Genomic DNA, 107474 nt, shown 5'->3' with positions numbered 1-107474 from the left:
GATGCGAGAAGACACTGATGTAAGTGGGAAGTTATGTCTAAGAAACAGCGTGTGGTTCGGGTGCCGGTTGAACGCATGTAAAAGGGAGGGTATATCCGTATTTCGCTGCTAGTGATGCAGTCCTTAGCCCGGTAGCTAAGGCTTCCCCGTTTCTCGCTCATTTGTGCTCCGATGGGCTTGTGACCTCTGCGGGGGTCAAGTGCAGGATGAGGGACATGGCTGACCAGGAGAAGGTTGTTTTTGGGAGATAGAGTAAGGTTGGTTTGGTGTTGTGCCTTCGCAGTTTAACTGTATCTTTACTCCCAGCATTTTCCACCGTGACAAGACCATGAACAGGCAGTTTTCTTGTCGCACTGGTAACCTCCACCTTGACGGATATTACTCGTCTAAATTTCTTCGAAGTAGCGCGCGCCGCTTTCTTCTCGAAATGTCTGGCCTGATGGCAAGTGCTACAAAGTAGCGTGCGCCGGGCCAGACCATTAACAATGGTCAAGCCGCACGAGAAATCCCTTTATCGTCCTGACGATACAGGGGAGCCGCGCACTCGTGCGCGGCGGGTCATACAACGTATGACAAAGATTGCAGGGATACAAGTTAATTGACTATAGTAATAGTGGCCATTCAAATTAATGCTTGTATATTTGGTGCACATAATGTGTATATTCAGTGAAAATATTTTGTGCATATTTAATTTTTAACAACAAATTTATTTCTACTTTAATTCAGAAAATTATCTTTACCATAATTCAAAAAATTATTTTTGTCTGTCTAGTGTCTGTATGTACGACCGCCCACGTGCAAATCAGACGATAATAATAGGAAGTTGCGTAGTTACCATGGTAACGAGTATGGTGTCCCATATGAGTCAACTTTAAAAACAAACAACAAAAATTTTTAAAAATTAGAAAGAAATAAAAAAATTTTAAAAAAATAAAAAATCCAGGTGAAATCAAGACCGAAAATTTTTACCCTCGTAGTGCATTTTAGTGTAATGTGTAGGCTGGTTGCAGCGATCTTTAAGCAGAGTTTAGTAGTCATGTTTTAGTTAGGATATTGCAGTTAAGTGAAGAAAAACCGTTAGGATTAGTGTAGATTTAGAGTAGTTAGGCTTAGAGATTTGTGTAAAGTAGGGCACGTGATAGTCGGGCGTGTAGGTTTTGTTATAGTTTTATGGCTGGGCCGAGCCGCGCGGTACCACGTGGGTGACCACGTGGTATCACGTGGCGCGGGTCGTTAACGCAGTTCTGGACACGTTGGAGTCAGTTCTGGAAAAGCTCTTTAGGTGACGTGTTTAATCAAAGTGTTAACCGCTGATCTAGAACGCCCAACGTGGCCCGTCTTGCCACAGTTTAAGTTGTGATTGTTGATAATATCTTTATATTCATCATTCGAACGTTATTACTCGATTCAACTGTTTCCTTTGTTCAACTCTAGCGTAGGAATGAATTGTACCACATTATACCGTTCAAATTAAAGTTGCCTCACCTATTTCCGTGTGGGGTAAATTAGTAAGCTTTCGATACTCGAAGATCGTGTTTCAGTCAATTCAGAGTAAGTGCAAGTTCTAAGAGTTTAGTGTTTCTACTAGCGTTCGTAACGAGTTTATATTTCCCATTTGATTCATATTCTCGATATTAACACCTTAGTATCCCTTTCTGTTAATTCCGTGTACGGTACTAGAATATCGTATTTGTTATATTAACGTAGAGTTCAATACTTAGATATTGTGAGTTATTGCGGTTGTCAGTCGCTAAGAACGACTGAGTGAGTAGTGTATATTGTGAGTACACCTTTGTGAGCAGGCACTGTAGACCATCGGTACGCCTCGGGAGGACTGGTCTGGTGCCATCTTATTTTACACTAATTTATGTTCCAGGGTAGGTGGAACATGTTTTGGTGGTTAAATAGTTAGTACTTGACCCAAACCACGCCCATCCCAAAATTACTGAAATCCAGGTAAAATCAAGACCGAAAATCTTTACCCCCGTAGTGAATTTATGTTCCGGGGTAGGTGGAACTTGTCATACTCATACGTTGTATGACCCGCCGCGCACGAAGTGCGCGGCTCCTCCTGTATCGTCGAAGCGACCGTGGGGGTCACCACGTGATACAAATAAAAATTGTGTATATTTTGTTCATTTTTGAGTGAAAATTAATTTATTAATTTATCACAAATTATTTTATTATAATATAACCACTTATGTGAAATGGTTATTTCGACGCATTAAATATTTGAACTAAATTAAAATATGAGTTGATTGTGGGTATAAATAATAAAATAAAATTTGTTTTACTAAAAAAATTTGTTTTACTTGGAAAGTCATGTTTCTAGGAAATTTTGTGGTTATGGTTTACAATTTCATTAAAATACAAGCAGGGTGATGTGGTTTTGCTATGATCATATATATTTATTACCGAGTAAGTCAATTGTCTTACATGCTTAGTTATACATTATAACTTCGTCCTTTTTTTGACGGCGTTATTCTCACTCTCTGGCGACATCGTTAACGGTATAACTTATTCCTCGTCCTTTTTGACGGCGTTATTCTCACTCTCTGGCGGCATCGTTAACGGTATAACTTATTCCTCGTCCATCTGACGGCGTTATTCTCACTCTCTGGCGGCATCGTTAACGGTATAACTTATTCCTCGTCCATCTGACGGCGTCGCTCTTTAATAACGGTCTAACTTAGTCTTCGTCCCTCTGACGGCATGGCCCTTTAGCGGGCTGTCTAGCTTATACTTCGTCCCTTTGACGGCATCATTAACAATATAAATACTTCGCTCTTACTCTAATTCTGGCAGGCATCGTTAACGGTATCTTAACTTATTCTTCGTCCATCTGACGGCGTCGCTCTTTAATAGCGGTTTAACTTATACTTAATAATATATTAATATTATACCTTACTTACCCGGTAATAAAGTTCAAGTGAAATTGCGGCGGCAAGCCAAGTGCTCGACAGCGTTTATATTATAACATGTTTGTACGATTTAACTAACAAGGTGGAATAAGTTTGCAGATCAACAGTTATTAGTGCTTACTTATTGGTGGGGATGAGTAGGTGCCAGTACTCGCCAAACACGCATGGTGGTTTATACAATGGCATACATAAGGGGGTAACAATGCGAAAGAGACATTCTGTTGGATTATTTTTTAAAGGTTTAAAATCAATGTAGTTTACTCTTAGTAATTATTTCGATAGTTGCTTCACGACTAGTGTTTTGTGTCTATTATTGCTCAATTGTGTAGGCTTGATTAAGGTGTGATCCCGATGGTCTCATTAACAGTTATTACGCCAAGTGTTTTGTGTATTACCATCAGGGACAGGTAGGGTTTCAAGTCGGTTTCCCGTTTCACCTTATTTTGAGCAGTCAGCCGATCCCTCTTTGCGTGATCCTGTTATGGAGAGCCCAATTGTAAATATGTGTATATATATGGTTAGGTGCTCATCTTTTGATATAGCTTGGGTTGTTCATTTCTTACCTGTTTGATTGAATAGAATTTGTTACTTCTTCGACTACATAATATGGATGTTGATATGGAGTCTCTGGGGCCAATGAAGACGCTGACGTTATTGATCGATAACTATGTTGTTGATTTCTTGCTGGTGAGCGAGTAGCCTACTGTGGCTGCCAGTTATGGCGGCTGAAGTGACTTCCTGCGACGTCCTACTAGAATTTGAGGTCCCTATATCAAAGCAGACGGAGAATTTGTTATGATTTTTATAACAGAACCATACTTACTGCACGAGTTTTATGTTTCATTATTTTTAGCTTATACGGCTGTACGTGCATGAATTTAGAACCGGTTTAGTCACGTGATGCTTGATGTATTTATGTATTTATAGTATTTAGTTTTATATCACAACTTGGCATCTTATTTTGTTATGTTCATAGTACAGTTATTACTGGCTTTACCCTAGTGTTGTGCTTAAAATGTGTGTTGCGTTGTTTAGAGTGATACATTTAAAAATGAGAACAACCAAATTGGGGGTTTGGGTAGTGGCCATGGGGTTGTACGGGGCTTAAGTTAACCTGTGGGTACTAACTTAATGTTACTCATGTTGTGGGGGTGGTCTGATACAATTGCAGAAGAATAGTTCCTAAAACTTAACGGGGAAGTATAGGATTTCCTGTAACAACGAAAAAACAATTTTCCTGAAATTCATGCTAAAATAATAGGTTTTGTAATTTTAAAATATGCAATTCATGCAGGTGTACTAAGTTTTGTACAAAATGCTGGTGAGTTGTTGTGCAAGAGTGTAAACTCTCATGCAAATGGTACCGAAAAGTCATGCAATTGGTCCTTAACTAAATTGTCATTAGAAAATTGAGTATCAAGTAATAATCACAGTTAGGTGGTGATAATAATCACAGTTACGTGGTGATGCGTTAACTAGGTCGGTTATTAACTTATACTTGGTTTTAGGGTTTGATTAGCATGCCTTAGATTTGGAATGAAGTTAAGTTCTTACCTTTTTAGGAGATCGGGTCTGTCGTCGCGAACAGCGTTGAGTCCGGTATCTGGATTTCAATTTGTAAGGACGGAACTGGTGTTCTTAGTCCGTGCCATCACAAGGTGTCGAGTCTCCGTATTTGTAAGGCTCCAGCCTAGCCAGACAAACGGCTAGGCATATACAGGGCCTGGTTCCTGTAGACCGGTTACGACACGAGGGTTCACGAGGCCTTGCGTTCTGGGCCAAAGGCCTGACGACAGGCCGATCAGTCGAGGAAGAGGCAAGAGTGTAGGAGATGGGTTAACGGCCTTTAATTTCAATGATAGTTTAATTCACAACTTGATTCATAATTTCATTCATAATTTAGATGTCATGACCGGAATCGGTATCATTTTAGAATACTTTGTACTTTTGAGTCATCGTGACAAGCACGGGTTTGTTTGAGTTACTTTAGTTCACATGCTGGACTGAAAGTTTCAGTGCCAGCTACTTGGACGATTGAGAGACGGGAATTTGGGGATGTTGGAATAAACCTACCAACATGATGGTAAATATACTAAAGAATGGTTACTACAAAACAAACGTAAAAATAACACTATTAGGCATTAACATGAGGATGGGGCTGCCTATGGCAAGCCAAAAGGGAGGAGACACTCCGTACTCAAAGTGGCAAAGATGAGAACTCCGCAATAATGCCGTCCTCCGCGAGGTTTCACTCGCTCCGGCACGCCGCTAACTCCTTAATTACGGGGACTGCTCAAGAGTTCTGGGGAATTTCTATCCTTATTGGTGGACACGACTTTACAGTCTAGGTGAATTGCTGTCCTTAATTACGGAGGTGGTCCTAGTCTTAGGGGATTGGTCAGCTAGTTAATCTGTGGAATCTATCACTTAATTACACAGGGCCCTGGGTGTTGAGGGTTTTTGGGTAGGCCAGCCGTCTCCTACAGGGATGGTAGTGGAACTAGAAGAAGGGGTTACTCGGTGCCTGGTTCCTGTCACTAACTGGGTCAACGGTCTCAATTAATCGGCGGGAGTTTTAGGACTAAGGCTTCTAGATAATTGGGGTCCGTAACTTATCGTGAGGGAAGTTCCACTTCCACTTAGGTACTCGGAGGGGAAGTGGGGATCCGACTAGCGGCTTGCAGGGCACAGGCCTTCTCCACATTAACTTACTTACTTACTTACTTACTTACTTACTTACTTACTTACTTACTTACTTACTTACTTACTTACTTACTTACTTACTTACTTACTTACTTACTTACTTACTTACTTACTTACTTACTTACTTACTTACTTACTTACTTACTTACTTACTTACTTACTTACTTACTTACTTACTTACTTACTTACTTACTTACTTACTTACTTACTTACTTACTTACTTACTTACTTACTTACTTACTTACTTACTTACTTACTTACTTACTTACTTACTTACTTACTTACTTACTTACTTACTTACTTACTTACTTACTTACTTACTTACTTACTTACTTACTTACTTACTTACTTACTTACTTACTTACTTACTTACTTACTTACTTACTTACTTACTTACTTACTTACTTACTTACTTACTTACTTACTTACTTACTAACTAACTTACTTACTTACTTACTTACTTACTTACTTACTTACTTACTTACTTACTTACTTACTTACTTACTTACTTACTTACTTACTAACTAACTAGACATGGGAGCTCTAGTATCGGTATTTGTAGGATATAGGCAGTCTTCACACTCAAGTCAAATGAGTTTTTGGGATTATTGCTCCTAAAGAGTGAAATTTGTGAAAGCAAGTTTTTAAGAAAAAGTTAAATAATATATAAGATTACTAGGAGCACACAAAATTATTTTCAACAAGACTTTAAGCGCTTAAAAAATGATATACGACTATTTTATCAACCTCCCCATTCAAAATTACAGAATTGGTCCTAAAATTCTAAAAGGTAATGCTTCAACCAGTAAACATACATATGAGCACTTATTGACATCAATATACTCGCTTACATACCGACTGCAGGTATTCCAGAAACAGGAAATTTGTAGATTACATGTCCAGTGTCCACTCCAACAATTTCATCTCCATAGATATCTATCTGCATCAATTTTCCAGGTATCTGTACCCATCCAGTACCTGTCGGTCTTGGAGCACTCATTCCTTTACGGTAGTAAATGTTGTTGCCAGAGTCAACACCAACAACAATATTCCTACCAGACGATATCCACTTCAAGTTGCCACAAATTTGGATCCATTCAGATCCAGCAGTATTGCTATCTCCATATGTTCCTTTTCGATAGTAAATATTATTTGCTCTGTCGACTATCCAAACTCCAGATGGTCCCACGGTAACTTGTATAGCCTTTCCTCCAATTTGCTGCCAGTTCTTTCCAGTCCATCTATAGATATCCTGATTTTTTTAAACTCCCCAAACATGACCGTTGTCACTGACATCAAGATTGGAAAAAAGGTAACCACGTACTCCCTGCCATTTGTTGTGACCCGCATCTCTATAAAAAAGGCTACCAAATCTCCTCGTGACTCCCCATACAGACGAACCAGACGAAATGTGATCAAATCTACCAGGTATTCGAGTCCAGCTTTTTCCGTTAAGCTTGTAGACCTTACTTCCCCTTTTAACACCCCACACGCCAGATCTTCCAATGGAGATACGAGTCAGACTTCCTGGTATAGCTTGCCATTTAGCAGTAACTGCAACTCCAGAGGTCACCATTGCTACCATTGGAACTGGAGTGGAACCTGAACCTGTTGAAATTACTTTTAATTGAACCATCAAATATTAAATTTCAGAATTTGGCCGCCAAAGCAAATTTATTTGTAGGCCTAAATAAAAGGTAAAACATCAATCTAATTGTTTATGTATCACTCACTCATACAAGTAAATTGACTATAGTGGCCATTCAAATTAATGCTTGTATATTTGGTGCACATAATGCGTATATTCAGTGCGAATATTTTGTGCATATTTAATTTTCAACAACAAATTTAAGAAGTGCCACTTATAAGTTATAAAGTTTAGTTTATGGTTTAGTACCAGGAAATTCAGCTTTGTTCATGCATTCCTTCGATTCAACTGCTTCACCACCACAATCTTTTCCACCTCTGGCTGGAGGTGGGTTATTGCAGGTTTTGGACCGGGTCGTTGTCCCTTTTCCACAACCTACTGAGCAAGCACCCCATTTGCTGTAATCACTCCACCCTCCATCAACTGAAAGTGTGGTTTTTATAATTTAGTCAACAGAAAAATAATCACTCAACTCCCTACTTCATACTCCCTAAATAATGTTCAAGCAGCTACCACGTGACACAATTCAGCCAATCAGAGTACAGGAATCCGCAAAGTTAAAGTTGCAAACTTTTGATCGGCCCGAAATGGGACTTTTCTGGAGATTTTGAGATAACTCAACAACTACGTTGTCTTAAATTTTCCTCCTGGGGAGGTAACGTTACTTTTACAAAACGAACATGTTGCAAAAAAACGGAAGTCCCTATAACTCTTTTACTTTCAAAGTTAGGCCCCATCCAGTAAGGGTTTCTGGGCTTGCCAGCGCTGGCTGACGACAGACGAGTAATATCGCAACTATAATACTATATGATTTCGCGCGATATATTGCGCTGGCCAGCGCTACTGCTAGCTGAGTGCTGACGAGTAATATCGCAAACATTTTGCTTGTTGCGACAAGTAAAAATGCTCTTATTAGGGAAAGGAGATTACTCGACATAGCTAACAAAGTCCTTGGCATGGAAAGAGTGTTAGTCAGGAAGAGTACGGTCGAGCCTAATGAACAATCCCCGCTATCAGCCATACCAATCAGAGTCATCTCCAGTTATGGAAGTGACAATGACTTGGTGAATGTTGTCCAGAAATACGAAGGTCACTTGAGACGAACTCGTAGTTTTAGTGAAAGTGACAGTCAGCAAGCCACAAACTCCACCACAGCACCGAAAGGAAAAAATAAACTGTTTCAGTTTGTGAAGAAAACGGGATCTACGCTTAGATCTCGCCTCGTTACATCCAAACAGCTTGCCTTAGGTGCTAAACATGGTAAAACTGAACCCTGTCACAGAAGAAACTGCAAGTGTTGTAAAATGATCATGAGTAAGGACTCCATCACATCAAATGGTAAAAAGATCAAATCAGCCCCTGGTTGTTGCAAGACCTATAACATCATCTATCTTGTACAGTGTTCGATTTGTAAGAAAAACTATGTGGGTAGGACTAATAATAGCTTGCATAAAAGGATGGACGTACACAGGTCCAAATTTTATGAAATCGTTGATGGTAGAGCATTTGATATTACTAGTGATGAGTATAGCCTAGGAGTTCATTTGATTGACCACGGTTTAGGAGTACATACAGATTTTAATGAAACTTTTAGAACTTTTATTTTAGAGAATTGCAGTCCCAGTACACTTGAAGTAAAAGAAAATAACTACATACATTTGCTTAATTCTCTTAGACCTTTTGGCCTTAATACTGTCAATCCCTTTGGATTACCTATATTCCGTAAACCTTAATATGATCTTTCTACCTTTTTCGGATTCTTAATTTTGTAACGGCTTGAGTTTCACTAACCTTTTAACATTTTTTAGGTTCAATGTCACTGGAGATGACTACAATCGAAATATATTTGGCAAGAATCTGAATGTTTTCAGTGTTGAAAGTTTAGTTTCTTAAATCCTGGAGTAGTCATTCGTGTTCCTGATATTTGGGTTAATTCTAACTCTCCTAGTTAATAACTGCTGTTTTGCTCAACCTGAGTCACTCGATAAACTTATTCAACTATTGAGATCGAAGGTTAGCCTTCTGCTAAGGGACTTTTTTTGAATTGTACTCATCAAAATTATTTCAGCTTATGACATAGTCATAGATCGCTGATTGGCTGTCGATTATAACTTTATAATTTCTTGATTGTTTTAATGTTTATAACGGTTCAAAATGTAAAGCATCTTTTTATTTATATTGGGATGCTCAATTCTAAATATTACTTATTATTAAGAAGGGATGATAATTTATAACTTTAAACTCTTATTCACTCGACAATCATGTGACTTACTTTAACACGTTCTCTAGGTGTTTCTTGGCGACTATTCAAAACCTTATCAGCTTATCCCTCTAATCTGACTCCAACCCTAACCCTAGCCGTTAAACAAAATACTTCATCTCACTGTATGTCTGCTTTAAACGTAATTATTGTTATAGGAATATATCTGAGGACAAGACATAGCTGAGATGATAACTTCCAACAAGGGTCATAATCCTGGACCAGGCAAAAGTCCCGCTCACATTGGGACGTCCGCTCGGTTTCTCGATGTAATCCGACTTATATGGTCCTAAATAACACTAATTACTCGGGTACACTTTTTCACCAGTGGGGCATTTCTCGGAATCACGCCCTTTTTGACCGCACCCATATCGCGACCCCAACTATAAATTATCTCGGCTTCTGATTGTGATACAGACCAAGATGCATGTTTATTTTAGTGCTATGAAGATACTTAAGGCCTAAGAGACTTAGTTTTTGAAAAATCGCCAAAAATCCTATTTTACTATATTAGCAGTCTCGCAAGTAACAATTATCACACTTATTTCAAGATATCTCAGCTTCTGATTGGAGCTAAGCGCTCATTTTGGGCATTAAAATGGTCAGAATCATCATATTGAGTAGGGTAGAGCATGGTTTTAAAGTCTTGAGACTTCAGGTTGTTGAGTTATTAGGTCAGATCCCATTTTTATGCTCTCGCGAGTAGCGATTGATGCACTCATTTCAAGATATCTCAGCTTCTGATCGGAGCTAAGCGTTCATCTTGGGCATTGAAATGGTCAGAATCATCACATTGAGTGGGGTAGAGCATAGTTTTAAAGTCGTGAGACTTCAGGTTGTTGAGTTATTAGAGTAGTGATTGAGTAGCGATTGCCAAGAAATATCAATAAATTTTTACTAAAACCTCTAGCCCTAGGAACATGCATTACCCCACCTAATTTGATCATTCTGACCATTTTAATGCCCATGATAAGCGCTTAGCTTCAATCAGAAGCTAAGATATCTTGTAATAAGTGTGTCAATCGCTACTCGCGAGAGTGTAAAAATATGTTTTAACCGAATAATTCAACAACCTGAAGTCTGAAAACTTTGAAACCACGCTCTACCCCACTTAATGTGATGATTCTGACTATTTTAATGCCCAAGATGAACGCTTAGCTCCAATCAGAAGTTGAGATATCTTGAAATAAGTTTATCAATCGCTACTCGCGAGAGCGTAAAAATGGGATCTGACCTAATAACTCAACAACCTGAAGTCGCAAGACTTTAAAACTATGCTCTACCCCACTCAATTAGATGATTCTGACCATTTCAATGCCCAAGATGAACGCTTAGCTCCAATCAGAAGTTGAGATATCTTGAAATAAGTTCATCAATCGCTACTCGCGAGAGCGTAAAAATGGGATCTGACCTAATAACTCAACAACCTGAAGTCGCAAGACTTTAAAACTATGCTCTACCCCACTCAATTAGATGATTCTGACCATTTCAATGCCCAAGATGAACGCTTAGCTCCAATCTGAATCAGAAGCTGAGATATCTTGAAATAAGTTCATCAATCGCTACTCGCGAGAGCGTAAAAATAGGATCTGACCTAATAACTCAACAACCTGAAGTCTCAAGACTTTAAAACTATGCTCTACCCCACTCAATCTGATGATTCTGACCATTTCAATGCCCAAGATAAACGCTTAGCTCCAATCAGAAGCTGAGATATCTTGAAATGAGTGCATCAATCGCTACTCGAGAGAGCATAAAAATGGGATCTGACCTAATAACTCAACAACCTTAAGTCTCAGGACTTTAAAACTATGCTCTACCCCACTCAATGTGATGATTTTGACCATTTCAATGCCCAAGATGAACGCTTAGCTCCAATCAGAAGCTGAGATATCTTGAAATGAGTGCATCAATCGCTACTCGCGAGAGCATAAAAATGGGATCTGACCTAATAACTCAACAACCTTAAGTCTCAGGACTTTAAAACTATGCTCTACCCCACTCAATGTGATGATTTTGAACATTTCAATGCCCAAGATGAACGCTTAGCTCCAATCAGAAGCTGAGATATCTTGAAATGAGTGCATCAATCGCTACTCGCGAGAGCGTAAAAATGGGATCTGACCTAATAACTCAACAACCTGAAGTCGCAAGACTTTAAAACTATGCTCTACCCCACTCAATGTGATGATTCTGACCATTTCAATGCCCAAGATGAACACTTAGATCCAATCAGAAGCTGAGATATTTTGAAATAAGTGCATCAATCGCTACTCGCGAGAGCATAAAAATGGGATCTGACCTAATAACTCAACAACCTGAAGTCTCAAGACTTTAAAATCATGCTTTACCCCTATCAATATGATGATTATGACCATTTTAATGCCCAAGATGAGCGCTTAGCTCCAATCAGAAGCTGAGATATCTTGAAATAAGTGTGATAATTGTTGCTTGCGAGACTGCTAATATAGTAAAATCGAATTTTTGGCGATTTCTCAAAAACTAACTCTCTTAGGCCTTAAGTATCTTCATAGCACTAATATAAACATGCATCTTAGGCACATTTTGGTTCATGCCTGAGGTCTGTATCACAATCAGAAGCCGAGATAATTTATAGTTGGGGTCGCGATATGGGTGCGGTCAAAAAGGGCGTGATTCCGAGAAATTCCCCACTGGTGAAAAAGTGTACCCAAGTAATTAGTGTTATTCAGGACCATATAAGTCGGATTATATCGAGAAACCGAGCGGATGTCCCAATGTGAGCGTCGAGCGGGACTTTTGCCTGGTCCAGGATTATCATGACTATAAAGGAATTGTAAGAATGTCGCCAATAGTTTATTCTCAGAATTTAAGGGCCCGACCATACTATGACTTACGAGAAAATCAGCAAGGTGGTTTATTTATAAATTAAAGTTATTGTTACTTTGTTAAACCAATGCTTGTTGTTATTAGTCACCTGGTTGTGCTCTGTAGTAATCAGATGCTGAGTCGGCTTTCCTGAACTTCATCTTTGTCACAAGCCTGTTCCAGTACTTGCTCCACTTAGTTTCAGTACACGATTGAGAGAGCAGTATGTTGAGAACCTCCACCTCGTTACAGTGTACCACTACTCTAACACCTTCAGTTCTGGTTAGAGTGATACGCCATACCTTGTCAGCAGTAGAGGGGGGATTAACAGCGAACTTTTTGAAGGATGTGCAGAATTGGAGCGAGTATAGTGGAGAGGCTAAGTCGAGCCAGAGTCCTCCTGCAAACATTCCCCAAGCAGAGTAGAAGGTCACATACAGTACGTTATCGTTACTCCCCAGCTCACTAGATTTAATTTCTAAAGGTGTCGACTCAAGATCCCACTCTATTACCACGTCACGTTCGACTGGAAACCAACCTGTTAATTGTATTTTTAACTCATGACTATAAAGGAATTGTAAGAATGTCGCCCATTGTTTATTCTCAAAATTTAAGGGCCCGACCATACTATGACTGTTGTCACCATGACGGCATGACTGTTGTCATGGTGCGGTCAGATGTAATGACCATAGGTACGTAGTTTGTTTATAGGGCGTGCCAAGGATACGTGACAACTCCACAGGCACGTCGCGCCTGGCTTTTCAAAAGCCGTGCCTAGCCAAAAATCCGTGCCTGACGTGACTGCAGGCACAGTCTATTCAGTACTCGTGCCAACGAAAGAAAAAAACGTCACAATATCTATTTACTAGTTGTAAGGAAAACAATTATTGACGGTCACAAACTTGTAACACTAGCCCAATCAGACAATTGGTATCATTATGGTCTCGGTTTTCTAATCTGCCCAGTCTTTGTACCTTCTATTGTTGCATGAAGATCACTTAGTAACAGAGTGGCTTTCATTGATATAAGACTCACAGAACCCAACGGATCTCATCGTATGATCAGGATCGTTAACGTGTACGGACCAACCAAGAAGATTGTCGATGATGACATCAGTAAGGTCACAGGTAACTCCCCATTGTTACAATCATATTTCAATGATCTGAAAACTGCTATCAATATTCCAGCTCGATACGATTTGTTTGTTGCTGGAGATTTTAACGCCCGACTTGGGAGATGCAGTAGGAAAGATGGTGATGGTAAATGTAAAGGAAAGACAGTAATGGTCTGAGAAACAGGAACGGTGAGTTTCTACTGGACTTTATTGTTGATAATGGTCTGTTTGCGTGCAATACTGCGTTCCAACACAGAGCGAAGTATATTACCACCTGGAAGGCTAGATGTGTTCCCAAGGGCAGACCCAAGGGTTCAAAAGACACTGTGAACTATTTTAAACAAATTGATTATATTTTATGTCGTACTAACTTTAAAGTCTGTTTAACAGACTCCCGCTCTTTTTGCGGTGATTTTGTGAAATCTGACCATAAACCTGTGGTCGCGCGTTTTAAACTTGGTTATGAATACATTGTACATAAGCGGCCCAGGTCTGACAAAATAAGGTTTGATGTCAATCGCCTTAATGATTCTGATATTAAGTCTAAATTTTTTGATTCTTTTAAAAGTAATATTGATTGTAGAGTTTTAACTAATAATGCTATTTCTGAAAATTCTGATATTTTTGGTATATTGAGTAAATGTGCCGTCCAGGTGGTTGGTAAAGTGCCCCTGGGGAAGCCTCATCAGTACAGCGACGATTCAACTGTCGTTAAACTTTCAGCAGAGAGAAAGTCCCTTCAGCAAGAATGTAGCCTCACAGGAATAAGTGACAGGAGTGACCTCAGAAAAAGAATCAACCATCTCAAACGTACCATCAAAAAGAGGTTGAAATCTATCAACGAGGCCACTGCTAACGCCCTAGTAGATGTCATCAACAACACCGACAGCTACAGAAGCATGTTTGAAGCGAATAGAACTTTGGCCCAGTGTAGGATGAAGAAAGATGGAGTGACTGTCCACGATGCAGACGGGAACACCTTAGGTTCTGACTCATTAAAAGCAGAAGCTATTAAAGAATACTTTAATAATGAGTTCAATGACAAAGATGAACCCCACCTCTCAGCATTCATAGACCCTCCTGGAAGCCTCCTCTGTCCCATAACACCTGAAGAAGTTGGCCGTGCTGTTATGAAGCTGAAATCCGGTAGAGCGTGTGGCCCTGATGGTATACCTAATGAGCTAATGAAAGCTGCTGGATATCCCCTCCACTGTGAGTTGGCTAGGATCTACAATCTCTCCTTTGAGACCAACACATACATCCCAGCTATTGGAGAAGGTATCCTGACACCCCTTTAGAAGCCAGGAAAACCCCGAGGTCCGGTAAAGTCTATCTGGCCCCTCACATTGCTAAATGGAACTAGTAAAGTCCTATCACTCGTAGCCTTGAACAGAATCAATTACAACGTTGATATGTACACTGGACCTTGGCAGGCGGCATACAAGCAGGGTCGCAGTTGTGCTGACCTGGTTTGGTCTCAGAGAATGTTGACATCAGTGGTTACCAGGCGCGAGTTTGAGTATAGTAAAATCAACATTGACATGACCGCTGCGTTTAATACCATCCGCAGACAGACCATCATCAACCTCCTCATTGATGCAGGATGCTCTAGAGACGACATTCGCCTGGTTCAGTACCTCCTCTCAAATACAAAGCTCAAGGTGACGGTCAACAGAGCTGAGTCTGGTGAATTCGTGATTAATATTGGAGCTTACCAGGGAGACAGTCTGGCAGGTAAAGTGTTTACATTGACCCTTGCCGGTGCCCTAAATCACATCAGAGCCGTGATCAGTGTCACAATTCCTAGACCGAACCCCCTAGTCTCTGATAGAGGCCTCCCGTTAGAGTCCGCCTATGCTGACGATGCTGAGCTTCTTAGTGAAGATGGTCAGAGCCTGGTGAAGATACTAGAGATTGCCAGTGACATACTAAAGGACTGGAGTCTCTTTGTTAACGAATCAAAGACGGTGTTTACAAGAGTGTATTTGGCAGAGACAGATGCTTTAGATGCCCATGGCAATAAAATCAGAGGAAATGAAGAGTGGCGAGAGTCAGTGCTATTAGGATCAAAGCTCTGTTCAGAAAGAGATATTGTCAACAGACGCAACAAAGCCAATGTTGCCTTCTACACCTACAAGAAAGTCTGGTTGAATAGCTCTGTTCAGATCAGTGAGAGTAGAAAGCTGAAGTTGTACGAAGCTCTTGTCACTTCAGTGTTGTTGTATAACTGTAGCAGCTGGGCTGCTCCTGAAACCGTAATGGCATCTGTCGACGTTCTTCAAAGGAAGCATCTGAGACAGATAATCAACATCTATTGGCCTACGGTTATCAGTAACGAGAACTTATAAATCAAGAGGCTTGCATATAATGAACATATTGACACGGGTGCAGAGTTGAGCCTGTACGGAACCTAGTAGTTTCAGTTCCTTGTTTAACTTGCCGTACAGCAAGTAAATTCACTACTTTAGCCCGGCGAGGCACATAGCTCACTCTGCAACTCCGTGTCAAATGTTTCATATATACTAGCCAAGTTCACAAGATATTTCCTTGTGTTTGAGAAGCGCTCATTAGAACTGCTTCCTTTCCCTTCAGTATCCCACAGTCTCTCGAGCTTCGTAACTGCCAGAGAACTCTCTTAAACAATTACTAGACCCGGTGATTATAAATCAAGAGGCTTGCATATAATGATCATATTGACACGGGTGCAGAGTTGAGCCTGTACGGAACCTAGTAGTTTCAGTTCCTTGTTTAACTTGCCGTACAGCAAGGACATTCACTACTTTAGCCCGGCAAGGCACATAGCTCACTCTGCAACTCCGTGTCAAATGTTTCATATATACTAGCCAAGTTCACAAGATATATCCTTGTGTTTGAGAAGCGCTCATTAGAACTGCTTCCTTTCCCTTCAGTATCCCACAGTCTCATGGCAGATCAATCATCAAACCACGCGTAACGCGCGTCGCGTGATATGAGTCATGGCGTCATAACTTCCTTTTCGAACCAGTATTCAGTCTTAATAAAGTATAGTCTTATAGTTATACGTTGTTAATTAGGATTGCCAGGATTTCTCAATGCCAGCAGGTTGAGGTAATGAATGTTTCAAGATGTAATCAGATCGAACGCTATATAAGAGATGTAATGTCAGTCCCCTTACTGAAAGGATCAAGAAAGCACGATGGAAGATGCTTGGGCACGTTCTCAGAAGCGGTGATGACACTCCCGCTTTCTTATCTTTTAGATTTACATGTTTAGGATGTCTTGACTACAAAGGAAGGAGGGGCAGACCTCGTTCAAATTTATTTGATTTATTATTAAAAGACATTATGACGAAGAATATAATTGTGATTGTAAATAAAAGATTTAGTTTAAGTAATTTCAACGATTTAGTGTACAAAGCTCATGATAGACGTTTATGGAGAAGCTATGGGTGAGTCGAGACTACTCGGCCACTCGATTTTATGATTTATTTCCTATTATCTTGTGTTTGGTGTATATAGTTGATTAATAATAATTAATGATAAATAATAAACATGCTTAAATACGTAAGCATGACGTAAATCACAATGCTGGCAAGCATGACCGTGCCTCTTATATTCACAACACTATTTACCCCCTTTACTATTTAACCCCTTTACTATTTACCCCCTTTATTATTTACCCCCTTTACTATTTACCCCCTTTACTTTTATACCCCCTTTACTATATATTATATCCCCTTTACTATTATACCCCTTTATTGTTTTTCAGGCATTAAGACTCATCGAAAGTAGTTCAGCAGGTATGTTTAAGTTCAAAACATTCTAATTCAATGTTAAAGATGACGGGAATAAAAAATAGTTATGTGGAGGTTTTTAAGAAATTTGCGCAAAATACGCGCCAGCATGTTATACGAAATTCGGTAAAAACCCAAAATCGCCATATTCAGGTGCCTTAAAAACCATGTTAAAATTAAGTTAGAATTCTGAAACTTTGCAGGGCGTCTAGACGTTGACCAAATCGACTGGAAAAAAAAGTTTCAAGTTTCAGGAGCATCGGGAAATGGGTTTTCTAGAATCCCTGTTTTACGACAGATTGTCGTGATACATACATACATATATTCAGGGATAGACGCTTTGCCAGTCAATTATAAGCTATATTCAAGTGTCCGTAGATTGAAGTTTGTGCTTTTTTGAAGAAATATTTTATAAAAACGTCAATTTTGCGATTTAGTATTCTCTGGTGTTGGGCCATGCCTTGGGTTGTGGAGCTCAGTTCTGCTTTCTATAGGTATAAATTGTGCATTAGGCTAGTTTTAAAGTTGAAAATCGAAAAGTTGCACACGTGGGGACACGCCCAAATTGAAAGAAAATTGCTAAAATCACTGAAAATTGCTGTTTTCGTCATTTTCTGTCAACTTTAGAGTACCGTTGTGATTACAGTTTTCTTGAAATACTTTTAAACTTTGCATGCTTATCAAACTATATATAAAACAATTACATGCAAAAATTTACGGTGATTCAATATTGGATGCGCACGCAACGTCCGCTCAAAGTTTGCACGTGCGAAAGGTGACCATTTTGCTCATTCGTGATTTCCAACAAATTCTGCTTTGCCACGACAGTTTAATGTCATTATATATGAATTTAATGCCAACTTGAATGAGTATTAAGTGGCATATTCAGTCAGTCACAGCGATCGATGCTTTAGATGCCCATGGCAATAAAATCAGAGGAAATGAAGAGTGGCGAGAGTCAGTGCTATTAGGATCAAAGCTCTGTTCAGAAAGAGATATTGTCAACAGACGCAACAAAGCCAATGTTGCCTTCTACACCTACAAGAAAGTCTGGTTGAATAGCTCTGTTCAGATCAGTGAGAGTAGAAAGCTGAAGTTGTACGAAGCTCTTGTCACTTCAGTGTTGTTGTATAACTGTAGCAGCTGGGCTGCTCCTGAAACCGTAATGGCATCTGTCGACGTTCTTCAAAGGAAGCATCTGAGACAGATAATCAACATCTATTGGCCTACGGTTATCAGTAACGAGAACTTATAATGCTCGATATGCTTACCTAAACACAAGGAAACGTTTTTAAAGGAAAAATTTCGAAATCGTTGAAACTTCCTCCTTATTAATGAAGATATCAGTTTATATTTCGACTTTATAAAGTACCCTGACATTATAATCAAAAAGAGATGATATTTGAACAAAACCCATAATCATGGGTAGAGTGGACCGCTGCCAGTGGCTTTCTTTCCCAAACAAAAGGCAATGATATCAATTTGAATGACCGTTATCAAATGCAAAATGATACCGAGAATGAAATCGGTCGCTCGCTTTTTTTTCAAATTTTTTTGTCATTAACGACTATGACAAAAATGTTTGAAGAAAAATGTACCGTAGGAAGTATGATAAAGTTTTTAATTTCTCCCACAGGCTTTAAGTTTTACATAATGATTCAAATTTAATAATTGAAGTTAAACTGAATTATTTAGTTAGAAGCTCTAGTATCGGTATTTGTAGGATATAGGCAGTCTTCACACTCAAGTCAAATGAGTTTTTGGGATTATTGCTCCTAAAGAGTGAAATTTGTGAAAGCAAGTTTTTGAGAAAAAGTTGAATAATATATAAGATTAAGCGCTTAAAAAATGATATACGACTATTTTATCAACCTCCCCAATCAAAATTACAGAATTGGTCCTAAAATTCCAAAAGGTAATGTTTCAACCAATAAACATACATATGAGCACTTATTGACATCAATATACTTGCTTACATACCGACTGTTTTTTTAGCTGTGGTAGGAAATCCAGAAACAGGAAATTTGTAGATTACATGTCCAGTGTCCACTCCAACAATTTCATCTCCATAGATATCTATCTGCATCAATTTTCCAGGTATCTGTACCCATCCAGTACCTGTCGGTCTTGGAGCCCTCATTCCTTCACGGTAGTAAATGTTGTTGCCAGAGTCAACACCAACAACAATATTCCTACCAGACGATATCCACTTCAAGTTGCCACTAATTTGGATCCATCCAGATCCAGCAGTATTGCTATCTCCATATGTTCCTTTTCGATAGTAAATATTATTTGCTCTGTTGACTATCCAAACTCCAGATGGTCCCACGGTAACTTGTATGGCCTTTCCTCCAATGTGCTGCCAGTTCTTTCCAGTCCATCTATAGATATCCTGATTTTTTTTAACTCCCCAAACATGACCGTTGTCACTGACATCAAGATTGGTAAGTGAACCAGGTATTCGCTGCCATTTGTTGTGACCCGCATCTCTATAAATGTGACCATGTTTGTTGACTCCCCATACAGACGAACCACCAGACGAAATGTGTTCTAAGTTACCAGGTATTCGAGTCCAGCTTTTTCCGTTAAGCTTGTAGATATTTCCTCTCCTGTTAACACCCCACACGCCAGATCTTCCTTTGGAGATACGAGTCAGACTTCCTGGTATAGCTTGCCATTTAGCAGTAACTGCAACTCCAGAGGTCACCATTGCCACCATTGCCACTATTATAGCTATTGCTATATTCATTTTAGCTTGTTTACTTTAGGCTACTGTAGATGCAATGTTAATAAATATCAGTTTTAATAGTCGCTGACCATTTCAATTAATATGGCGTATTAGATTCATGAGATAAAGAAACTATGAGTTAAGCATCTTTTGACAAATGGCCCGCATGCGGTTATAATAGTTTCCTAATAATAGCCTAATATTAGGAAAACTTACGGATATGTATATCTTCCAAGTTGACGGAGCGATCTCGGCAACACGGATTTAATAGTGGAAGACGTGCGCGCAGTTGTAAGGTATAAAGTAATATTAACTCCCGATCACGTGCAATTGTAAGGTATAACTATAAGGTAATATTTACTCCCGATCTTAAGAACTTAAAACTGAAATTATCAAAATCAAAAATTATGCAAAAAATTGAACTTAAAACTGAAATTATCAAACTAATGATGAAAGCAAGCTTCTAAATTCGGGATCGCCTGTGGCAGGCAAGGCTCTTACTAATTCGCTCGCCCAAAAATTTCACGTGACTTTGGTTTTTATGGTTTTGCAGCCGTACAAAACGGTTTTACATAAACCCTAATCCTAACCCTAACCCTAACCATGACCCCGAAGCTATCCATAACCCTTACCACAACCCTAACCCTAAACCGAGCCCTAAACACTCGAATTCATGTTTTACTAGCCTGTCACGTGACCAAAACGGTTTTTTGCCCATAACTCTCCAGGGAAGCATTTTTAATTTTACCCTACGTCATGGGGGGTGATTCGGAATCCGATGAACAATGGGGCGCATGTACCAGTGACCACTCTTATGCATGAGTACAGCTCCGAAAAAGCCCATTCGATTCATCAGTTGCAACTGTTTAAAGACAGGTTGTGGCAATGCTTGTTCATGGCTCATGCAGAAAAGCAGGAATACATTTTGGATATTCAACCTGTCTCAAATGTCAGGACAATTGCACCAATGTGCCAGCTGGGGACTCATAAGTAAGACTCTTATCTAGTATAATAAATGGTTATATCATATATAAAGTACTGCTTCGATTTCCCGATTAATTTAATGAAAAGTATCCTTCCCGACCTCTAATTGCAACAAAAATTGGTAAGCTTACTCATAGACTTACAAGGAAAGTGTCCGAAAAATTTAAAGCATATCCAACCATCAAACATTATGTTACAGCTAAAAGCAGCGTATTTTGCCCCATTTTGATCACTATATCAACTCCGATATCCACCAAATTTTTCGGACAGTTGTAAAAGCCCTATTGGAAGGTCGTCGCCAATTTACAGAATGATCTCATTTAAGGAACTGGAAATAAATCCGAATAATACGACAAAAATGGTCAAATTTGGACGAATTTGGTCAAATTACGCGACTTTTACAACTACTTTTGCTCCAAAAGCCGCGCACCATCAAATATGGCACCTAGGTGAAACTCACTGATCTTTCCAAAAAAGGTATGACAAATTTGGTATTGTGAAAATTCTCACAGTCTCTAGAAAACAGTGGTACAAAAATTTTTAAAATCCGAGCAAGTTTATTTTTATCGTGCACCTCCTACTAAAACGGTGGATTTCGGAATAAAAACGTTCTTAACCACATTTTGAAAAAAAACGATACAAAACGAGTTTAGTTTATAAGTTATATTTTTAAAAGTCGAAACGAAACATAGTATTAATTACTACCCCGCGTTCTTATAATCCTATGCTGTAAGATTATTGCAAAAGATGTAACTAAATACTTCACAAAATACGGTGTCCATGTCTGAGTGACTATCAAAAATGTTTTCTACAAGGACAAAAGAAAATCGTGGCACGTGCGGAATCCCATTCTCCGTTATAAAACCAATAAAACGCGCAGTTTAAAGACTTTCGCTTTCATTTTTAAAAGCAACCACTTTGACTAGTTATAATAAGTTATTGACAAAGCATAACTCGCCATCAACTTTGTAGGTTTATTTGTAGGTTTACAACCTACCAGGACGCGCGCCGAGTTGGACTCGTCGACGGTCCAATATATGGAACAGATATTTTACGAGTATCACCCGTTAACATCAACTAAGTCAAATTTCAATTTTAATATACCAAAAGAAACTAAAGAATTTTGTCAACAAAAAAGGGGACTGCTGAATGGGGTAGTAAAAACGCGATCTCCACTCTCAAAATCGACTTTTAAAATTTCATACTTTTTCCCGTTAAAATAAACCCCCCCCCTCCCCCTTTCGTGTGCCCTCTTCTTTTGCAGCTTCTCGGCTCTCTCATACCCAGCAGACCTTACTGGCTGGCGATATTACTACAGGTGATCATCGCCTCTTCACAGCTTGTTGAACTCCGCGCGCGCTCGTTAGTTCATTGCATTTGCACGCTTCGATTATTCCAAGAATGCAATTGTACCACGTGATACGATTCAGCCAATCAAAGAACAAGAATCCGCAAAGTTAAAGCTGAGCAGTTTTATAAGGCCTAAAATATGAATTTTCGCGATAAGTCGAAGTCTACATTGTTTTGAATTTTCCTCCTGGGGAGGAAACGTTATTTTTACAAGGCGAACATTTTGTTGAAAACCAGACGTTTCTATCTCTTTTATTTTCGAAGTTAGGCCCCTACCAGTACCAGTAAGGTTTCCTGGGTTTTCCCGTAATATTTTCTGCACTTGCCAGACCAAGAGCGAGGATAACCAAAAGAGTCACAGGTCATTAACATTGTCGCTAGCTTTTTAATAAATCAGATTCAGCGGATTAAACCTCCGATAATAGCAGAATGGTAAACTTTTTATTTTGGAATGGAATTTTGATTTTAAAGCTTAATATTTTGTTGACGCTATCTAGGGCAGATAGTGACATAGACAATGCTTAGATTTGAAATGAAAACGTATATGACCGGATAAAAATTAAAAACTATGATAAAATTGTTCAAAATCGAAATTCAACTTCAAGTTCAAAATAAGCTTCAGAGATTAGAGAACGTACTAAAGAAAATATCATCAGCATTCAGCACGGAGGTCGCAGCTGATTTATTTGGCTGACGGACAACTAAGAGCCTGTCAATTTTACCTTGTTAACTAATTAACATGCTAGCTTGGGAAATGCAATCAGCTCCAACAACTAAGAACCAATCATTACATATCCCCGACAACTAAGAACCTCTGGAGATACTTTAAACATTCCATGTGCTGTGCAGATCCGGACGCTGTGGCTCTACTGCGTTGTACCATCCGAGCGAGGGATTCCATGTTTGGTAACGTCTGATTGGCTTCTGAGGTTGAATCTGCTAGGACTTCAGAGATGAGGTTCTGGGTCACCGACAATGTCTGTTCAGTAGCTTTCCTTCAGTGATGAGTGAGGAGAGGACTTCACGGTTCTGTGGAGCAGCGTTGTCATCAGGGTGGTTGTGGGGTTTGGAGCTAAGGCATACGGAATTATTTGACAGGTGAGGTAGGCATGACAGGAACACTCGGTAGGAGTGTTGTTCTTCCAGTATCGCCAAAGGGTCGTTCACATAGTATTAAAAGACGTGAAACTTATGAAGACTAAGAGACTACCGGTGCCAAACTTTGAAATTGTTGTTTTCTTGAAAACCGATAAAACTTTGAAGCTATGAGAGCTAAGTTTGAGCTAGAATATGAAACAATTGCATTGCCACACGTGAAATGTTTATCTGATGAGGGCGGTAGTAAACTGACCACAGCTATAACAAACCATTTATGATATGTATAATTAAACCATATCATTAACAATTGGGGGCCGACATTTTATTCTAACTAGCTAACCCAACTATAACCGTCCAAAAGCAGTCGAATAATCAAATTTAGGCAGATCCAATCTGCCTAAATCCAATCTGCAGTCGAATAAGGTATCGCAGTGGCTGATACGAGAACGGTGGCTGATACCGTCATGACGGTATTTTTATTTTGCAATTAAAAGCTGAGATATTGTAATTTTTTCACTGGAAATTGAATTTCGTTGTGAATAACAAATGATGAACGCAAGCTTCTAAATTCGGGATAGCCTGTGGCAGGCAACGCCCGATTCTAATGCTTCTACAGACCTACACAAGTGCAAGTAAGTTAAAGTAGGTAAATATTTCATGCTAGGCATGTGGCACCCATTACGGTAACCATCCATTGAGTTTTTGCTTTTTCGCTGTACTATATTGCACAGCTCCCCATTTAACCCTCACACACGATTTCTCGAGCATTCGGCTGGTATGGGTGGACCGGGAGGCTGCATAAATCCTATATGGGATCCTTAGCAGAACGTCGACGACGCTCACCCCACGACTAGGTAGACAGCGGGTATTGAACTTGCAACCTCACGATTGCTGGCGTTCTAAGAACTGCGCTCTAACCAACTGAGCTACCTGGCCGTTGTGAATAACAAGTTACGACTTTTTTATTTCGTCACTAGGGAAAAGATTTGGTTTACATAATATTTATTGATGAAATAAATAATCAATAATCAATTCTAATTATCGAACAATGAACATGCTATGATAATTTTATCTGACATCAGTAGAAACGTCTCAAACTACTAAAATTACTTTTTGAAAAATAGAGTTTATAACAAAGGGATCTTTCACATATTACGTCATCAAGTTTTTGGCTACCCCAACCGTCAGCATTTCCAATTTCCATTTTCCAAACAACCTTCCCCTCGGCTGCTTACGTAATACGTGAACACTCCCTAACAGCCCATGCAAACTAAATTACAAACAAAATTTGATTTTATAAAAGATACGCTACTACTAATATTTTTCATCGATATGGTCACCAATTTATAAGTATATTAGTAATCTATGAGTATAATTGTTGATTCTAAATTTGGAAACAGTCAACGATTCACAAACTAAATTATATATTATGAGTACAATTGAATCACGTGTTGAAAATCAAAATTATTCTACATACAACTCCAGGAAACTTGTGGCGTATCTCTAAAAGTAAAACTATAAATATATGAAAATTTATGGGATTACATTTGACGGATGTTACTCGTCTAAATTTCTTCGAAGTAGCGCACGCCGCTTTCTTCTCGAAATGGCCCGATGGCAAGTGCTACGAAGTAGTATAGCGCGCACCGGGCCTGATCATTAACAATGGTCAAGATTACATTGGAGGACTTTGCCGCTTCGACGCGCCGCGCAAACTAGCATTCTTGCTTCGCATCGTCGTCGTCGATCGTCGATCGTCGAGCAACGATCTCGATGGATTGACATCGTCAATCAAGCGATTACATAAAGGTTATATATCTTATCGGACCTTATTTGGACGGACATTAATTGAACGTTCATTTTAATGTCCGTTCAAATAAACTATAAAGTCCGTTCATTTAAGGTCCGTCGAATTGAATTTTTTTAAAACATTTTTCAACTTTGAACTTTTTGTCCAGAATATGACAACTATGAGAACTTTTTTGTGCCGTAAGTTAACGCAGGAAAGGTTCTCCTTGGTCTGCCAGAGGCACAGAAAACTGTACTAGTATATGATGTTTTCAAGGGTCACTTGGCGAAAAAGTCAACGGAATTATGACACTCAACAACATAGTTCATGAGTTAGTCCCCGCCAACATGACAAACTTGTTTCACATTTCAGCCTCTAAATGTTATTTAAGCATGGACTATTTCATGCACGAAAAGAAGATGATATGTGATATTAGACACTGATCATGTACACACATTTTAACATTTTTACTGCTTAACGACTGCTATTCTTACTTACTGTATAAAAAATAGATTTAAAAATCGTTTGCTGAAATAAAAAACGTCAAAAAAATGAAAAAAATTCGGATATTTGATGGTTTTGAATGCCTTCTAGCGTTCATATTAATGTCCGTTCATAATTATGTCCGATCATTTAATGTTCGTCCAAATAGGGTCTGATAAGGTATGTGAATACTCTATTTTAATAACCTTTCAAAAGTGGGATGCTCGGTTTACGCAGGTAATTTTCGCTAGGAGTACCGGGAAGAAACATTATTATATAGGACTCACACAGTTTAGTACACTGATATTTGCAGAAAAGAAAAACTTGTTCATGCTTAGGGGTCGTTCACATATTACGTAATCAGCCGAGGGGGGGGGGGGGTTTTCACATGCTTACGGTTAATTACGGGGGCAGGGGGGGGTTTGGTCGTTGATTACATGATAAACATTTTAATTTTTTACCGATTTTCGAAATACCAATTGGACAATTTTCGTTGATTATGTAATCAAAATTTTCGTTTTTTAAACCAATTTTCGTTTATAAGTAAGTGCTTTGCGATTATTAATCTTGATTACGTAATATAGGATCTTGGGTCTTGATTACGGGGGGGGGGGGGGGGTCAAACCTTGATTACGTAATATAGGGGGGGGTTCGGTCTTGATTACGGTTGATTACGGAGGGGGGGGGGATAAAAATTGCCAAAATATTGATTACGTACTATGTGAACGACCCCTTAATAGTAAAACTTTATTGAAAGGACAACATAATATAAAAGTAATAAAATATTTTTCCAAGATCAAAATGTCAATAAGTTCCGCGCCGTCTATTTGCTATTGTCCTTTGAACCCGCTAGTATATAGTAGCAACAAATGATAAAACTAAGTAAGTAAATTTGATAATAAATTTGTGAACTTAAAAAGGTTCTATACTGCGGTCGGCTGCTGTAATGTAATATATTGAGTGTTGAGTATTGAGATGCTTATATTATATGTTATTGTTTTAGTAACAATAAATAGTAGGTTTTCGTAACAATAAAATGTAAAAATAAAAATTGTACGTTGAACTTAAGACTGTTCTGTCTTGCGGTCGGCTGCTGCAATGTAATATATTGAGTATTGAGTATTGAGATACTTATATTATATGCTATTGTTTTAGTAACAATAAATAGTAGGTTTTCGTAACAATAAAATGTAAAAATAAAAATTGTACGTTGAACTCAAGACTGTTCTGTCTTGCGGTCGGCTGCTGCAATGTAATATATTGAGTATTGAGTATTGAGATACTTATATTATATGCTATTGTTTTAGTAACAATAAATAGTAGGTTTTCGTAACAATAAAATGTAAAAATAAAAATGGTACGTTAAACTTAAGACTGTTCTGTCTTGCGGTCGGCTGCTGCAATGTAATATATTGAGTATTGAGTATTGAGATACTTATATTATATGCTATTGTTTTAGTAACAATAAATAGTAGGTTTTCGTAACAATAAAATGTAAAAATAAAAATGGTACGTTGAACTTAAGACTGTTCTGTCTTGAGGTCGGCTGCTGCAATGTAATATATTGAGTATTGAGTATTGAGATACTTATATTATATGCTATTGTTTTAGTAACAATAAATAGTAGGTTTTCGTAACAATAAAATGTAAAAATAAAAATTGTACGTTGAACTTAAGACTGTTCTGTCTTGCGGTCGGCTGCTGCAATGTAATATATTGAGTGTTGAGTATTGAGATGCTTATATTATATGCTATTGTTTTAGTAACAATAAATAGTAGGTTTTCGTAACAAAAAATATAAAAATAAAAATTGTACGTTAAACTTAAGACTGTTCTGTCTTGCGGTCGGCTGCTGCAATGTAATATATTGAGTATTGAGTATTGCGATACTTATATTATATGCTATTGTTTTAGTAACAATAAATAGTAGGTTTTCGTAACAATAAAATGTAAAAATAAAAATTGTACGTTGAACTTAAAACTGTTCTGTATTGCGGTCAGCTGCTGCAATGTAATATATTGAGTATTGAGTATTGAGATACTTATATTATATGCTATTGTTTTAGTAACAATAAATAGTAGGTTTTCGTAACAATAAAATGTAAAAATAAAAATTGTACGTTAAACTTAAGACTGTTCTGTCTTGCGGTCGGCTGCTGCAATGTAATATATTGAGTATTGAGTATTGAGATACTTATATTATATGCTATTGTTTTAGTAACAATAAATAGTAGGTTTTCGTAACAATAAAATGTAAAAATAAAAATTGTACGTTGAACTTAAGACTGTTCTGTCTTGCGGTCAGCTGCTGCAATGTAATATATTGAGTATTGAGTATTGAGATGCTTATATTATATGCTATTGTTTTAGTAACAATAAATATTAGGTTTTCGTAACAAAAAAATGTAAAAATAAAAATTGTACGTTGAACTTAAAACTGTTCTGTATTGCGGTCGGCTGCTGCAATGTAATATATTGAGTATTGAGTATTGAGACGCTTACATTATATGCTATTGTATAAAAAATGGATTTAAAGATCATTAGCTGGTATAAAAAAAGTCAAAGAAATGAAAAGAATTCGGATTTTTGATGGTTTTGAATGCCTTCTAGCGTTCATATTAATGTCCGTTCATAATAATGTCCGTTCATTTAATGTTCGTCCAAATAAGGTCCGATAAGGTATATATTCTGTGTAAAATTGTATTTATCCCGGTTACAATATATAAATATAATAATATTATGTTATAATGCAAGGGTCCTAGAAGTGGAAAAAGCTTCCTTTACACCTTTAGTTTTCTCCAAAACAGGAGGCATGGGAGTCGAACTCGAAGCGCAACGCATGATGTGTGTGAAACAAGTTTGTCATGTTGGCGGGGACTAACTCATGAACTATGTTGTTGAGTGCCATAATTCCGTTGACTTTTTCGCCAAGTGACCCTTGAAAACATCATATACTAGTACAGTTTGCTGTGCCTCTGGCAGACCAAGGAGAACCTTTCCTTCGTTAACTTACGGCACAACAAAGTTCTCATAGTTGTCATATTCTGGACAAAAAGTTCAAAGTGGAAAAATGGTTGACAAAAATTCAACGGACTTTAACTTGGACGGACCTTAAATGAACGGACTTTATTTGAACAGACATTAAGATGAACGTAAGGGCCTCCAGCGTTCAATTAATTTCCGTCCAAATAAGGTTCGATAAGGTATATAATCTTTATGTAATCCCATAAATTTTCATATTAACTATACATATATTTATAGTTTTAGAGATACGCCACAAGTTTCCTTGAGTTATATGTAGAACTAGAATAATTTTGATTTTCAACACGTGATTCAATTGTACTCATAAGTTAGTTTGGTATTATACCTTATCGGACCTTATTTGGACGGACATTAATTGAACGTTCATCTTAATGTCCGTTCAAATAAAGTCCGTTCATTTAAGGTCCGTCCAAGTTCGTTGAATTTTTTTCAAACATTTTTCCACTTTGAACTTTTTGTCCAGAATATGACAACTATGAGAACTTTGTTGTGCCGTAAGTTAACGAAGGAAAGGTTCTCCTTGCACAGCAAACTGTACTAGTATATGATGTTTTCAAGGGTCACTTGGCGAAAAAGTCAACGGAATTATGGCACTCAACAACATAGTTCATGAGTTAGTCCCCGCCAACATGACAAACTTGTTTCACATTTCAGCCTCTAAATGTTATTTAAGCATGGACTATTTCATGCACGAAAAGAAGATGATATGTGATATTAGACACTGATCATGTACACACATTTTAACATTTTTACTGCTTAACGACTGCTATTCTTACTTACTGTATAAAAAATAGATTTAAAAATCGTTTGCTGAAATAAAAAACGTCAAAAAAATGAAAAAAATTCGGATATTTGATGGTTTTGAATGCCTTCTAGCGGTCATATTAATGTCCGTTCATAATTATGTCCGATCATTTAATGTTCGTCCAAATAGGGTCTGATAAGGTATGTGAATACTCTATTTTAATTACCTTTCAAAAGTGGGATGCTCGGTTTACGCAGGTAATTTTCACTAGGAGTACCGGGAAGAAACATTATTATATAGGACTCACACAGTTTAGTACACTGATATTTGCAGAAAAGAAAAACTTGTTCATGCTTAGGGGTCGTTCACATATTACGTAATCAGCCGAGGGGGGGGGGGGGGTTTTCACATGCTTACGGTTAATTACGGGGGCAGGGGGGGGGGTTTGGTCGTTGATTACATGATAAACATTTTAATTTTTTACCGATTTTCGAAATACCAATTGGACAATTTTCGTTGATTATGTAATCAAAATTTTCGTTTTTTAAACCAATTTTCGTTTATAAGTAAGTGCTTTGCGATTATTAATCTTGATTACGTAATATAGGATCTTGGGTCTTGATTACGGGGGGGGGGGGGGTCAAACCTTGATTACGTAATATAGGGGGGGTTCGGTCTTGATTACGGTTGATTACGGAGGGGGGGGGATAAAAATTACCAAAATATTGATTACGTACTATGTGAACGACCCCTTAATAGTAAAACTTTATTGAAAGGACAACATAATATAAAAGTAATAAAATATTTTTCCAAGATCAAAATGTCAATAAGTTCCGCGCCGTCTATTTGCTATTGTCCTTTGAACCCGCTAGTATATAGTAGCAACAAATGATAAAACTAAGTAAGTAAATTTGATAATAAATTTGTGAACTTAAAAAGGTTCTATACTGCGGTCGGCTGCTGTAATGTAATATATTGAGTGTTGAGTATTGAGATGCTTATATTATATGCTATTGTTTTAGTAACAATAAATAGTAGGTTTTCGTAACAAAAAAATGTAAAAATAAAAATGGTACGTTAAACTTAAGACTGTTCTGTCTTGCGGTCGGCTGCTGCAATGTAATATATTGAGTATTGAGTATTGAGATACTTATATTATATGCTATTGTTTTAGTAACAATAAATAGTAGGTTTTCGTAACAATAAAATGTAAAAATAAAAATTGTACGTTGAACTTAAGACTGTTCTGTCTTGCGGTCGGCTGCTGCAATGTAATATATTGAGTATTGAGTATTGAGATGCTTATATTATATGCTATTGTTTTAGTAACAATAAATATTAGGTTTTCGTAACAAAAAAATGTAAAAATAAAAATTGTGCGTTGAACTTAAAACTGTTCTGTATTGCGGTCGGCTGCTGCAATGTAATATATTGAGTTTTGAGTATTGAGACGCTTACATTATATGCTATTGTATAAAAAATGGATTTAAAGATCATTAGCTGGTATAAAAAAAGTCAAAGAAATAAAAAGAATTCGGATTTTTGATGGTTTTGAATGCCTTCTAGCGTTCGAATTAATGTCCGTTCATAATAATGTCCGTTCATTTAATGTTCGTCCAAATAAGGTCCGATAAGGTATATATTCTGTGTAAAATTATATTTATCCAGGTTACAATATATAAATATAATAATATTATGTTATAATGCAAGGGTCCTAGAAGTGGAAAAAGCTTCCTTTACACCTTTAGTTTTCTCCACAACAGGAGGCATGGGAGTCGAACTCGAAGCGCAACGCATGATGTGTGTGAAACAAGTTTGTCATGTTGGCGGGGACTAACTCATGAACTATGTTGTTGAGTGCCATAATTCCATTGACTTTTTCGCCAAGTGACCCTTGAAAACATCATATACTAGTACAGTTTTCTGTGCCTCTGGCAGACCAAGGAGAACCTTTCCTTCGTTAACTTACGGCACAACAAAGTTCTCATAGTTGTCATATTCTGGACAAAAAGTTCAAAGTGGAAAAATGTTTGAAAAAAATTCAACGAACTTGGACGGACATTAAATGAACGGACTTTATTTGAACGGATATTAAGATGAACGTTCAATTAATGTCCGTCCAAATAAGGTCCGATAAGGTATAATACCAAACTAAGGTCCGTCCAAGTTCGTTGAATTTTTTCAAACATTTTTCCACTTTGATCTTTTTGTCCAGAATATGACAACTATGAGAACTTTGTTGTGCCGTATGTTAACGAAGGAAAGGTTCTCCTTGGTCTGCCAGAGGCACAGAAAACTGTACTAGTATATGATGTTTTCAAGGGTCACTTGGCGAAAAAGTCAACGGAATTATGACACTCAACAACATAGTTCATGAGTTAGTCCCCGCCAACATGACAAACTTGTTTCACATTTCTATTCAGCCTCTAAATCTTATTTAAGCATGGACTATTTCATGCACGAAAAGAAGATGATATGTGATATTAGACACTGATCATGTACACATATTTTAACATTTTTACTGCTTAACGACTGCTATTCTTAATTACTGTATAAAAAATAGATTTAAAAATCATTTGCTGAAATAAAAAACGTCAAAAAATGAAAAAAATTCGGATATTTGATGGTTTTGAATGCCTTCTAGCGTTCATATTAATGTCCGGTCATAATTATGTCCGATCATTTAATGTTCGTCCAAATAGGGTCTGATAAGGTATGTGAATACTCTATTTTAATAACCTTTCAAAAGTGGGATGCTCGGTTCACGCAGGTAATTTTCGCTAGGAGTACCGGGAAGAAACATTATTATATAGGACTCACACAGTTTAGTACACTGATATTTGCAGAAAAGAAAAACTTGTTCATGCTTACGGGTCGTTCACATATTACGTAATCAGCCGGGGGGGTTTTCAAATGCTTACGGTTAATTACGGGGGGAGGGGGGGTTTGGTCGTTGATTACATGATAAACATTTTAATTTTTTACCGATTTTCGAAATACCAATTGGACAATTTTCGTTGATTATGAAATCAAAATTTTCGTTTTTTAAACCAATTTTCGTTTATAAGTAAGTGCTTTGCGATTATTAATCTTGATTACGTAATATAGGATCTTGGGTCTTGATTACGGGGGGGGGGGGTCAAACCTTGATTACGTAATATAGGGGGGGGGGTTCGGTCTTGATTACGGTTGATTACGGAGGGGGGGGGTAAAAATTGCCAAAGTATTGATTACGTACTATGTGAACGACCCCTTAATAGTAAAACTTTATTGAAAGGACAACATAATAGAAAAGTAATAAAATATTTTTCCAAGATCAAAATGTCAATAAGTTCCGCGCCGTCTATTTGCTATTGTCCTTTGAACCCGCTAGTATATAGTAGCAACTAGGCGGTGCACGATAAAAATAAACTTGCTCGGATTTTCAAAATTTTTGTACCATCGTTTTCTAGAGACTGTGAGAATTTTCACAGTACCAAATTTATTATACCTTTTTGGAATGATCAGTGAGTTTCGCCTAGGTGCCATATTTGATGGTGCGCGGCTTTTGGAGCAAAATTAGGTGTAAAAGTCGCGTAATTTGACGAAATTCGACGAAATTCGTTGATTTTTGTCGTATTATTCTGTCATATCTTCGGTTCCTGAACATGAATCATGCTGAAAATTTGTCAGAACCTTCCAATCATACTTAACTACCGAACCTAATTTAGTTGGGAGAGATTGGCCTTGATTAAGAGGTCTAAAAATGACAAAATAGGTATAAATTCGTTGATAACTCAAATTCTGACCATCGAAATTGCTCAAACTAAATTAGGTTCAGTAGAATATAAGTGTTTACGTACGCTGACCAAATTTCAACAAAATTGTTATATGGGAAGTATTATAACTTTTCGATTGTTTCCAAAATAATGTGCTGGCCGAAATAAGAGCTAAAAAACCATTCAATGGTCAGCGCGCGCGTCTTATTGTCGATGGCGCACTGCCTATAGCAACAAATGATAAAACTAAGTAAGTAAATTTGATAATAAACTTGTGAACTTAAAAAGGTTCTATACTGCGGTCGGCTGCTGTAATGTAATATATTGAGTGTTGAGTATTGAGATGCTTATATTATATGCTATTGTTTTAGTAACAATAAATAGTAGGTTTTCGTAACAAAAAAATGTAAAAATAAAAATTGTACGTTAAACTTAAGACTGTTCTGTCTTGCGGTCGGCTGCTGCAATGTAATATATTGAGTATTGAGTATTGAGATACTTATATTATATGCTATTGTTTTAGTAACAATAAATAGTAGGTTTTCGTAACAATAAAATGTAAAAATAAAAATTGTACGTTAAACTTAAGACTGTTCTGTCTTGCGGTCGGCTGCTGCAATGTAATATATTGAGTATTGAGTATTGAGATACTTATATTATATGCTATTGTTTTAGTAACAATAAATAGTAGGTTTTCGTAACAATAATTATAAAATGTAAAAATAAAAATTGTACGTTGAACTTAAAACTGTTCTGTATTGCGGTCGGCTGCTGCAATGTAATATATTGAGTATTGAGTATTGAGACGCTTACATTATATGCTATTTTATAAAAAATGGATTTAAAGATCATTAGCTGGTATAAAAAAAGTCAAAGAAATGAAAAAAATTCGAATTTTTGATGGTTTTGAATGCCTTCTAGCGTTCATATTAATGTCCGTTCATAATAATGTCCGTTCATTTAATGTTTGTCCAAATAAGGTCCGATAAGGTATATATTCTGTGTAAAATTATATTTATCGAGGTTACAATATATAAATATAATAATATTATGAGTATTGCTGAAAGCACAGTGTAAGGCCTACACGGACCGCCTCTAACTAGCCAATCCATGTTTACATGCCGTGTAGCAGGGGACTAGAAAGAGCTGAACTATGTTATAATGCAAGGGTCCTAGAAGTAGAAAAAGCTTCCTTGGCCTTTACACCTTTAGTTTTCTCCACAACAGGAGGCATGGGAGTCGAACTCGAAGCGCAACGCTTGATTAAATTATAGCTTGCACAAAAGATGGAATCTCCAACGGGTTATTAAAGACAACAATTATTTCGATAAGGGGGGACAAAGGGCCCAAGTTGCGACATAAACCAGACAATATTAAAAATTAAGCCTTAAATATTGAGCCCTTTGGCTAGAGAATACTTTTTTAGATATTTTGGACAGTTTTTAATATTGGTAATGTTAATGAATTTTAATTGATTGATATGTAATATTTAGGCTCGTGGCCATTTTGCACAACTTGTGGATTTTATATATTATTACAATTTTACATTTTTATAGAATTTGTATATACAATATAGGACCGTCAACGAGTCCAACTCGGCGCGCGTCCTGGTTATTATGAATTCAAAATATTTTATATTTACTTTTAATTAAGCTGAGCTCAAATAACTCTTTTTAATAATAAATTGTGAATTGTATTTTTTAAATTAAATATAAATTGTAGATAAGTTATTTTGAAACTAAACGTTTTTATATCCTTCACCACCAGCGTCCAGCTTCAAAACTTGTTTTTTTTTTCATGCAGCTGCGCATGTTTTTACTGTGGAGGACTTCGCGCTGCTTCGATGCGCCGCGCAAATTAGCATTCTTGCTTTGCAGAGCAACGATCTCGATGTTCACATAGCGGTCGCGCGCTACTGCAAGCGAGAGGGCTCTGGTTTGCTCTAACCATAGCCTTTTCGCTTGCAGTAGCACGCGACCGCCGAAGGCGGCAAATATTCTACTTGTGAAACAAGCGCGTCACGCAGTACGCGTATACACGTACTTGGCTATGTGAAGGCTCTGGTTAGAGCAAATCTCGATGGGTTGACATCGTCAATCAAGTTTTCACGTTATATTTTGCTTTAGTAAGAAATGAGCAAGATTTGTAAATTAATAACCAAATTTGATTGACGATGTCAATCCGTCGAGATCGAAGCGGCGAAGTCCTCCAATTACCAAACTGGCTACTTAAAAGAAATTTGAACGAGTATCATCCGACCATCCGTTATCATCCGTTATTACTTGGCCCGCCAATCCTTTGCACTTTGTCATACGTTGTATAATCCGCCGCGCACGAATGCGCGACTCCCCCTGTATCGTCAATCGTTGCTCTAACCAGAGCCCTCTCGCTTGCAGTAGCGCGCGACCGCCATGGAATTAAACGGAATTAAACGGAATTAAACGTAAAGTTGTCGGAGATGGCACTAACGCCATGTGTGTCGAGCCTTGCCCCATCATCCAGGATGGTACCAGGGTGAAGGCTTTCTCCAGTGCATGGCTGGAGTGTGGGCTCTACAACAACCTCATTACAGATTTTTTCAAGAATGCTTGCAACAGTGTCTCTCAGTCGGTTGTGTCTGCTGTTGACAAAGCCTCCTTTCTTGCAAATAATAATGTGGTTGTAGGTGTTATCTTTGCACTTTGCCACAAATGCATTTCTTGGCTATGTTAGCAATGGGTAGAGCATATCTCAATGCTATCGCGTCTTTAAACCCTCGCTTGTTCAAGACAAAGCCGTACTTTTCATAGGGAAGTCCGGTCAGCCAGCTTGATGCACCTTTTTCACATGCATGTGGGATCTTCTCACTGATCGAAGGTGGAAGATCGTTTAACGGGTGATACTCGTAAAATATCTGTTCCATATATTGTACGGGCGAAATAGTTGGTCGCTCGCAGTACGCCGCGCTTTTGGTGTTGACCATTGGTGGCAGGTACTTTTTGTCCTATAACGTCACGGCGCAGTACTGCACGCACACTACACACTGATAAAGCTTCTCTCAGATCACAGTTTAAGATAGAGATAAAACCTAGTTAGATCATCGATCAGTTAGTGATTAACAAAGAAAACAAAATATTAAAACAACGGATTATAATATATAATGTTCATCTTTCTAAATCCCGTGCACAGCGTAACATTATGAACTGGAATTGTCATCTTAAATTCTTTGATCGGAGCAACATCTTGAAGATTAACTCAATCTTCAAGTTCAAGCGTTCGGCATCATTGTAGAGGATTTGTAGAAGAAAGTTTCGGCAGTAACTGAAAGTAATTCATTTTAATTGATCAAAGAGGTTGAAACTCGGTTTATCAGATGGTTTGGGAGTTAAGACATGATGCATTACTGATTTAACTACAAAAACTTGACCCACAATTATGACTGTTCACAATATTGAGCCTACAGTGTGACTGAATTGTATTTGTAAGCCATATAATTATATTCCAAAAATTCTAGTATGTCCTCACCTACTGTATGTTTTAAAGTTTTAGGAGAAGGAGACCATTAAAATAGAGTATAGATTATTCCCAGCAGTACATTATCTTCCAGAAATAACAAGGGCACGACATTCCGGGCTCCTGCACAGCAAAATGAGAGTCAGAGATGAGAGAAGAAAGAACATTCTGAGTTACTTTGTCAGACGTCAGTATAGCCGTTTTCATGTCAGAGAGATCCTTCGGCGACTATCAGTATCACACAATGGCAGGTCAGTCCATCAGTAACTGAAAATAAAACCCATCACGTCAGTGTTGCTATTAGGAGTAAATGTTTAGATACAAACTGGTGTTATTGGGAAGGTTGGTAAGATATAATCAGAACTCGGCTAATTAGATATTTGATTTCAAACAAGTCATTTTTAGGTTATACTATTCCGGGAACATTATATATATCGTATTTCTGTCGATAAATGGTTACATTTTTATGAACCATTTATCGACAAAAATGGGCAATTTGTGCGTGTGCGTGGTAATTTTTAATTTAAAGTGGAATATGATACGCCCATGTGCAGTGTGGAACCTACAGCGTGTAGAGAAATGTGTGTAAAGTATGATTATTTATAGATTACCGCAGCCTGCCGTAATAAAGTAATGACAAAGTAAGCGAACATGTACATCTCGTGATAACATTTCGGTCATGAAGTTGGAATATTACAACAACATATTATTTTAATTGCCCACTTCACTTGGAGAGAATTCAGGTACGTGTGCTCATAATTGTGTACATAATTCTGATTGGAACTTTAACGAAAATATAATACAAAATTGGTCGCAAAATTAAATATGGGATACTTCGGAGGATTATTGGGACAAAATTGGAACATTGGTTACATCGGTTCTAGACATGCAGTGATTCCCAAACTTGGTTTGAGTGGTCCTAGGACAAATATTAACTCTTTCCGACCAATTTTGAACAATTCTAAGCACTTTGAGGATAATGTTCATGTTTGTTCATTTCCGTTCATTCCATGAACATAGGTAATGTTATGCGACCTTTGATGGCTCCTAGGCCTAGTTTTTAACTATATCCATCTTAGAAAACCGAATTGAGGCTTCCCAGGACTCAAATACAGCCAATACTTCGATGTCCCCATGTTCCAAAAATCTGCAGATACTCGGGACGATTATTGGGACGAAATTGGCACATTGGTTACATCGGTGCTAGACATGCAGTGATTCCCAAACTTGGTTTGAGTACTCCTAGGACCAATATTAACTCTTTCCGACCAATTTTGAAAATTGTGAGCACTTTGAGGATAATGTTCATGTTTGTTCATTTCCGTTCATTCCATAAACATGGGTAATGTTATGCGACCTTTGATGGCTCCTAGGCCTAGTTTTTAACTATATCCATCTTAGAAAACCGAATTGAGGCTTCCCAGCACTCAAGTACAGCCAATACTTCGAAGTCCCCATGTTCCAAAAATCTGCAGATACTCGGGACGATTATTGGGACGAAATGGGCACATTGGTTACATCGGTGCTAGACATGCAGTGATTCCCAAACTTGGTTTGAGTACTCCTAGGACCAATATTAACTCTTTCCGACCAATTTTGAACAATTTTGAGCACTTTGAGGATAATGTTCATGTTTGTTCATTTCCGTTCATTCCATGAACCTGGGTAATGTTATGTGACTTTTGATTGCTCCTAGGCTACGGACACCTCAACTTATGTCACCCCATTATTATTTCATCATTAGAATAGTATGACTGTACAGTCTACGTACGCCTATTGAGTATAATTGCAGTTATACAAATTAATTACGTACGGGTATATGCCTCACAGAATGGCTAGCCTCACAGAATGGCCAAATTTGTAAATGTTTTTGTAACTAATTTGTTGTATAAGACTGGTAGGTTTTGTGGATACCATATGAAACAAAAGTCTTCTGGCAACACTTCCTGTGGTGAAATCATTAACTAGGACCACATTTTCTGGCATAAATATTACTGTTTATGTAGAAATTTTGAGCACTGAAAATTTGTTTTCAAATTTTTGAACTAAGTTTGCATTTTGGTGAGAACTTCTGGCACCAGTATGACAGAAGATGTTCAAAGAATAGTATTCATCAAACAAAACGAACATTGTTCAATGTAGGAAGAAAAAAATGCTAAAATGGATACACGCCTCACAAAATGGCCAAAATATGCCTCACAAAATTTGTTTTCAAATTTTTGAACTAAGTTTGCATTTTGGTGAGAACTTCTGGCACCAGTATGACAGAAGATGTTTAAAGAATAGTATTCATCAAAAAAAAACGAACATTGTTCAATATAGGAAGAAAAAAACGCTAAAATGGCTACACACCTCACAAAATGGCCAAAATATGCCTCAAAAAATGGCCAAAATTTAAAACTCCTTTTATTGATGTAGACATGTTAGTTTTGATGGTCTAAAGTATTCACAAGCTATTTATCATACAATAACACCCCAGATGGAGTGTTTTTACAGCCGAATGAAGGTTATAAATCATGAAATCAGGGAATATGAACAAAATGGCCATTTTTGGTGTAGGAAATTATGCCCTTTTTATTCAGTTCTAAGAAATTTCACCTATATGGGGGTGTTAACAAGGCATATTTATACCAGCAGCATGCCTGAAACAAGAGCCAAAGGTTTTAGAAAAATAAAATTTTCTCGTTTTCATTTTTTTTTGGCCATTTTGTGAGGCATTTTTTTTTTGTTTGTGAAATAATTTTTCGCAGCTCAGTTTTTTCGTGAGTTTTAGGTTATTACCCCATTCCTTAATAGGTTTTCTAACAACGTGTGGTGATAGAAATTTAAAAAGTATCTCCATCAACAAAATTATAGAAGTTCAGATTTGGCCATTCTGTGAGGCATGTTTTTTTGGAGGAAGATTTTCCGGCCAATTTTTCTCAAAGAAAAAATTGTTATGAGATTAAATCAACCCCCGGGAAGAAAAATATGAGTGTCAACTTAGCTTCTTATGAGATAAAAACTGGAATAAAGTGTGTTTTGTGATTTTGAGAGACCTTTCTTTTTTTTGCCATTCTGTGAGGCATATACCCGTAGTCATCTTAGCAAAACGGCTATGATAAAGGTTGGAACTATTTCAGTACAAACCATTAAACGCCTATAGATCAATACAAGATGGCCATGGTTTTAGTGTTTACTCTTTCAGTTCAGTAATTACACTTTTCAATACGTTTGTGCTCGCTTATCAGTTACTTATCATTATGTTGATAAGACTTGCTTGTTTAACCGGTGCCGTGGTTGTGTGATGTATAAATCGGAGAAATACGTGGCTTATAAGCTTGATGAAGTGAAAGATGATGCAGCTGAATGGATCCGGAAAACTCTTGGGCTTGCTAAAGTAGATCATGTTAACGCGTGTGCAGTTCAGAGTTTCAGTGGTAAAAGAGAAATCTCCAGGGAAGTCATGGCTCAGAGTCTTAACGCTGCGTTAAAAGTTATGTATAGACAGTCGTTGTACATTAATCAGCTAGAGAAATATAATCAGAAATTGCACTCCGATGTAATTGACAATCAGGGGACAGTAGTTGTATTGCAGAAAGAGCTGCTAGTTGCCAAAGACAAGCAACTTGATGACTTGAAATCTGTTGTTGTAGCATCAGTCGAGGATACTGTGAAATCAGAGTTGAAGACATACAGCGCCGCAGTACAGGCATCAAAAACCTCAGCAGCAGGTCCTTTGTTGCATTCGGATAGAAACATTTTGAAGAATGTCATCAAGGATGTTGTGGCAGAAGGAGACCGAAGTCGGAATCTGATGTTATTTGGTATTAAAGAAGAGAAAGGTGAGCTGTTATGCGACAAGGTCGCTCAAGTATTGTTGGAACTTAATGAAAAGCCAAAAATAGAAGCTAGCAGAATTGGTTTGAACAAACCCAAGGATAAGAAACAAGTGGCTGACAGACCTGTTAAGGTGACTTTGACGAGCTCCACAATCGTGCAGCAGATTTTGACTAGAGCAAGGCATCTCCGTAGCTCAGAACGTTTCAGTAAAGTTTTTATCAGTCCAGATAGGTCTCCAGAGGAACGTGCCGAACAGCAAAAGCTTGTTTTAGAACTCAAGAAGAGATCAAACGACGAGCCAGATAAGAGACACTTCATAAAAGGAGGCAAAGTATGTAGTGTGGACAAAATTGTTGTTTGAAATGTGTTAAGACCGAGTTTTGCTTGGATTTATGGATTCCTGGTTCGCTAAGATTTTAATTTTTTTTTTGATAAGCTTCTAAATCATATTCGTCTTTCAACACAAGACTGTCAGTCTTCTAGAATTTTGTTTTGATTTGTGTATTAAGCTGATGTATTTAATCTTACTTCCAGGTCCATAATTTCGTGTGGAGTATATTTTTAGAGTTATTTAGGTTTTATATTAGCAGATTTAGGTATATAATTATTGTATATTATTGTATGTATAAATTCTTGAGTAAACATTAACCAGTAAACAAAGCTGGTTCCCAAACAAAAACAAACTACGATCTAATATTGTTGGTTGAGCTCGATAGCAAGGTTGTAATTATTACACACCAAACACATACTAGTAACCACTCTAAACCAGCAAGGGGCAAGCTCGCACAAATGGGCGCAAGAAATGGGGGCCGGCACAAATTTTGAAAAGAAATCGCCTCAAACTTCCAATTGCTAAATTCAATTCTTAGTTAATGCAGTGTGAGCATTTATTATAGGGAGCGTTCACATATGAAATCAGCAATATTTTGGCAAATTTTACCCCCCCCCCCCCCTGTCAGCAACTTTCAGCATTGAGCGACCCAACCCCTACCCCCGGCCCCCCTAAAACCCCCTCCTCCCGTCAGCATTTCACAACCCCCTCCGACCTCCCCCTCGGCTGCTGACGTCATATGTGAACGTTCCCTTATAACGCTGTTTATATAATAGCGTATGAAATGCTAAGTGTAGAGTTTCAGTTATTAGTATCAAGTCACTTTAAGCGGGAAAATTTCGCCCACGTGCAGTGTGTACGCTCCTCGCTACATGTTCAGTGTGCAGAAACAAATATCTTGCCAGACATTGATACTTTAATCAATTATGTTATATTACAGTTGATAAAGGGTTATGTCTGTGTGTAGAAGTAAAATTACTTATATAGCCTATTATATCACGCACATGACACATTTCTAATCTCGTAAATTATGTAAAGATAAGGTAAAAAGCGGACACAATTTTTTTTCAGAAAAACTTCGTACTTTAAAGTGGTTGTACGGTACGTACTTTAAGCTGGGTACAGTACGTACTTCTCATCTTAGTTTAAGACATACTGGAATTATTTCAAACGATCGATTATTTAGTCATATTAGTAGGAATATATTGGCGGAGAAACATGCATTGTTTTGTTTAAACCAATTGAAAACCAAATTTATAGCTCCTATTTGCTGTCAATACCTCGCAGTGCCATTGCCCAGGGCGATTTAAACGACCAAAAGGTGCACGTTTTTGTTGATACAGCGTGATATTCTCTAAAGGCCAGAAAGTGTAAATTTGTGTCTCAAAATTTAATCTGGTCATTATATGTGGTTGCGGCGGTATATAGTTCAAAATCTGCAACAATATGGTCAAGATTGCTTGACTGATTTTGTAATCTCAAAGATTGTCATTTGCATCGATAATTTTATTAAATCATTATAATTTTACCGGATCTGACGAGAATTCTGTTTAGTTTGAACAGGATATTTGACCACTACTTCCCTTGTAAACCACATCGTTGATTTGGGTACCGCTCAGTCGCAAGCCTGGGACCACTACTAGCATAGTCACAACAGCTACAAAGCTGCCATATAGCCTGACTGACAATTTTCTCGACTGACTGACAATGTTTCTTCTTTTTCCCCATTTAGAATACAAAGATTAGTACATTTTAGCTTATGATTAATATTATATTTTTACCTATAGTTTACCTAGATTCTGTTGAAAATCTTATCCTGCAAGTAGTTGACTTATAAGTCTACAAATTTGCACAGAAATAAAATAACCTATTTCACAACCAAGTTGCATTCAAGTTAACAATAAATGACATTAGAAAATGATCTCACGATTTAATTTCATTAGAAACTGAGTCTATTAAAAAAATTCGAAAATTTCATCGAAATATATAATAGTAAACGACTAAATTAGCACTGTCTTACTTAGAGGGGCATGCGGAAATTTTGATAAATTTACTTTGTGAGAATCTGAGATTATCTGAGATAACAAGATCAGAGTAGGCCACCCGGGTTTTATCCTTCGTGATCGTGATCCAGTTCTAGGGGAAGTGTTGTCCGTAAACGAGCTTCAGCGAAAAAGCAAAGGGGAGAATAACAGTATAGCTCCTCTATCATATTCTAGTAAAATGCAGCAGTGCTAATTTGTTCGTCGTCTTCTGCAGGATGGTACTCTAGCGCTTTTCTAAAATCTGTCCGACTCTGCCCAAACACCTGGATAAATATATCGAATTCGTGAGATGTATCAATTTAATTACGTTAAAATAATTTAACTTTTAGTTTACAATGACACAAATGTTTAACCTACCAACGTCCAACAGAGAAGAAGACAGTTTTTACCTGTTGTAATATAAATTAAAAACTTATCAGTAGAAAATGATATTTAAAAATCACTTGCTTACATTCTCCATTCTCCATAACGAAAACTTAACTCTCCTTGTTCTCGTTAAAAGTTTACAGTAGTCAGTACTTCATCTTGCACTCGATCAGTCCTGGCTAACGAAATTTTGAAGAGTATTAGTTCATGATAATTTCACTGAGTTAAATATTTACCGTATTTATACCGTTAAAAGCAAGGTTGTTAAATACGTATTTGGAGGGAATACGTATTGGAATACGAATACGTATTAATCCTCGAAAATTGACGTATTACGACGTATTCTTTATTCAAAAAATTCAAAAATTCAAATATGTTGAGGGGACTGAACTTTAGAAAATGGTCTTAAACTTTGATAATTGCGAGATCGTTTTAGGAGCAGCCTCTAATCCCTAATTAGTAATTACTGACGGCTAACAAACTGAAAAATTAATTCCCAGACCGGAGTAGTGCACTGTGAAGCTGACTGATCTTGACGAACTTCTCGCTCTCTGAACATCAAAATCATTAAATATGTATTAATATGTAATTGATAATTTCGCAAAAAATGTTAGCTTATCGGATTATCCATGAAATTTGATTACAAATTTAAGTTATCATGTATAACTGCACTCCTTTAATGCATGATCAATGATGAGGGTGGCGCGCAGCTGTAATGTTTAATTTTGACAAATCAGCGTATTACGGCGTATTATGGCGTATTCTTGGACGTATTTAACAATCCATAGAAATTACCGTATTCCGGCGTATTACGACGTATTCTTTATTAGAACCGAATACGTCGTATTCTTTCACGAAAATTTGACGTATTTAACAACCTTGGTTAAAAGCACACATTTTAAGGTTACTAAGCAACGACAAAAACCAGTAAAGAGGACTTATTTACACGGATACTAAATACTCAAGTACTAATTAACAGCAAATTTGTTTAAAATATATATTTTATTTTAAAAGGAGGTTATCATGCATTTAAAGAGTGTACACCGTCAGATCATTTTTAGATTCATTTCATTTCAAGTCTGATTTAAACTAATTAAGATATTTTAAGATGAAACTGTCCGGGGACCTGGAGACGATCAATTTAGTTCCAAAATGGCGTGTTCAGTCAGCTAGCCAAAAACATTATAACCACTAGACTACAACTATGTCACGTCATTAATAGCCAATAATAATTGCATTTTCCACGGATTCGATTATACAATTATAACTTTACTTGGCTAGCAAATCACGTGATGTTTCTTGGATTATCACCATGGTAACTGGGAGGTGTTCAAACTCAAAAGATTTACTTTACAAACTGAGGTCTATGTTTTATTATCCATGTTCAATGGATAATTGAAGCTTAAATAGTAGGTATGATAAAATGTAAGATTTACACAAATGGTTTCTTGTTATTATACGCAAATCGTTCAGTACACACTGAGTGTAAGCGGATGTATGGGAGTTGGAACACACCTTAGAAAAATTATTAACTTAACACAGCAGACTTATATTTAGTAACATATATATAACTGGTGTCCATCACGTTGTATCAGATCTGTTACTATGGAAACGTCCGAGGGGCTAGTTATAGAATTCAACTTGGAAGTTTAGTCACAGTTCATTATTTGGTAAAATGAACAGGGACTCCATGTAGTGCCGTTAAATAACATTAATGCCACTGGATTACAAATGTGTCACGTCATTTCTAGCCAATGATTTAGATTATTATTATCATACGATATTTGGAGTACCTGCAGCATAAGGAGAACTCGAAATTCTAGTCAAGGGATAAAGTTATAGCAAAAACGATCGGGTTAGGTCGCATCAATAATGCCAATAGCAAAAATAGGTTTGATCTTCAAAATTAATTGTACACTAAGGTAAGCGACAAAAACCTTCATTTACATTGGCATGCACCATAATATTCGTTTGTTCATCTGCAGATGCAGGTAGCAGCTTAATTATGGCCCACTGAACCGTAATATTGAACCGTAATATTGATTGATGATACACCGGTCAGATTTAATCTGGAAACAATCAAACAAATGACATGCATGAAGCGATCAAATTAAAGTTAGAAGCTGGAAGTGAACAGAATCTGTTATCAAATGTTAAGCTTAATTTCGAATTTCGATACAGTCTCAGACAGCGAGCAGAACAATAGTGAACCGATTATAAACTGCGTAAGCAAATGAAGTTACAAAGCCAGACAAAATTGATGAGCGCTCGATTTTATCACAGAATTTCGATCTGCAGAGTGATTTTACGCCGCGCATAGCTCACGTGACTCAATATAAGCTCTCCTATTGGCGCAAACGTATCAGCCAATCAGCATCTACGGCACTTTTCTGCCGTAATTGAATCGTATTTCTACCTACCAGGACCGTCGACGAGTCCAACTCGGCGCGCGTCCTGGTAGGTTGTAAACCTACAAAAGATCGTTCATCAGCTGGTTTTTGAGTGACTCATACCAGTGGCAAATAGTCAGGCGTCCAGGAATTTGACGCCTAGTCAAAATTGGTTGATAACCGGTAAAAAAAGATTCTAGCGGAAAATATTTTCAAATTAATTTAAAATTAAATGAAAATTGGTCGCTCTCCGGGTTACGCGTTATTACGCCGCGCAAATCTTATAACCGACTTGAAGTTCGAATCGAGCGCATACCGAGATTGCTTGACTATTTTTTACGCATTCAGGCACCAAAAAACGCGCAGAAAACGCGCGCTATCCATTCCTGCTTCCTCGATCTTCCCGGAAGATGGCTATTTTTACTATATATATTACACCATGGCTATAAAAAAATAGTCATGTAAAATAGTCATGTAAAATAGTCATACAAAGTTTCAGGGATACGCTAAAATATCGAGCCAAGCTTACATAAATGACAATCTTGGATTCCTCCCAATCAATTACGGCTTAAGACGAAGTCATAAATAAATAGCTACCAGCTATATTTTTAATTGGAAACTTACTTTGTCTTTTCTCAAAAAATTGTCTTTTCTCAAACAAATCTTGAATTTGATATCACGTGACTTACGCTTATTTACCGCAGGAATGTACGTTGTATCCAATATCCATTTTATGATATTGAAGCATTCGCTAACCAAACGTGTAAAGAGACAAATTACCAGCTTCCTAATATGGTAATGTCATAATCAAGCGGTACTGGGCATGCTCAGCCTGTCATTTCGACTAATCTACTAACCTGGATTATGGGTATCTCAGGCTATTATGATATCGTGTCCAGGTGATAAGGAGACCGAGAAGAAGAAATTCATTAAAAGATCGAAGCCATAGCAGAATTAGCAGGCATCTAGATTGACGGATGTTACTCGTCTAAATTTCTTCGAAGTAGCGCGCGCCGCTTTCTTCTCGACAAGTGCTACGAAGTAGCGCGCGCCGGGCCAGACCATTAACAATGGTCAAGCATCTAGAATTAGCAGAAACCGCGCGTATATATATATAAACATTACTGAGCTGAGTAGGACCTAGTGGCGTGACTGGTAGGCACGTTTGCCCATTTGTGGAGATTGCACGTTCGAAACCCGTCGGAGGTAATATTTCTCCCACATTTTTTTTGGCATTTATGAAGAACTAATGATTAGGAGTTAACTGGGTTAAGCTTAAACAATCTATTAAATAAATAAATAAATAAATAAATAAAGTCAATTTTTACAGCACAGCAATATATATATCTAAATATCAGATCCTCTGTAATCATAATGTATAAAAAAAGGAGCTTTTCTCTGTGCTGAAGGATGAATCAAGGCAGATCATGGTTCTGTTAGCAGGCCACCCTAGTTATGGACAATACATATAATATATAAAATAATTAAATTATAATTTTAAAATTGTGTCAAGATTGAACTAAAACATAACTCAGGGTAAAATAGACGTATTCCCTTCGTCAAATTAACTATTTACAATACTAAACTTAAACGAACTCCGGGTAAAATAAACGTAATCCCTTTGTCAAACTTGCTATTTACAATAAGTTAATAAATTAATACGGTTGAAAATTATTTCATATTCAATAACAATGTAGCATCAATATAATTGATACAAATGAGGAGCATACATAGCAGTGAGAATTGCACATAACAGGAGGACTGGAGGTATGGAGCAATAATGATTGACAGTGCACCTTTCCACTGATGTTCCTAATTTCCTGTAATAGCTTAATAGGCATGGAAATACTTTGATTGCAGGGGATAGATTGGATTCACTTATGTACTGAGATAACTTAACCGAAATAACATAACTGCCTAGATACATTGGCTAGTGTTGGGTGGGATCATGAATTTATCGTAAGAGTTATCCCCTTGGTAATTCTCATCAGTTAGCACCATATTCATAAGAGTTTCTTTGTATAACTTAGAAAATTTCTTAACGTCGTCACACTCTCTAAGGGACTTTGGTAATATGTTCCAGGCCTTAGTTCCTAGATAGTTAAACTCCTTGTGAGATCTTGATTTAGGAGTATAAAGATTGCAGTTTTCTGCCTCACGTGATCCACCAGAAATATACGAGAATTTCCCGATAAAATGCTTTGGACATGTTTCATTGATTATACGGTACATATATGAGCTAAGATGAACCTGTCGTCTCAAATGGAGAGGAAGCCATCCCATATTTTTGTATACATTAACTGACCTCTCTCTGATGTTTACATCTAGGGCTATTTTAGCAACCTTTTTGTACATGATATCTAACTCTCCTAGTCGTTTTTTATATGTTCTTGACCAGATGGTGTCTAAGTAGTCAAAATGTGGCAACATAAGTGCATTAGCAAACATCTTCCTGAACTTAAGAGGGAGAAGTTTTTTTGATCTATACATAGCACCAATTCTTTTGGATATCTTTTTCTTAATGTTATCAATATGTTCATTAAATGTCAATCTGCTGTCAACTATAAGTCCAAGGTACTTATGGGATTTAGTTTCACAGATTACCAAAGTAAGGTCATCACAAATTTCAACAAGGATGGCATCAAGGTTAGGCTTAGAGTCAAGGATCATTAGTTTTGTTTTTTCATTATTCAGGGATAGTTTATTAGCCTGAAGCCATCTGATAACTAATTTCAACTCTTGTTTGATGTTACCATAGTTTCCTCTAGATATATTGTCAAAATATAATGCACCGTCATCAGCAAATAGATAAGGTTTAGAAAATAGGCATGCATTAGGCAGGTCATTGATAAAAATGCTGAATAGAATTGGTCCTAATATACTTCCTTGAGGCACTTCAGAGTTCAATGAATGTAAACTGCTTATCCTACTCCCAACTCTAGTTTGCTGTAATCTATCTGTGAGGAAGCTCCTAAACCAGCTCAATGCAGTATCTTTTATTCCATAATGCTTCAGCTTTTGAATGAGAATATCATGGTTAACAGTATCAAATGCCTTTCTGATGTCCAGGAAGATAATTGCAGGATGCTTGGCACTGTTCTTAGCAGTAAATATACGATCAAACAGATCTAACATGAGATAAGTTGTAGAGTGATCTTTACGGAAACCATATTGATGCTCTGAAAGTATTCCCTTTTCATCAAGATATTGAGTCAGTTGGGAGTTCACACAAAATTCGATGCACTTTCCAAGAATCGGTAAAATTGAGATTGGTCGATAATTACTAGGATTCTCAGTATCACCATCCTTATGGATTGGGGTGACTTTTGCAACCTTGCAGCTGTTTGGCATGATGCCACTGGATAAACTCAAATTTACAAGATGTGTTAATGGAGCAATAAATGCAGGTAAAATTTGTCTAAACACTCTCAATGGTATATGATCATTAGTGGATTTGCTACAAGGGATACTTGCCACATAGTCTAAGATATTGGACTCAGTTATTTCAGTAAAGCTATTCAAGCTGGTCTCGTTGTCAATCTGCTCATTTTGTAGATAAGATAGAAATTCATTTTCATTTTCCAGCTGCACTTCTGCTTGGATCTTTGGACCTATTTCAGCAAAATATTTATTGGTGGTTTCAGCATCAAGATTGTTATTGATATTGTTAGCTTTAACAGGCAGATTTGATGCTGTCTTTATCGTTTTCCATACACCCTTTAGATCATTCATGGCACACTTGGCTTTCAGTTCTGTTGCTAAGTTAGTCTTCCTATTAATTCTAGACAAATAGGTTGAATAGTTTCTCTGCCGTTTATATGCCATCCATAATGAGTCACATTTATTACAGTGTATAAGACCATTTGGATGTATACGTCTGTTCTTGTTGTGTGTTAAAAATTTACGGTAAAGTTTCCCTTTCAATTTCTTACTTTCTAAAAATTCTGGAGATGGCTTATGGATGTAATCACTATGGCACTTAATTTGTTTAATTGGACAGAAGTGATCATAGTAGTGATCAATATGTTCGTTTAAACCATCAACTGCATCATTCAGACTAGTTGAATCTATTATTGGTCTATAATCACAAGTTTCCAAAAATTCTTTAAGAGCAGTAACATTCATTTTGCTGTGATCTCTTATTAGTAACTTCTTGAATTTTGAGGCCTTATGCACATTGAAATCGACAATGAACTTTACGACCTGATGATCTCCTATACAATCATCAAGGACTTTGCAGTCAAGAAACTTGGAGTAAGTGTTTGTTATGACAACATCGATTGTGGTCTTTGTGATTCTGTTTCCTAGTTTAGCAATGCGGGTAATATCCTGAACTACCTGTACCATTCCAAACATTTTCATTGTAATGTCTAATTTCTTATAGTTCATACTGCTGATGTTGTTTTGGTCTACATTTACATCACCCAGCCAAATAACATTCTTACTTCCTATACTCATCATGCAGTCTGTCATATAATCTAAAAATTTGTCAAGAGGACTAAACAACTCAGATCTGTAGAAACAGCAGATGAAAATATTGCAATCTGTAAGATGGATCCAAATAGCCTCGATTTGGTCATATTGCAAAACTAAGTTTAGTTGAATCATTTTAAACTTTATGTGCTCACTGATGAGAATGCCACATCCCCCATGACCATTGTCGTTAGGACGGTCTTTGCGGATAAAAGTAAAATTCTTGGGTAGGTTTAGACTGGCTGAGTCAATATCCGACTTAAGATTTGTTTCATTCAGGCATAAAACATCTAATTTCTCTTTCCAGATTAGATCTTGGATTTCAAGACATTTTGGCATACCTGTTAGTCCTCCCTGCATGTTGCAATGTCCCACTGCAAGCTTTTTGGCATGGTATGAAACTGTGATTTTACTAATGCACGGGTTAATGCAAGAACTGCTGTGAGAGCATGAAAATTTTTCCAATTTATGCTGCTATAAACTTGTCAGAATAAGATAAATTGCAGAACTGGCAAATTTGTATGAGATAATAACAAAACTTTCTAAAACTTCAATAAACATGAGGAACAATGTGTAATTATCCCTTATCTAGATGAAATAAATGTTAACAATCTTTCTGAAAATTCAAACTTGCTTATGGGCCCAATACTTCAGAAATTTAGCAAGTCGAATAACACCGCTTGTATTGAGGTGACAGTTATCAGATATTTTTGCAGATGGTCTGGCAAAATAAAATTCTTTCCTGAATCCACTTCTATTATAGTTAAATAAATTATGGGTGCTAATGTAATTAAAACAAGAATCTTTGCTACACATATCCTTAATAACCTTATTCAGCTCTGCCACAACATCATTGCGGCCTTTTGTACTCCTGGGAAGAATATTGAGAACATTAATTGTTGCATTCGGATACACTGACTTGAGATAATTTAAGAGATTACTAATGTCACCCGCTGCATCCTTCAGTGACTTTGAGCCAAAATAGACTGTGTTCACATTATTAGTTCCTGTCATAATATAAATAATAGATGGGGATGGAACGGAGTGTAGGTCAGTTTTTAGTTTATTTAACATTACTTTGGCATCAGCCCCAGGATAAAACAGTTTACTAGCACTAACAGTGGACGATGATAACTTGTCCGCATCAAGAAACCTGAACATAGAGCTGCTTATGAATAGGACAGACTTTTGTGAAGCTTTAGCTGACTGTTTGCAAACTGAGAGTGCAGGTGAAGAAGAGTCTGTCAGTTTGTGTCCTGAATGAGGGATGGGTGGGGGCGGTGAACGCAGACCAAACTCAGTTGACTGAGTGATCCTAGGGGGCTTCATCAGTCTTAGGGTGATGCTGATCCGGGGTTCATCACACATTTCGTCTGGCAGTATCTCATGTTGAAAGTCAGCCTGAGACAATTTGGACATGATGAAGACATCTCCATGCTGAAGCTGCACAGAGCCCACAACTTCATTGCTGCCGTTTGATCTAATTTGCAGTGTTCTCGTCGCACCAAGTGAAATGGTTACAATATCAGAGTGTTCTACAATACATGATTCAGAATCGCTATGAGCTGGCATGAACTCTGCTCCAGTTTCATATAGATTGACGAGAATACTATTGTGTCTGAAATTGGGTAATATCACATTAATGTAGGAGCTGAGTTTAGCAAGGTAGGAATCATTGTGTACACTTTTTGGGTCATGTGTTGCACCTGAATACTCATAGGGAAAGTCACCAAAATAAACCGATTTCCTGTTTTTAAAACCGTGACTGAACTCAAGTTCTTCCATTAATAGATCAAGTGAAAAATTAGAGAATGGACCATCATCTAGTAGGGTAACTGGTTTCACTGGTGATGGGGAACAAGTTACAGATATATTCATTGGCCCCGGTGTTATAGGATCGTAGACAGGGGCAGGGACCAAGTTTGGATATTTGTCTCTGGGCTTAGGGGTGTTGATCCGTGATTCACCAGTAGCAGTAGATACAGGGAGATCAGACACATCATCCTCGTCTGCCATAACCTCGTTAACAACAATCTCACTGATAACAATCTCGTTTCCAACAACCTCCTGTGGAACAACCTTGTCCACGACATCGTTGTCAACAAACAGACTGTCCGATACAACATCTTCCACAACAATGTCATCTACATCAAACGCTTCTACTTGATTGATAACAACGTGTGACTGAGGGGTAATGGTTATGATCTCACATTCAATCTCCTCTGATAAGTTTGGCAGCAAATTTTCACACTTAAAACTCTGTTCTTGTATTTGAGTTTGATCTGATATGAGACTATCATTGTACTGAGCAATGAGATCACTAGTTCTGATAATTTCATTCAATAAAGACAACTTTTTTTCTAAAAAGTCAATCTTGATGTCTTTTGACAGACAATTGTTACAGTTCTCTGATTTTTCGGACTGGAATGAAAAGTTCAAATGTTCTAAAGGGCGCTCACAAGAGTGGAGACTAATGTCTGAGCTCTGATTATTTGACATAGTTATATTATCAAGAGTTCAATGTTCAGAAGCACAATAAACACTGTAAACGCAATACCTTCAGTCCAGATAGTAGTTTTGATGAGAATAGTTTTGATGAGAAGGAGGAGGATGAGTAATCTTCAAGTACACTCACAGCAGTCCTTTGCACGTCAACACTTACGCTCGTCTATCATATCTCATACCTCAATAAATGTAATAGATTTGTAGTGTTGTAATTAGTTTAAAACTCTATTACGACTTAAGATGATGATGATGAAAATCTTTTAAAAATAACTGGCTACAATGAGCATTTTAATAACAATAAATAGTAGAGATCAAAAACTTTAATTTCCAATAGAGATTTACAGAAACACACCTAACAAATTTTACCCTGCTAATAGCTATTAAAAAACATTAATAGTTACGTATAAAAATTATGATCTGAACAATTACTACCCTTCAAAAATTGATAAAAATGTTTATGTAACAAAATATTTGACTTTACCAGTCTTTTGACGTTTCAAAAATGAAACTGAGGTTGAAGATGCAGTTACAAAAGGCCACTGGTTCTTAATGGTTACTGAAACAAACGTTATCCAAAATAAAAGTTTTAAAGCAGTCCATATCTGCTTTCCTGTGAACTGAACAGCTCAAATATAAAAACTCATTCCCTTGTTATTACAACAATATCTAGTTTAAAGGTGATTGTTTTCAAATAAACATAGTCCAATAACACTATTCTACACTTCAATATGCTTGGTATTTAATCCTTTATCATAATAGTAGCAAAATTAGCAAAATTAAATGCTATAATAAAGCCTTATCTTTTCGAAAGATTTATCTTCCGCTTAAGATTTAACCCCTCGTTTCTACAATTTTAACACACACACTTATAAATATATCGTCCCTTGAACAGTTCAATATGATGGAGCCCTGCTCAGTTGCTAGATCGACTATGGGCCTACCGCTGTTGCACAGGGTGATGATTCGTTCCGCTTGACATTGTAGATTTGTGTCCACAAGCTCACAACTTGATAGTAGGTGCAGTGCTGTTTGCTCATCCGAGCCACAGATGCACAGCGGAGAGGCCGCTGCTCTGTCAACTCTGAAGAGAAACGAGTTCAGTAGATTGTTCTTGTACATGAGACTCATAACCAATACTTCCACTTCGCGGCTCACTCCAAAGGGGATGGGAAGGGGGTTGCAGGAGACTCTTGGAATATCAGACCATCCTTCCATAAGTAGTAGGTTTTGTAGACTTTCTTGCCAAAGTAGCTCTGTGAATTGCTGTATCATTCCCTTGGTGTACTTGTAAGTCTTTGGGGATAGTAGCAGAATGTGGTCCAGGTTTCTGTGGCTGATTTCACCGAGGTCACAGGCCTGAACTTCTGTGTTAAAATGTTCTGCTTTCCATTGTAGGAACTTCTGCACCTCTCGGAGATGACAGAGCACTGTTGGGTTCTTTTCATTTAGCTGAGTTTTCACAAAGTCATAGTGAATGTCATTTGAGTCATGGAGAACCTTGAGGTAGTGTTTGATCGAGATTATTCTTCCCAAAGTTTGGAGTGGTGGCACACCCAGAATGACTTCAAGAATGGCCCCATGGACGTTGAAAACAGCTCCAACTGCAGCTTTAGACACTGTACCATAGTTTGTTTATGTCTGACATATTTGAATTGTTCATCCATATGGTAGAACCATAAAACAAGGTCGAGAACAGAATTGTTTTGGTCACTCTCACTATAACTGCTTGGTTCATGCCCCAGTTTCTGTTTGCATAACGGCTCATACAAACCCAGCGGTATACTAGATAGTTGTATACATACTTGCTATGCTGTTTGAAGGTTAACTTACTGTCCAAAATGACACCAAGAACCCTTGTCTGATCCGTTAACTGAATTGTTTTCCCTCCAAGGTTGAATGAAGTCGGGACTCCAGCATGATCATAGCAGTTGAAGCATATAATTTCAGTCTTATTTTTGTTGCAGTTAATAACTATGCGCCAACAGGAGGTCCAATATTCAATGCTGTCCATAGCCAGGTTGAGATAGAAAAGGCACTCTTCCAAGTCTCTACCAACCACTTTCACAGTACCATCATCAGCGAATTTTAACACACTTATTTGTTGGTACACTGAACAGACTGCCTCAATATCCATAATGAAGAATTTGAACAAAATAGGAGACAGCACAGATCCTTGTGGTAACCCATAGTCCAAGCAGTCCCTTACAGGGCCAAGGAATCCATTTATTAATAGGCACACTGTGCGACCAAATAGAAAACTGTCTATAGTTTTTAGGTAACAGCCATGAACACCAGCTCTCCAGAGCTTAACAATTAGACCTTTCTTCCAGACGGAATCAAATGCCTTTTCGAAGTCGATAAACAAGCAAAGTACCGTAAGCTTCTTTATAATATCACCTTTAATACCAACAGTCAGTCGATTGAGGTATCTAATAGTATTCTTGCCTTTTGAGAATCCTTCCTGATTTACATCCGTAAGTCCAACTTACTTAAGAAGAAGTCATAAATAAGTAGCTAACAGCTTGTCAATGTGCAATGGGAGAACACACGTCAATTAGAACAAGAGCTGACCTGTGACCAGTCGGCCGCGAAGCGGCCGAAAAATATATAGTCTTTTTTTTCCCCCAAACTCCATTCCTAGTCATATTTAAAATTTATTCCACTGCCAAATTTATTCCACTGCCAAGAGGTATCACTGAGTGATACCTCTTGGCATTAGACAGGCTAATGGCAGACTTGACTGCTTTCCCAGCCTCTCTGTTGGTATTGAGAGTGGTGTGTTGCTTCAGGATGTGGTCTGTAAGCTGCTGGTTAGCCATAAGTGAGTTCTTGTACTCATTATCAGCGATTTCTACTGGATTGATGATAGCTAGTCCACCTAACTTGTCTGGGAGGGAGAACAGGCTGCGCTCAAAGTTGGACCTAATTGTGTGTCCTGTCATTTTGGGAATGAGCAAATTCCTGATCTTGTCCTCAATGGGCTGCAAGTTCACTGCCATGTCAGGGGTGTTCCTCATCAGGAAAGACCATCTGCGAGAGGAGCCGTAAACAAAAGCGGCGTAAGCAAGGTGTGGCTCATGCTGTGCAATTGATGCCAATCCCTCTATCTCTTCTATCCATTCAACACATTTGACTTGGATAAACTTATTCTTTCCAGACTCTTACCAATAAAGGAACCCAGGTAACGACAACCTTCGGTGGTGATGTTAAGGTCGGGGAAGAGAGACTTGGCTTCCTCTTGATACTCCTCTTTAACTATAAGCCATGTCTTGGAAGGTTTGGGAAAATAGCCATAAACGGGGCCAGATGACTGTAGGGTATCCCACCAAATCTTCAGGGCTTTAAGCCTTCCTGCTGCTCCAGAATCATCTGCAAACAATATGTGTTTAGCAGCTTTGTTGGAGGGCTTATTTACTTCCGGAGTCCTATCTGGAGTTGTATCTGGCGGTGTCTCAATCTTATTGTTCTCCTCTGGAGGCTTCTGGGGAGGTTTCGTGTTCTCATAGACCACGGGAGAGATATCTGGTGGCTCTGTGGGGAGTTTGTCCATAAGGGGCATCAGGCTACAGGAGTAAAATGCAGTTCAGTATTACACTAATTGCATACGTTGCTCTTTTCTTACTCTCTTATCTTAGTGCTTATCTCTGTTAATTGTAACGTGCAGCTACAGTGGGTTGTGTATCACCGTGTTACACGACCATGACCATCCCGCCCAGCGAGTATGGTGAAAAGGATATCAGCATGTTAAGGAGTGACTCAGTTGAACTTCTCAGCAAGGCTATGTACGAGATGGAGATCACAGCAATGAAGCAACTATCCCGTTCGTGCGTGAAGAAGATGAACAAGGACACTGCGTGTAACTTGTTGCACGAGGCATTAAGATATTTGGAGGAGTTCACTGGTGTCGAATCCACGGACTACAAGATGGCCTCAAACTCAGTTAAACATCAGATGTTCGAGACACAGGAGACCATCATTAAGCTGCAGTCAGAACTACTAGCCTGCAAAAATGAACAGTTGGAATCGTTGCAGACGTCAGTTAAATCGTCAGTCGGAGAGTCTGTCAAGGCTGAATTCCAATCCTTCAGCTCGGTATTACAGGCGAATTGTCCAGAATCTCAGAAGCCTGTCAGTTCTGAAATGATCAAGACAGCTGTGAAAACTGTGGTACAGGAGGAAGACCGTAACAAAAATCTGATGATTTTTGGTTTATCGGAGCAGGACAATGAGGAGCTCAGCACCGTGGTCAGTGAAGTGTTTTTAGCAATCGGAGAGAAACCCAGAATCGAAGCTAGCAGAGTCGGAAAGCTCAAACCTGGCAAGGCTGTGAGACCAGTTAAAGTGACTGCGGCAAGTGCAACAATTGTTAATCAGATTCTCGCTAAATCAAGAAACCTGCGAGCAACGGAAAAGTTTAAAACTGTTTTTATCAGCCCAGATCGATCTCCAGAACAGAGAGCCAAGCAAAGAGAACTCGTCAGGGACATGAAACGACTGGTAACTGAGCAGCCTGATAAGCTACACTTTATCAGAAACGGTGCTATAAAGAGTACTGATAAGACTAATAAGACTGCAGAATGAGCTTGTGTGTAATAATTGATTATTATTAGTGTATTCAAGTTTTTATGTGGAGGATGTTTTAACTCACTCTTGTGTGCCCAGTCTTGCACTGTCAGTATTTCTCGACACTTTGAGCACACAAAACTGTCAGTTTTCGCGACAATTGTCAGATTTCGTTTTCAGTTCTGTCAATTTCAAGCGCTACTAGCTCTACTACTAGTAGTCTACTTCAGCTCACATTAAAGGGAGTTTTCGTCGTGCGTGTAGCGCCCTTCAAGTTTAACTTGGACGGATAGGATTTATAAAACTTCTGATTATAATATTTATACTAAATTGTATTTTGTATTTATGTATTTTAGTAAATGGTCATTAGAACCACCGGCACCGTTCGGGCCCAAACAAACAGAAGCACAGCTATCCCCCTGAGTAGTACCTTCTTGGGATAAAATAAACAATCCCTTGGAGTTTGGTATGTACAGTTTTGCTGCTTTTCTGTAGGTATTAACAAGATATTTATACAGCTCGGGACACATCACACTTGTGTTGTGGAGGGCAACTTTCCGGTTTAAACGGTTGAAGGCATTATCTGCATCAACAAGAAGAATACCATGAGTGTCATCATCTTCATACATAGTTCTAAGAGCATGAATAGCAGCTTCTACTCCACCTTCTAGGCCTGCTGACGCTTGAAGCGGTGCAGTGGCTGCTAGGATCTCTGGTTCAAGCACAGTAGTAACTGACTTGCCGATTATTCGGCGGAGAACTTCACCGATCCCTATTGGTCTAACACCAGGCTTCTTGTCCAAAGGAATGAGGCAACAAGATATGAAGGATACTAGGGGATCAGGGTCGACTAATTCAGTGCAAAGTTTCCTGGTTAGTAAGGCAACTGATTCACATAGTTCAGCACCACATGTCTTGAATGACTTAGAGCAAAGGATACGTTGCCAACCATCAGAATCTAAGCCAGAGGGGCCAGCTGATCCATTGGTGTTCTTTGCTGCCTTCTGGATTGCTTCAATATCTATGTTTTCGAATATAACATTGTCTACTTTTTCCAGGCCCACCTTGCTGAGTAGACTGCTTACGAGGAAGTACTTGATAGTTTCTGGTGTTGGCTCTAGGAGGCCCCCAGCTTTATTTGTCACTCATCTGAGCGCTGCTGACACCTTTCCTTGAAGCATGAGCTTGGAGAATACTTCGTGTGTATGTTGGGGAGTACACTTGCTTGATGTTATGGACACGTTCATTGAAGTTTGAGGAAATTGGTAAATTTCTAAAACAGCGTTTTTGACGATAGTGGTTTAATTTTAACATATATTAATCTAGCGTGTTCATAAGTTCTGAACATTAGCCACGTGACCCATACTCCCATATGCACTGCTCAAAAATAAAATGTATTGCTTTTAGGCACTATTATGTAAAAAATGTCACATTTTTGTGACATTGTTTACCATAGCTGCCCAATAAGCATTTTTTGGTCTAAAATATAGTAGATTAGGTCAATCTAACAATTATGATACAATGTAGGCCTAAAGGGCAGTGATCGAACGGCTTTAAGGCAACATTTCGTAAACTTTGTCACACTCAGAATACGAGACCTCTTTTCTACTGTGAGGTGTCCTCAAAACCCTTTCAACTCATTATTTGATAGTTCTTCTGCCAATCATAGCCATAAAATATGTTGTTTTGAAAAGTTAACAAATACATGCACTTGGCTATTGGGAAATGATGTAAATTCTGTCACATTATATGGAATTTGAAATTCTGGGTGAATTTCCGAAATCATTTATATCTGATTTTGGTTTGGAAGGCGGGAAAACTCTATATGAGGACGATACACGGATACAGTTGATTGAAGTATAGGGCAGTTGATGTAAACATCGTCACAAAATGATACGAAATCGTAAATGGACACGTTCATGTTGAAGTTTAAGGATATTGGTAAACCAAAAAATATAGCGTGTTCAGAAGTTCTGGACATTAGCCACGTGACCCATACTTCCATATACACGGCTCAGAAATACAATTTATTGTTTTTAGGCACTATAATGTAAAAAATGTCACATTTTTGTGACTGTGTTAACCATAGCTGCCCAATTAGCATTTTTTGGTTTAAAATATAGTAGATTAGGTCATTCTAACAATTTACAATTATGATAGAACATTTGGCTAAAGGGCAGGGATCGAACGGTTTTAAGGCAATATTTCGTAAACTTTGTCACACTCAGAATACGATACCTCTTTTCTACTGGGAGGTGTCCTCAAAACCCTTTCAACTCATTATTTGATGGTTCTTCTACCAATCATAGCCCTAAAATATGTTGCTTTGAAAAGTTAGCAAATACATGCACTTATTGGGAAATGATGTAAATTCTGTCACATTATATGGAATTTAAAATTTTGGGTGAATTGCCGAAATCATTTATATCTGATTTTGGTTTGGAAGGCGGGAAAACTGTATATAAGGACGATGCACGGATAGAGCTGATTCAAGTTAAGGGCAGTTGATGTACAAATTGTCACAATAATAATAAGGGCAGTTGATATGAAAGAAAATCTATCTAACTAATGCAATGGCTGATGTGACGAAATTTACATTTCTTGACCCTATTTTGAAGAAACATGCCTCGATTAGAATTCAATATTCTTCCAGGAATTATTAGTAGGTTATTATTCAGCAAATCAGAACTCAAGTTTAACAATTCTGAGTTTAATTTTACTAAGTTACCGAGATGTGACGAAATTCACTTTTCCTGCCCCAACAGTATAATTTCAATGTGATGAAAAATGGGCATGGGTTCAATATTTCCTTATCTCTGAATTAATCATTTCAAACTATAATTAGGACTGTTGATGTGAAAGAAAGTGTATCTAAATTTGACAATGACGTATGTGACGAAATTTACATTTCTTGACCCTATTTTGAAGAACCATACCCCGATTAGAATTCAATATTCTTCCAGGAATTATTAGTAGGTTATTATTCAGCAGATCATCAGAACTCAAGTTTAACAATTCTGAGTTTAATTATACTAAGTTACCGAAATGTGACGAAATTCACTTTTCCTGCCCCAAAAGTATAATTTCAATGTGATGAAAAATGGGCATGGGTTTCTATATTTCCTGTATAAATCCATTCCAACTATAATAAGGGCAGTTGATATGAAAGAAAATCTATCTAACTAATGCAATGGCTGATGTGACGAAATTTACATTTCTTGCCCCTATTTTGAAGAATCATACCTCAATTAGTATATAATGTTACTTTATCACCATCACTATGTCGATAAATTAGTTATTTTGCCAACACGGAGCAAATAAAGTTATAATATTTTTTTTGTGACGAAATTTACAAATTTTTACCCTGTTCAGGTGTTGAAATTTATCCAATGTTAACATATCACTGCCATATAATAATTTATATGACCGGCGTATGGTTGAAATATTGTTAATTGATTCATAGTACGTAATATAGGGTGTTTAAGTTGGTATACTAATATTTACTCAATTTCACACATGTTGAGATATCATACAAATTTATGTGACTAAATTTACCTATTTCTGCCTTCTGTATTTGTATTTGCCTATAACAATGAAATATGTGAACAATTCCAAACACATTCAGCTCACAAAATAATGCTAGACTATTCGGCATTTCTTGTCAGGATGTCATAAACATCCCTCATATAAATTTCTTAAATGTGTGACGGAGTTTACATGGTGCTACCATTTAAGGAAAAAAGTCGCTAAATATGTAGATAATAGTCATATACAGCTATTCTATGAATTGGAAATTCGAAAATTTGGTCAAACACGGCAACAAGGGGTCCATATAAACTCCGTCACGTTTTTATAGTGTGACAAAGTTTACAACTCACTGCCGGCCGCATTTAAGCGATATCTTATCGTCTGATAAAGATATCGTTATGCGACAAAGTTTATCTAGAGGATGAAACGATTATCTTAGGGTTAGAGGGTTTATATAGTTTCATAGTGTGACACATTTTACATCATCGTGCCATTCAGTAGGGTCACTAATATTTACCAATATCCTCAAACTTCAATGAACGTGTCCTTATACGCTTCTGAAGAGCTTTACCTTCTTTGATGAGGCCCTTGATGTCCCCCTTTTCCCAAAGTTTGAGGCGATCTTCAAGATGTCTGACATGGTCCTTTGTTTTAGATCGTTTGGAGGGTTTTTGAAGGAGCAGGGCTGGCATAACCATACGTGCAGTCATGGCCACATTTTGAAGGGGGGAGTTATTAACATAATAGTTGATGACTTTAGAAGTCCCTTTCACATAGGCTTTACCTTGAGCACCAGAAGGAACCTTGAACAGGTTTTTCTTCCACTTGATTATTTCATCATAGGCATTGCCAAATGTCTCTTTAATAAAAGGTCCCTTGAGCAAACCCCATGTTGCGGGTGTTGAGTCAGCTGTCTTCATAAAACTTGGGAAGCCAGGGAAAGCCTCTTTACCATAACAAGAGGAACAGTACCAATATCATTACATATATGGCACACCTTAGTAGCAGATAATGAGGTTGACATATTTCAATATCATAATTAATAATATGCGCGATTACGGATCTTGCGAAAAGGAAGACAAGCAACACGTCAAATGTTTACTTTATAAATTTCATTGGAGTGACTTGAAAAATCCACTTAATTATGAAATGTAAATAAAAATAATAATGAAAACTTATAGATTATAGTTAAGTGGTACAACAACTTAAGTGGTACAACAACTTAAAATGCACAGGTGTGCCACGAAAACAAGTCAGGATACAAAGAAACCTGAAAAGCAATCCCCATTTAGGTTCCAAATCATTTAGGTTCCAAATTTTCCACATTTTTTGATGTAAGGGTATTTCATACCCCAGCCCCCTCCAATGCAAGCAAATCGATCCCAGCGATGTACCAGTCCCATGAAAATGAGAAAAAGCGATGTTACAACGCAAGGGTCGGGTTCTTGAAGTGGAGAAAGGAAGCTTCACACCTTTAGTTTTCTCGACTTCTGGTGGAATGGGTGGTGAAGCTGAAAGACTGGTTAAGAAGCTGGCCAGTAAGATGGAGTACCACACTGTACTGTGCCATATTCTAATTCTTCAATATCTTCAGCAACACTACCGTGCTTAGCTGCATTACAATTAATTTAAGATCATCAGCAAATAACTTAATCTTATTTTTTACAAGGTCAGGCAAATCATTTATATACAGAATGAATAGGAGAGGGCCTAGAACTGACCCCTGAGGAACACCAGATAAAACATGTTTAACCTCGGACCATTGTCCTTCTACACAAACCCTCATAGTCCTGTCTGTCAGAAAATCTTTAATAACATCTAAAACATTTCCTTTGACACCAAAGCCTTCTAATTTAGACAATAGTCTAAAGTGGGGGACTGTGTCGAACGCCTTACTAAAATCAAAGTATAGAAGATCAACCGGGGCACCTTCGTCTAAAATGTCAAGAATATCATCAAATGTCTCTAAAAGATTAGATAAACACGATTTACCCTTAACAAATCCATGCTGATGCTTCGAAATTCGATGTTCTAGAAAATTTAATACATGTGCTCTCACCAACTTTTCATACACTTTGCACAAAATACAAGTTAATGAAACTGGTCTATAAGGGGTCATTCACATATTACGTAATCAATATTTTAGCAATTTTTACCCCCGGCCCCCTCCCCCCTTCCGTAATCAACCGTAATCAAGACCCAACCCCCCCCCCCCCTCCTGACAGCAATATTACGTAATCATGGCCTGACCCCCCCCCCCCCCCCCCCCCTTGACTTTTTTCCTAGAAAACACTTTTCTCTACGTTTCATGCTACCCTGATCATGCTATCAGTATCATGATGAGCCGAAATCATTGCTATGATATCCGGCCAAGCACCTTCTAAACTACTTCCTATAATAGCCGGATATTCGATCAATTTCTAAATTGTATCACTATCAGAGTGAAATTGAGTGGAATTTGAATTAAAATATTGTCAAACTGTTATTATTCTAGAGGGTAAAAAAGAAAATTTTGATTACGTAATCAACGACCGAAACCCCCCCCCCCCCCTGTAATCAACCGTAAGCATTTGGAAACCCCCCCTCCCCCCTCGGCTGATTACGTAATATGTGAACGACCCCTAATTTAAGGGGTCCGATTAAATACCCTTTTTAAATAATGCTAGAACAGATGCAGATTTCCACACTGCAGGTAAAGATCCTGTATCTGAACACTTTTGAAATAATTTAGTTACTGCTTCAACAAAATTGTTGTCATAACCAAAAATTAAAGTTACCACTTGCTGCTTTCATTTTTTGTTGCCATATTGTTACCTTGGAGACTTTTTTCAAATTTTTTGGCGTTCTTCCTTAAATCATAATTAAACTAGAAAACCCGTGGTCACAGGTGACAGGGAGAAAGCTAATAGTATTTTTTGTTAATAAGTTTAAATCGCGTCAAAAAATATCCGTCACAACCAAAGATACAGCCGATTTAAATGTTGCTTGTACTTAACACAGCGTAATATCAACAAAACCGATCAAAATGACGTTAAAACAATCATTGCACGTGCATGTGCGCGCGTGTAATAACTCAAATACCCTCGTTACCGTGGTAACTACGCAAGTTCATATTTCTCATCAAATTTGCACGTGGGCGGTCGTACGTACATACATCAGAAATAATTCTTTGAATTATAGTAGAGATTACAATTATACCCTGTTTTAACTTTCACTTTTCACCACCAATATCCCCATAACTTAGTATGGTCACAAGATGTAGCATATTATATTCAAGACATTAGATGAGAAGTACTATTTATTGATAACAGAAGATGTCGAAATGCCCCATGCCAAATGCCATCAACACCAATCTTAAGTATTCCAAAAAGAACCCCCAGCAGGACATAGAGCTCCTGAAAAAGATTGGGAGTGGAACATATGGAGAAGTGTACCAAGTAAGCTGACAACTTTAATTTAAATCTAATAGAAATACATTTCACAGCTATATTAACTTCACCTTCCTTTCTTAATATCTATTATAATTCAGAGATGTTTTCGAGAAATAGTTAGTTGTGTAGTACGCAAGTCCACATTTAATGATAACTCTCACTAGGCTCGCTACATTGATGGAGGGGCAGAGACAGCAGTTAAAATTGTAAAGATAGATGCTGGAGACGACTGGGCAGCAATTCAGCAAGAGGTGAACTTTATTATAAAACTTTATTCAAATAAATAAATTGTATAAACAAATTAAAAATCTGATAAGTAATCTACTAAAACTAAAATAACTTTCTCCACTTAGGAGTTAGGTATGTCTTGGGCTTTAACAACAATATTAACTCTTACTGTATTTACCACAAATGTTTTTAAATGTCTATTTAATCAAGCCGAATTTAGCCAAATTTAGAAAGTCCAAACATGCACTAATTTATTATTTACTTTGGTTTTTACTGTTATCTTGGCAGGTTATCATCCTCCAAGAATGCAAACACCCAAACATTGTGGCCTACATGGGCAGTTACCTCAGTAAGGATAGACTCTGGATCACTATGGAATACTGCAGTGGAGGTAAGTTATTAATCTTTATATAATCTGGTGTATTCGTGTAGTGTTATTAAAACTATTTTAATACTTTAAACACTACTATATAACAAATAATTTGAGAATATGAGTATGACGTAGAAATGTCGATACGTTATTCAGCTATTTATTTCCATTAGAATCTGTCTTCACTGAGTCTATTCAGAAACAATCAGAAATTTGAATAAAAGAACAATCTTTATGTACTTATCAAATATCGGTATTTGTATGCTCATAAAGATGATTTCTCAATAATTTATACTTAATATTAATGATGGACTTACAATCGTCAATCATGTCATTGAAAACTCCTTCTGGTACAGTTATACAATGTATACAATTATATACTGAGTAGTACGAGAAGTACTAAAACACCATTATACGAACATAGTGAAGCACTTGTAGTGACATAATGTATACTTAAATATAACACATAATATGGTAGCATGTGAGAGAGTACCCACAGATAAGAACAATGTACTTATTGTGATAAACAATAATATTATCGTGTCACATTCCACCGGTATACCTCTTTAAAAGAATTGTCTGAAGTGTTAAGTTAGTCGGCTATTAACACCGTTACATAGTAGAAATATGTGCGAATATATGTGTAACTTGCACTTGATCTGTGTGGAAGATCTAGATCATTACTCGAAATTATCTACTCACATTCTAATGTTATCTCTCTTCCTCGCACAGCGTTAAGAAGTTTAACACTTGTGACAGATAACAAGTATCAAGTATAAGTTTTTACTCAGCTCAATTACTTCGTTCCAGACATTTGCTCACTTTATTGTAACTCCTCGCTACCAACTATTCTAAAGTAAATTAACTTTTCATCACAATTTCCGCCTCATTTCAGGCCACTTTTTGAAAAAAAAAGCTGCTCCTTCATAAAACTATTCTGTCAGGTAGTGTGCAGGACCTGTACCGAGTTAACGGACCTTTAAAAGAAGATCAGATCGCGTTCATGAGCAGAGAAACCCTGAAAGGGTTGTCTTATCTCCACATGAGGAACACTGTACACAGGGACATTAAGGTATGTACCATTAAAGGGTCACAACGATACACCTAGAATGCCATGAGCTTTTAACCAGTTGTTTGGTTCGTTAAATGGTATCATTTAGTGAAATTCCGAACACTCTAGCTCACTCACACTCCAAGTTAGGGGCTGATCTAATTACGGCCTAGGGGTAAGCTTGTGACGTAGATATTTCCATAGCAGTAAGAATGATGCGTGTGAATTGGTATTTGTTATTTGGACAGTCCTTGTTCACGTTTTGTTTTTGTTACACGATGTGTCCGATGTGTACAACTGATACACCCGAATGTACTTACTTCTTGAGTAAGAATTATAATAGTTTATATTAAATATATAAGGCAATTAATTGACAGTTAGTGTAACAGTAAGTATAAGATAATGGGGAAAGATACTATTGTTTTATATTTATATAGACAGTTCATGACATGTGGAAATTCGATATTTTTTGCAGATCTCATCGGATTTTTAACTCTTAAAAGGCCTTAGTTTCTGCGTTTATATTAACATAGGAAATAATATTTAAATTGACATATGGAAATAAATCTATATATTAAAATACATCAACTTAAATCCTCATAAAAAATTCCGACGCTACAAATGCTTTGTATTTTCCGTCGTCTGACGGGTATAGAGATCAAATCTTCATAATAGCACATGCTGGAAGGACATATCTCCAATTTTTCCCGATGAACCGTAGTTCGCACATGTTCAAAAAGTTTCTGTAGGCTGCATAACGGACTCCTTCCGGTTTTATGTTCCCTTCTTTTTCGACGGGAATACTTTTCTGCATCATATCGAAAGAGCACATTTGTAGCATCTTTCGGTTTCTGATTCCAGCTGAGAAAAGTTCGCAATCTGTAACACATGAAACTTTTTCAATATCCAATATAATTTCGCTGATATGCGTACTTTCTTGGCAGCAATAACATTCTCCGTGCCCAATACAGCACAATTACCACACTTGCACCAAGAACCTATATCGACTAGTCTAAGGTTGAATTCTTCCTTTTTCACTTCTTCATCTTCATCTGTGTCGCAAGATGCATATATCCATTGGTGCTGAGTTCTGCATCATCCTCATGATCACTTACTTGAATTTTAGGATCAAAACTGATGTCTTGTAAAACTCTTTGATCAGATACCTCTGTTAATGTTTTTAGCAACCATTCCTCATCAGTTGTAACATCATTTTCTGTTCCCAGGATTTACAGCCAAGTACTGCACCTATTCAATAATGCATTGTACAACAAACGAAATTGTAGATTGTTGTGTCATCCAAAGAGGTCAATTTACAGGTGAACTTGAAAAGCAGGCTTGTCAGCTGCTGCTCGATATTCTAGTCAACGAGATCAAGTTGGATATTGGTGATTTTGTGACAGACAGACATAAGGGTATTGGAGCTATGATGAAGAACGTGTTCCCCGCAATATTTCACGCATTATATGATGTATGGCACATGGGAAAGAACCTCCTCAAAAAGCTGACAGCATGTGCAAAGAAACACCCTAAAGTTGGATTGTGGACCCGCTCAATAATTCGACACTTTTGGTGGTGTTGTCAGAATTGTAAAGGTAATGCCGATCTCCTCTTAGAAATGTATTATTCCTCGCTGTTCCATCTTCTTAACATACATAATTGGGGAAGAAGAACAGTGGTTCACAAGCAGCCCAGCCTAATGCGTGTTGGTTCACGACCCTATCCTTCTAAACCAAAAACGGTGAAGCAATGCTTCCACCCTCAACTATTGGTAAGAGAAGACAGGGCAACTCAGTGGTTCAGTATTGGGGATGGTGATTCCAAAGCGGTATTCAAAGTGATAACTGCTACCGGGTTCAGCAATGACTGCAAAAAATGCTGTAAGTTTGTGCATACTGGAAAGTTGGAAAGCTTCCGAAATCAACAGGATTCGGCATGACGACCACAATAATCCTCACAATGCTGACAGCAATTCAGAACAATTGTTACCTCGACCCTAATAACAAGCTGAAAATGTATTCTGTCCGCCAGTGGTCACGGGCAAATAAGCAGCACTTTCTTAAAGAAAGGAGCATTTTCGACAATGTCTCATTTAAGAAGAGAATCCTTGAAGAAATATTTGAAAATATCAAGAATAACAGCATCATTAAACTAGACGTATCATCATATATCAGAGCTCCAATTCCTAAAACGTTTCATTGTCAAACTGCGCCATCAAAAGAAGTACTACTTACTAAGAAAAATTCCCGCATGTCATGAACTGTCTATACAAATATAAACAATAGTATCTTTCCCCATTATCTTATACTTACTGTTACACTAACTGTCAATTAATTGCCTTATATATTTAATATAAACTATTATAATTCTTACTCAAGAAGTAAGTACATTCGGGTGTATCAGTTGTACACATCGGACACATCGTGTAACAAAAACAAAACGTGAACAAGGACTGTCCAAATAACAAATACCAATTCACACGCCTCATTCTTACTGCTATGGAAATATCTACGTCACAAGCTTACCCCTAGGCCGTAATTAGATCAGCCCCTAACTTGGAGTGTGAGTGAGCTAGAATGTTCGGAATTTCACTCATTAAATAGTAACACGGTGATCTCCGTATGTGGCGGTAACAATTGGTAATTAATGGAAATGAAATCTCTGTCGTTGTGACCCTTTAATTAAATTGTTGTGTATTTAATTTCTAGTTTATTATCAGTTAAACTTATTTTTCGTCTGACAGTAATATGTAGAGTGATCATGATATTAACGGTGATATGAACTATTGAACATAACACACTGTACCTGTGATCTGTGCTGAAAGACGCCCAAATCCCACACAGCTATGTGTAGAGCCTAGTGTGGGCGACATGACTTTTCTATCTGCAGTGCCATATTTGTTCGATCAGACAATTAATGACACTGGTAAATATTATACTTAACTTTAACCAATGACAACAGTCACTGTATAACATAATATTATAGCATCTGCTACTTCGGCCCATTAGCTGCTACACGTTAATTTATTGGTAAATTATACGATCAACTCACAGAGGAATATTGCCAAGTTGAGTACCAAAACTATTTCAGAATATAAGAATCTCAGTGAGGGGATCAGTATTGAGTATTTTAGTTGTTAATTAAGGGGGCAGGGAGGGGGGGTCTTCATGCCCCTTAAGGGGGTAGGGAGGGGGGTTCTTCATGCCCCCATAAGATACTTGATAACGGGACTTAACTTTGTAACTAGGTAAACATAGAACAGTAGAACGTGGAGAGGTTTGAGATTACAGAACTGTGGTAGTAGTAGTAGTAGTAGAACTGTGGTTTTAAATAAGTTATTATCTAGTTAAAAGAGGCTGGTTTAAGAAACAAGTACATTTTATTAGCAATAAGGACCACATTTTATACACATAATGCTGAATAGAATGAACTTGTGCTACTTATATAACATGAGTGTATTATAATTTATACACTCGAATGCATTCAATGCATTTATTATCTTTGTACATTTATTATCTTTGTATTATAATGTATATAATATATATACATATATATAGTAGATTGTTGTTACAAAGATAATATATGTACATGTTTTTTTTGAACATTTAATAATTCCTGTCACTGGAGTACAAACCAGTGTAGTGTGTAGTGTAGTTATGTGTGTTATGTGTGAAGTAGGAAGTAGAAAATGTAGAAAAGTAGAAATTAGGATGCTACACTGATCTTCTCAACTGGAATAATCGTCTCACTGCTACATTCCACAAGTATTCTGTAATTTGAGTACTGTAAATTACTCTGTGTTACACTGGTGCAGAATGAACCTGTTAGCCTAACCTTACGCAATGTTTTATACGCACTACACTAAACTACACTACATTACATTACATTACATTACATTACACTACACTAAACTACACTAAACTACATTACACTACACCACACTACACCACATTACACTACACACTACACCACATTACACTACACTACACTACACTACACTACACTACACTACACTACACTACACACATTACATTACATTACATTACACTACACTACACTACACTACACTGCACTACACACTATAGAGTATAGACCCACCTACCTAGTACTTAATGTTAATCACAGTGTATATTATTACCTAACTCTTGCTAACTATATCTAGTGTTATATCTAGTGTAGTATTATATCTAGTGTGTGTTATATCTAGTGTAGTGTGTGTTATATCTAGTGTAGTATTATAGTGTAGTGTGTGTTATATCTAGTGTAGTGTGTGTTATATCTAGTGTAGTGTGTGTTATATCTAGTGTAGTGTGTGTTATATCTAGTGTAGTGTGTGTTATATCTAGTGTAGTATTATATCTAGTGTGTGTTATATCTAGTGTAGTGTGTGTTATATCTAGTGTAGTATTATAGTGTAGTGTGTGTTATATCTAGTGTAGTGTGTGTTATATCTAGTGTAGTGTGTGTTATATCTAGTGTATAGTGTGATATAGCTGGTTTGTTATTGTAACTAAGTTTCAATGTGTAAGCTGAGTAGTGCACGTGTGTTATTTTATGTAATCACCTTAATGTACGATATCTAATCTTAATCAGTGTTATACATATGTATATTGTATATCATATGATTATTGATTATGGTTATACCTTTAAATTGGTAAGAGATAAAGATACTGATGGGTTTATGGCTTAGTAGAGTTAAGGTCTGAGGTCAGATAATTTTAGTGCATTAGGTCGTGTAAAATATTTACTGAACACTTTCGAATCAGATTTGTTGTTTGTTTGTTTATAGAACCCGTCCCCAATCTCGTATTGGAAAATGACTAAACTCAGGTCTGAGTGTGAATACGGGTGGTACCTGCAAGAGTGTTCATTAAGCATTTAGAGTTCTGTAAAACTGCAGTTACAATTGTGCTAGAGTATTTTTAGTATATACGATTGGTATCAGAAATATATCCCTACATGCTTCCAAAATTTGTAAAGCCGTAGTACATACATATCACATTACACCAGAGCCTACACAGTGCAATCTCCTCCAGTCTATCTGCGCCGCGTATATTTGTATAAGCACACGGCGCAGACTGGAAAAAACCACACTCTGGTGGTTCCAGTGCAATGCTACATGTACGTACTACGGCTTCATCTCCAATTTTCTGCACAATGTACTGGAATGTTTTGAAGGAAAAGAAAGAACAAAAAAAGTGATATATATAAATAAAATCAGCGATTTAATGTTAGCCTTGGGACAGTAACTTTAATTCCCTGGTTTCTAAAATCAGCTTTTTAAAAAAATAATAATAAAGTATGTAACGTCGATACCAAACCGATTATTGAGCGATAATAACTGAGTAGTTGATTCCTGGGTTGCAGAGTCATTCAGATGTTCCAGTCTTCGAATGTGGTTCTTGTTCAGTTCTTGACCAGAAGTGTCTAATGAAGTAAGTCAGACAAGCAAACTCTTCCTTAAATGCTCATATAAGTCGTCTCAATCCCAGAAATTATGAATGATGACCCAGTGTAAAAGTGCAGAAATCGGCCGAAAATAACAAATACTAAAAACAGTTAAAAAGTGAAAGGATTCAAACACAAGGAAAATTAATAACTTAGAGCGTAATAAGGAATATCTCCAAACGGAGTTTTCTGAGAGGGTGAGAGGTTCTTTAATTAGAGCTAATGATTAAATGAGACCCACTAAAGGTACTAAATTAACCGGACTGCTAGCAAGGAATCGAGAGTGGGAATAAAACTAAAAGCGGAATAAATTTCAAAAAAAAAAAAAAAAAAAAAAAAAAAAAAAAAAAAAAAAAAAAAATAAATTATCAAAAAAAAAAAAAAAAAAAAAAAAAAAAAAAAAAATCAAAAAAAAAAAAAAAAAAAAAAAAAAAAAAAAAAAAAATCAAAAAAAAAAAAAAAAAAAAAACAAAAAAAAAGAAAAAAAAATAAAAAAAAAAAAAAAAAAAAAAAAAAAAAATAAAAAATAAAAAAAAAAAAATAAAAAAAAAAAAAAAAAAAAAAAGAAAAAAAAAAAAAATCAGATTTGTTTAGGTTAGAGTCTAAAAAGATGGATATCTTTGTTAAGGATTATATCTGGAGTATTTCGAAAGTATTTTGGAGATAGGCGGACTGTAAATGTTTAACATGGGACGCGCAAGGCAGCTGCGCGAACTTCACCTTCATCACATGGCTCTGACACTATGATTATTACTTATCAGAGAAGCATTTTAAAAACTATCACTCACTTGCTCCAATGCTGTAGTCTTTTTAAGACTCCGAAACTTTATCAAGGCCATGAATACTCATCTTCTCAAAATGTGTACTCCAATAGTGTTTCCAGTAAATCATGTTACACTTGATAAGCAAGGATGTGATTTAGGTTTCTTATTAATCAGAGTATAAGATTGAACGAGCTATGAGCTATCTCATCGCTAATAACCTGCCTCTTACTTCTGATCCTTCTTTCTTCTCTTACTCTCTCTATTTCTATTTTCACTGAATATACCACACTAAATGTACAAGTTGGGTTTGTAACTTGTAACAAATAAGTTAACCTGTAGTACTACACATGGTACAATTTAGAGTAGGTTAGTTTGCCCTGTTACTAACCATTTGTAACTATGCACACTGTTTGTAACTACGTGCTCCTTCACAAATAACTCTTTCTCAGGGAGCCAACATCCTGTTGACTGTATCAGGAGCTGTGAAGCTCGCAGATTTCGGTATTTCAGCAACCATTACTGAAACACTCGGCAAGAGGAAATCCTTCATCGGGACACCCTACTGGTTCGTGCTTAGTAATAGTAGATAATATATACTGCTGTGCTTATGTAATTATTAGACTGTTATCTGTTTTTGTACGAACCTTAAGTTGGGACACTTTTATTCGGACCGAATTATTTCATAATTTGTAAGATCCTCTACAAAAGTATGTATGACTATTCTCATTATAACCAATGTGGTACTGTACTATTACCACTATTACCACTATTACCACTATTAAACTTTAATATTACCAATATTACCACTACTAAACTGTACTATTACCACTATTACCACTCAGGATGGCCCCAGAGGTGGCTGCAGTGGAGACTAAGGGAGGATATGATCACATGTGTGATATCTGGGCAGTAGGTCTACATCTCACTATAATATAGAAATACAATAATATAATTAGTATAACATGCTTGATATTCCAGTTAACTCAAGTATTGTGTTCAGTGTTGTCTGAAACTGATTCACAGTTTAAATAACCAAGTATAAAACCCAGGTATAACAGCAATAGAGTGTGCGGAGATGCAACCTCCCTTCTACGATATGCACCCTATGAAGATGTTATACATGATGACCAAATCTAGCTACAGATCTCCCACTCTCAAACAGAAAAGCAAATGGTTTGAAACTTGTAACTGTTACTTTCTGATAGCATTATCTATTTTTTATTTCCCATATTTGGGGTATAACAAAGATTCGGTCCACGTTTTTTGAATTTACTACGCTTTGCATAATATCGACCGAATTTATCAAGTTTGCGAAGAATTGAAGAGTCGCACACTCGTTCACTTGGAAGCCCTGTCCTGTGACAGCGTCTTATCATTTTATTGAGATAACTTTTAAAACACAGAATTGTGACGCCAATTTAAGTCTACAAAACACTCACAACCTTAATTAACTAATTGATATTTAATTAACGCTCACAACCTTAATTAACTAATTGATACTTAATTAACGCTCACAACCTTAATTAACTAATTGATATCTAATCAGTTAATTAACGCTCCTCCACAGGACACAGAAATTCCACGCGTTCCTCAAAGACTCGCTAACAAAGAACGCTAAAAGGAGACCTACAGCCGACAAGCTGTTGTTCCACCCCTTCGTCTCTCAGTTCCTTGTTAGTGACACTCTTAAGTCACTTATCCAAGGTACTCAGGCCCAGGTAACTACTCTAGTTTATATATATATATTATATATATATACATAATATATTAATTATAATCTCCCACTCATTATTGGTATTGTTCTATTTTTGACTATTCCCTCAAACGATTCGTCTGCTCACCTATTTCAAGTGTTTCACTTGTTTGAAATGCTCCTGCTAGTCACTTTAACACTTTTCTGAGGAACCAAGCAACAACTAATCATCAATTAATTAATTAAAATTAATTAATTAATTAAATGTTTGTCTGTGTAGATAGAGCCAGAACAGCCAGAAGAGGAGCCCGAACCACCAGCCCCTGAACCAGCTAAACCATCAGCCCCCAAAAGGATAGCCAGTAGGAAGAACGTTAAGAAGAAGACTCCACAGGACCGACCCGAGAGTATAAGTAAGTTAATTGGTTAATTAGTTAATTAGTTAATTAGTTAATTGGTTTAGTAGTTAATTGGTTACTAACCAATTCCCTCGAGTTTAACTGTATAGTTCTATAGTTGACTTGTTATCACACTGTTAACTAGTTGATCAGAACAGCTCCTAGATTATCTACTCCCTGCTCTGATTGTTTCCAGCCATTATCAGTGCACGGGTGGCAGGAGCCATTATCCTAATCTAGTGGATTAGATCAGCGCCCTTTACTGCTATCTAATAGCACGTACATACTACATACTGGAATGTAATTCTAGATTCAGTCTTACAGGGGAAGGTTAGGTAGGACAAATAACGAACATTACCTGTTTTAACTAATTAACACATTATTGCGCTACACTATTATTTAATCTAATAATCAAACATCTAATATTCTAACTCACAGCTAACCCTGATAACTCACAGCTAACTCTATCTCAGTTGATCAAGTGCCGATCCCACAAGCTCCTCCACGTACCTCCTCCCAAGTGAGCACTACAAAAGACGCGCAGCAGCCCGGAAGTGAACCTGACGAGAACAATATCTACGATGATCCGTGGCATTCAATAGACATGCTCAAACCTCCACCTCCTCCAAGTATGTAGTTTGTAGCCCCCCCCCCCCCCAACCTCCACCTCCTCCAAGTATGTAGTTTGTAGCCCCCCCCCCCAACCTCCACCTCCTCCAAGTATGTAGTTTGTAGCCCCCCCCCCCCCCCCAACCTCCACCTCCTCCAAGTATGTAGTTTGTAGCCCCCCACCCCCCCCCCCCCCCCCACAAGTAGACCCAACAGTTATACACTCTGCAGAACATTAGAACTACAACCCGATCTCTTGAGATGACCGCATAGTTCTGAAAATATTTTAACACTTCCTTACTTGACAAGCGACGACAATCAGTGCATACCTTCCAACAGTCCAAATATTTTACAGCTCTTTTACATTGTATCAACATGGCTGGCTCTATAAATATTATGATTATTGCTAAATTTAAACTGCTGTAACTTTGAATCTTGAGATCCATAACATCCTGATCATTAGATAAAACCCACCATATCAAGACAGTTTTAGTACTGTTATATTACTGTCGCCATTGATCAATATGTGCCCGGAAATCATGATATCATCAATCAATTTAGAAAGTTTGAACTGTAGTTAATAATGATATTTACCATGCAATATTAATGCTTACTAATACCGCCATGGTAAATTCCGGTGACTGACTCATTAATTGACTTACTAACTTACTGACTTACTGACTTACTGACTTACTGACTTACTGACTTACTGACTTACTGACTTACTGACGTACTGACTTACTGACTTAATGACTTAATGACTTACTGACTTACTGACTTACTAACTGACCACACGCCCTCTTTCCCCAGCTGACCTCCACCTATCTTGCTCAGAAGAAGAGTTTGATAACTACGATAGTGGAGACAGTGATGATAAAGACCCACCTACCATGCAGCGTGCACCGCCGCCCCCAGCTGGTAACAGCACACTGCAAGGTAACGACTCAGTCCCCACTCCAAGCAGACCGCCCCGAGGAGAGGCTAAGGAGCCTGCTCCTCAGAAACCCTCTGTTCCTGTCCCTCTTCCTCCCCGCAGACCTACATCTACTCCTCTTGCTGGTAGGTTTCCTTGTCAAAGTGCTGTAATTCATTGTCTGACACTTATTCTAGCTTAACTGCAATCTCCTGATTATAATTCCTAACTCAGTAAATATATTTTATCAAATTGACACCCCTTCCTCCCACTCAAGGACCAGTGGCTGCACTAGTAGCTGCACCAGTAGCTGCACCGGTAGCTGCACCAGTAGCAGGAGCCTCCTCTGCTCCCCCACTTCCCCCCAGAAACCCCTCTCTCAAGGGAACCTCTGCAGCTGCGGTTGCTGCTGCTGCCTCCACCCCTCCTCGTGCTCGATTCTTCACCAAGATATTCAGCGGCTGCCCTCTCAACATCAACTGTGCTGGCGTGAGTTCGTTTTCAGGTTACAATTTAACCAAGGTGATTTAGCGGCCCAATCTGGTACACTGACAGTCTATTGTAAAGTTGTAATACTTAACAGTGTGACACGAACTTGGTAGTGGCCAGAGTGCCACTTATCCATTACTCTTTTCCTGGTAAAGGAATGTTCAGGGTCTCTCATTCACAAGCTCACAGAATGTTATTAAACTTACTAATCAATACACAATCCACATTCCACTTCACAACGGAAGCTTGTTTTTAAGTAATATATAACTGCTTTATAATGTAACGGTTGACGTAGTTTTCATGTCAATTTTGAAGTCATGGTGGTTTTAACCAAACTAGGTACAACCGTTTAAAGTGGGTAAAAATGGATAATTAAAGTGCTTAACGCGGAATGTAGGATTGTGGGAGCTCACTAATATCCAGTGCAGGAATTATAACAATACAATTACAGGGTCCCTCCTGACACTGTTCTAGTGTTCTTACTGAAACTCAATCCTCAATCTGTGTCTGTAGTATTATATCATTAATTTTTACCGTTCTAATTCTCATTAGAGAGAGTGTAGAGCTCATGTTATTAATTAGGAGCCTCATACAGTAGCAACATAGGGACCATGTGTTCGTGCCGTGATTATCTGAAATATGAACCCGCCCACTGTACTACAGTGTATTAAGAGCACTGTGAGTGTTAAAGAGCACTGCAGTGAGTTTGAAATGTGGCTGGAATGTGAGCAGGATATTTGGGATCATTACATCACAACACATACACATGCTCACAACTCAGAGTCAGGCTCAAGGGAGAGTTTTATAAGATATATCGGGGTATTTGGTACCTGATCCCCCACCCCCCCCCCCCCCCCCCACCCCCCCCCCCCCCCCCCCCCCGTATATCGGGGTATTTGGTTGTTAGCAAGTAGACGCAAACACTAAATGTGTGCTCACTTAATTCTACCAATATCAATTGTCTCCTACATGTATGTGAGGTCAGTAAATTGTTACATTTTATTAAATTCCACTTTGAATAATTATTAACTTACTGAGTTACTCACAATTTTGTATAAAGAACTGAGGAACGGAAATAATATGTAATGAAGTAAATATTATGTTATGTAAGTTAATATTATGTTATGTAATTTAATTGTGTAGTGTATACTACTATTGTAACTTTGTAACTATGTGGTTGACAGGCTCGTACAGCTATACTACAGTGTGTGAGTATAAGTAAATTACTCTAATATAAGTTAATAAGTTGTAGTAATTATGTTTCGCATATTTTCAACAAGCTTACCTAGCCTGGCAATAGCACAAATAATAACTTGAGCCAAGTTATCGGTTACAAGCATGATTAAATTATTAGTTCTAGCAATAAAAAGTGAGCTAATGTAAACAAAGTACAGAATATAAATATAATGATCGTATACTGACGTAACAATACGTCAGAAGAATTCTAATTATAGCACAAACTTTATAGATTATTGATATTGCCAAGATCGTCACAACACAGCAGTTAAGAGTTGATCTGAGAAACTAATTAGTTGGTTAAGGTAGCCGGAATAGTTTCAGACTACAGATCATAGATCTCCCACCGCTACAAGACAATAGATCAGCTACAATTGTGAACTGCACTGATGTCACTAAATGTGACGTATAGTAATCCCCGGACACAGAGTCACTTGTTCCTGTGTTGTTCCTGTGTTGTTCCTGTGTTGTTCCTGTGTTGTTCCTGTGTTGTTCCTGTGTTGTTCCTGTGTTGTTTTAGTCAGGATACTCCGCCGGTACAATCATTAATTTCTGTGTATCGGAGAACATTTAATCGGTATCACTGTAATAGTCACACACTTTACACTTCTTCAACTAATAACACTAGTAACTACACTCTGCTACTCTAGTAACACTAGTAACTACACTCTGCTACTCTAGTAACACTAGTAACTACACTCTACTACACTAGTAACACTAGTAACTACACTCTGCTACTCTAGTAACACTAGTAACTACACTCTACTACACTAGTAACACTAGTAACTACACTCTGCTACTCTAGTAACACTAGTAACTACACTCTACTACACTAGTAACACTAGTAACTACACTCTACTACACTAGTAACACTAGTAACTACACTCTGCTACACTAGTAACACTAGTAACTACACTCTACTACACTAGTAACACTAGTAACTACACTCTGCTACTCTAGTAACACTAGTAACTACACTCTGCTACTCTAGTAACACTAGTAACTACACTCTGCTACTCTAGTAACACTAGTAACTACACTCTGCTACTCTAGTAACACTAGTAACTACACTCTGCTACTCTAGTAACACTAGTAACTACACTCTGCTACTCTAGTAACACTAGTAACTACACTCTGCTACTCTAGTAACACTAGTAACTACACTCTGCTACTCTAGTAACACTAGTAACTACACTCTGCTACTCTAGTAACACTAGTAACTACACTCTGCTACTCTAGTAACACTAGTAACTACACTCTGCTACTCTAGTAACACTAGTAACTACACTCTGCTACTCTAGTAACACTAGTAACTACACTCTGCTACTCTAGTAACACTAGTAACTACACTCTGCTACTCTAGTAACACTAGTAACTACACTCTGCTACTCTAGTAACACTAGTAACTACACTCTGCTACTCTAGTAACACTAGTAACTACACTCTGCTACTCTAGTAACACTAGTAACTACACTCTGCTACTCTAGTAACACTAGTAACTACACTCTGCTACTCTAGTAACACTAGTAACTACACTCTGCTACACTAATAACACTGTTTACACTGCAACTCCACGTTAAGACAATAAACACGTTTAAATGATATTTAGCACACTACAGAAGGTTCCTGTAAAGGATGTCCCTGATTATTAACTATCTGTACAGTATGTAAAGTGTACACTGTACAGTATACACTGTACACTGTACAGTATACACTGTACAGTGTATACTGTACAGTGTATACTGTACAGTGTATACTGTACAGTGTGTACAGTATACAGTGTATAGTGTATACTGTATAGCGTATAGTGTACACTGTATATTGTATACAGTGTACAGTGTACAGTGTATACTACACAGTGTATAGTGTATATTGTATAGTCTTATCTGACTGTTAACTCCGCAGGTCTGGACACATCCCAGCAAAGAGGACACATACGTGTTACTAGGAACAGAGCAAGGATTGTACACACTCAACACTGCTACTAAAGACGACCCTACTATGATTATACTCAGTAGTAAGCGAGTTATGTGGCTTAATGTGTACGATAAGAGTAACTGGTGAGTAGTGTTAGATACGGGGGGGGGGGGGTAGTGTTGGATACACCCCCCCCCCTAGTGTTAGATAGTTAATTAGTTAGTAACTATGTTAGATAGTTAGTTTATTATTGTTTATTAGATCGTTAGGTTATATTTAAATTATTATTATTAAATTATGTACATTTAGTTATTCCAGCATGTTTCCTATACTATACTAGTCCTGTCATTAGTATTTAAAACTTTGGCTGAACATTTTAAAATTAGGCCTTTTCAATCTGGAGGGTTTAAAATATGTTAAAACATTGTTACAACCATAGAATAAGGTTTGACTGTGATATTCCAATACATTATTACAAGCATTTTACTGGAATGATAACCTAGCTTCATATCAGACTGTAAATAACTGGTTCAATCACGTGATCTATCCCTTGTACTCCAGCTCAGTTACTCGGAAATGAGATAATTAGATAATTAGATAATGAGATAATTAGTCCGCCTTATGACTGGTGTAAACACACTCAGTATGGTTGGGAGCTTAATACAGGAGCCTATATACAGGAGCTTATATACAGGATTCTGTCTGTAACTCTGAGGAAATTACATAGTTAAATGTAATAGAGATGAGATCATACTTAATTTAGAATACTTGTGTAGCTCACACTCGATAGTTCACAGTAGTACATTATCTGTTGAGCTTCATTGGACGCTATTTAGTAAACATTATAAATACTTCTAATTCCCGAGCCTACGTCAGCAATAAGTAACAATAAACTAAATTAATTAACCAACTAATAGGATAATTAATTAACCAACTAATAAGATAATTAATTAACCAACTAATAAGATAATTAATTAACCAACTAATAAGATAATTAATTAACTAACTAATAGGATAATTAATTAACTAACTAATAGGATAATTAATTAACCAACTAATAAGATAATTAATTAACCAACTAATAAGATAATTAATTAACTAACTAATAGGATAATTAATTAACCCAGGCTGGTGACGATATCAGGAGATCACACGTACGTGTACTCACACAACCTGCTGCTACTACATGAGAATGTTAAAGACGAGGAGAGACAGGTGGTGAGGAAGAAACTAATGGCCAGCCAGAGACTTAACGAAACCAGGGGAGTCAAGAAAGCGTGTGCTGTCGGTAAGTAGTTTTATATTACACCGTCAATAGTCAGCTACATTATTTACCTTCCTAGAGTTATTTATATTAGAATTTAGGCTATTCGGGCTCAGCTCGCGGGGATTGTCAAACATCTTAGGAATTTGTCATGCTGAAAGCGTGGAGTATTGACCCTAGTGCAAGTGGAGTGCTGATATTTAAACGTTTCGCTTTTAAAAACAATTGACGATGTCTGTCAGTAACCACATTCTTCACAAAACATTTCCCCACATACATGCTCCTTTGCAAATACATATTTCCTCAGTCAACCCCCCATACTTGTTCCTTCACAAATATTTCCTCAGTGAACCCCTTCATACTTGCTCCTTCACAAATATTTCCTCAGTGAACCCCTTCATACTTGCTCCTTCACAAATATTTCTTCAGTGAACCCCTTCATACTTGCTCCTTCACAAATATTTCCTCAGTGAACCCCTTCATACTTGCTCCTTCACAAATATTTCCTCAGTCAACCCCTTCATACTTGCTCCTTCACAAATATTTCCTCAGTCGACCCCTACATACTTGCTCCTTCACAAATATTTCCTCAGTCAACTCCTCCATACTTGCTCCTTCACAAATATTTCCTCAGTCAACTCCTCCATACTTGCTCCTTCACAAATATTTCCTCAGTCAACTCCTCCATACTTGCTTCTTCACAAATATTTCCTCAGTCAACTCCTCCATACTTGCTCCTTCACAAATATTTCCTCAGTCAACTCCTCTATACTTGCTCCTTCACAAATATTTCCTCAGTCAACTCCTCTATACTTGCTCCTTCACAAATATTTCCTCAGTCAACTCCTCCATACTTGCTCCTTCACAAATATTTCCTCAGTCAACTCCTCCATACTTGCTTCTTCACAAATATTTCTTCAGTCAACCTCTTCATACTTACTCCTTCACAAATATTTCTTCAGTGAACCCCTTCATACATATTACATACTCCTTCACAAATATTTCTTCAGTGAACCCCTTCATACATGCTCCTTCACAAATATTACCTCAGTGAACTCCTCCATACTTGCTCCTTCACAAATATTTCTTCAGTGAACCCCTTCATACATGCTCCTTCACAAATATTACCTCAGTCAAACCCTCCATACTTGCTCCTTCACAAATATTTCCTCAGTGAACCCCTTCATACTTGCTCCTTCACAAATATTACCTCAGTGAACCCCTACACGAAAGAGTACACATGTTGCGTGCTGACCCCCTCCTCCTTCCTGCTTTACCTCTGGAAACCAGATCGTGTCAGATTTGAGTGTATAAAGTCCCTCCCTGCTCCTGGACCGGTGAGTCAACTGTTGAACTCCAATATAGGAGCACAGAACTCCAATATAAGAGCACAGAACTCCAATATAAGAGCACAGAACTCCAATATAAGAGCATAGAACTCAATTTTACAGTTGTGAGCTCAAATTTCAAGTTTCAGTTAGAGTTTGAGACTTTCAGTGAGATGATGTTAGAGTTTGAACTTTGAGAGGCATGGTAATATAATATCAGTTTTTGGAATCTGTTTTATTTTCCTCTTTGTAATAATGCTGATCTACAGGATTACAACCCACCTTTGTTTGAGACGATAATTAGGAGTGACGAACCCTTCCCCAGCATATGTGTAGCTGTTTATCAAGGTACGATAATGTAATATCACGGTAGCTTATCTATAGGTACATAATATTATATCTATCAGATTGAGTGATATCATATCACGTGGTATGACGTCATATCACGTGTGGTGACGTCATATCATGTTCAGTCGAGAGAACCATACTCTCTTAGTGCTTTTAATTATATTTTGTCTGCTCACTAACTCTGAACATAGTAATGGACCTTACAATTTGTCCATCTTCTATTGTTGTATTACCATATTTGGGCTAATTGCGTGGTAATGCATTACTAACGTCAATACTTAACATATATAGTGCAACTTAAAGGTATTTGATTATTGAAACCTAAATAATAGCTGATAAAGAACTACACTGTAACACAACCAATATCGATGATATTTTCTATGGATTATTATAAAATTACAGCTTGGGAGATCTGTAAGGAATGATCTTATATTCTAATAATAATTAACTAATTAGATAATTAATTACACAGCTGAAGGGCGGTTAGTGCTGGAGAACGTTAACATGAACGGCAGCAGCATGTGGGCAGGACAGCACCAAAACTCACAACCTTTACCTGTAAACACATTGCAACAGATTGAGAGTGACACTATACTCGTCGGATTCAACAATCAGGTTTTTACTCACTTAATTTATTTGATAATTAATCCTGAGCAGCTCTGGATTAAATTAATGTGAGATCCAATAGGACTATAAGAACCTTTGTTACATCTCTGTAACACTTCTGTAACACTTCTGTAACACTTCTGTAACACTTCTGTAACACCTCTGTAGGGCATATTTCAAAACTGGTTCCACTTGGAGGAAATTTCAGAAATGCTTTTATCAATCCAATTTTGGAAATTTTAGAATGTTTAAACTTTATACTTTGAAAATCTGCAATATTGGAGACATCAACCTACTCTATCATGCAAAAATAGCTCATTCTATCATCGACACTAAAACAATCCTCAAAAGTGTGCTCTACTTCATAACGTCTCTAGATTAGGCCTTTGCTTGAACTAAACCCAAATTTTGTGTGTTAGTATATGAGATTTCATTTTTACAGACTGATATAAAGCCCAATCAAGGAGAAAGAGCTAACATGGGGAAAATGTGGTTTAAAAAATTTTGTCACTCCGTAACAAAAAAGTGTCAAAAAGTTATCTATTCTCTTAACTACACGCCTATTGCATTCCATATTTTCTGAAGTATCTCAGTGACCTTACACTAAGATTTTCCAACATTTTCGATTGATAACATTATAATTTAAGAGGAGATATGATGAGCCAAACTTTGGTCACTCCGTAACGCTGTGTTATGGAGTGACAAATTCAAGGGACATTGTCACTCCGTAACGAATTTTTCAAGACAATTTAAATGTCTGGGAATATGGGATCGGATCACATTATCATGTATTTACCTACAAAAGACGAGGACTAAGAGGGGAGAAAGCCAAATGTGCTAACTTTGGTTTGATAACTGAAGAAAACGACCACTCTGGGGATGTCACGTTCTGCCTGAACAAGATCTTGCTGGAGAAAGTCGAAGAAATAATTCCTGGACAGATTAAGTTGGTTAAGTTCTGGTCAGATGGATGTTCCTCTCAGTTTCGGTCACAGTACACCTTCTTCATGTTATCCAAGTTTCCTTCCCACTACGACCTGGAGTGGAATTTCTTCATGGCAAACCATGGTAAGGGTGCCTGCTGGGTGGAACTATTAAACATGCTGTCTTCAGAAAGATACTGTCCAATCAGGTTGTCATAAATACACCAAAGGAGTTTGCAACCTATGCTGACAGTCTTCTCAAGTCAATCAATGTCGTGTATGTTGGAGATCTAGCCTCAGGTATGGAAGAGGAGTGCAGAAGGAAAGCAAGACCAGTTCCAGGAACCTTGAAAGTGCACCACATTGTCCGTTCTTTCAAAGATAACAGCTGCATCCTTACCTTTAGGGACACGTCAGTTGATGGATCTTTGATAAAGAAGATAGAGTATGCCGATGAATCATCTGCTCAGACGACTTCAACAACAGTTATTGGAGAGGAGGAAACACCATCATCTTCTAACAGCTGTGAAACTTACAACATTGATCAATTCGTGATTGTTAACTGGGAGGGTGAACTTTACCCAGGAAAAGTTATTGGCAAGCCAGACAGCAGTAACCTTACCGTTAAGTGCCTTGTACCAGCTGGAAAACCTGGATCAATCTGGAAATGGCCTGACAAAGAGGACGTCCATGATTACGAACTTAGTGACGTGAAAGGAGCTATTGGTATGCCGAAGCTTTTGCCGGGAACAGGGAGAAGAATAGAGTTTGAAGTACCTGAACTTGCTTATTTGTACAGTTTATAACTTTAAACAAATAAGCCCAGATTTTTAAACATTTCATTATGATATGTCACTCTGTAACAGATTCTTAACCGAGTAATATAAATAAATATAATTTGTAGAAAGTTAAACCAATGAGACTGATTTTTATGCAGTTGTTTATATTTTTCAAACAGTGATTTAAATGTGCTGTATTTTAAGGGAAATTTACAGAGTTGTAAGCTCCAGGGTTGATTTTTTATCACATGATCGTATTTTTATTCATAATTGTGATCAAGACTAATGAATTGTACCAGATTTGATTTATTTCACATCAATAAATTTGTGTGTCTACCTTGTTTAAGTGTTATCTATCTAATTTTGAAAAGAATTCTACTATTTGGAGCCAGGAACAGGATGAAAAATGATGAAAAATTCGAGTGGAATGAGAGACTGTTTGATGCGTCACTCCGTAACAGTCACTCCGTAACAATCCCCAAAATTTTTGAAGCCTCAAATTTTTTATTCCTTAGGCAATACACACTTTTTCTTGATTAATTATTGAAGGAAAATGTCTGAAAAGTGCCTGGAAGCCGTCAAAATGCAACTTTCAAGAATATCTGAGATAAAAATTAGGTCAGAATATGGGTATACCAAAATCTGAAAATTTATCTAGTCACTCCGTAACGAAATTTCGACTTTTAATTACTCAAAAACGGATTGATTTCTCACTATTTTCTTTGGCAGATATGTAAATCTTAGGTTTGAAAAGCCTTAGAAACATAATTTAACCAATAATGAACCTGTTTTCTTGGAAATTTTTCGGAAAAAATGGGTAAAATTGTCACACCGTAACATTCTATAGTTTTGAAATATGCCCTGTAACACTTCTGTAACACTTCTGTAACACTTCTATAACACCTCTGTAACACTTCTGTAACACTTCTGTAACACTTCTGTAACACCACTGTAACACTTCTGTAACACCTCTGTAACACTTCTGTAACACTTCTGTAACACCACTGTAACACTTCTGTAACACCTCTGTAACACTTCTGTAACACCTCTGTAACACTTCTGTAACACTTCTGTAACACTTCTGTAACACTTCTGTAACACTTCTGTAACACCTCTGTAACACTTCTATAACACCTCTGTAACACTTCTGTAACACTTCTGTAACACCTCTGTAACACTTTTGTAACACTTCTGTAACACCTCTGTAACACTTCTGTAACACCTCTGTAACACTTCTGTAACACTTCTGTAACACCTCTGTAACACTTTTGTAACACTTCTGTAACACCTCTGTAACACTTCTGTAACACCACTGTAACACTTCTGTAACACCTCTGTAACACTTCTGTAACACTTCTGTAACACTTCTGTAACACCACTGTAACACTTCTGTAACACCTCTGTAACACTTCTGTAACACTTCTGTAACACCTCTGTAACACTTCTATAACACCTCTGTAACACTTCTGTAACACTTCTGTAACACTTCTGTAACACTTTTGTAACACCTCTGTAACACCTGTATAAGCTCATTCTATATAACTTTACACCACCAGGGAACGTTTGTTAACAGAGAAGGAGTACAGAAACACTCCACCAGAACCAGAAGTGCTCTTACTTACTCTACTCCTATATCCTCACTTGTCTGTTTAGAGGGCGGTGTCTTAGGTGTGTACTACATCTAATTAACATTTAATTAGCTAATTAGGTGTTTACTACATTTAATTAACATTCAATTAGCTAATTAGGTGTGTACTACATTTAATTAACATTTTATTAGCTAATTAGGTGTGTACTACATTTAATTAACATTTTATTAGCTAATTAGGTGTGTACTACATTTAATTAACATTTTATTAGCTAATTAGGTGTGTACTACATTTAATTAACATTTAATTAGCTAATTATGTGTGTACTACATTTAATTAACATTTAATTAGCTAATTATGTGTGTACTACATTTAATTAACATTTAATTAGCTAATTAGGTGTGTACTTCATTTAATTAACATTTAATTAGCTAATTATGTGTGTACTACATTTAATTAACATTTAATTAGCTAATTATGTGTGTACTACATTTAATTAACATTTAATTAGCTAATTAGGTGTGTACTACATTTAGTTATACATCTTAGCTAAGTGGACCTGAGATGGTTAATCCTTTTTATTTGTATTTCTTAGACTTTCACAATTATTGAATAGTTTTATTGTGCAATTTGACTTACTGAACTGTGTACAGGTTTTCATAAGAGTGGAATGGAGGGACGTAGTCTACAAACAGGACGTGTAGAGGCTGAGGTTTGTCTAATCATTAATTAGTTAATTACTTTGCTAATAGTTTAATTAATTAACTAAACAATCTGAGCCGTATTTAAGTGGTTTACCAGTTATACGTATATTAAATGTACACTGTGTAGTAAGGTTGTAACACTACAACTAAGTACATGTACTGATGAAATAGTGCGATGAGTAGGACAAGGCTATTTAAAGAACGGTCTCTTATTATTTGTTAAATTAATGAATGTAAAGTCATCAATTAACAATACACTCTTCTAGTGACTGACATTTTCTCGTTTCGCACATTCCTTGTCAATATGATCGTAAGTAAGAATGAGATTAATTAGTAAGATAACTAATTGGTTAATTACTTCAGGTAAGAGATGATACGAAAGTGTTCCGACTGCTGTCAAGCGCGAGAATGATAATTCTAGAAAGTAGAGTAGCAGCGGATACCACTAACAGTAGCAACTTGTACGTGCTTACCTCTAGACTCAACGAGTAGATTGATTATATGATTAGCTAATTGACAGGTTAATCAACCTATAAACAGCTAATTAGATGTGATGATATGTCTATAGTTCAAGGCGTACTTTACCGTCAAATGATAAACTTGGTTCTTTTAAAGATTCCCTATGTTGTTTGGATAAGGATGATGGTGTAAACTATTTGAGAGCTTTCAAAAAACATTTCATTTGTAGAAACTACTACTTGTGGGTTAACCGATCAAATACTTTAAAAGCTTTTTAGTATAAGCTTACCGTCTCCTTGTCCCAATTGTTTAATGTGACATGATATGAATATGTTATTAAAGTGTGATGGTTATTGTACTGCTAATGAACATTGAACAACCAACATTTGTTGCTTGAATCGTTGTACAAGTGATTTGCACATGCTTATTTGTTACAGAATTATTCACTTTATAACTCCATATTGAAAGCATCTCAATTCAGAGCAAGTGTCTGATAATGACATTTCAATTTCTTCCCTTTTAGATGGCCTTTAGTTCGAACCGGCCCCGTTAGTATATTTCTGACTTTTCATATATTGTGTTATTTTTTATTTTAATCTTTTTATCGCATTCTGAAGTCAATGTTACAGTCGCTTTGGAGACCAAGTCTTTGCGAAAATCGGTTTATTGTCTTTTTAGATTTCGGTAATGTTCAAATGAATGCAGCTAACTGTTAAGCTCATATTAACGTGACGTCATAACACGTGGTGTGACGTCACAGGGGAATACTTTAATGTTTAGTGACGTGATTGCGGTGAAATATTCAAATTTATTCTACGTTTGTTTAATTTGTAACTATTTGTTTTATTGATAACCTCTGGCTGGCTCAACTAGATATGTACGTTTCTATACACAGTACTGTTTTGGAAACAGGCCAATATCTCAAGTACCCGGCTAAAATTTCATTGCAGGGGCTAGAGTCCTAGAGTATACTTTAAGACGACTCTTGACTGTTGCTGGCTGTTGCATTTATCCACAAAATCACTAATAAACCATAATAATTCCTGAAAAACAGTAACTTACAATTCAGCAGAAGCAACATTGAGCCGCGCACTATAACGTGTTACGCGCAAATACAGCTTTATACAGAAACCACACAATTTCAGCATTTTGCTTTACGCGCTTTCTGTTTAATTTGATCCGATCTCTCAACTATTCCCCAACTGTGCTACACTTCCATGTGCTATACAAACTAGTTAACGATATTACTGATAACTTGCTGTACAAATAACAATCATATAGATATGACGACGTACAGGAAAACTTGGGATAAAGATGAATATGCTCAGAAAGCGAAAGACCGACTTGTCGCAGAAAATGGTGAGAAAACGTCTAGCTCATAACCACACTGTAACAATTAGGAAAATTCTTCAATGTCGGTTGTATATCGTGTTACGCATTAATTTTAAATACCAGATATCCTCTGCCAAGCAAGATGTATTATAGATTGCCGATGTAGGCGATGCAGGCGTTCAATTTAACTCGTAGAAGCGGTCAACATTTTTGTTATTGTGAAGTTTATGTATCACGTGTTTAATATTGTGAAGTTTATTTATCACGAGTTTATTATTGTGAAGTTTATATATCATGTGTTTCAGAACCAGAAATCGTATCGGAGAGGAAGGTTAAAAGAGAACTTCTTAGACCTAGAGACCACAAGGTATGAAATAACGTAACTAGTTTAATTTAACTGACCGAAAGCTATTACATTCTTATTGATTACGATCTGTTAACCGGGTTATTGTGCCCGCATGATCCACTCTCCAGTACTATGATTGCAGATGATAATTTCTGATTATTCTTATTACTGCGACAAATGATACTGCACTGTTAGGATAAACGACGTTTCAAAGTAACAACTTCGTATTCATGCTCGAATTATTTGTTATATAGTAGTGTTGAAAGTATTTTTTTTAAAGTCCTATAATTGCAGGTCGATCTAGACTCCAAGTTGGGGAAGACTATGGTGGTAACAAAAGACAGTCCCAGCGCAATGCAAGGAGGCTATTACTGCAAAGTTTGTGATTGTGTTGTTAAAGATTCCATCAACTATCTGGATCATATCAACGGCAAAAAACGTAAGTTTCTGGGAATCCTGATTGTTTTCATGGCTGCACGACCCAATTATCAGGGGTCCCACGGTGATCAGATCATGTCACCAATTAGTGACCGAATGGCGAATACATTAATAATAGTTTACTAAATATCGTGCCCAAACACTGAGGCTACAGCAAACAAATACTCGATCTTGCTAGAGTATGTGGAGTAAAAGCTGTCATCAAGTGGCTTGTGGATCATGTCTGTCGTAGTTTATTCTGATGAACTCTTAATTGACAGCACCAAAGACCACCAATGATTTTACTATTTTTATAAATTATTTTTCAGATCAACGAAATTTAGGAATGTCGATGAAAGTAGAGAGATCAACTTTAGAGCAGGTCCGAGCCAGATTTGATAAAAATAAACGAAAGAGGGAGGACGATGAGAAAAATAAAGTAAGTTTATATTTCTGTTTTTACTTCTCATTCAGAATGCACTGTAACATTCAGAATGCACTGTAACATTCAGTTTACTTATTTATTTGTATTCCATAATAATGAAATGTCCCCCACCTAGGCGGAGGACTACGACCTTGAAGCTCGAGCTCAGGAGCGACAAGAGGAGGAGGAGCGGCAGAGAGCACTGAAACGCCAGCGAAAGAAGGACAAGAAGCGGGCCGTGGCCGGGGCGGGGGAGGAGGAACTGGATCCTGAACTTGCTGCAATAATGGGGTTCGGCGGCTTTGGAAAGTAGCCGGGAAACAATTTAATGCCTTGATCAGAAACGTACATGGTACAAGTGTCGAGCACTTCATGTTAAAGCTAATCTGGTGTTAATTATGCTAATATGGTGTTAATTATGCTAATCTGGTGTTATTTATGCGTTTAACAATCATCTCAACAGAGGAATATAATTTCATGACCAGTTTAATCGGTTGGGACTGCAACGAACAAGTACCATATTTAATCTTTAACCAGTCGAGATTTTCCTTTTTACCTAATCATGTTAATAGACTCACATGTGAATGAAGTTATCTGAATATTTACAACAATTCGCTCTTATGATACCAACATGAGATATCCGAGTTTTGTTTTTGTTGGCGGTGAAAAATATAAAAATACAGTTGTTCTAAATTTAATGATAAATCCAAGAGTTGGAAGAAAAAGTTCTGGATTTTCCCAGACAAACCTTATCGAAGGATTATAATTCCTCGATTAATACAATTAATTAACCAACCAGTTACTCACAGCTCATTTTCAAGTCAACTAATTTTCAAGATCATGAATGATGACCAGGCCGATGAGCAGGAAGTTTTACTCTCAATATACGAGGACGACACCAACTTCAAGCAGATTAAAGACACAGTGTACTGTTACAAGTTCATCAGTGAGGAGAATGAACTAAAGAGTATTATGATACAGGTACCCCCCTCCCCTCCCCCTCCCCCCCCTCCCCCCCCCCCCCCCCCCCCCCCCCCCCCTTCTTGAATGCTCTATTTATTTTTATCTGTTGGGTTTGCTGATATTACATAGTATTAGAGGTAATGGGATGGGTTTGCTGACATTACATAGTATTAGCGGTAATGGGATGAAATCTAACATCTTCTATTTTCAGATAACGTGGCCAAAAAAGTACCCTGAGTCCGAGAATGCTGTGGTAGATCTTAACAGCTTCTTCAACTCACATATTAAGGTTAGTGCTTACTCCTGACTCACATATTAAGGTTAGTGCTTACTCCTGACTCACATATTAAGGTTAGTGCTTACTCCTGACTCACATATTAAGGTTAGTGCTTACTCCTGACTCACATATTAAGGTTAGTGCTTACTCCTGACTCACATATTAAGGTTAGTGCTTACTCCTGACTCACATATTAAAGTTAGTGCTTACTCCTGACTCACATATTAAGGCTAGTGCTTACTCCTGACTCACATATTAAGGTTAGTGCTTACTCCTGACTCACATATTAAGGTTAGTTCTTACTCCTGACTCACATATTAAGGTTAGTTCTTACTCCTGACGGTGCATATTAAATTCAGTTCTCTTTCTATGTGATAAACATAAAACGGACCCTCGTACTACAGTAAAACCTCAATTTATCGCGTACTACAGTAAAACCTCAATTTATCGCGGGGGAAAGGAAACAGTCGCGATAAATCGGGGTTTTACTGTACCGTGTAACTGTAATAAGACTACCAACGTGCAGTTACTGGTGCGAGCAAGGTCCCTTACGTAAAGTTAACAGTGTTCATTAGGTAAATATTTAGTTAACAGTGTTAGTTAACAGTGTTCTATTCTGCAGCCACACGAGAAAGTAAAGATCCTGGGTAAGATTCGTTCTCAGTACGATGACTGGTCAGGAATGGCGATGACTTTCAACATTATCAACTATGTGACTGATAATCTAGAGGAAATTAGAGCGCTGGTTAAAAACGAAAACGTCGTAACGCGAGAGGAGAAGGTTTCTAATTAGTCTAAGTAGTTAATCATGATTACTGGGTGCTCACTGTTTGCATCCGTAATAAAGTACAGCGTTATTTTCCACACGTGTCCATTTACTGTTTACCGGCCGCGCGTGATAATATTAATGTCAATGAGACACAACGTGTGGCAAAATTATGCTGTTTAGCTTGTGTTATAGCTACCGTTGATTTTGTAATTGATCATTTTTGTCTTTGTCAGGAAGCCATCGCTTTAGAGAAGAAGGAAAAGGAAAAACTTGCTTCAACTAAAGGCATGACGAAAGGTCAAAAAAGACGTTTTTACGACAAATACGGCAACATAGATGCGGACGACAAGCCGAGGGGTTGGGACTGGGTCGATGTTATCAAACATTTGAGTAAAACTGGAGCCGGGAACTGAAGCATTATTGTAAATATTTTTAATTTATTCACAACTGATATTTTTGTAAATGCTGGATAATGGTCAAATCTAGAATATCAATCGTGATTGGTTTGCAAACATGAAACGTTATAAACTAAAAAGATAGTTTAATTATGTTGGATGTGGGACCCGTATAAAACTCACTTCTAACTTTCTGGATATCAGTTGATTTTAAAAAGTAGGCGTGACCAAACTGTTGGTGCATTTTGTGCCTATGACTAGGCCTAAATAAATCCGCAGCCACTAGTTAGAGATTCACTATTTTAATGTCATATTGATGTGTATTGTGTATGTCTGGAAGGATCCTTGACTTGTTGGTTAAAATAACCTACCAAGACGCGCGCCGAGTTGGACTCGTCGACGGTCTTTGAAACAAATATTTTACGAGTATTACCCGTTAATCCAAAACATAATCCCACATTATATTCTAGAACCAGACTAATTGTAATTGTGCAATGCCAAATGCACCATGTTAGCACTCTGATTTTGGATTGGCTCCCCTGGGCCGGCTAATCCAAAACTTTTGTTACTACTAGTTGAGTAGTACTCTTACTCTTAGTCTTACTGTTTCCGACCGCTCCCACTAAATCACTCGCCCCAATTTTTTAATTTTGTGAAAAGGCCCTGAGGGTATACAATATAAGAAATCAAGTTTGGTGTATTTTTGGACGCCTATTCCGAATCACCCCTATGACGTAGGGTAAAAATGCTTCCCTGGAATTTGTTCTAAACATTTTTTGTTAAATTGTCGAAAAACTTTTTGGATGATGATTAATCACTCTACTGTCTACACTTTTTAAACACGTCCTCTAGGTGGCTCTGAATGACTATTCGAAACCCTATAAATATAATCTGATCCCAACCCTAACCCAATCTCTAACTGAAGCATATCAATATGCTGAAACCCTGACGAGAAATTATAATTATATTATATGGTCATATCACGTGACCGTGAAAAACTGTCTGGATCACGTGATATGACCGTATTATTATCAAACTTTACACAAATCCAAAGTAGTTACTAAGAACATCCTAAAGACCTGATATGATAAGTCTACTTAAAAGACTTGTAGAACTGAAAACTTACTATAAATACAAAAAAAGGAACTTAAAACTGAACTTATCAAAATCAAAAATTATGCAAAAAATTGAACTTAAAACTGAATTTATCAACTAATCAAAAAATGACCGTATAAAAAAATGTATCTAATTTCTCGTTATATATTACCTGAGGACCCCAGGCTATTATGTTCATTAACAATATAGATTTGGCGGAATGACAGGCTGAGCGCGGCCCAGTAAGTTATATAAGGTTTTAGCATATGCTTTTGTTATGGATTCATGGATTGTGTTCAGATTATAGGGTTAGGGTTTCGGTTGTAGCGCGATGCCAGATGCACTACTAGTAGTAGCAAGTATGTACTAGTAGTAGTACTACATACATTGTACTAGTGACTAGGCCGCGCCGCGCATCAAACAATGCTGCTCGTAACTTACTGGGCCGCGCTAAGCCTGTCATTCCGCCTAATCTCTATTCTATGTTTATGAAAATTATAGCCTGAGGTCCCCAGGAAACTCGTAACCACCTTCAGTATATCGGCATGATGCACCACTGGGCCTCGCCGAGCTGCAAAGGATTGACATCGTGAATCAGGGGTGTCGGATAGTCGTTCAGGACTTGTAGGTTTACAACCTACCAGGACGCGCGCCGAGTTGGACTCGTCGACGGTCCAATATATAGAACAGATATTTTACGAGTATCACCCGTTAATTCAGGACCAGCTAGAGAACGTAGTCAACGTACGGTTGAAAAATTCACGCGACAGTCGATTGTAGAGTGATTAATCATCATCCTTTTGCATGTTGGACATGCGCATCCATTATCCAATAAGGGGCCATCTACTTAGGACGTCTGGCAAATAGGGAGGGGGTTTCAGAATTTCGGACAGGGTGACTGGGAGGTTTGAGGTTTCTGAAAATCCGGAAATTTTGGTTGACAGATGTTACTCGTCAAAATTTCTTCGAAGTAGCGCGTGCCGCTTTCTTCTCGAAATATGGCCCGATGGCAAGTGCTACGAAGTAGCGCGCGCCGGGCCAGATCATTAACAATGGTCAAAAATGTTGGCAGAATTAACGAAAAAGTTTATTTCAACTCTTTGACACTAATTTAAATTACTCTGTATTAGTTTAGATCCCTGTATTTTGAACGAGATCTCGTTCAAAATACTTCGAAGTCCCCAGCAATTCTACTGGCTGGGCGTATTAATACAGGTACGTGATCGCGTCTTCACAGCATGTACAAGCTCGCGCGCGCTCGTAAGTTTATTGCACGCTTCGAACATCCCAAGAATGCGATTGCATCACGTGATACAATTCAGCCAATCAGAGGACAAGAATCCGCAAAGTCAAAGCTCAAAGCTGCGCACTATAATTATTAGGCCCAAAATAAAACTTTTTGGGATAACTCTAAATAACTAAAAACTACAATGTCCCTGGGGCTAATTTTCCTCTTGGGGAGGAAAAGTTATTTTAACATTTACAAGGCGAACATTTTGCAAAAAACCGGAAGTCTCTATCTCTTTTACTTTTGAAGTTAGGCCCCAGCCAGTAAGGTTTCATGGGAGGGGCTCTGGATAGTCATAGTATAGAGCATAGTCATAGTATAGAGCAAGTCGGTGAGAGTGAGAGCTGTCCCCTTGAATGACCATCTAGAAAGGTCACTGAGGATGGCACAAGCTCACGTATTCAAAGTTTTATTCCCAAAGATAGCTTTGATAAACGGAAAATCATATCAGAATGTAATGAACAGAGATTTTGGAAGATTGTTGAAAAAAAATTTCTGCCATCCCCTTGACCGCAATTTCGCGGTTTTGACTAAAATTTTGACCAATGACCAATTTAACGGGTGATACTCGTAAAATATCTGTTCCATATATCCAGGACCGTCGACGAGTCCAACTCGGCGCGCGTCCTGGTAGGTTGTAAACCTACAATGACCAATCAGCGAGGTCGGTGAGAGTGCCACAAGTCGCCATCAATTGGTACTGGAATGTGGAAGCAGTATGTCTGATGTCCGGAGAAAACTTTGATGCGATGAGGATGGCACAAGACACGATTAAGCTAGGTACATAAAATCCTATTCCCAAAGAAAGCTTCGATAAACGGAAAATCATCAGAATTGAGAATATAAAAAGAGATTTTGGAAGCCTTAAATAACCTTAAAATAAGGCTGGATATAACCTGAGGCAGCATGAACGAGAATTTGAGGGTACTTGCTCTGAGGGTAGCTGAATAGAGCAGGAGGTAGTCTTTATTGCAGTTAACGGGTAAAATGTTTGTTTCAAATCCAACTCGGCGCGCGTCTTGGTAGGTTATAAACCTACAATATTGCAGTCTTTCACAATGATTAGCACCAGTTTTTGATAATAATAAATGAAAGTTCTTTTTTTCTGATTGACAATTTGGGAAATCATAAATATGAATATGGGTTTTATTTATTTCTACAACAAGTATTTCATCTACAGGTTTATTCCTACAACAATAATTAAATAGTATTCATCATCTGAACATGCAATAACTTGCTCAAGCTCGGGGCAATGTATAACTATATTTGTACAGTTTGAATTTGACAGCTAATAATTATAGACCCTTACGGCACTTTATACTACCTACCAAAACAGTCTTGAAACAATTCTCGACAACCTTTCTGGTTTTGTATGTTGCAAAATTCGAGTTCTGGATTCTGTGATCGTTACTTTGTACCAATGATAACAAAATCGTAACCCGGTAGCATAACTTATAAGCATGATCATTAATCACATTCGATTTCAACGAGAGAATCCTCCTTCATGTCAGTGTCTTCGATTTCAACTTGAGAGTTCTCAACTTTATATCTCACTACGGTTGAGACCAAATGAGGATTTACTCTTTTTAGAATCGGTTGGATCGTGGATCGGATGTCATAACCTGATAATAAAGTTACGGTGCTGGTGAGAAGTTCAGATAGGAAGAAAACGGAGCCCAAATAACAATCACTGGAACGGACCCTCGCCAAGACCTCCCTGCCCTTCTGTTTGACGTATGAATGGTTGTAGTGGTAGATGATTGGGTTGACAACTGAGTTTACAGGTAGAAGGATGACGGAGAAGAAAAGATAGTGCTTCTCTGCATTTTCAACCTCGGTATAGTGAAGAAAAGCGTAGGTAATGAAGGGCAGCCAGCATACTGCATCTGAGAGGATTATCATCGATATCTTTGTCTGGAGCAAAATGGATTTGTTGGCCCTGGCTCCGGCTACAGCTTGACTAGACTTGGTGGTCTGGTGCAGAATTTTCAAGTAGGATGCTGTGATGATCACGAAACAAGCCAAATTCAGCCCCAATATTGCTATCGAGAACATATGCTGAGGATCATCTTTGGTGACGAAGTATTTAAAGAGACAGACTGCACTACTTCCATAAAATCCAACTCTTCCAAAGGGGATTCCGGAAATTTCACTATCTTTATTCCTCCAAAATCCTGTGAACATGCCTTCAAAGAGACGCCTGATTTCACTCCATCTTAAGCCTTCTCCATTTTGGAGTAGTTTCTTTTGGATTGTTGAGCCGTAATGAGCATCAATAACACTGACAAGGTCCCGCTTGGTTTGCTGTCCAAGGAGAAAAGATATTTTTATTTGCTCTTTCGGATGCTGGTATGAATCTCCATACACTTGTCCGTTCAAGAAGTAATCTTCGAAAATATCCAGGAGAGGTGTTACCGCTATTGCAACAGACAGAATTACAACTGCCAATGCCAAAATGATGTAGACTGCCAAAAGTCGTCTCGAAAAACGAAACGAAAGTGATTTGGAGAGATTTCTTGCTCGCAAAATACTCATGACAGTCATCGAGAGCAGTGAAATCTGCGAACCAAAAGTGCTAAGGGCTCCCAAGAAATTACACGTGTTCGATGAGAGCCAGCGAAATTTTTCAGAACAGTATTTAGTTCCGAAACTCGAGTGGTTCTTTATTAACAATAAAAGATAGACACCTATGCAAAAGTCCCCAACAGATATCATGAGAATATATATAGTGTCTCCAAATAACACCGACTTCATTGTGGTTTTCCGCAAAGACCAAATATTCTTTGCTATGACAAAAGAATTTATAGCCGTTGCCAGCACACCAAAGGCAATCGCAAATGTGTAGGTGTTTCCCGAGTATTCACCCAGAAGAAAAGAAAGCCATGGAGAGGTACACTCGTCATTCATCCTAGAACTATAATCATTTACTATTTTGCAATTGACTTTTCCATCATTGAACGATGATAGTGGTATTCTTGATACTTTTGAGAAATCCGAATCATAATTATAACCAGTTGCAACTCGGCAGCTCACTGAATTAGAGCAGTACAATTCGTCAGAGTTATCTCCGCAATCGTTTACCAAATTACAAACTTCGTTCAAAAGAACCACTCTGCCATTATCACATCCAAACCATTTTAGCTGATAACCGTCCTTAATTTTAGCAACCAATCTCAATTTAATATCTCCACTTTTAAACTCGTCTTCAACTGTGATTCTTGCTACTGGATAAGTTTCTCTAGAGTCTCTAAAGAGATCATCTTGGTATTTTGGTTGTTTAAAAGGACATTTCCGAGGTTGAATATATGGCCGATGTAAATAGTACCAATAACGGGCATATTCTTCCCTTGAAAAACAAAGATCGTTGCATGTCAGGAAAAGAAACGTCTCTCCGAAGTAATAAGAACAATCACGCACCTTGTCTTCATAGACCCAAGTTGTGTTCATTATTCCAGAGGTCCTATTCTTAGATCCAAAGATATGCTGATCACTGGTCGTGCAGTTGAACTGTCTATATTTCATCAAACCAGGTAAACAAGGGGCCACATGTTTAGTGGCGATGATACCTTCTACTTCTACCCTTGAAGTTTTGATTGGCGTTGTTTCTATGGATGGTCTTCTCTTTGCTGCCTGACAGATTCTGTTTTGGCGTTCACAAGTGTCTAGACTTGACTGGCATAGGTCAAAGATTTCAACGTAGCTGTCCCGATTCTCCATTTCATCTGTACATTTGTACACTTCGGGACATTCGCCTTTGAAACTTCTTAGCTGCCGGTCTCCATTCGTAAAAGTGACCGGACAAATCTGTGTTCTATCTTCTTCGTCTACTCCATTTCTGCAATCTGTGATAGTATCCTTGATCCAATCTACATGAATCAAACTTGTTTTGGTGCTATCCGCGAAGTTCCTGGCTCCTACTCTCACACACCCAGGCAGCTTCTGCCAATCGTCAGTCTCGCAAATACTGTCTAGTTCATCTTCTCCTTCTAGACAATCTCTGTAGCCATCACAAATGTGATGTCTATGTATCAGACACGTTCGAGCGATATTATTCATATCATTTTGGTCGCTAACCTTTTTGTTTTTATTATCAATCATTTCATTTGGGTCTTGACATTTCTCATCGATACCATTTTCGCAATCCCTATCACCGTCACAGAGCAGGTATTTTGATATTATGGTTTCTTCTCGTTCTTCGTTATAGGTATTATTTGACAGTCTGTTTCGTAACTCATGGTCAAAATACTCGTGTGTGTTCTCTGTTACGTATTTTTCCAAATAATATTCGAGAAGACATCTTAAGCCATGAACACTTGTATGTTCTTTGTTGCAATGTATTTGATCAAGCTTTTTCCAGCATGGCCGAAAATCCTCTGTTTCAACAGCACCCGTGGTTACTCTAGGATTACCACAGATCTGCTCAGGATAAAGATATCTGATATCACCTGTCACATTGTCCTGACACAGCCTGCCACCATCAGCATTCAGATAAGACTCATTTTGGGTAGAATTGCATCTTAACTCATCATAAGGACCATCATCAGAATTATAAGCATCTCCACAGTCGTTAGTACCATCACAGAACTTTGCTGGATGCAAGAAACCTTTCATGTTTTGGCATTTGATCCTCTCGACCGCACCAGGCCTATTACCATTGTTGCACCACCAGTCCGATTCATCTTTAATCTCTGGCCTGTCTTTTACGCAATAATGTACAGACCCATCACACAGGTACTCCTTTGGAATCTGTTGACTGAAATCTGCAGCACAGTATCTCCCCGCAATATCTTCACCACAATTATCCTCGTCCGAACCATCCTGACAGTCCTCTACGCCATCACACATTGTCTCTGGGGGTAAAACTACTGGCCATACCAAGTGATTCTCATTATAATCAGAACAAACTTTACCACAGGACCCACCTTTAGTATAGCCGTTAACAATACACGCCTGATACGACCCAAGCTCAGTTCCGATGTCATCATAACATTTTTGGCTCACCCGGTGTGCTTTTAAAGGTGCTCCCTGATTGTCCTTGTTTTCAAGTTCATAGCTTGACAGGATCTTAAAGTATTTGTCCTCTCGATAACATTTGAATGTTCCATTTTCAGATAGTTCGGTCAGAAATAAGTTGTTCACTTCCATGTACTGGGAATTTCCTGAAATTATTCACTCGGTTAATACATTAGTCTTAATCATTTTAAAATTGTTTGCATATTGTTAAAATTTAAAACACATTTTTACAAAATCACTTGTACAGTAGTTTACCTAGACCGTGAGTAAGACCTGTTGTTATACACATCATCATCATTGAACCTGCCCACATTTCTTTTGCTGCCACTCGTCTTTCTTAAGTAAGGTAAAACTTAATTCAACCTGAACTAGGTGCTTGTTTAATGAACTGTTTATTTGAGAAGGAATTTAATCAAACGAACAACGCACTAGTACAAATAAAAAAGCAGTCGTTAGCAGTAAAAATGGTGATATAATTTAGTCCGATTGTAGAAATTGGAATTTACCGAAATTAAAAAGTAGTCATATCCTGGAAAATATGTTCGTAGTGGAATACTTTCGTGGGAAAAATTCAACAGACTTTGACTTGAAGTTGAACGGACCTTATAACTAGTAAACGGACTTTATTTTAACGGACATTAAAATGGCCGATAAGGTACGTGCTATTATACGCGAACACTCTACACAGGGCTCTCCTCACTCACATTTCACTATTGAAATTGCTAGAGGCTTTTCTTGTATCGAGAAATCAAATAATCAGCCAAGATAAAACAAAACGTTGAATCGTGCAGTAGGTATACTGGTAAAATTTATAAACGTACTGCAATAAATATTATATTGCACACCAAGGTGATTCAGCTTTCACTAATCATCAATATTATTATTAACCTAAGAAAATAGACCAGAAGGTGGTGCAGCAGCTGGTAAAAAGACCTGGAGCAACAGCTCCTTTATATTGAGATAATGCACGTGCGTATAATAGTGATCTGGAACCGCACGTGGTGATCTCTAACTCCAGATCATGTTATTTTTTAACTGAAATTTCTGATAATAATTCTCGTGAAACAATCACACCAGACTTCAAACATGGCAGAACTTAATTATAAAAAAGAAGAGGCACATGAGGTCACAGAATTCATGTGATAAAATGGTAGATTTTATTGAAAACTATCCTCGTGTAGTAAAGATGACTTTATAATTAGTATTACAGGTATTTACGGTGGATGATCAATGGGAAAATGATCCGCGGTCAATACTTGTGGGTTCTTTAGATAAACATTAAGCAGCGGCACGAACTCTGCGAGCAATGACTATGATCAATTTCATAATCGACTTCTATTCTCCCTGCCTTCCCTGAGTTGGACTATTGTGGTTTCGATATAAATCATGTTGTTCAGGTGTAACAGTGGATAAATGTGATCCTTTGACAGTATTACCCTAAACTAAGAACTGAGTTGAAGACCTCTCCCCAAGCATTAAACCCCGTCTGGAAAATGCTGACGTCATTAGGGGGAGGGGGGTCGCTCAATGCTGACAGTTGCTGACAGGGGGGATGGGGGGGGGGGGGTAAAATTGGGCAAAATCTTGCTGACGTTATATGTGAACGCTCCCTAATAATTTTTTCATTAGTAATAAAAAATGATCTTCAACCTTTTTATACCGGGTTTTTTACGAAGTTTGTACAGAATGTTGACAGCAATTTAACAGTTCATGTTAAAATATTAACGATTAATATTCATTTAGAGTCAATTTGAAATAACATTAACGGATCGTCAGACCTAGCCCTTGTAGCTAAAACATCCTTTTGAATTGTCGAACTTTGTCTCTAATACAAAAGTTTTTTTTTTGGTAAATTCCTCGAAAGCAGAGTTACCTGCGAAGTAAATAAATGGATTGATCCAACTATCCAAGTTGAAGTATAAATTACTATTAGTGACCAGGGTGATTCGCAGATTCGCGATTTGCTACTTACCGGGCGGTGCTCAGCCTGTCATTCCGCCGAATCTCTATTCATGTTTATGAACACAATAGCCTGGGATCCCCAAGTAATTTGCTACGTATTGTAAGGGATACAAAATGAGGCAGGATTGAAATAAAAATATTGACGGATGTTACTCGTCTAAATTTCTTCGAAGTAGCGCGCGCCGCTTTCTTCTCGAAATGTTCTCGAAAATCTTCTCGAAATGGCCCGATGGCAAGTGCTCGCCGGGCCAGACCATTAACAATAACATTGTTAATGGACTATTTTTTGACCATTGTTAAGGGGGGGGGGGGTTCACCCTGATTTTTTTGTGAAACTTGGTTTCGAGATAGCAGTTGACCAACAAACTAAGACCGGTGACCGAACTTTTGAGGGGGTCCCAGACCCCAACCGCCAAACGGTGCCCGCGGGGCAGCCACGCCCATATTTGGTCCAAATTAGGCCCAATTTAGCCAAATACCCTCAACTTGCCCAAAACCCAGATTTTAGGTGCTTTACTTGTAGCTAGTGGTCCCCTGAACTCGTATATGAATTTTCATCAAGATTGGACAAAAAATGACTGAGTTATGAGCCAAAAACCATATGCCCATATTTGGGTATACGCACCAAATTTGGTCGATTTTGGCCCATAAATTGGTCAAATATCAATATTTTTGAATGAAACCAACTTTATATGGAAGGTAAGCCTATACTAAACATTCTCTATGATTATCAGCTCAGTATCTACCTAACTGTGGATTCTGTGCTCAATTAATCGGGCATTTTTCAGAATTTGGCCGCCAAATTTTTTTAAAGGCCTAACTCAAAATTCCATATGAAATATCGCGAACTGAGATATGGGCGATTTTGTTCATTTTTTGCGATTAATTGAGCACAGAATCCACAGTTAGGTAGATACTGAGCTGATAATCATAGAGAATGTGTAGTATAGGCTTACCTTCCATATAAAGTTGGTTTCATTCAAAAATATTGATATTTGACCAATTTATGGGCCAAAATCGACCAAATTTGGTGCGTATACCCAAATATGGGCATATGGTTTTTGGCTCATAACTCAGTCATTTTTTGTCCAATCTTGATGAAAATTCATATACGAGTTCAGGGGACCACTAGCTACAAGTAAAGCACCTAAAATCTGGGTTTTGGGCATGTTGAGGGTATTTGGCTAAATTGGGCCTAATTTGGACCAAATATGGGCGTGGCTGCCCCGCGGGCACCGTTTGGCGGTTGGGGTCCAGGACCCCCTCAAAAGTTCGGTCACCGGTCCTAGATCCTGACAGTCCTCTACGCCATCACACATTGTCTCTGGGGGTAAAACTACTGGCCATACCAAGTGATTCTCATTATAATCAGAACAAACTTTACCACAGGACCCACCTTTAGTATAGCCGTTAACAATACACGCCTGATACGACCCAAGCTCAGTTCCGATGTCATCATAACATTTTTGGCTCACCCGGTGTGCTTTTAAAGGTGCTCCCTGATTGTCCTTGTTTTCAAGTTCATAGCTTGACAGGATCTTGAAGTATTTGTCCTCTCGATAACATTTGAATGTTCCATTTTCAGATAGTTCGGTCAGAAATAAGTTGTTCACTTCCATGTACTGGGAATTTCCTGAAATTATTCACTCGGTTAATACATTAGTCTTAATCATTTTAAAATTGTTTGCATATTGTTAAAATTTAAAACACATTTTTACAAAATCACTTGTACAGTAGTTTACCTAGACCGTGAGTAAGACCTGTTGTTATACACATCATCATCATTGAACCTGCCCACATTTCTTTTGCTGCCACTCGTCTTTCTTAAGTAAGGTAAAACTTAATTCAACCTGAACTAGGTGCTTGTTTAATGAACTGTTTATTTGAGAAGGAATTTAATCAAACGAACAACGCACTAGTACAAATAAAAAAGCAGTCGTTAGCAGTAAAAATGGTGATATAATTTAGTCCGATTGTAGAAATTGGAATTTACCGAAATTAAAAAGTAGTCATATCCTGGAAAATATGTTCGTAGTGGAATACTTTCGTGGGAAAAATTCAACAGACTTTGACTTGAAGTTGAACGGACCTTATAACTAGTAAACGGACTTTATTTTAACGGACATTAAAATGGCCGATAAGGTACGTGCTATTTATACGCGAACACTCTACACAGGGCTCTCCTCACTCACATTTCACTATTGAAATTGCTAGAGGCTTTTCTTGTATCGAGAAATCAAATAATCAGCCAAGATAAAACAAAACGTTGAATCGTGCAGTAGGTATACTGGTAAAATTTATAAACGTACTGCAATAAATATTATATTGCACACCAAGGTGATTCAGCTTTCACTAATCATCAATATTATTATTAACCTAAGAAAATAGACCAGAAGGTGGTGCAGCAGCTGGTAAAAAGACCTGGAGCAACAGCTCCTTTATATTGAGATAATGCACGTGCGTATAATAGTGATCTGGAACCGCACGTGGTGATCTCTAACTCCAGATCATGTTATTTTTTAACTGAAATTTCTGATAATAATTCTCGTGAAACAATCACACCAGACTTCAAACATGGCAGAACTTAATTATAAAAAAGAAGAGGCACATGAGGTCACAGAATTCATGTGATAAAATGGTAGATTTTATTGAAAACTATCCTCGTGTAGTAAAGATGACTTTATAATTAGTATTACAGGTATTTACGGTGGATGATCAATGGGAAAATGATCCGCGGTCAATACTTGTGGGTTCTTTAGATAAACATTAAGCAGCGGCACGAACTCTGCGAGCAATGACTATGATCAATTTCATAATCGACTTCTATTCTCCCTGCCTTCCCTGAGTTGGACTATTGTGGTTTCGATATAAATCATGTTGTTCAGGTGTAACAGTGGATAAATGTGATCCTTTGACAGTATTACCCTAAACTAAGAACTGAGTTGAAGACCTCTCCCCAAGCATTAAACCCCGTCTGGAAAATGCTGACGTCATTAGGGGGGAGGGGGTCGCTCAATGCTGACAGTTGCTGACAGGGGGGATGGGGGGGGGTAAAATTGGGCAAAATCTTGCTGACGTTATATGTGAACGCTCCCTAATAATTTTTTCATTAGTAATAAAAAATGATCTTCAACCTTTTTATACCGGGTTTTTTACGAAGTTTGTACAGAATGTTGACAGCAATTTAACAGTTCATGTTAAAATATTAACGATTAATATTCATTTAGAGTCAATTTGAAATAACATTAACGGATCGTCAGACCTAGCCCTTGTAGCTAAAACATCCTTTTGAATTGTCGAACTTTGTCTCTAATACAAAAGTTTTTTTGTTGGTAAATTCCTCGAAAGCAGAGTTACCTGCGAAGTAAATAAATGGATTGATCCAACTATCCAAGTTGAAGTATAAATTACTATTAGTGACCAGGGTGATTCGCAGATTCGCGATTTGCTACTTACCGGGCGGTGCTCAGCCTGTCATTCCGCCGAATCTCTATTCATGTTTATGAACACAATAGCCTGGGATCCCCAAGTAATTTGCTACGTATTGTAAGGGATAGTATCCCGGATACAAAATGAGGCAGGATTGAAATAAAAATATTGACGGATGTTACTCGTCTAAATTTCTTCGAAGTAGCGCGCGCCGCTTTCTTCTCGAAATGTTCTCGAAAATCTTCTCGAAATGGCCCGATGGCAAGTGCTCGCCGGGCCAGACCATTAACAATAACATTGTTAATGGACTATTTTTTGACCATTGTTAAGGGGGGGGGGGGGGGGGGGGGTTCACCCTGATTTTTTTGTGAAACTTGGTTTCGAGATAGCAGTTGACCAACAAACTAAGACCGGTGACCGAACTTTTGAGGGGGTCCCAGACCCCAACCGCCAAACGGTGCCCGCGGGGCAGCCACGCCCATATTTGGTCCAAATTAGGCCCAATTTAGCCAAATACCCTCAACTTGCCCAAAACCCAGATTTTAGGTGCTTTACTTGTAGCTAGTGGTCCCCTGAACTCGTATATGAATTTTCATCAAGATTGGACAAAAAATGACTGAGTTATGAGCCAAAAACCATATGCCCATATTTGGGTATACGCACCAAATTTGGTCGATTTTGGCCCATAAATTGGTCAAATATCAATATTTTTGAATGAAACCAACTTTATATGGAAGGTAAGCCTATACTAAACATTCTCTATGATTATCAGCTCAGTATCTACCTAACTGTGGATTCTGTGCTCAATTAATCGGGCATTTTTCAGAATTTGGCCGCCAAATTTTTTTAAAGGCCTAACTCAAAATTCCATATGAAAACTTAAGGTCGAAATGCGATTCTACGTTGATTCTGAAAATTTCATGTAAAAATATTGAAACCCTATTGAGTTCTATTGTTTTGAACGAAATCAGTTTCGCAAATATCGCGAACTGAGATATGGGCGATTTTGTTCATTTTTTGCGATTAATTGAGCACAGAATCCACAGTTAGGTAGATACTGAGCTGATAATCATAGAGAATGTGTAGTATAGGCTTACCTTCCATATAAAGTTGGTTTCATTCAAAAATATTGATATTTGACCAATTTATGGGCCAAAATCGACCAAATTTGGTGCGTATACCCAAATATGGGCATATGGTTTTTGGCTCATAACTCAGTCATTTTTTGTCCAATCTTGATGAAAATTCATATACGAGTTCAGGGGACCACTAGCTACAAGTAAAGCACCTAAAATCTGGGTTTTGGGCATGTTGAGGGTATTTGGCTAAATTGGGCCTAATTTGGACCAAATATGGGCGTGGCTGCCCCGCGGGCACCGTTTGGCGGTTGGGGTCCAGGACCCCCTCAAAAGTTCGGTCACCGGTCCTAGTTTGTTGTTCAACTGCTATCTCGAAACCAAGTTTCACAAAAAAATTAGGGTGAACCCCCCCCCCCCCCCCCCCCCCCCCCCCCAATGGTGCCAATGGTGAGAAGCTCATAACACCGTGATTAGGTGGTGTCTGGTCAAACCCAGCCAAGTTTTTTCGATCTGAGGCACTTACAACTCATTAATTTGTTGAGCGACATGACCGGATATTTTCAAGAAAAATGTCGAATGTTGGCTAATAGAAAAAAATTAAAAGATTACATCCCATGACGCTGTAGAGGATTTTTCCAAAGATCAGAGTTTTCTCCGGTTTGCCAAACTGAGCGAGTAATAACATAGGCATTACTTGTATCACGTGGTGACCCCCACGGTCGCTTCACTATAGTCTTTGACGATACAGGGGGAGCCGCGCACTTCGTGCGCGGCGGGTCATACAACGTATGACAAGGCATTACGACCAGCATAATCAATAATGATAAAGTTACAAATGCAAATTTCTGCTACTGCTGCTACATTTTTGATGATCCATGTTAATATTTTGCACAGTTTGATGGCGTTATGAAACATTGTATCACGTCGTGACCCTTGCTATTTGCACGCAGTTTATTAACTGCGTGCAAATTTGTGTTTCAGATTTGAAATATTTATGATATATATTTATGATTATGTAATAAAGTTATTAATATTATATTCGTAAACATTGGCTGGCTTACAAACCAGTCCCCAAACAAACACGTTGTATTAGTATAACCTCTCGTGCACGCGAAGCGTGCACGCCGGCCGGCCGGCCGCCGCGCGAACAAAAGGGGTTGCAGCGTGTGTCAACGTGACCCCCATTGTCGTTTCACTAATCACAGGAGGACCAAAGTGCAAACTGCAAAGAAACCCAGGAAAAGTTTCTGGCTGGTGGTGGTACTACTACATGTATAATTAGAGTCATGGTTTAATTTAAACAGACGGCTCGACCTGATCGCGCGCGACATTAAGCATGATTTGCACGCGTGGCGCATTCCAATGTTCAAGCAGCTACCAC

The 107474-nt window shown here is 37.6% G+C and overlaps 3 protein-coding genes across 6 annotated transcripts; 2 read left to right on the top strand and 1 right to left on the bottom strand.

The window, feature by feature from the left end:
* Nucleotides 1-4301: 4301 nt before the first annotated feature.
* On the bottom strand, nt 4302-52892 carry LOC134822077 (uncharacterized). Its single transcript, XM_063832933.1, has 5 exons — nt 52846-52892; nt 19246-20037; nt 12489-12917; nt 7522-7695; nt 4302-7232 (listed from the first exon to the last, which is right to left on the bottom strand). The coding sequence occupies exons 2-5, from the start codon at nt 20012-20014 to the stop codon at nt 6886-6888; spliced, it is 1719 nt and encodes a 572-aa protein (XP_063689003.1). The 5' UTR covers nt 20015-20037; nt 52846-52892; the 3' UTR covers nt 4302-6885.
* An 11081-nt stretch (nt 52893-63973) lies between these two features.
* LOC134822093 (mitogen-activated protein kinase kinase kinase kinase 3-like) lies at nt 63974-88138 on the top strand. 2 transcript variants are annotated; one of them, XM_063832971.1, is made up of 20 exons: nt 63974-64194; nt 64353-64439; nt 64705-64807; nt 65731-65858; nt 72499-72614; nt 72892-72962; nt 73099-73222; nt 73617-73767; nt 74023-74155; nt 74614-74769; nt 75584-75808; nt 75940-76151; nt 79293-79447; nt 80432-80592; nt 81784-81905; nt 82166-82244; nt 82717-82859; nt 86109-86220; nt 86795-86853; nt 87209-88138. In XM_063832971.1, exons 1-20 carry the CDS (start codon nt 64072-64074, stop codon nt 87335-87337), a joined length of 2589 nt encoding a protein of 862 aa, XP_063689041.1. In that variant the 5' UTR covers nt 63974-64071; the 3' UTR covers nt 87338-88138. The 2 variants fall into 2 exon arrangements, with proteins under 2 accessions (XP_063689041.1, XP_063689039.1); XM_063832969.1 differs by having other exon boundaries at nt 63993-64194; nt 75560-75808.
* LOC134822094 (zinc finger matrin-type protein 2-like) lies at nt 64878-92313 on the top strand. Of its 3 annotated transcripts, XM_063832973.1 has the most exons (6): nt 64878-64904; nt 88587-88663; nt 88942-89003; nt 89277-89421; nt 89729-89838; nt 89960-90231. In XM_063832973.1, the coding sequence occupies exons 2-6, from the start codon at nt 88588-88590 to the stop codon at nt 90134-90136; spliced, it is 570 nt and encodes a 189-aa protein (XP_063689043.1). In that variant the 5' UTR covers nt 64878-64904; nt 88587; the 3' UTR covers nt 90137-90231. The 3 variants fall into 3 exon arrangements, with proteins under 3 accessions (XP_063689043.1, XP_063689044.1, XP_063689042.1); XM_063832974.1 differs by lacking the exons at nt 88587-88663; nt 88942-89003; nt 89277-89421; nt 89729-89838; nt 89960-90231 and adding exons at nt 90662-90804; nt 90998-91075; nt 91686-91844; nt 92066-92313; XM_063832972.1 differs by lacking the exon at nt 64878-64904 and having other exon boundaries at nt 88577-88663; nt 89960-90460.
* The last annotated feature ends 15161 nt before the right edge of the window (nt 92314-107474 follow it).

Source organism: Bolinopsis microptera, chromosome 10 (genome assembly GCF_026151205.1).
Source record: "Bolinopsis microptera isolate Bmic1 chromosome 10, MBARI_Bmic_1.0, whole genome shotgun sequence".
NCBI classification, from domain to species: domain Eukaryota; kingdom Metazoa; phylum Ctenophora; class Tentaculata; order Lobata; family Bolinopsidae; genus Bolinopsis; species Bolinopsis microptera.
This window is presented reverse-complemented; position numbering and strand designations above follow the sequence as displayed.

Bases quoted from the DNA above. Each gene is read 5' to 3' on its own strand.
- LOC134822094 (XM_063832972.1), top strand. From the start codon at position 88,588: ATGACGACGTACAGGAAAACTTGGGATAAAGATGAATATGCTCAGAAA. The intron at 88,664-88,941 runs GTGAGAAAACGT...CATGTGTTTCAG, and splicing joins CCGACTTGTCGCAGAAAATG to AACCAGAAATCGTATCGGAG. The intron at 89,839-89,959 runs GTAAGTTTATAT...TCCCCCACCTAG, and splicing joins AGGACGATGAGAAAAATAAA to GCGGAGGACTACGACCTTGA.
- LOC134822077 (XM_063832933.1), bottom strand. From the start codon at position 20,014: ATGAATATAGCAATAGCTATAATAGTGGCAATGGTGGCAATGGTGACC. The intron at 12,918-19,245 runs GTATGTAAGCAA...TACAATTAACAG, and splicing joins CACAGCTAAAAAAACAGTCG to GTTGGTTTCCAGTCGAACGT. The intron at 7,233-7,521 runs GTACTAAACCAT...TAATTTCAACAG, and splicing joins GAACAAAGCTGAATTTCCTG to GTTCAGGTTCCACTCCAGTT.
- LOC134822093 (XM_063832969.1), top strand. From the start codon at position 64,072: ATGTCGAAATGCCCCATGCCAAATGCCATCAACACCAATCTTAAGTAT. The intron at 79,448-80,431 runs GTGAGTAGTGTT...TAATTAACCCAG, and splicing joins GTGTACGATAAGAGTAACTG to GCTGGTGACGATATCAGGAG. The intron at 82,860-86,108 runs GTTTTTACTCAC...TTACACCACCAG, and splicing joins TCGTCGGATTCAACAATCAG to GGAACGTTTGTTAACAGAGA.